The following is a 123256-nucleotide window of genomic DNA, read 5'->3' as shown; positions in this document are numbered from 1 at the left end:
GAGTGAAGTAAGCCAGAAAGAAAAACACCAATACAGTATACTAACGCATATATATGGAATTTAGAAAGATGGTAACAATAACCCTGTGTACCAGACAGCAAAAGAGACACTGATGTATAGAACAGTCTTATGGACTCTGTGGGAGAGGAAGAGGGTGGGAAGATTTGGGAGAATGGCATTGAAACATGTAAAATATCATGTATGAAATGAGCTGCCAGTCCAGGTTCGATGCACGATACTGGATTCTTGGGGCTGGTGCACTGGGACGACCCAGAGGGATGGATTGGGGAGGGAGGAGGGAGGAGGGTTCAGGATGGGGAACACATGTATACCTGTGGCGGATTCATTTTGATATTTGGCAAAACTAATACAGTTATGTAAAGTTTAAAAATAAAATAAAATTTAAAAAAAAGAAAGAAAGAAAGAAAAAAAATCTAAAAAAATAAATAAATAAAAAAAAAACCCTCAACATTCAGAAAACAAAGATCATGGCATCCGGTCCCATCACTTCATGGGAAATAGATGGGGAAACAGTGGAAACAGTGTCAGACTTTATTTTTCTGGGCTCCAAAATCACTGCAGATGGTGACTGCAGCCACGAAATTAAAAGACGCTTACTCCTTGGAAGGAAAGTTATGACCAACCTAGATAGCATATTCAAAAGCAGAGACATTACTTTGCCAACAAAGGTTCGTCTAGTCAAGGCTATGGTTTTTCCCGTGGTCATGTATGGATGTGAGAGTTGGACTGTGAAGAAGGCTGAGTGCCAAAGAATTGATGCTTTTGAACTGTGGTGTTGGAGAAGACTCTTGAGAGTCCCTTGGACTACAAGGAGATCCAACCAGTCCATTCTGAAGGAGGTCAGCCCTGGGATTTCTTTGGAAGGAATGATGCTAAAGCTGAAACTCCAGTACTTAGGCCACCTCATGCAAAGAGTTGACTCATTGGAAAAGACTCTGATGCTGGGAGGGGTTGGGTGCAGGGGTAAAAGGGGATAACAGAGGATGAGATGGCTGGATGGCATCACTGACTCGATGGATGTGAGTCTGAGTGAACTCCGGGAGATGGTGATGGACAGGGAGGCCTTACGTGCTGCGATTCATTGGGTCGCAAAGAGTCGGACGCGACTGAGCGACTGATCTGATCTGATCTGATCTTGTACCTGTTAATCCTAAACTCCTAATTTATCCCTCCCCCACTTCCCTTTGGTAATCATAAGTTTGTTATTGATGTCTATGGATCTTTTTTTGTTTTGTAAATAAGTTCATTTGTGTCATATTTTAGATTCCACATATAAGCTATATCATATGACAGTTCTATTTGTCTGTGACTTAATTCATTTAGTATGCCAACCTCTAGTTGCCTCCATGTTGCTACAAATGGCATTATTTTATTCTTTTTTATGGCTGAGTAGTATTCCATTGTATATATGTGCCATATCTACTTTATCCAGTCCTCTGGCAATAGACATTTAGGCTGTTTCCATGTCTTGGCTATTGTAAATAGTGCTCCTATGAACACTGGGATTGTTGTTTTTTCAATTGCTAAATCATGTTCGACTCTTTACAATTCCATGGACTGCAGCGTGCTAGGTTCCCCTGTCTTTCACTATCTCCTGGAGTTTGCTCAAATTCATGTCCACTGAGTTGGTGATGCTATCTAACCATCTCATTCTCTGCTGCTTCCTTCTCCTTTTGCCTTCAATCTTTCCCAGCAACAGGGTCTTTTCCGGTGAGTTGGCTCTTTCCATCAGGTGGCCAAAGTATGAGCTTTAGCATCAGTCATTCCAATGACTATTCAGGGTTGATTTCCTTTGGATTGATTGGTATGATCTCCTTTCAGTCCAGGGGACAATCAGGAGTCTTCTCCAGCACGAAAGTTCGAAAGCATCAATTCTTTGGTGCTCAGCCTTCTTTATGGTCCATCCCTCACATCTGTACATGACTACTGGAAAAACCATAGCTTTGACTATACAGATTTTTGTCAGCAAAATGATGTCTCTGCTTTTTAATATGTTGTCTAGGTTTGTGATATCTTTCCTTCCAAGGAGAAATCGTCTTCTAATTTCATGGCTGCAGTCATAATCTGCAATGATTTTGGAGCCCAATAAAATAAAATTTGTCACTGCTTCTATTTCTTCCTCTTCTATTTGCCATGAAGTGATGGGATCAGATGCCATCATCTTAGGTTTTTGAATGTTTAGTTTCAAGCCAGCTTTTTCACTCTCCTCTTTCACTTTCATCAAGAAATTTTTTAGTTCCTCTTCACTTTCTGCCCATTAGAGTGGTATGATCTGCACATCTGAGGTTGTTGATATTTCTCCTGGCAATCTTAATTCAAGCTTGGGTTTCACCCAGGCTGTCATTTCACATGATGTACTCTGCATATAAGTTAAATAAGCAGGGCGATGATATACAGCCTTGACGTACTCCTTTCACAATTTTGAGCCAGTCCAGTTCTAACTGTTGCTTCTTGACCCACATACAGGTTTCTCAGGAGGCAGGTGAGGTGGTCTGGTATTCCCATCTCTTTAAGAATTTTCCACAGTTTGTTGTGATCCACACAGTCAAAGGTTTTAGCATAGTCAATGAAGCAGAAGTAGATTTTTTTTTTCTGGGATTTCCTCGGATGAGGATTCCCTTGCATGGATTGCATATATCCTTTTGGAGCATATTTTTCTCTGGATATGCCCAGGAGTGGGATTGCTGGATCACATGGTAGCTCTATATTTTGTTTTTTAAGGACCGTCCATACTGGTCTCTATAGTGGCTGCACCAATTTACATTCCCACCAACTATCATCCCTACTTCATAGTCCAGGGAGCTGACTCAGGGAGGCTAGGTGACTTCTGAAGGTCAGGTCGTAAAGGAGAGTGCTGGGGCTTGAAGCCACGCTTGTCTGACTCCAGTCCCACTCTTTTCACCTTCCCCCTCTGTCTGCACTTGTCACCTCTTGTCATTTTGTTGTTTTCCACATAACTGGTTACTTACATGTATGACCTAGTGGGATTTCTTTGTGCAAAATTCTGCAATTAGATTTCAATATCATGAACTACCCCCTCTTCAGGAAAAGGGCTCTCATCTGTTTTGGGATAATAAAATGTGACCTTACTTCTACGTGACCCTGAGTCCAGTTTGGAGGAAAGTATTAGTCATTCAGGGTATTATGATTCAAGTTGGAGATTTTAACCTGCAAACCCCATCTCCTCCTCTTCCTCCCCCCTGCTTTGGGGGAGATTGAAGACTTGATTGGGAGGCTAGCTTAGGGATTCTGACTATCTGAGACCAGAGGGACCCACAGGATGGGCAGACACGGATACAGGCAGTGGGAGGAGCCGTCCCTAGAGAAGGTGGAACCCAGTTAGAGCAGATGCAGCCAGGCAGCAAACCCACGAAGCCCAGGAGATAGGACTCCTGCAAGTGCGTGACCTTCCTCATGACGAGGTGCCAGGTGGCATTGGAACATCCATCATAGGCTGACGTCATGGAGGTGGCCGCAGGTGCGGTCATGGGCAAAAGTCCATGGTGGGTCCTCAGTGCCCACGCAAGGACAAGACAGGGCTTCTGTCCAGGAGGGAGTGGGCCAGGAGGATGCCCCATGCCCAGAAAAACATGGACACACGTCTACACGGGACCTGTGTCCTGAGCATATCTGAAATGCCCCTTCAGGTGCCCTTAGACAAGACCACACAAAGGTCCTTTCTCTTGGGCCACAGGCTGTGAACAGGAAGACAGGGAGCTCCTGTTACTCCAGCAGCCCGCTGGCTCCAAGGAGCTGGCTGAGGAGGAAGCTGACCCATGGGCCCCCTCCCTAGTGAAGCAACAGGGGAACACAGCCTGTGAAGCTCTCTCAGACCACCCAGCCCTGGACTTCCAGTCCCAAGAGTCAGTACTTATCCTCACAGTGGAGGTTTCTGACTTGATTTTCTTTTTTTGCTCTTAGCTCAAAGTACCATGGCCAATAGAGATGTCCACTTAGCTGGCACAGAGAACACACCCACTAAAGAGAAGCAGCATCAAGGGGGCACCTTTCTGCCCAGAAGCCTCTGCCCTTTGTCCTGGCAGCACAAGTCACTCCAGACCTTCATGCATAAGGTAGGGCTTAATGATCACATCACCTGTGGAGTGCTCTGCCTGCCCAGGGAGGGTGCAGAAAGCTGCTTATGCTGACCCCTCTGGAAAAGGCACTACCCCTCTCCTGAGACTTGGGGCTGTCACCTTATCCCCTGGTTTACACAGAAAACTGGCTGCAACAGAGCTTGGGTGTTTCCAGAAGATTCCCTTCACACTCTTCTATGTTCTATTTCTACTGAAAAATATTTGTAAGACACACAATAACACTTTGCTTTGGGGGGACTTTCTAGAGAATAAGGTCACTCACATCTGTTGCTGGCATTCCAATCACATGTCTTGGAGCACCTCTCCAATATTTGATGCCAACTGCCCTCACTAACAGCAAAAGACACCTATGCAGGGCCCCCCGCCAAACCCAAGAGTCAGCACTGTCCCCAAACGCACATGTTAGGATTTTTTGAGAATGACATGCCCATTACAACAACATAGAGGACAACTGTTCTCCCAGGAATGCTGCTGAGAACTCTTAACATGGTGAAGAGCACAGACTTCACTTAACTGGGGTCTTGACAGCTCACGCAATCCCCCTGTGTCCTCAGACACAGGAAGGAGCACCTGGAGTAGGATGAAATTGATGAGGTGGAGCTGCTAGAGTCCCCAGCCAGGTCCAAACCCAGGAGCATGTGCTGAGCCAGTGGGTTCATCAGAACTGTTGGCAAGGCACCCCGGTGATGCTCTGACCCGCCACGCCTGGAGCGGGTGCCGTGCTGCTCCGGTACCTCCTGTGGTGCTTCCTCTGCCCTCCTTCCCTGCCTGGAACTGGGGCAAATAGCAGCACACGGGTGGGGCGCCATCGGTTAATGCTGAGGACGCTCACAAGGCCCAGGACCCTTCCTCTTTGTGCTCCTCCTGCCAGAAGCAGGGCCAACCTGGGAAGAGCCTTGCTGCCTGCCCTCTCAGGGAGGAAGAGTCTTAGAACAGCACTCAGTGAGTCAGATGACAGTGTCCACAGAAAGCACGTCTCTGCCTCCCATCTGGGACAGGACAGCCTGTCTCATCCCGCCCTGTAACATTCATACGTCTGGTGGGGTTGCCGGCAAGCTGAGCTTTGAGCTATGCCCTCTGACCTATCCTCCCCCCAGGTACCCCAAGGGGGCACTCACTCAGCCCTGGAGACGCCTGACCAGGCAGACAAGGGAGGGACTGGCTGACAGAGATGTGCTGAGGGGAGGAAAAGAGAAAGCGATGCTGAGGGCCAGCATGGAACATCTCTTTTTATAGCCATCTGAGAAAGAAGAGCTTTCACTTCATGTGAATTTCTCTGATATTCGCAAGTTTACAGGAACAGATAAAAATACTGAAATGTCAACTATTTATATAACCTTTTGCCTTTTCCCAAGCATCACAGCGTGCATGTTTCTATCTCCACGTGCTTGCCAGGGTGCATTTGTAGTTTTCGTCGGAGCTGCTGGCAGGTACCCTTCTCTACACATCACCCCTCCACTCCACAGGCTTGTTTAGGGGCATTTCAGCCCTTTCAGACTTTTTTTTTTTTGCTGCTGTGAATAGCACTGCAATAAACCCCTTTGGACCAGCAGCTTTTTTTAAAAAAATTCCTTTACATATCTACTAGAAAGCTGCAGTCTGCCTTCTCTTTCATCAGGAGGTTCACTCCAGTTGCCCAGGAGAGGCTGCTCTGGGGATGCGCTGGAGCACAAGACAGGCAACTCTGGACATCTCCCTGTCCTCCCACCTACTGGCTGGCATCTGCCCTACAGCATCTGCCTCTCGTTACTGGCATCCTTCAGAATGTTGTGGGATCATTAGCACTGTTTTCACTGCCAATGGCCCTGTCTGAGATTCCGTGGTTCATACTCACAGGAAAGGCCATCTGAAAATTCACACAAGGCTGCATGGCCTAGGGAGGGTGTGTGAGAGGGCAGGCTGACCATACAGGGCAGCACATTTAGTTTAATTTTGTCTCCAAAGGAATTTCACAGGCCACACACAAAGCTTAGCATCCACCACCATGTTCTTGGCTCATGGTTTTCTGGGCACTGGTGTAGACGGGGCCTGGGGGAGAGGTTTTCCTGCAGCCTCGCCTGAGGGACCCAAGCTGCAGTCAGGGAGAAGGTGGGCCCCCACCTGGAATATAAGGTGCTTTTTTTTTTTTTTAACTTTCCTCTTCACCTAAATAAGGCCCCATGGTCCCATGCATGCCACCTTTCAGAACATGCGTCCTGAGCAGAGGCCTTTGGGGCATGTTCTTGATGAAGGCCAGCCAGCCTTGGCCCTCTGGGGAATGGGACACAGCTTCTTATTGGCTGCATCTTTGCTGCTTCCTTCCCCTTCCTTGTTCTTCTAGGTTCTAGTACTACCCCCTCCCCTGGGAACCAAGGCTGAGGACCTCAAGGCAGGACGCCAGGCTAGATCTAGGAGCCTCCAGGAGGGTCACCTGCAGGCCAGCCTAGGTGTGAGCTCAGAGTGGGCCTAGTAAAGAGATCCTGAGAAAGTACATGGGTGCCTGACACATCCACAGCCTGTGCTGTCAGAGCTCAAGTGAACACTGTAAATAGAGGCTAGGGAGGAGAGACTGTCAGGTGTGTGATTGGGAGGGACAGACAGACAGGGAGGGAGGAGGGACAGGGGAGAAGAGGAAGGGAAGGAAGGAGGTGGATAAAGGGGGGACGAGCCTGTATCCTCTCCTGGCATCTGTATTCCTTTTCACACCAGGTAACTCCACCAGAGCCTCCCATCCATCCTCCTTGATGACTTCCCTTTTCCACCTACTGGCCAGCAACTGCAGGGCAGCACGTCCTCGGTTGACTCATATTCTCAACCCACAGACCTCTCCTGGTGGGTCCAGTATGAAACTCGACATTATGAGTCAGGGGACTTGACCTGCCCCCCGCTTTCTTCTTGCAGCACCGTTACTGCCCACTCAGCCACCTGGCTGGACACAGACTGACCCACCCCAGCTATGCAGACCTGAGTTCTCAGATATGGTCAGCAGCGTCTACACTTCCCATAAACCTGTTGGAAATTCAGATTCTGGGCCCCACCAAGGCTGACTGGATCAAACCCTGGGGGTGGGCAAGCCTGGCATGCTGGCCTTTAGGGAACCACTGGCTTAGAGGCGATAAGCCTCCATAGAGACAATCAAGGTCCTGACCACAAAGCTTTGTGCCCCCTTGGTTGTATAGTTTGTACCAGTGGGTCTTTGCTTTCTGTTCATCAGAATGGGGTACGGGCCCCAAGGAGCCCCCACTCAGGATATATACCTGCGCCTGCCAGGTCCAGTGTGCACGGGTGCTTACATGCACTTTGCTGAAATGAACTGCGGTCATGGTATTGATCTGAGGAGCAGCTCAAGGTCAGAGATGTCCTAATGGGTGAGAAGAGTGGGGCCACTTTCCAGGCCCCTCCACTGATGGAGATGCTGCTGATGGAAGGAGATAGCAGCTGGCTCCCGTGCACCCAACGTCTTGGGTGCTCAGTGCATTTCCTGCTACAGATTCTGCTGAATAAACCTGGCCTCGGACATTTATTTAAACCACATAGTACATTCTTTTTTAAAAACATCAGGTGTGCTGTGCAGTCCGTCGCAGCCTGAGAGGACATGAAATGGCTCCGTGTGGCAGCAGCCCTCAGCCTGGGACACTGGCCCCTCACCCCCCAACACCTGGGAGCCTTCCTTGTGCCCAGCTCTGCAGAAATGACCCAAGGCGTGGTTGCAAACAGAAGATGGTTTAGAGGAAATCTGTGATTTAGCTGTAACTAGAAACTCTTGATGTCGCTCATCATTTTTCCTAGGTCTACATCATGCCGGTACTTCCCTGGCAGTCTAGTGCACTAGACTCTGCACTACCAGGGCCCTGAGCGTGGGTGCCATCCCTGATGGGGACACTAAAATCCCACATGCAGCGGAGCACAGCTACACACAAGAAACATCATGCTAATTTGTTTAGGGCCACGGCCCTGGCTGTGCTTCCGGTGGTGAGGCGACGCCTCTCTCCCTCATCCAGTTTAGAGGCCCCAGGAAGTCACCTGACCCTCGGTGGCCAATCAGAGGTTAGTGGTAACTGATGACGTAGCTCGCGTGGGGCAGAGCTCCACCCCTTTTGTTCCGGCCCAAGGATGTCTGATTTGGAAGCCGGGAGACCTGGCTTAAGTTCACAGGGAGGTGGCGCCAAGACGAGGCCGCGGGGTCTGTGTGAAAAAGCAGTAGAACCCACTGATGCAGAGGAAAGTGGAGATTTGCTGAAAGGCCAAGGTACCAAGGGAGAGGAGTTCCAGCTGACGGAGGGAGGCAGGGTGTGATGCGGCGGGCTGTTTGTTCTGGCAGCTTTCTGGTGTGGGCCAGTGCGCTGACTGAGCCTCTGTTGTTCAAACCAGTGGAAGTGGCCTAACCCGGGATCTGGTGCCTAGGCTTAATATCACAGGTATTTTTGAACACCAAGTACTTTATTGTCACTTGTAAGAAAGGCTACACCACTGCCAAAGTTCACATCTGACTTCTACTTTCTGGCTGCTCAACCTTGGGCAAACGACATGACTTCTCTGAACCGATGCTGACCGGTGCCTGGAGCAAAGATGTGCTCAGTTAAGATCTCTTCGAGGTCCTGACCCTGTCAGCTGTGTCTCAATTTCCAATGTTACAAGACACCTGCAATCCAGTCAACTTTAACTTAGCGATTCTTCAGTACCTTGGATTCAGTGATGTCGAATGCATGACATGGCTTTGTAAATTGCAAAGTACTGCCTGAGTCAGTTATTTTCAAAGTGAGACTTCTAACCAGTACGGTCAGCATTGCTTGGGAGTCTGGGCCCCACGCTGGACTTCTCAGCTAGGAACTTGGGTGTGATCTTGTTGTAAGGAGCCTCCAGGGGTCTCATGGAGACTCTCCCTAGACTTAAAAAGGAGCTGTAGGTTTTGTTTTGTGGCGACCAAATGCTGTACATTGTATTTCACCAATTTGCTTGATAGTAAAAATGACTGGGGACAGCTGTGAAAAATAGATTCTTTTTGTAATGAAGTATATCCATAGTTTAGGTTCAGGTGTACCTAAACCTGTGATTCAGTTTTTTGTTTGTTTGTTTGTTTTTTACAGATTATACTTCATTAAGAGAAGGCAATGGCAAGCCACTCCAGTACTCTTGCCTAGAAAATCCCATGGACGGAGGAGCCTGGTAGGCTGCAGTCCATGGGGTCGCTAAGAGTCGGACACGACTGAGCGACTTCACTTTCACTTTTCATTTTCATGCATTGGAGAAGGAAATGGCAGCCCATTCCAGTGTTCTTGCCTGGAGAATCCCAGGGATGGGGGAGCCTGGTGGGCTGCCGTCTCTGGGGTCACACAGAGTCAGACACGACTGAAGTGACTTAGCAGCAGCAGCAGCATACTTCATTAAAGCTACTATAAGATGATGGTTACAATCCCCTGCACTGTTCAGCAGGTCCTTGTTGTTTACCTGTTTATGCACAGCAGTTTGCATGTCCTTACCCCATACCCATAACTTCCCCTCCTCCTGTCCCTCTCCCCACTGGGAACCACTTGCTTGTCTTCTGTGTCTGTGAGTCAGTTTTGCATATATTTGTTTACATTTGCTTACATTTGTTTATATTATTTTTTTAGATTCTACACATAAATAATATCATGTAGTATTTGTCGGTTTCTGTCTGACATTTCACTAAGCATAATACTCTCTCTAGATCCATTCATGTTGCTGAAAATGGGATTATTTCATCCCTTTTCATGGCTGAGTATTATTCCATTGTCTATGTATTTTATATATATGTATAAAATATATGTTTATATACATATATTATACACACCACTCCTTTTTTTTCCATTCATTTGTGGATGGGCACTTGAGTTGTTTCTGTGTCTTGGATATTGTAAATGATGCTGCAGTGAACATTGGGGTGCATGTATCTTTTCAAATTAGTATTTTCATTTTTTTCTCGATCTATATACTCAGGAATGGAATCCCTAGATAGTATATTCTATTTTTATTTTTTTGAGGAAGCTCTATACTATTTTCCATACTGGCTGCCCCAATTTACATTCCCACTAACAGCATAGGAGAGCTTCAATTTGTCTACATCCTCACAGCATTTTTTTAATCAACTTTTTGATGATGGTTATTCAGGGATAAGGTGATAATTTGTTATTTGCTTTGCATTTATCTACTCATTATCAGTGTTGAGCATCTTTTCTTGTGCCTGTTGGCCATCTTTATATTATCTTTGAAAAAGTGTCTAATTAGGTCTTCTGCTCATTTTTTAAATGGGTTGTTTGTTTTCTTGACACTGAGTTGCATGATCTGTTTATATATTTTAGATATTACTCCCTTGTTGCTTATATCATTTGCAAATATTTTCTTCAATTGTATTGATTGTCCTTTCATTTTGTCAGTGATTTCCTTTGCTGTGCACAGTCTAAATTTAAGTAGATCCCATTTGTTCATTTTGCTTTTATTTCTTTTGCATTATGAGACAAAAAAATACATTGTTACAACAAATATATGTCAAAGAGTGTTCTGCCTATGTTGTCTTCCAGACTTTTATGGTTTCATATCTTTAATCCATTTTTAATAGATGAAATTAAATTAATATCTTTAATCCATCCATTGAGTTTGTTTTTCTGTATGGTGTGAGGAAATGTTCCAATCTCATTGTTTTGCATGTAGTTGTCTAGTTTTCCAAACGCCGCTTACTAGAGAGACTGTCTTTTATTCAGTGTGTATTCTCACCTCCTTTGTTGCAGATTAATTGGCCGTGGTGCAAGTCTATTTCTGTGTTTTCTATTCTCTTTCATTGATCTATATGTCTGTTATTGCAACAGGACCATGTGTTTTTTATTTCTGTGAGTTTGTAGGTTATCTGAAGTATGGGAGGATGATACCTCCAACTTTATTCTTTTCCCTCAAGATTGCTTTAGCAATTTGGAGTCTTTTTATAGTTCTATATGAATTTTAGGATTCTCTTTTCTTTGCTGTTGTCGTTAAGTCGCTAAGTCATGTCCTGCTCTTTGTGACCCCATGGACTGGAGCATGCCAGGCTTCCCTATCCTTCACTGTCTCCTAGAGTTTTCTCAGACTTATGTCCTTTTAGTCAGTCCACCCAGCCATCTCATCCTCTGTCATCCCCTTCTCCTCCTGCCCTCAATCTTTCCCAGCATCAGGGTCTTTGCCAGTGAGTCAGCGCTTCACATCATATAGCCAAAGTATTGGAGCTTCAGCTTCAGCGTCAGTCCTTCCAGTGAATATTCAGGGTTGATTTCCTTTAGGATTGACTGGTTTGATCTTGCTGTCCACAGGACTCTCAAGAGTCTTCTCCAGCACCACAGTTTGAAAGCATCAAATCACTCAACCCTCTTTCTAGTCCAACTCTCACATCTGTACATGACTACTGGAAAGACCATAGTTTTGATTATATGGATCTTTGTTGGCAAAGTGATTTCTCTGCTTTTTAATAAGCTATCTAGGTTTGTCATAGCTTTTCTTCCAAGGAGCAAGTATCTTTTAATTTCATGGCTGCAGTCACCATTTGCAGTGATCTTGGAGCCCAAGAAAATAGTCTTTCACTGTTTCCACTTTCCCCCCATCTATTTGCCATGAAGTGATTTGACCAGAGGGCTTCCTAGGGGCACTCAGTTCAGTTCAGTTCAGTCACTCAGTCATGGCTGACTCTGCGACCCCAAGGACTGCAGCACGCTAGGCCTCCCTGTCCATCACGAACTCTCAGAGTTTACTCAAACTCACGTCCCTTGAGTTGGTGATGCCATCCAACCATCTCATCCTCTGTCACCCCCTTCTCCTCCCGCCTTCGATCTTTCCCAGCATCAGGGTCTTTTCAAATGAGTCAGTTCTTTGCATCAGGTGCCCAAAGTATTGGAGTTTCAGCTTCAACGTCACTCCTTCTGATGAATATCCAGGACTGATTTCCTTTAGGATGGACTGGTTGGATCTCCCTGCAGTCTAAGGGACTCTCAAGAGTCTTCTCCAACACCACAGTTCAGAAACATCAATTCTTCTGTGCTCAGCTTTCTTTATCATCCAACTCTCACATCCATACCTGACCACTGGAGAAACCATAGCCTTGACTAGACGGACCTTTGTTGGCAAAGTAATGTCTCTGCTTTTTTAATATGCTGTCTAGGTTGGTAATAACTTTTTTTCCAAGGAATAAGCATCTTTTAATTTCATGGCTGCAGTCACCATCTACACTGATTTTGGAGCCCGAAAAAATAAAGTCTGCCACTGTTTCTGCTGTTTCCCCATCTATTTGCCATGAAGTGATGGGACCAGATGCCATGATCTTAGTTTTCTAAATGTTGATCTTTAAGCCAACTTTTTCACTCTCCTCTTTCACTTTCATCAAGAGGCTCTTTAGTTCTTCACTTTCTGCCATACTTAGGGGGACACTGGTGATAAAGAATCTGTCTGCCAATGCAGGAGAAATAAGAGACTCAAGTTAGATCCCTGGGTTGGGAAAGTCCCCTGGAGGAGGCCATGTATTGGAGGAGGCCTCCATACTTGGCCTCCATGGAGGCCAAGAACACTCCAGTATTCTTGCCTATAAAATCACATGGACAGAGGAGCATGGCAGGCTATAGTCCATAGGGTTGCAAAGACTCAGATACAATGGAAGCAGCTTAACATGAGCACACACATGGGACTGGATGCTATGATCTCAGTTTTTTTTAATGTTGATTTTAAGCCAGCTTTTTTACTCTCCTCCTTCACCCTCATCAAGAGGCTGTTTAGTTCCTCTTCATTTTCTGCTATTAGAGTGGTATCATGTACATATCTGAGGTTGTTGATATTTCTCCCAGCATTCTTAATTCCAGTTTGTGATTCATTTAGCCTGGCATTTTGCATGGTGTACTATGCATATAAGTTAAATAAGCAGGGTGACAATATATAGCCTTGATGTAGTCCTTTCCCAATTTTGAACCAGCATGTTGTTCCATGTTCAGTTCTAACTGTTGCTTCTTGTCCCACATACAAGTTTATCAGGAGACAGGTAAGGTGTTCTGGTATTCCTGTTTCTTTAAGAATTTTCTACAGTTTGTCATGATCCATACAGTCAAAGGCTGTAACATAGTCAATGAAACAGAAGTAGATTTTTGGGGGGAATTATCTTGCTTTCTCTGTGAACCAGTAGAGGTTGGCAATTTGATCTCTGGCTCCTCTGCCTTTTCTGAATCCAGCTTGAACACATGGAAGTTCTAGATTCATGTACTGCTGAAGCCTAGCATGAAGGATTTTGACATTACCTTTCTTGCTTGTGAAATGAGTAGATCAGATCAGATCAGTCGCTCAGTTGTGTCCGACTCCTTGTGACCCCATGAATCGCAGCACGCCAGGCCTCCCTGTCCATCACCAACTCCCAGAGTTCACTGAGACTCACGTCCATCGAGTCAGTGATGCCATCCAGCCATCTCATCCTCTGTCGTCCCCTTCTCCTCTTGCCCCCAATCCTTCCCAGCATCAGAGTCTTTTCCAACTGTATGGTAATTTGAACATTGTTTGGCATTGCCCTTTTTTGAGATTAGAATGAAAACTGACCTTTTCTAGTCCTGTGGCCACTGCTAAGTTTTCCAAATTTGCTGACATATTGAGTGCAGCACTTTAACAATTAATCATCTTTTAGGATTTGAAATAGCTCAGCTGGAATTCCATCACCTCCATTTGCTTGATGCGTAATGCTTCATGCTTGATGCGTAAAGCATTAGTAATGCTTCCTAAAGCCGACTTGACTTAACACTCCAAGATGCCTGGCTCTAAGTGAGTGACCACAGTATCATGCTTATCTGGGTCATTAAGACCTTTTTTGTATAGTTTCTTTGTATATTCTTGCCACCTCTTAATCTCTTCTGTTTCTGTTAGGTCCTTGACGTTTCTGTCCTTTATTGTGCCCACCAAGGGAACATGTTCCCTTATTCCCTTGGTGTCTCCAAATTTTTTGAAAAAATTTCTAGTCTTTCCCATTCTATTGTTTTCCTTTATTTCTTTGCATTGTTCACTTAAGAAGTCTTGCTTCTTCTCCTCTTGGTATTCTCTGGGACTGTGCATTCAGTTGGATATATCTTTCTCTTTTTCCTTTACCTTTCACTTTTATTCTTTTCTCAGCTATTTGTAAGGCCTTCTCAGAAAGCCACTTTGCCTTCTTGCATTTATTTTTCTTTGTTCTAGTTCTGTGAAAAATGTCATTTTTACAGGGGGATCTTCCTGACCCAAGGATTGAACCCTCATCTCTTGTGTCTTTTGCATTGGCAGGCAGGTTCTTTACCTTTAGCAACACCTGGGAAGCCCATATATTATTGGACTTGGTTTCCTAATATTTTGTTGAAGGTTTTTGCATCTATATTCATCAAAGATATTGGCCTGTAATTTTCTTTTTTTCTACTGTCTTTGATTTTGGTATCAGGGTAATGATGGTTTTGTACAATGAATTTGGATGTATTCCATCCTCTTCACTTTTTTGGAATTGTTTGAAAAAGAGGTATTAGTTCTTTATATGTTTGGTAGAATTCCCTTATGAAGTTGTCTGATCCTGGACTTTTGCTTTCTGGGAGTTTTTAAGATTTCAATATTAGTAATAGGTCACTTCAAATTGTCTGTTTCTTCTTTCTTCAGTTTTGCAGGGTGTATGTTTCTAGATTTTATACATTGTTGGCATACAACTGTTTGTAGTATTCTGTTGTAATTGTTTTGTATCTCTATGGTCTTCTTGTTATTTCTTTCATTTCTTGTCTTTGGGTCCTCCCTCTTTTCTTTAAGACAGGCTAAAGATTTATCAATTTTGTTTATGTTTGCAGAAAACCAGCTCTTGATTTCATTGATCTTTTCTATTTTTTTATTTTCTCCATGACATTTTATTTCCTTCCTCCTGTTGACTTTGTGCTTTGTTCATCTTTTTCTTAATTAATTCCTTTAGGTTTTAGGTAGGTTGGTTGTTTGAGACTTTTCTTATTTCTTGATGAATGCTCATGTTGCTATAAACGTCCCTCTTAGAGCTGCTTTTTCTGCATGCCTTGATTTTGGAGGGTTTTTCCATTTCATTTGTCCTGAGACATTTTCTGCTTTCCTTCTTGATTTTTCTTCATTGACACTTTGGTTTTTTAATAGCATGTAATTTAGTCTCCACATGTTTATTCTTTCCCCATTTTTCTTTCTGTAATTGATTTCTAATTTCATACCTTTGTGGTCAGAAAAAAACGCTTGATGTAATAATTTCTATCTTCTTAAATTTGTGAAGACTTGTTTGTGACCTGATTCCATGCACACTTGAAGTGAATGTGTATTTTGCCGTTTGGAGATGGAATGTTTTATAGATATCTATTAAGTCCAACTGATCTACTGTGTCATTGAAGACTACTCTTCCCTTCCTGATTTCTGTCTGAATGATCCTTCACTGATATAAATGGGGTGTTAAAGTCCTATGCTGTTATTGTATTATTTTCAGTTTCTCTCTTTTTGTCTGTTAGTATTTGCATTTTATGTTTAGGTGCCCCTATATTGGGTACATATAAGGTCAGTTTTCATTCCAGTCCCAAAGAAAGGCAATGCCAAAGAATGCTCAAGTTCAGTTCAGTTCAGTTCAGTCACTCAGTCGTGTCCGACTCTTTGCGACCCCATGAATCGCATCACGCCAGGCCTCCCTGTCCATCACCAACTCCCGGAATTCACTCAGACTCACGTCCATCGAGTCAGTGATGCCATCCATCTATCTCATCCTCTGTTATCCCCTTCTCCTCCTGCCCCCAATCCCTCCCAGCATCAGAGTCTTTTCCAATGAGTCAACTCTTCGCATGAGGTGGCCAAAGTACTGGAGTTTCAGCTTCAGCATCATTCCTTCCAAAGAAATCCCAGGGCTGATCTCCTTCAGAATGGACTAGTTGGATCTCCTTGCAGTCCAAGGGACTCTTAAGAGTCTTCTCCAACACCACAGTTCAAAAGCATCAATTCTTCAGCGCTCAGCCTTCTTCACAGTCCAACTCTCACATCCATACATGGCCACAGGAAAAACCATAGCCTTGACTAGACGAACCTTTGTTGGCAAAGTAGTGTCTCTGCTTTTGAATATGCTATCTAGGTTGGTCATAACTTTCCTTCCAAGGAGTAAGCGTCTTTTAATTTCATGGCTGCAGTCACCATCTGCAGTGATTTTGGAGCCCCCCAAAATAAAGTCTGACAATGTTTCCACTGTTTCCCCATCTATTTCCCATGAAGTGATGGGACTGGATGTCATGATCTTAATTTTCTTAATGTTGAGCTTTAAGCCAGCTTTTTCACTCTCCTCTTTCACTTTCATCAAGAGGCTTTTGAGTTTTCTTCTTCACTTTCTGCCATAAGGGTGGTGGCATCTGCATATCTGAGGTTATTGATATTTCTCCCGGCAATCTTGATTCCAGCTTGTGTTTCTTCCAGTCCAGCATTTCTCATGATGTACTCTGCATATAAGTTAAATAAACAGGGTGACAATATACAGCCTTGATGTACTCCTTTTCCTATTTGGAACCAGTCTATTGTTCCATGTCCAGTTCTAACTGTTGCTTCCTGACCTGCATACAGATTTCTCAAGAGGCAGGTCAGGTGGTCTGGTATTCTTTCATAATTTTCCACAGTTTATTGTGATCCACACAGTCAAAGGCTTTGGCATAGTCAATAAAGCAGAAATAGATGTTTTTCTGGAACTCTCTTGCTTTTTCCATGATCCAGCGGATGTTGGCAATTTGATCTCTGGTCCCTCTGCCTTTTCTAAAACCAGCTTGAACATCAGGAAGTTCACGGTTCATGTATTGCTGAAGCCTGGCTTGGAGAATTTTGAGCATTTGCCACTTTATTACTTGTTTTCCAGTTTTATGTAGTTCTTCTCTGTTCATTTCATCTCCTTGTTGTCTCTTCCTTTGTGGTTTGATTTTATTTAGCAGTATGCTTGAGTTCTTTTCTTTCTAGTTTGTGCGTACCTCTTGTAAGTTTTTGATTTGTGGTTACCATGGGATTCATACATGATGAACTATAACTGTGTCTATTTATTTTAAATGTGTAGTCCTTTAAGTTCAAACACATTCTAAAAGATTTACATTTTTACTGCCCTCCCTCACATTTTGTGTTTTTCATGACATATTTCACATCTTCTTGTTTATCCTTTAACTTGTTTATATAGATTTAATTGCTTTATATTTTTTTGATCTTTTAATCATTGTACTGGCTTATTTAGGTGGTTGATCTTTAATCCTTATTATATATTTTCCTTTCCTGGTGGGATTTTCCCTTTCCTATAGATTCTTCTATTCTACTTAGAAAAGATCCTTTAACAGTTCTTTTAGGGTAGATTTATTATAGTATTAATGAATTCTTTTAGGTTTTGTTTATCTTAATTCTTTATTTCTCCTTCAATTCTGAATAATAACCTTGCTGGTAGAGTATCCTAGGTTGCAGGTTTTTCCCTCTCATCACTTTGGATATATCATGCCACTCTCTTCTAGTCTGAAATGCTTCTGCAGAGAAATCAGCTGATAGCCTTATGGGGGTTCCCTTGTAAGAAACTGTTTTTTTCTTGCTGTCTCTAGAATTCTTTTTCTTTAATGTTTGCTATTTTAATTATGATATGTCTTGGAGTGTTTCGTTTGGGCTCATCTTTAGGATTCTCTGTGCTTCCTCTACTTAGAATCTGTTTCCTTCTTCAGGTTTGAGAAGTTTTCAACCATAATTTCCTAAAATATGCATTTGATCCCCTTGTCTCTTCTCCTCTGAGACCTCTGTAATGGAACTATTGGTATGCTCAGTGTTTTCTCAAAGATCTCCTAAATTTCTTTTAATTTTTAAAATTTGTCTTTCTGTATGCTTTTGTTAAAGTGGAAGCAGTGACAGATTTTATTTTCTTGGGCTAGAAAATTGCTGTCAACAGTGACTACAGCCATGGAATTAATTAAAATACACTTGCTTCTTGGAAGGAAAGCCGTGACAAACCTAGGCAACATATTAAAAAGCAGAGACATCACTTTGCCAACAAAGGTCTGTATAGTCAGAGATATGGTTTTTCGGGTAGTCATGTACAGATGTGAGGGATGGACTCTAAAGAAGGCTGAGTGACAAAGAATTGGTGCTTTCGAATTGTAGTGCTGGAGAAAATTCTTGAGAGTCCCTTGGACTGCAAGGAGATCAAATTAGTCAATCCTAAAGGAAATCAACTCTGAATATTCATTGGAAGGACTGATGCTGAAGCTCCAACACTTTGGCTGTGTGATGTGAAGAGCCAACTCACTGGCTTGGAAAGATGCTGGGAAAGATTGAAGACAAAAGGAGAAGGGGGCAGCAGATAATTAGATGGTTAGTTAGCATCACCAACTCAATGGACATGAATTTGAGCAAACTCTAGGAGATAGTGGAGGACAGAGGAGCCTGGCATGTTACAGTCTACCGGGTCACAAAGAGTCAGACACGACTAAATGACTGAACAACAATTTCTAATATTCTGTCTTTCAGATCACTAATGCATTCTTCTGTGTCATTTATTCTGCTATTCAGTCCTTCTAGTGTATTTGTTTCATCTGTTAAATTCTTCATTATTGATTGTGTCTTTATATTTTCTTGTTCCATGTTAAAGTGCTCACTATTTATATCATTTTCAAAATTCAGTTGCTATTTTTGTTAGCTAACCTTTATATTCTTTATCTGATAGATTTTTTATTTCTGTTTCATTTATATTTTCAGGGGTGGTCTTTCTTTTTTGGCTCTTTCCATTGAGAGTATTTCCTCTGTCTCCTCATTTTGCTTAATTATCTCTGTCTTTATGAATTTAGGTGAACAGTGATCTTGAGAGGGTACTTCTGTGAGGGAATGTGCCTATGGACGTCTCATATGCCCATCACCATTGGTGGGAGGGCTGGATTTGATGACACCAGCCATGTTCTTCCTCAGGCTGTCCTGGCAGCCCTCCCCTTGGTGGGGTAGAGATGGAGGGGCTAGAGCTGGAGCCAGCTGTGAGGTGGGACTTCCTCTCTGCTTGGTGAGTGTCACTGCCCTTTCAGGGCAGGGTCTGATCCCAAGCTGCTGGAGCAGAAGACTTGAGGGTTGCGTGCAGGCTGGTTCTGTTCCTTTTTTGTTTTTTTTAAGATTTATTTGTTTATTTTTTGCTGTGCTGGGTCTTCATTGCTGCGTGCAGGCTTTCTCTAGTTGCGGCGAGCAGGGTCTGCTCTTTATTGCAGTGCTTGGGCTTCTCATTGCAGTGGCTTTTCTTGTTGCAGAGCACAGGCTCTAGGTGTACGGGCTTCAGTCTTTGTGGCATGAGGGTTTAGTAGTTGTGGCTGTCAGGCTATAGAGCGTGGGCTCTGTAGTTATGGTACATGGACTTAGTTACTCTGTGACATGTGGAATCTTCCTGGACCAGGAATTGAACCCACATCCCCTGCATTGACAGGCGAGTTCTTAACCGCTAGACTACCAGGGAAGCCCCTGGCCCTGCTCCTTTTAAGCGTGTGTTTTTCCGTCTCCTGCACCAGGACCTTTGCCTCAAAGGAAGGAAGTGTTTAAGCACGTGGTTGCATGTGCAGACTGATGTCCCATGTGCTGCCTGTGCAGGTGCCCGAGGCAGCGCTCAGACACAGCCTCAGGAGCAAGTCCCCTCTGTTCCTCACAGCTGATCACTGACCCCCACCCTGCTGTCGAGCCTCACTGCCCGGCGGCAGGGCCTGCGTGGATTCTTGGTGCTCACTTGTGGAGCCCTGTGCTGTAGGGGCTGCTCTCAGAGTCGCGGGCAGCTTCTGGGGCACCCACTGACTGAGCATCAGCAATGGCCACCAGCTCCATCCTCGGACTGGGTCGCCTCTGCATCCCACTGCTGAGTCTTTCCCCCAGACCTGGCTGGTCCAGGTCCAGTGTCATGGTGCAGTGTGGAATAAGCATAGCCAGAGCATTTTTTTGACTTGAACTAGGGTACACAGTGAAAGCGTTCATAGGAAGCCCACAGCCATGAGAGCAGACCTCTCTCCACCCTGCCCCTGGGGCCAGCCAGTGTGCTCACTCCTCACAGGTGAAGTCCAGGCTCCCCACAGCCCTTCTGTCTATCCCAGTGGTCCTCCCACCAGCCAAGGGGGCATGGCTCCCTGATGTAGGCCCACAGGACTGGAGCTGCTCACTCCCCAGGGAGAATCTCCACTCATGCATTTCCCCTTTCTTCTGGGTCCCCTCCCAAGGACTCAAGTCTTGATTTGATGCTATTTTCCCCTCCTATCTGATTACGTGTGTATCTTATTTACTGCCTTGCTTGCACAGGAGTCTTTCTGCCAGTTTCCACTTAGCTTTCAGTGAGAATTATTCCATATGTAGATGCATGTTTGACATGTTTGTGAGGGGAGGTGAGCTCCACATCTTCTTATTCCACCATCTTGATCCCACCCCTAAAATTAGATTCTTGATCCCCACCACAGATGGTAGAACTGGGCTCCCCATTATAGAGGCAAGGGAACCATAGCCAATGGCCTGAGAAGATAACAACATGAATAAATACCCAGCTACAAAGAATCCACTTCCAGCTGGCTACCAGAGCCAGATTGCCTGTCTGTACCTCAAGGAAGATACGGCAAGTTGCCCCACCCTGCACATTTCAGAAAACTCACAACCTCTGTCCCTGAGCCTAAGCTCTCAGGTAAGCAGGGGCTGCTTGTTCTTCCCCCAGGGTGGGAAAGACAGCAACACCACCAGGAATGCAGGGCTGCAGAGAAGCTGGAGCCTCCCCTTCTGCTCTCCCAACACAGAGGGAGGCCCTGCCCTGATCCGCTGCCAGGAAATCCACTCTCTTGCTAAGAAAGAGAGATATATTCATATACATTTACAGAAGTTGTAGTCCATGGTTTACAAGAAAATAGCCAAAAAAATGTCCACAAAAAAGCTGTTGATTTGCATGATGCCAGGCATCTCTCAAAGCCTTGATTGTCATTCCAGAGTGATGGTGGGACCTGGTAGGACACAGGTGGGCTAGGGGCAAGCCCTGTCACATGCCCCTCACCGCTGGTCACCGCTGGTCACCGCCAGCACTTCCCTCGCTGTAGTTGTACACACACCAGGCACTTGCCTCTCACCTGCGGGGCCTGTTAGCAAGTCTAAAAATGGCCATGACATCATCGTCTGGTCTTGAGATCATGCTGGCCATTAGTGCAGGACGCATGCCTGGGGGCTTGTGTTCTGGCAGCAAGGACACTGTACCAGGAAGCAGTGTGTTCACTCAGAGAAGGCGCTTGCTCCTGTTCTCCGCCCACTGGGTCTCCATGCATTGATTGCCCATCTTTGTTATGTATGAGTCACACGAGAAGCTTGTTATAATGAAAATTCTGGTTCAGTAGGTATGAAGCAGGACGCGAGACTGTGAATTTCTAAAATGTCTTATGAACCACATGAATAGCAATGATAAAAATTGTTATCCCCTGTTGATAGAAGATAAAAGCGAGGTTCAGAAACATCAGTGGACCTTCCCTTTGTCTCTCAAAGCTCTACAAGAAACCAGGATTTCAAACTAGCTCTCCAAGTGCCGAAACACATGGGTAGGAGGTGGTAAGTACTCACATTACTCTTAAGAACCTACCCCCAGGGTGCTCCAGTCCCTCTCCTGCCCTCTGGGCATCATTGTAATGCCTGTAATATCTACATACGTTATAAACTCTGCAGGAAATCTGTAAAAATCACTGCAGATGGTGACTGCAGCCATGAAATTAAAAGATGCTCACTCCTTGGAAGAAAAGTTATGACCAACCTAGATAGCATATTCAAAAGCAGAGACATTACTTTGCCAACAAAGGTCTGTCTAGTCAAGGCTATGGTTTTTCCAGTAGTCATGTATGGATGTGAGAGTTGGACTGTGAAGAAAGCTGAGCGCCGAAGAATTGATGCTTTTGAACTGTGGTGTTGGAGAAGACTCTTGAGAGTCCCTTGGACTGCAAGGAGATCCAACCAGTCCATTCTAATGGAGATCAGCCCTGGGTGTTCTTTGGAAGGAATGATGCTAAAGCTGAAACTCCAGTACTTTGGCCACCTCATGCAAAGAGTTGACTCATTAGAAAAGACTCTGATGCTGGGAGGGATTGGGGGCAGGAGGAGAAGGGGAGGACAGAGGATGAGATGGCTGGATGGCATCACTGACTCGATGGATGTGAGTTTGAGTGAACTCCAGGAGAGGGTGGTGGACAGGGAGGCCTGGTGTGCTGCGATTCATGGGGTTGCAAAGAGTCGGACACGAATGAGCTACTGAACTGAACTGAACTGACTGAAGCAATCAATTATATTTTACAGACTTTTTATTCACTTATCTTTTAATAAGTTTCTTTATTTATTTTTGGCCGTGCTGGGGTCTTTGTTGCTGCATGGGCTTTTTCTCCAGATGTGGAAAATGGGGGGCTACTCTCTAGTTACAATGCATGGCCTTCTCATTGCAGTGGCTTCTCTGGTGGAAGAGCACAGGCTCAATAGTTGTAGTGCATGGGCTTAGCTGTTTTGCAGCATGTGGGATCTTCCCAGATCAGGGGTTGAACCCATATATTCTGTATTGGCAGGCAGATTCTTTACCACTGAGACATCAGGGAAGCCCCTAAAGACTTTTTAAAAACCAGGAAAATATTCTTTTGTACTACCCACACACTTGTGTGTGCTTGTTATACCTTTGTGTAGACACATATTTCCATTTGGTGCCATTTTCCTTCTGCCTGAAGGAAAGTCAGGTTTTTTGTGCTGTGAATCTGCTGATGTATGCTTTGAAAGCTTTTTCATGTCTGAAAGTTTTCATTTTCCTCATTTATTTAAAAAATATTCTATTGAGGTATAGTTAATTTACGGTGTTGTGTTAGTTTCAAGTGTACAGCAAAGTGTTTCAGTTATGCATATATATTATACATATATATCTGTTCTTTTTCACATTCTTTTTCATTATAGGTTATCATAAGATACTGAGTATAATCTTGTCTCTTTTATTTTTATTATTTTTAAATAATAAAATAATCTATTTTAAATAATAAAAAAAGAAAAAGAGAAGAAAAAAAAAGGAAAAAAAAAGATACTGAGTATAGTTCCTTATGCTGTACAGTAGGGCCCTGTTTATATTAACTTCATTGTTTTTTTGGATGAATATTTTCACTAGACATAAAATTCTGTGGGGAGTTTCTGGTTTAATACTTTGAAGACATTGCTTTATTGGTTCCAGGCTGTGTGTTACCTGGGAGAGAGGTCCAAGAGGAAGGGGATATATGTGTACACATAGCTGATTCACTTCATTGTACAGCAGAAAATAACACAACATTGTAAAGCAATTATATTCCAATAAAAATATGATAAGGTGAAAAAATTTATTTAAATGTGTTGGATATAACGTTGTGTAAATTTAAGGTATACCTTGTGTTGACTAGTCTTCTCAGGTGGCTCAATGGTTAAAAAAAATCTGTCTGTGATGCAGAAGAAATAGGTTCAATCCCTGGGTTGGGAAGATCCCCTGGAGAAGGAAGTGGCAACTCACTCCAGATTCTTACCTGAAAAATCTCATTGACAGAGGAAAATGGCAGGCTATAGTCCATGGGGTTGCAAAAGAGTTGGATGCAACTTAGCAACTAAACAACAACAGCAACAATAATGTGTTGATTTGGTTACATCCCATGGATGGAGGAGCCTGGCAGGCTGCAATCCATGGGGTCACTAAGAGTCGGACACGACTGAGCGACTTCACTTTCACTTTTCACTTTCATGCATTGGAGAAGGAAATGGTGACCCACTCCAGTGTTCTTGCCTGGAGAATCCCAGGGATGGGGGAGCCTGGTGGGCTGCCGTCTATGGGGTCGCACAGAGTTGGACACAACTGAAGTGACTTAGCCATATATATATATATATATATATATATATATATATATAAAATTCACTATACTATATATTAGATTTCTAGGACACATTCATCTACTCATTGTGAGTTTGGCTCCTTCAACAACTTTTCACCTGCTAACCCCACAGTTCCTAGTAACCATCTTACTCTGTTTTTATGAATCTAGTTTTATTACATTCCACATGTAAGTGACATCATACAGAGAGGCAGACCTTGGAGATATTACGGGTTCAGTTCCAGACCACCACAATAAAGCAAATATCACAATAAAGTGAGTCACATGAATTTTTTGTTTCTCAGTGCACACATGAGTTATGTTTAACTACACTGTGGTCTGTTAAATGTGCAATGGCATTATGTCTAAAAAAACAATGTTCATCCCTAAATTAAAAAAAAATTTTTTTTGCTAAAAAATGCTAAACATCATCTGAGCCTTTAGCAAGTTGTAATCCTTTTGCTGGTGGAAGGTCTTGCCTTGATGTTGATGGCTGCTAACTGATCAGGGTGGTAATTGATAAAGGTTGGAGTGGCTGTGGCCGTTTCTTAAGACAGCAACAAAGTTTGCCACATAAGTTGACTAATCCTTTCACTTGCATAGTCTGAGGTCATTGCAGGACATAACATTGTGTAAATTTAAGGTATTTCAGTATTTTTATGTCTCAGGGAATAGGGAGGCCCGAGGAGAGGGAGAGAGATGGGGGAACAGTCAGTCAGTGGAGCACTCAGGACACACATTTATTAAGTTCAATTGTATATGGCACAGTTGGTTGTGCCCAAAGCTAAAATTACAATAGTAACATCAAAGGCCATTGATTACAAGTCACTATGACAAGTACGCTAATAATGAAAATTTTGAAATATTGTAATGTTTACAAAAATGTAGCACAGAGACATACAGTGAGCCAACGCTGTTGGAAAAATGGCACCAGTAGACAACGAAGAGTTGCCGTAAACCTTCAGTTCGTAAGAAGCACAGTGTTGGTGAAACACTAAAGTGAAGCACAATGGAACGAAGTCTGTGTTTTCCTCCCCCTGTCTGACTTAACCCCTGCATGTTTCTGGCAAGAAGTCTATAGTCTACTTTGTTTTGTTGCGTGTGATGTGTTCTTCTTCTCTTGCTGCTTTCAGGATTTCTTTATCATCGGTTTTAAACAATTTGTTTATGTGTGTTGACCAAAAACAATAAACTGAAGTTATTTCTACAACAACATAAATGAACTTATTTGAGATTAACAAAGAGTTGCAATTTGGGGTCTACAACCACAGCAAACCAACTGTAAGGACCTTTTAGCCACAGAAAAGGCAGTGGCCCATCTGCAAGGGAAAGGCTCAGTTGAGTGTGAAAACACACAGATCATGACTAAAACATATTTATATCCATGATATGGAGGAAGTTGATGAAATCTACTTGCCAGACCTTGAATGATCCATTAAGCAGCTACACATTCCCTGATGTGTATTTTGAACAGTAAGAAAGTGAGGTAGGCACATTTTATAGCCTTGTTAATGTTTTCCTGCCAGATTTGTTCATGATGGCTATCATTTTGTCAGTAGATCAGTGGTTCAGTGCATGAACAATGGTGAGGAATGGGAATCTAGGCACTCCAGTAGGACTGGGTTGTTATATGGTCTGCACTAGAGCTTTCTTTTTTTTATTGTACCAACAATTGTTGATTTTTCTGATGTTTTTCGTTTCCTGAGGCCAATTTTTGGGCCCCTCTAACCCGTTTTCCTAAGTTATCATTTGGAAAGATATCCCTTTGGACCGTGATAAAGTTTGCCTGCTATTGGTCCCTTTAAGGGCAGCATTGTTTCAGAAACATTAGCAAAGTAATTTCCCTTAGCTCCCAGAGAGTCAAGTTTAGAATTTTCCTGGAATCTTAGTAATAGCTAAAGTGTCAGGCAAAAGTATTACATTCAATTTCTGACCATAGGGGCCATTTAAAATTGTATTTCCACTGTAAGTAAGGAAGCCATGTTGCTTCCATAACTTTCCAAAATCATGAGCTACTCCAAAAGTATATATAGTATCAGTATAAATATTAGCAGTTTTGTTGCTGGCTAAAGTATACACTCATGTAAGAGTGTAAAATTCAGTCTGATGGGCTGAGGTAGCCATAAGTAAATGTGCTGCCTGAACATTAAAAGGAGTTGCAATAGAGTACCCCACACAGCAGCCGTCATCACCTTTTAAATAGGAACCACCGGTGGACCATGAGAAGACAGCGTTGCCAGGGAGCTGCGTGTGTGCTCAGTAACTAAGTAGTTATGACTCTTTTGAGACCCCATGGACTGTGGGCCACCAGGCTCCTATGTCCATGGCATTTTCCAGGCAAGAATACTAGAGTGGGTTGCCTTTTCCTCCTCCAGGGAATCTTCCCTGAGCCAGGAATCGAATCCGAGTCTCCTGCATTGGCAGGTGGATTCTTTGCCACTGTGGCGTTTCCTGTAGATCATCATGAGCAGTCAGGAGGTGCTCTACCAGTCAGTGCTAAACAGTATTGAGAGACTTTGCCGATGACAGAAGGGAAAAGAGTAGCAGAGTTAACATTATAACACAGCGTTATGATGTCATAATGGTAAAGGTTTATGTGAAGAGCAATTAAAAAATGTCTTCATAGGGATTGAGGCCGATGACAGAATTGTTGAGTGTGATGACCATTCAGAAGAGTTTCTATGGAATGAGGTACAAGGATCAGTAAAGGGGGTCCCACAGTGATTTTCCTGTGGCCTCAACCAGAAGAGCAGTGGTCATAATGGCTCTAAGGAAAGAAGGATATCCTTATGCCACTACATCTAGTTGCTGCCTATTATACCCTAAGGGTCAATGGTAGTCACCACACTTTGGGTGAGTACCCCAGGGGCATTCCCTTCTTTTGCATATTCAAAAGGAAAAGGGGGATATGATAATTTGGATACCCAAGGACAGGTGAGATCATCAAACTGTTTTTAGAACATTTAAGTTTATGTCACGAGTTCTTCCCCAGAATTATAGTGGGGTTTTTACTGTTGAGTAAAATGTACAGAGTTTGACCTTAAGAGAAATTGGGAACCCAGTTTTGGCAAGAATACTGGAGTGGGTATCCACTCCCTTCTCCAGGGAATCTTCCCAACCCAGGGATCGAACCCAGGTCCCCTGCATTGCAGGCAGATTCTTTTACTGTCTGAGCCACCTGAGAAGCCCAATAATCAACTACCATGGGAAAACATCATAGCTGGTGCTTAGTTTTGGGAATGGGGAAACTTCATTTCAGTTCAGTTGCTCAGTCGTGTCTGACTCTTTGCAACCCCATGAACCAGAGCATGCCAGGCCTCCCTGTCCATCACCCATCCAAACTCATGTCCGTTGAGTCAGGGAAACTTAGGGCATTATGAAATTTCTCTGGATCTAGAGGTACCCCTGTTCTGCTATCAGATGCCCTAAATATCAAATCTGGGTTTTGGCAAACTGCATTTTTTTTTTTTTAGAACTTAGGTCATTTTAAAGCTAAAGGTTTTAGCAGTGGATGCTGTCTTCCTGAAGGGAGGCTTGAGCAGGAGAGCAAAGAAGCAAATCCACACATTGCAACAGTAGAACCACCTGTGGGGAATTTTACATCATCCAGATCAGGTTTGTGAGAACTCTCAGTAGAACCCAGAGGCTTCACTATCCAGTCTTCTTCTAATTGTCTTCTTCTCTAATGAAGGCATCTTCTCTAAAGATGCCCTGATGATTACACTTAAGAATTTACTTCCTGTGGGGAACAGATGTTATGAATAGTAGCACAGAACGGTGAGGAACAACAGGGTATTAAGGGATAGCAATGCTGTTTATCACTCTGAGGACCTAGACAACCCTCCATCCTTAGCCTTTAGGTTTTCTCACCATTAAAATGGAAACATTTCAGGGACAGGAAACATTTCAAGGGACAGTTATCTAATATTGATCTTCTATTATGGACTTTTTACCTTGAAGAACTTCTGATTAATTCTGCAGACAGACTTTGAGGAGTCTGTTTGAATCTTGATGAGAGGAGCACTGTGAATTTTGCCAACATCAGTTGGAAATTTTCCCCATGAGGAGGATGGTAGCTGGTTCAACAGGGACCAATGATCAGCACTTTCAGAATCCGCTCTTGTGCCATGAGAGAGAGAGGAAATAAAAGACGCCAAAGGGTCATTTCATTCACGTGGGGGGTTACTTTGATGACTACCATCATTTTCTTGAATCCTTTCCCCCTTTGGGGAGAAATACATTTCAGCATGATACTTCTCTAAGAAGTCTCAGTCTAATGACTGGATAGGGGTAGAGACACTAAGGAGAAAAGGTTATGTTTCTCTCAAAGGGCCTACATAAAAGGGAATATGTTTAGAACCTTTTGAGGCTCATGGCACCCCACTCCAGTACTCCTGCCTGGAAAATCCCATAGACGGAGGAGCCTGGAAGGCTGCAGTCCATGGGGTCGCTGAGGGTCAGACACGACTGAGCGACTTCACTTTCACTTTCATGCATTGGAGAAGGAAATGGTGACCCACTCCAGTGTTCTTGCCTGGAGAATCCCAGGGACGGGGGAGCCTGGTGGGCTGCCGTCTATGGGGTCGCACAGAGTCAGACACGACTGAAGTGACTTAGCAGCAGCAGCAGCAGAAATTGCCATTGTTTGAAATGTGTTTGTCCTCTGGGGCACGGCCTGTTTATGGTAGGGGTTTGAGCTCCAAGACTGTGGCTCTGGTATCAGTTAGGAATAGAAGAAACTCATTCCCCCATCTGGAGAAACGTTTCTCTAAGCTAAGTAAGAGGGGGATTGGAAAGAGCCTGGTCTGTGGAGCCATGTGTCTAAGAATTGGGAGGACTGGGAGAGGCTGGTTAGAAGACTGAAGTACCTGAAGAGCTTAGATTTGTAACAGTCTCTTTCCTAATATCCCTGGCTCTTTTCAACAATAGCAGAAACTAAAAGGGTTTTAGTTTTGTTTAGGCGACTCTTTTTGCTGGAGTTGAAGATTAGAACTTTGGTGCTCTTCCTTTGAGGTGACTCATCTAGAGAGTGTGAAAAAGCTGGTTTGCCAGATTAACCAAATCTGGAGTGAGCAGTGTTTATTTATTTATTTTTTAATGTGGAACATTTTTAAAAGTCTTTACTGAATTTGTTACAATTATTGCTTCTGTTTTATGTTTTGGTTTTTGGCCACCAGGCATAGGGAATCTTACCTCCTTGACCAGGGATCAAACCTCAACCCCCTGCAGTGAGAGGTGAAGTCCCAACCACTGGACCAATGTCCTTATCCTGTTCATTTTTATTAGAATGGAAAAGTCCTGGGTCAGCCTATCAATAAGTAGAGTTAAAATTGTGCAGGTGGGACCCACAATTGAAGGAAGACCAGAATTTTCTTTAAAAACAATCTGAAGATGGCTCAGATGGTAAAGCATCTGCCTACAATGCGGGAGACCTGGGTTTAATCCCTGGGTCAGGAAGATCTCCTGGAGAAGGAAATGGCAACCCACTCCAGTATTCTTGCCTGGAAAATCCCATGGACGGAGGAACCTGGTAGGCTACAGCCCATGGGGTTGCAAAGAGTCAGACATGACTGGGCGACTTCACTTTCACTTTTCATAGTAGTCATGAACAGGTTCAGCTGATATTTTGTGCACAAGACTAAATTTTGTCCTAATAAGACAAAATTCTTTTGTCTTAGAAAAGCTCTGGGGTTTGCTGAATGAAGTCACTGAGCAATTGCTTCAGCCTGATCCCATAATAAGTTAGTGGGCTGATCTCCCAACTGTAATCCTGGAGACCTTTGGGGATTTTCTCAATTAGTGGTTTTTATTCAATGCTGGGCCTGGCCTTCACTGAAAAGCATGTGAACCAGCTGATATAAGTCAGAGAAATCAGGTTGATAAGTTTGAATGACTATATTAAATTCCTCAGTAAATCAGTGAGGATTTCTCATTACTTTGGGAAAATATTTGACTGTGGCTCAGTTCTGTTTTGGTTCAGGGAAGGTAAGAAATTAAGGCTTTAGTCTCTGGGTCCTCAGAATGCTTAATTTTAAAGGAACTGACAAATCAGAAGGAAGAGGAGTGGGGAGAGTTTCAGAGAAGAGAGGAAGTTCAGCAAGAGAACTGGTGTTGGGGAATTGAAAATATAGGGAAGGTATAGACAGGAAGGAACAAAGTGGTGCTGGAGGTGGAGTCTGAGACAGAGGAGCCAGGGAAGAGGAGCCTGAGGCTTCAGATGCCACCTTATCTTGCTTTAATCATTTGTTTGCCTCAGTTAATCTTTTTAAAATACTTAAAAAAATTGAAGTGTAATTAATTTACAATGTTATGTTTCTGGTGTACAGCAAAGTGACTCATATATATATATATATATTTAGATTATTTTCCATTGTAGGTTATTACAAGGCATTGAATATAGTTCCCTGTGCTATACAATAGGTCCTTGTTGGTTATCTATTTTATATATTGTAATGTATGTATTTTAATCCTACACTCATAATTTATCCCTCTCTTCCTTTCCCCTTTGGTAACTATAAGTTTGTTTTCTATGTCTGTGAGTCTGTTCTGTAAATAAGTTCATTTGTATCATTTTATTAGATTCCATATGTAAATGATATATGATGGCATTTGTCTTTCTTTTTATGACTTAGTATGACAATTTCTAGGTCCATCCATGTTGCTGCCAATGGCAATCTTTCATTCTTTTTTATGGTTGGGTAATATTCCATAATATGTATGTACCATATCTTCTTTATCCATTCATCTGTCAATGGACAGTTAGGTTGCTTCCATGTCTTTAAAGATTCTGTACAGCAATGGAAACCATAAACAAAAGGAAAAGATAACCTATGGAATGGGAGAAAATATTTGCAAGCAATGCCCCCAACAAGGGATTAATTTCCAAAATAAACAAATAGATCACACAGCTTTAAAGTAACAAAATCAAGAAATGAGCAGAAGATCTAAATAGACATTTATCTGCAGAAGACACACTGATGGCTAAGTCACATGAAAGGATGCTCAACATCCCTGCTGGCTCAGATGGTAAAGAATCTGCCTGCAATGTGGGAGACCCAGGTTTGATCCCTGGGTCAGGAAGTTCTCCTGGAGAAGGGAATGGCAACCCACTCCAGTATTCTTTCCTGGAGAATTCTATGGGCAGAGCATACTGTCCATGAAGTCACAAAGAGTTGGACACAACTGAGTGACTAACACTTTCACTTCACTGTTTATTAGAGAAATGCAAATCAGAACCAAAATGATGTATCAACTCACACAGGTCAGAATGGCCATCATTAAAAAGTCTACAAATAAATTCTGGAGAGGGTATGGAGAAAAGAAGCCTTTCTACATTGTTGAGCAAGTGAGCAAGCTACATTGATTCAGTTGTATCTGGCTCTGTGACCCTATAGACTGTAGCCCGCCAGGCTCCTCTGTCCAAGGGACTCTCCAGACAAGAATACTAGAGTGGGTTGTCATGCCTTCCTCCATGGGATCTTCCCAACCCAGGGACCAAACCCAGGTCTCCTGCATCTCCTGCATTGCAAGCAGTTCTTTACCACTGAGCCACTGGGGAACCCCCATACACTATTGGTGGGAATGTAAATTGGTGTAGCTACAATGGAGAACAATATGAAAATGCCTTCAAAAACTAAAAATAGAGTTAAGTATGTGATCCTGCAATCCCACTCCTGAGCATAGATCTAAAGAAAAGTGAAAGAAAGTGAAGTCACTCAGTCGCGTCCAACTCTTTGCGACCATCCATGGGATTTTCCAGGCAAGAGTACTGGAGTGGGTTGCTATTTCCTTCTCCAGAGGATCTTCCTGACCCAGGGATCAAACCCAGGTCTCCTGCATTGTAGGCAGACGCTTTTACCATCTGAGCCACCAGGGAAGCCCTCCAAAGAAAACTACAATTCAAAAAGATGTATGTACTCCAGTGTTCATAAAAGTACTACATTAGCCAAGACATGGAAGCAACCTAAATGCCTCAGTTAATGTTAAAATCTTATTTTGCAGAATCAGTTTTTGGCTCTGATAACATTTGGAAGCCTCAAAATACCAATCAAAATAGGTATTCCATTCAATTTTGAAAATTTTAGAGCTATGATTATCCAATTCAGTTTTTTTTAATTTTATTTTATTTTTAAACTTTACATAATTGTATTAGTTTTGCCAAATATCAAAATGAATCCGCCACAGGTATACATGTGTGCCCTACCCTGAACCCTCCTCCCTCCTCCCTCCCCATACCATCCCTCTGGGTCGTCCCAGTGCACTAGCCCCAAGCATCCAGTATCGTGCATCGAACCTGGACTGGCAACTCGTTTCATACATGATATTTTACATGTTTCAATGCCATTCTCCCAAATCTTCCCACCCTCTCCCTCTCCCACAGAGTCCATAAGACTGTTCTATACATCAGTGTCTCTTTTGCTGTAGAAAGTGAGTTTAGGAATTTCAGAGGTTCCCATTATGGCCATTGATATTCTAAAGTGCCTTTGGTTAAGTCAGTGTGTTTAAGCTAGAAATGCACGTGAAGAAGGACCACAGTTTTTAAACATAAAATTAACTGGGGTCCCTATGTTGAGGATGCCTTTAAAATACATATAACTGAGATCCAGTTTCTCAGTTTTTCTCTAGAGTATGAGAATAATTTCCAACCACCCTAAGCAGCTCAAACAGCTCTAGTAATTCAATCAGCTGTAGACCTCATACTAATCAGTTCTAAGGAACAGTGTGGTCCCAAAAGAGCCAGGTGAAGGCTGCTCAACTCAACTCTAATGAAGTAGCCCAGTCCCAAAGGAGTCAGGCTTAACTGCATAGCTTCAATGAATCAGTCCTGTTTCCAGAGGAATGGCGCTAAGGCTAGCCAGTTCCCGTTGGAATAGTATGATTCCAGAGGAGTCAGGGAAAAATGCCAAACGAGCCCTCATATACAGAGCAAGACATTGATCTGGAAAGGACAAAGCTTTAAAATAGGTTCCAAATAAAACTGGAAAGCTTCAGAATGCAAACAAGGTAGAGCTCAGATCCAGGAGAAAAACATAACATCTCACCAGGTTGGTGAGAGAAGCAGGAAGTACCAGTGGGCTTCATATGGTTGGTGCACCTGTTCCCTCACCAGCTTCAGAATGGTCAACAGTCTCCTCTGGATCCCTGTAGGAGCCACCGAAATGTTGATCTACAGCAAATAGACTGCCAGTTATTTCTGCAGAAAAACGGGCTTACCCAGTATCAACCAAGACTTTCAAACTGAGGTCAGCCTCATTCAAGTGCCCCCACAGCAAGGAGAGGAGAACTCTTATAGAGGGTAAGACAGAAGTAAGAGAATTGAGTAAATAGAGTCCACTGGGGGAACTGAGAGGTCCAAGTCTAGAGGCTTTTCACTGACTGAATTTTGACCATCTGTCATTGGCTGAGCTCTTGCCAGGCCAGAAGAGGAGTCTCTCTTCTTCCTGCTGGACTCTGTTGCCATCTTAGGGCATGAGAGCTTCCCCTCTGGCCTCTTGTCTCTATTTTAATTAAGGTCTTTGTTTATTATATTGTACATGTGCCTTAATTTTCTTCGTGTTTTTTTGGGGGGTTCTTTGAGATTGTTGGGTCTGTGGTTTTATTGTTTTCACCAGATTTAGAAAAATTTCAGCCTGTTTGCTTCAAAAATTTTTCTCTCCTTGGACTCTCTCTCCATCCTTTCACATCAGACTTGTGGAGTTGTGTTACACTCATAAGTGCTCAGTCCCTGTTTTCTCCTCTGTGTGTTTCATTTTGAACAAGTCCTCTTGGCTGTGTTTACAGGTTCACAAGTCTTCTCTTCTTCAGTGTCTAATCCTATTTAGAGTTTTCTCACTGCCAGAATTTGATTTGAGTCTTTAAAATATCTTCTGTGCCCCTCCTTAATATGCTCAACCTTGTTCTACTTTCTTGAACACATGCAAGGAATGTTAATAGCTATTAACTGTTTTAGTGGTTCTGTCTACTCGTTGTATCATCTGTGTCATTACAGGTCTGTTTCTACTAATTGATTAAATTGATTAATTTATGTGGCTGTGTCTGGTCTAACTGTGACGTGAGGTCTTCATTATGTCATGCAGGACCTTTTATTGCAGCGTGCGGGCTCTCTGGTTATGGCGGGTGGTCTTCATTGCCCTGAGGCATGTGGGACCTTAGTCCCCCTGACCAGGGATAGAACCTGCATTCCTTACATTTGAAGGTGGATTCTTAACCTCTGGACCACCAGGGAAGTCCCCCTACTAATTGATTTTTATCATCATCATAGCATGTATATTTAGGGTTCTTTGCATGAGTGATCATTTTTGATTAGATACAGACATGGTGAATTATATATTGGTTTCGTGTGCTTGGTATTTTTTATTCCTGTAAATGTTTTTGATGTATTCTGTAATGCCATCGAATTACTTGCAGCCAGTATGATACTTTTGAGGCCTGAGAGCTTTGTTAGATCCAAAGCAACCTTTTATCCAGAGCTCATGCTGCTTTATTTTTGAGCCATTTTCTGGGTACTTTACCCAATAGCTGTTGCATTCTGACTTGGGGCAGGAATTGTTCATGCCTGTATGTTGAGGGATATCTGTTTCCTCTGCACTTTTGGGTGGTTCTGGCTTTGGTTCAGTTTCCATCCGTATGTTCTGGTCAGTGTGTAGGAACTGGTCTTCAGAGCTGCCCTCCCTCTCTGCAGACTCTGCTCTGTGGTTCCACATTCTGTGTGCTGTAACCACCATGGTGTCCCTGCCCCTCTGCTCAGGGGGACAGTCGGGCATGGCCAGATGAGTTCCTCCCTGATAAGACCCCTAGAAACTCTCCTGGAAGGATCCTACAGCCACTGTGGAACTGACCTTATTCCTTCCCCCACTGGTATTCCTGTCCTGTGCTGCCTGATGTCCAGTGTTGAAAAACCATTGTTTCACGTGTCTTGTCCATTTTCTTACCTGTTTCCAGTGGCCCTGTTATTCCTTCCTGGCCCAAAAGTGAAGTCCTTTCCTCAATTTTGAAGACCTGTCTGCAATAACCTCGTTCAAGATCCCATGTTCTGCCAGGCTGTTGATACTGTCAGCATTTGCCTCTATCACTTGGGTACCTGGGAACTTTGGGGTCACTTGTGTGTACCAAATAAACCACAGGCAGCCTGGAGGAAGTGCCATGAGTGCACCTGTCCACACACCTGCTGCTGCTGTGGAGGTCACAGGCAGGCCTTCCTCTGGGGATGTACAGCCTTCTTTGGACATCCCCCACTGGCACATTTGCTCAAGCCTGCCAGTAGTACCAGTGTTTTGGGGTTCAGGCATGCCTATCTGGGTGACTGTTTTAACCACTCTGTCACTCCTGAAGGTTTGATCCCAGAGAAAGCTAAGGAAGGAGCCATGATGTTGTCTTAACCAAAGAACTCATAGTCCTGCACCAGACTAAGCACTTCTGATGTATCTACTTCTCTATTCCACTCTTCTCTCTTCAGCGTGTAAGTCATTGCAGGTGGCGGGTGGTAGTCTCCACCAGGAGAAACTGTGATCTGCAGGCTTGGTTCCTGCTCTACAGAGACATTTGCAAAATACTCTAGCCTACATCTCCTCCTCCTTCTGGTACACCAATGCATACAATTTCATTAATGCCAACTTATCATTTTGAAATAAACCCACACTTACATGGTCCAGTGGTTAAGATTCTGAGCTTATACTGCAAGAGTGTGGGTTCAATCCCTGGTCAGGGAAATAAGATCCCACATGCTGTGTAGTGTGACCACAAAATAAATAACTTCTTAAAAAAAGATTCAAATTTTAAAAATTCCCATATACTTTTCAGTGAACTTCCCCTAAATCTTACATAACCATAAACCACTTATCCAAATCATGTAACAAATATTGATGCAAGTAGAGTAATAATCTGCAGCCTTATTTACATTTCAAAACACATCCCATTAGAGTCTCTGTTTGGTCCAGGAACACAGCCCACGGTCACAAATGGCATTTGTCCACCACGCTTTGCTCTGTTTCTCACAACCTTGATCCTTTTGCAGCGTGCTGGCGCCTTATTTCTAGAATGTCCTTCATTTGAGGTTTGTCTGATGTCTCAACCTCCCAATTAGGGTTAGGTTGTGCATTTTCAGCAAGAATGCTCCAGAAATGTTTGTCCTTCTCAGAGCATCTGTGATGTCAGGCCGCTTGGTTAAGGTGATGTCACCATGCTTTGCACGGTGAAGTTATGACTGTCCCTCCACATCTGTGTGTCGAGTGGGAGGAGCCTTGGAGCATATATACATGTTCCACTTGTTTGTTCGTGCTTCTGCTCTTTCTCGGGCTCTTGTATTTTCCTTGTTTCAACACAATCTAGCTTCCAAGTGATAACCTCTTTGTAAAAGTAGGGTTTATTCCCTTAGGATGCAGTGAGGGTGGGCTTCATTACATGTGAGTGCCTCCCTGAGTCCTGGGGTGGCTTCCTTTCTCACCACACGCCTACCCCTCTGGATGCTGAGGCCCCTGTGCTGTTTGCTCCTGGGCCACTCGAGGGGAGGTGGTCCACGTGAAGCTGCTGGGATGGAGCTAGACACTCTGAAAGGCTCAGGCTGACATCCCTCGCTGGAAGACGGGGAGAGCTGTCACTGAAGGGCCTCAGGGCAGCGCCCAGGCCCTGTAGACTGCAGGGTGCTCTCTTGACCCTCAGTGAGTGCCTTGTCCACGCTGCTCTGCCATGTGGGCACCAAGTGCCGGCACTATGGGTGCTTTGCAATCTTCTTTTGAGGGCCCAAGTGCCCCTCCCCAGTCCTACAGGGCTCCGTGGCTCTCTTCCCTGCCCACACACTTCTCTTTCTGGCGTTTTCCCCAGAGGGGAGGCTGCACGTGAGCAGCTTTGGAGGCTGTCCCATTCTCTCTCCAGTCTGGTTCTGCTTTTACTCTTTGGGGTGTTACACAGTCCCTTGAACACCTGTCCTGTGTAGGCGTAACTTTCCCTGTTATGAGTCCTTGCTCCAGGACAGGAGCCAAGACTCACTTCCTCAGGGTCCTTACAGCCAGGGTATAGACCCATAGGTTCAAGCAGACCTGGGCTCTGTCAGTCACATGCTCTTGCAGGAGACTGTAATTTTTTTTTTTTTTTTTTTGGAAAAGGATTGCTTTACAATATTGTGCTGGTTTCTGCCATACATCAACAAGAATAGCCACATGTATACATATGTCTCCTCCCTCTTGAATCTCCCTCCCATCCCATCCCACCCCTTTAGGTTGTCACAGAGCACTGGGTTGAGCTCCCTATGTCACACAGCACATTCCCACTGGCTCTCCATTTTACATATGGTAATGTGTATGTTTTTTTTCCAGCAGCCATGTACGGATGTGAGAGTTGGACGATAAAGAAAGCTGAGGGCCAAAGAATTGATGCTTTTGAACTGTGGTATTAAAGAAGACTCTTGAGAGTCCCTTGGACTGCAAGGAAATCCAACCAGTCCATCCTAAAGTAGATCAGTCCTGGGTATTCATTGGAAGGACTGATGCTGAAGCTGAAGCTCCAATACTTTGGCCACCTGATGCGAAGAACTGACTCATTAGAAAAGATCCTGATGCTGGGAAAGATTGAGGGCAGGAGGAGAAGGGGATGACAGAGGATGAGATGGTTGGATGATATCACCAACTCAATGACATGAGTTTGGGTGGACTCCAGGAGTTGGTGATGGACAGGGAGGCATGGTATGCTGCAGTCCATGGGGTTGCAAAGAGTTGGACATGACTGAGCGACTGAACTGAACTGATTGTGTATGTTTCCATGCTGCTACTCTCTCAATTCGTCCCACCCTCTCCCTCCCATGCTCTGTCCACAAGCTTGTTCTGTATGTCTTGAGCAGACTGTCATTTGAAGAAGAAAAAAAATTGAGTCCTCTGTAGACCTGGTTGCTTCCCAGAGCAGTGAGCAGGGGTCTTGCCTGAGGGGCTGGTGCCAGGGTGGCAGCAGTGGGTTCATGCCCTCAGAGGAGCAGGAATGGCTGATGCTCCTGTGGCTGCTGAGTTTCCAGACCTGCCTCTTCCGCTTCTTAGAGGAGACGTGAGCTGTCCAATGCCCAAACCAGCCACGGTGGGCTCTGCTGGTTGTCCACACCCTCTGCCCAACTCCCCTGAAGACTTCTCTTTCAGGCTCATATCCTTGTTAACAGTAAACGCACACACATAAGTAAATGTTAGCTTCTCTCTCTCTTTACATCCTTTCTTCTGCCTTTCCTCCTTCCCTCCATAGCCCCTCCTCCCCCTCTTCCCTTCTTTTCTGGAGCAATTCTGTTCCAACTCGAAGCCCTGTGGATTTTTCCAGCCCCCTGGAAGGAGGTCACCTATGGGGTGCTGGGAAGAGGAAAGCACAGAGATTAATATTTTTAGACGTTATTTTACTCCACTACTGGTGGAAATTGTTACCATTTTTATGCAATCACAAGACAAATGTAAGCGTGGTTTAGCTGTCACCGTTCCTGTTCTTTCACAGTTCTAGCCTGATTCCACAGTACTGAGGATTCAGGCAGCCCCTTCCTCTTGTCCCAGCCATGTCACTTGGACAGATGGCTATAAGTCCCATGAAGCAGGTGATTCATGGCATGAAGGTTGATGCTCAGAAAAGGCCATGGGCACAAAAACGTTTGAAAATCATAAAACCCACTGAAACAGAAGATACTATTTTGTACTTATTTTGGGTGTACCTAATATCCTTAGGTTATACTTTAATATAAATGAAATATCTTTATCACTTTAATATAAAGAAAACTCTGCATTAAAATTAAGAGGAGCCAAAGTTGCCTAGAGTTTGTGCCAACAGACCCGTACCCAGTTCAGGGCTTGGCATGTGACCCATACACATCACTCATCCTTAAACAGCTCATTCTGTACCAGATGTAGTCAGCCAGCTCAAACAATCCCAGTCTCAGACTTTGGAGCAAGGAAGGGAAGTGAGAAAACCTTTAGGTACAAATCCAGAAAAAAAGCTTATGCCTTTGAAAGAGAATATAGCCCCTTCAGCAGGGATCCCGTGTGATCTGCATGGTGCCTTAAAACACCCCTAAAGTCAACAGTTCAAGCTTGCACTCTTTGATGCAAGCAACTCAGCTTCTCCCTTGGCTTCTGCACACCTGCCACCTGACTCTGAGGACCTCTGTCCCTGGCCACCTAAGCAAAGGCTACTTTGGTGAGTGATTCCCAAAGGGAAGAGCTTTACTCAGAGGGAGTCTGTCTGCTTTTATAGTTAGGCAGAGGGAGGAGGGACTCCTGTTCCCATCCTTCTTCAAAGACTGTGGTTTTTGTGTTGCCACTTAGCAGCCTGGGGTTTGAGTCCTCCCCTCAGTTGGCAGGTATGGTCACAAAGAGATCTTTCTAATTGGAGTGCCCCCCGGCTGCACTGGCTCATCTACACCTGCTCGTCTTCTCAAGCCTTCTAGTCATGCCTCTCCTGCCCTGCTTCCTTGGAGCAGGTCTGTCCCTCTAGGCTTCCTCTGCTTCTTTGAGCACCAATTATTATTTGGAGGTCATATATATTTCGTGTCTTTATTTCATGTTTTATGAGTGGGGAGAAACGGATTGAAGTCATTCCCTGGGTGTGTTTCTGTTTTTTCTCATAGTAGTGTCTTTATGAATTTGATCGTATGTTATTTGGTGCTTGTATACTCATCACAACTGATCTTATTGTGTATTTTACCCTTTATAATTTATTATTTATTGAAAAGTGGCCTTCCTTGGCCCACTTACTGTTTCTTTGCAACTTTTCTGTATGTTGAAAAATTCTTCCACTAACAATGTTTGAACCTAGTTGAAGGATAATGAGGTATTCATCGTCTAATTCTTTCAACATCTCTGTAGACCTGAAACATTTCAAATAAAAAATCTGGAGTGTGGGAGGATGCCACTGTGAGAGCTGCTCAGGATGCCTGCTCAGCGCACGTGAAATCTTGTGGTTTCAGGGTGTGGTGGCAGGCGCCTGTTCACGGAAGACCAGGATTTGAACCCTGAGTTTACTACACACGCAGATAACTCATTTCCTTGAGCCCCAGGTCCTGCCTTAAAATGGGAGCAAGATTCTCAGTGGGTTTGTTGCAGTCACTGAGGTAACACATGTGAAAGTGGCAGCTATGTAATAATTGCTCAGTGAGTGTAGCTTTTGAATTTTATGAGGGGCAATGTTATAATGAACGTTCTATCAGGGTTTTGGGCCCAAAAGACCTGAATTAAACCCCTAGATCTTTTCACTTGCCCAGGCACCTGATGCAAGGTAAATGATCTTTTTTTGTGTCTAGTTCTACATCTGCAAAGTAAACCATGCCTTAGAGAGTTATTGTGAGGGTTAAATGTGACAAAGTCATGAAGACACGGGCTGACTGCAGGTGTTTATTAAACAAAAGTCATTATCATTATAAGATACAGTATATTTATAAAACACGTAATGTAGTATCTACTATGTGCCTTGCGTTTGTGCCAAGTCACTTCAGTCATGTCTGACTCTCTTGAGACCCCATGGACTGTAGCCCACCAGGCTCCTCTGTCCATGGGATTCTCCAGACAAGAATACTGGACTGGGTTGCCATGCCCTTCTCCAGGGTACTATGTGCCTTATGCTATGCTAAACGCTTTTCAAATATTAACTCAATTCTCAAACAGTGCTAGTCAGAACACTACAATGATCTCTGTTTTACTTATGAGAAATAAGGCACAAAAAGATAATTAGTTTGCCCAAAGTCACCCAGCTGGTAAGTGGGAGGAACTGAATCCAAATCCAGGTGGCCTGGCTCCAGAATCCTTGCTTTTATTTGCCACAGCCTCCCAACATAAATATTAGAAAACAAACATCCTATTATCTGGGAAGTATTTTGTGACATTGAATGGTTCAGTGTCTGTTTGGAATCCTTTTGACATAGTCTGTGTTTCAGATTTTATAGAATACAGTATTGTATCAGTAACCGAACTTCTCTAGCAACTTGGGCAAAAAAGTAAAAGAAAATAAATCTGCCCCCTCCCTTCCAAACACCCTGCCCCCCCCACCACCAAAGACAATTACCATCATCATTACCTCTACCACCACAAGGTCTTAAAATTTTTTTTAATGTATTTTTATTTATATTTGGCTACACTGGGTCTTCATTGCTGTGTGTGGGCTTTCTCTAGTTTCGGTGCATGGGGGCTACTTTTTGTTGCCGTAGGTGGGCTGCTTGTTACTGAATCTATGCGTGCAGGCTTCAGCAGTTGTGGCGCACGAGCTTAGTTGCTCTGCAGCATGTGGGATCTTCCAGGACTAGGGAGCAAACCCATGTCCCCAGGCAGATTCTTAACCACTGACCATCAGGGAAGTCTCAAGAAGGTCTTCTTGATGAATGAAAATATGACCCAGGGCACCTGGAAAATCGTTTCCTAAGACCTCCATGAAGTAGAAATTTGTGGTGGAAAGCAGAAAGCAGAGCTTTGTGTAGAGAGTCACCACACCACTACACATTGTGTAAAGCTGTCAGCGCATCAGAACAGCTCTCTTCAGGGCAGGAGAACACCGAGTGGACTCTAGACTAAAGCATCTTTCCTGTGAGGCAAAGCAGAGCTGCTTTCTCTTTTGGAAATCCAGTACTTTGTTTTCAAATAAAGATTGAAAACACTGACCTTTTTCAATCATAGTTCTGCTGCCTTACGTTGAGAGGTCTTTGTTGTATGTTTACTCAGGCACATGAAGACTGGTAAGTGATTGCCTTCATTAAGGACCACTTCACATTTTGATGACTTTTGATATGTGAAAGAAGAGGTAATGCCATCTTAGTGTTTCCAGTAGAAATCAACCATTTTTCAAAGTCTAGGCTAGCAAACCAAAACAACAGCAAAAAATACATGCACATATAAGGTAACTATGTGAGGTGGTGGCTGTTAACTCACCTTACTGTGGTCTTCATTTCACATTATGTGTGTGTACCGAGCTGTCACATTGTACACCTTAAGTTACACAGTGGAACTGTGTAACTCTCAGTAAAGCTAGAGAACAATCTTAAAAATCAAAGAAATATTTGGAAAAATTTTAAACTTTAATCTTTTTCTCTGTGAGGCCCCAGTAACCTCACGGTAAAGTCCAGCAATTGTCTGGCAAGCAGACACCCCTATGTTGTTGCTCTGTGTAACCAGAAGTTCTGGTGTGTGTTCACTTACACAGTGTACTGTGTATTCCACCCAAAACATACAGGGTGGGGTAGAGGGGGCTGCCCAGAGCCTCATCCTGGGTAGAGGTCCTTTCAGGCTATAGAGGAGGCATCCTCTGGAGACACAACACCAGGTCACTTCCAGATAGAGGAGACAGGCTTTGGTGGTTCCTATGGTATCTAATCCCATCACTTCATGGGAAATAGATGGGGAAACAGTGGAAACAATGTCAGACTTTATTTTTGGGGGCTCCAAAATCACTGCAGATGGTGATTGCAGCCATGAAATTAAAAGACGTTTACTCCTCGGGAGAAAAGTTACGACCAACCTAGATAGCATATTCAAAAGCAGAGACATTACTTTGCCAACAAAGGTCCATCTAGTCAAGGCTATGGTTTTTCCAGTAGTCATGTATGGATGTGAGAGTTGAACTGTGAAGAAAGCTGAGTGCCAAAGAATGGATGCTTTTGAACTGTGGTGTTGGAGAAGACTCTTGAGAGTCCTTTGGACTGCAAGGAGATCCAACCAGTCCATCCTAAAGGAGACCAGTCCTGGGTGTTCATTGGAAGGACTGATGCTGAGGCTGAAACTGCAATACTTTGGCCACCTCATGCAAAGAGTTGACTCATTGGAAAAGACTCTGATGCTGGGAGGGATTGGGGGCAGGAGGAGAAGGGGACAACAGACGGGGAGATGGCTGGATTGCATCACCAACTCAATGGACATGAGTTTGGGTGGAGTCCGGGAGTTGGTGATAGACAGGGAGGCCTGGCATGCTGCTATTCATGTGGTTGCAAAGAGTCGGACACGACTGAGAGACTGAACTGAACTGAGGATACTCTATAGTTTCAAACATTGACAAGCTATTGAACCAACAAACACTAAGAGTTTTGAGCTCACAGAGGCCAGTAGGAGATCAGGTCCTGGTTACAAAAAAAAAAAAAGGGAGGGGGGCAGTTAAGATTAACCCTTGAGTGACAGGCCCAGGAATAATAGGTCACATGTCACCTGCTCATGCCAGGGCTGAGGTTGGCATTTACATCAGCTTTAGAAAAAGCTGGTCTGAGAAGATGCTCCTTTGGTCAAAATGATTGATCTGTATCCATAAAGCTGATTCACTTCATTGTACAGCAGAAACTAACAGAACATTGTAAAGCAAAAAAATTGGTCATATAATTAAATGTAAGAGGTAAAACTAGAAACAAGCATAAGTGGAAAAAAAGATTGAAAAGAAGATAAAAAGATTCAAAGTCTGTAATTTCCACCCACATTTAATTATTTGGATAAACTCTGCTGTCATAACCAGATTGAAATCACTGAAAATAAAGCATCTCTGAGACTATTTCACAGGTCTGATCAGTGGTTCACTACAAAAAAGAGCCAAGGTGTGTGGGGTCCTCTGCAGAGCACAGCCCAGGATCAGAAGCTGTTGGCTTTTTTGAAATTTATAGCAATTTTATCGACTCATGAGATAAATATTGACCAAACCAAAGTCAAGGTTATTACATCTTCAGGAATAATAAATCCTGGTGCTCTCAGTGACACAAAGTCAATATGTGCTCTGCTGTGTAAATTCCAGGCAAAAAGCTTCCTTGGAACATCTGTAAATCTCTCCATCATGATCACGAGACTAGCTTTTTGAAAATTATTTTTGACAGAAGATGGAGATCTGGGCCCAGTAGCAACACCTCCTGTTTACCAACATAGAACTCACCAGGCAGCCACATTGCACTGTGATGGACTTCCTGACTTTTTCACTGGAAACATAGCCCAAAGGACTGGTACTTGGCATCTATTGTCACTGATTCTAATCATGAAGAATCAAGATCTTCTCATTCTAAACAAGAGGCAGAATAAGCCCACATAATCCTGACATCTGCTCTACATTGCAGCAAAAGATAATTATATTTGAAATAAATGAATTCTATCAAAGTTGAAGGGGAAAACAGAGAACACACACGCGCACGCACACACACAGCTGAATCACTTTGCTGTACTCCTGAAACCAACACAACATTATAAATCAACTGTAGTTCAATTTAAAACCCCAAAAGGCAATAACAGTATATGAAAAAGCCTCATAGGACTTAATTTCCACAAGCTCAGTTTTAGTCAGTGATGTGAAAGAGCTGCCCAAAACATTAATTACATTGTGATTTGCATTGTATGGCTAAGAAGGGGTTAGAGTTTTGTCTGCTCCTCACTATTAAAGTGATGCTGAATTTGAGATCACACTTTGATGGATATATTGGCAAATGTATTGTTGGCTATTGCATGGTAATAGATTTAATTGGTTATTATTATTATTATTTTTTTTTTTTTAAGAAAAACACTGGGTCCTGGTGGCATGAGGCAGAGGGGCAGCAAGGGATCTGCTCCATAAGAGTTGGTCCTCCTCTACCTTTTTGGTTCCAATCCATCAATGAACTTTTATCAATCACTGACTAGGGAATGCACAAGAAGTGGAGTCTGTATCAGAGTAACTAGTAACTATAGCACATACTCCATCCTCTGCAAAATCTGTGGAGATGTAGAAAAATTGAAACCATGGTATCCACCGTCTTGAGACTCCTCTTCAGGGACTCGTGGGAATAGGCAGAACCTCAGTTATATCAGGGCCAGCAATTGCAGCCTCCTGCCTTAACTGGGGGCTTCCCTGGTAGCTCAGATGGTAAAGAATCTGCCTGCAATCTAGGACACCCAGGTTCAATCCCTGGGTCAGGAAGATTCCCCTGGAGAAAGGAATGGGTACCCCCTCCAATATTGTTGTCTGGAGAACCCCAAGGACAGAGGGGCCTGGTGGGCTACAGTCCATGGGGTTGTAAAGAGTTGGACGCAACTGAGTGACTAACACTTTTCTTTCCTTTGACTGGATCCCTGGAGCATCTTATGGTATCCAAAGTAAAGGCATACTTGGAAAATGAAAGAAAGATGGGAGCATGTCAAAAGGACATAAGAGTCATTCTGAAAGAGTACCGCATGGCCAAAGCCAGATCAATCCATGAGTTTCCACTGATGACAAAAAAAAAAAAAAAAAGTAAAAAATGCGTGCGTAAGTAAGTAAGGGGAGAAGAGAAAAGTTCTTACTGAAGAACTCCAAACACTAGAAGGGAGTCCTGTGTAGTTACTTTCTCCTCTAGGAGGTGGTGGAGCCTAATTTCCCTCCCCTTGAGTGTAAGACAAGTCTGAGCACCCTAGTACAGATGTCCTTGGATGCCTAAAAAATAAAAATACAAAGGGGATACAGGTGCTGTAAGTTTTTAAAATTCAGTGCCTCTATAAAGCCACAGACTCACCTCCTCTGAGAGTTTGGAAAGGAAAACATGGTAACTTTCCAGTGGACAAACTTGGCAGACCCCACATACCCCAGGTCAAGGTCAACCTCAGCAGTGACACATCATGTTGATGTCAATGACCCCTGACAGGATGTGTGAGGACACCTAACTTCTGTGGGATTCTTTCCAAAAACACAGCCCCAGTCTAATCATGAAGAACATCAGACAAACTCAACTTGATGGCCATCATATAAAATTCGTGACCAGCACTCTTCAAAAGGGTGATTGATGGTCTTAAAAAACAAGGAAAGTCTGAGAAAGTCTTACAGATGGGAGGGATGTAGGAGACTGAAAGCCTGATGGAATTCTGGATGGGATTTTGGGACAGAAAAAAGACATTAATGGAAAAATTGGTGAAATCCAAATGACATCTGCAGTTTCATGCAATCTGCAGTTTGCCCCAATGCTGAATTCCTAGTTGTGACAAACATCGCATAGTTGTGAAAGATTTTAACAACTTGGTAAAACTTGGTAAAGGGTATATAGGAAGTCCCTGTATTATCTTGACAACTTTTCTGTAAATCTAAAATTATTCCAAAACGCTTTTCTGCATATTTGTGAAGCGCTCAAATTCCCATCTGTTATTCATTTCTAGTTGCATTCTATTTTAGTCAGAGAGTGTACTTTGCATGATTTCAACCCTTTAAATTCTATTTAAATTTAATTTATAGCCCAACTTGAAAAATTCTAACTGGAGACTGTTCATAGGACTTGAGAAGAACATGTATATAGTGGTTGTTGGGTGGAGGGTTCACAAGGTGTCTGTGAGATCTGGTTGCTTTAGAGTGTGGTTTTAGTCTTCTTTTTTCTTATTGATTTTGTCAGGTTGTTTAATCCATTGTTGAAAGTGGAGTAACAAAGCCCTCAATTATTATTGTTGAAATGTCTGTTTCTCCTTTCAGTTCTTTCAGTCCTTGCTTTATGTGTGAGGTTCTCTTGCTAGGTTTATATGTGTTTATATTTGTTATTCATTTTTGGTGGATGATCCTTTTGTGTCTAATAGCAATTTTTCTCTTAAATTCTATTTTTATGATACTAGTGTTATTGTTATTAGCTCTTCAGGCTATTCTTGCACATTTTACTTCTACATATGTTATAAAATCCTCACTACATCATTATTATGTCAGCTTAAGCAGTCATTTATCTTTTAGAGATACTTAAACTTTAAGAAAAAAATCATTTTTAATTTACACACATATTTATTATTCCTCAGTTCAGTTGCTCAGTCATGTCCGACTCTTTGTGACCCCATGAACCACAGCATGCCAGGCCTCCCTATCCATCACCAACTGCCAGAGTCTACCAAGCTCATGTCCATTGAGTCAGTGATGCCATCCAACCATCTCATCCTCTGTTGTTCTCTTCTCTTCCTGCCCTCAATATTTCCCAGCATCAGGGTTCTATAGAGGCTCATTACTATGTGTAGATATAGATTTCCACCTGGTATCATTTTTTTTAAAGGCCTTTATAACCAAAATGTTATTTTTTTTTCAGTAATCATCTTTGTTGGGTATAGAAATCTAGATTGGTAGGTTTTTCTTTTAATATTTTAAAGATGTTACTCCGCTGTCTAGTCACTTATACCTTTCCAATAAGAATTCTGCTATTGGCGGTGGTCCTAAGAAGGCAGAGGAATAGGATGGGGAGACCACTTTCTCCCCTACAAATTCATCGAAAGATCATTTGAACGTTGAGCAACTTCTGAATGCTGGTGGAGGGCACCAGGCACCCAGAAAGGCAGCTCGTTCTCTTCAAAAGGAGGTAGGACAAAATAGATAAAAAGACAGACAAAAGAGTTAGGGACAGAGGCCCATCCTGGGGAGGGAGTCATAAAGGAGGAGAAGTTTCCAAACACCAGGAAACCCTCTCACTGGTGAGTCTGTGGGGAGTTTTGGAATTTCAGAGGGGAACATAACAGGGAGGAAAAAGGCAAAAAAAAACAAAAAACCCCACAGATTACATGCCTAACTGCAACTCCCAGTGGAGAAATAGCCCAGAAGCTCGTGTCCGCCACCAGCAAGCGGGGGCTGAACAGGGAGGTGCAGGCTGCATTGCTTAGGGTAAGGACCTGGCCTGAATGCCCTGAGGACAATCTGAGGGAGCTAACATGAGATAACAACCCAAACTGTGGGATAGCCAGAGAGAGGGAAAAAAAAAAGAGAGAACTTTCCCACGAAAAGCTCTAAGGCACAGCCTGGCCTGCTCACAGAACAAAAGATTGAGCAAATACCAAAGGAGAGCTAGCCGGCTGTGGACCAGCTCCTCCCCCTGCCAGAGGCAGAGAGGCAGGTGCGTGACAGCCAGAGCTGGAAGGCGAGGGGCAGTCTCAGCCCCAGAGACGGCATCCTCCACCAAATTGTGAGCAGGCTCCCAGTTGCCAACCAAGTCTTCCTGGGATCCTGGATGGTTGACATCTGCCAGGAAGGTTGCACTCAGAGATCAGCTCCCCAGAGGAGACACACAGCACTCCTGAGACAGCACTCCCACTGCACACCCAGGAAAACAAGCGAATAGGACCAGGGAGGTGATAAAACGCACCACACACTTGGGAGAGTGCGCTCACCAAGCACCTGGTTGCCTGAGCTGCTCGGACCAGGGAAGGGCACAGAAACGCAGGCCCAACCGAGTCTGTGCCTTTGTGGAGTACCCGAGAACCTGAACCTGAGTGGTTTAGACCTGGGAAGGACACGCAACCCAGAGCTCACTTTAGACAGTTCCCCTGCAGAGCAACCTGGAGCCTGAGCAGTATAGACTGGGAAAGCACACACGCTGTGAGTGGGGGCAAACCCAGTGTGGCTGAAACACCGCGAGCACTCCCCACACATGCCAGTGATATTTGTTTGCAGTGTTCCTCCCTCCCCACAGCAAAACTGAACAAGTGAGCCTAAGTAAGTGACCACCTTCACCCACTTGTGTCAGGGTGGAAGTTAGACACTGAAGAGACTTGCAAACGGAGGAAGCCAAAATAAACAAAGAAGAGGGACCTGCTTTGGAAGTGACAGGTACAATGGATTAAAACCCTGTAGTTAGCACTGACTACATTGAAAGGGGCCTATAGACTGAGAAGTATAAGCTGGAGCAAGGAACTATCTGAAACTGAACTGACCCCACACTGCCCTCAACAGCTCCAGAGAAATTCCTAGATATATTTTACTATTAATCATTTTTTAATTTAAAAAATATTTTAATTTTTAAGTTATTTATTACTCCTTTAATTTTCATTTTTATAACCTACTATTACCTTGCCAAAAAAGATCCTATTTTTAAACCAAATTATATATATATATATTATAATTTTTGTGATTTTTTTTAATATTATATTTTTGAGAGTCCAACCTCTACTCTAGATTTTTAATCTTTGCTTTTTGGTATTTGTTATCAATATTTTACCTTTAAGAATCCAGTCTTCAGTACCCATTTTTACTTAGGAGTGTGATTACTGGCTTGATTGCTCTCTCCCCCTTTTGATTTTCCTTTTTCTCCCCCAGGTCACCTCTATCTCTTCCCTCCCCCTTCTCTACTCAACTCTGTGAATCTTTTTGGGTGTTCTAGGCTGTGGAGAACACTTAGGGAACTGATTATTGGCTAGATCTGTCTCTCTCCTTTTGACTCCCCCTCTTCTCCTCCTGGTCACCTCTATCTCCTTCCTCTCTCTTCTCTTCTTTGTGTAACTCTATGAACATCTCTGAGGGATCCAGACTGTGGAGAGCACGTAGGGAAGTGATTACTGGCTAGATTTCTCTCTCCCCTTTTGACACCCCCTCTTCTCCTCCTGGTCACCTCTATCCCCCTTCTCCCTCTTCTCTTCTCCATGTAACTCTGTGAACCTCTCTGGGTGTCCCTCATTGTGGAGAATCTTTTCACCATTAACCTAGATGTTTTATCATCAGTGCTGTATGGATGGAGAAGTTTTGAGGCTACTGTAAGAATAAGACTGAAAGCCAGAGGCAGGAGGCTTAAATTGAAAACTTGAGAACACCAGAAAACTCTTGACTCCAGGGAACATTAATCGACAAGAGCTCATGCAAAAAGCCTCCATACTTACACTGAACCAAGCTCCACCCAAGAGCCAACAAGTTCCAGAGCAAGACATAGCATGAAAATTCTCCAACAATGCAGGAACATAACCTTGAGTATTAAAATACAGGTGGCCAAAAGTCACACCAAACCCACAGACACCTCAAAACTCACTATTGGACACTTCATTGCACTCCAGAGAGAAGAGATCCATCTCACCCACAAGAACACCGACACAAGCTTCCCTAACCAGGAAATCTTGACAACCCACTTGTCCAACCCCGCCCACAGGAAGGAACCTCCACAATAAAAAGGAACCGCAAACTTCCAGCATACAGAAAGGCCACCCCAAACACAGCAATCTAAACAAGATGAAAAGGAAGAGAAATATTTAGCGGGTAAAGGAACATGATAAATGCCCACCAAACCAAACAAAAGAGGAGGAGATAGGAAGTCTACCTGAAACAGAATTCAGAATAATGATAGTAAAAATGATCCAAAATCTTGAAAACAAAATGGAGTTACAGATAAATAGTCTGGAGACAAGGTTTGAGAAGAGGCAAGAAAAGTTTAACAAGGACTTAGAAGAAATAAAAAAGAGTCAATCAATAATGAATAATGCAATAACTGAGATAAAAAACACTCTGGAGGGAACCAACAGTAGAATAACTGAGGCAGAAGATAGGATAAGTGAGGTGGAAGATAGACCACTGGAAATAAATGAAGCAGAGAAGAAAAAAGGAAAAAGAATTAAAAGAAAAAAGGACAACCTCAGGGACCTCTGGGACAATGTGAAATGCCCCAACATTTGAATCATAGGCGTCCCAGAAGAAGAAGACAAAAAGAAAGGCCATGAGAAAATACTTGAGGAGATAATAGTTGAAAACTTCCCTAAAATGGGGAAGGAAATAGCCACCCAAGTCCAAGAAACCCAGAGAGTCGCAAATAAGACAAACCCAAGGCAAAACACCCAAAGACACATATTAATCAAATTAATGAATATCAAACACAAAGACTAAATATTAAAAGCAGCAAGGGAAAAACAACAAATAACACACAAGTGGATTTCCATAAGGATAACAGCTGATCTTTCAATAGAAACTCTTCAAGCCAGAAGGGAATGGGAGGACATACTTAAAGTGATGAAAGAGAAAAACCTACAACCCAGATTACTGTACCAGCAAGGATCTCATTCAAATATGAAGGAGAAATCAAAAGCTTTACAGACAAGCAAAAGCTGAGAGAATTCATCGCCACCAAACTAGCTCTTCAACAAATGCTAAAGGATCTTCTTTAGACAGGAAACACAGAAAAGGTGTATAAACTCGATCCCAAAACAACAAAGTAAATGGCAACAGGATCATACTTATCAATAATTACCTTAAATGTAAATGGGTTGAATGCCCCAACCAAAAGACAAAGACTGGCTGAATAGATACAAAAACAAGACCCCTATATATGCTGTCTACAAGAGAGCCACCTCAAAACAAAGGACACATACAGACTGAAAGTGAAGGGCTGGAAAAAGATATTTCATGCAAATAGAGACCAAAAGAAAGCAGGAATAGCAATATTCATATCAGATAAAATAGACTTTGAAATAAAGTCTATGAAAAGAGACAACAAAGGACACTCCATATGATCAAAAGACCAGTCCAAGAAGAACATATAACAATTATATATGAACTCAATATAGGAGCACTGCAATATGTAAGGCAAATGCTAACAAGTATGAAAGGGAAATTCAACAGTAACAGAAAATAGTGGGAGACTTTAATACCCAACTCACACCTATGGATAGATCAACTAAACAGAAAATTAGCAAGGAAACACAAACTTTAAATGATACAATGGACTAGTTAGACATAATTGCTATCGATAGGACACTTCACCCCAAAACAATGAATTTCACCTTTTTCTCAAGTGCACATGGAACCTTCTCCAGGATAGATCACATCCTGGGCCATAAATCTAGCCTTGGTAAATCCCAAAACATTGAAATCATCTCAAGCATCTTTTCTGATCATAATGAAGTAAGATTAGATGTCAATTACAGGGGAAAAAAAAACTATTAAAAATACAAACATACGGAGGCTAAACAACACGCTTCTGAAATAACCAACAAATCACAGAAGAAACCAAAAAAGAAATAAAAATATGCATATAAATGAATGAAAATAAAAACACAACAACCCAAAACCTATGGGATTCAGTAAAAACAATGCTAAGGGGAAGGATCATAGCAATACAAGCTTACCTCAAGAAACAAGAGAAAAATCAAATAAATAACCTAACTCGACACCTAAAGCAGCTAGAAAAAGAAGAAATGAAGAACCCCAGGGTTAGTGGAAGGAAAGAAATCATAAAAATTAGGGCAGAAATAACTGCAAAAGAAACAAAGGGTACCATAGCAAAAATCAACAAAGCTAAAAGCTGGTTCTTTGAGAAGATAAATAAAATAGACAAACCATTAGCCATACTCATCAAGAAAAAAGGGAGAAGAATCAAATCCTCAAAGTTAGACATAAAATTGGAGAAATCACAAAGAAATACAATCACACAAAAAATACAAAGGATCATAAGAGACTGCTATCAGCAACTGTATGCCAATAAAATGGACAACTTGGAAGAAATGGACAAATTCTTAGAAAAGTATAACTTTCCGAAACTGAACCAGGAAAAAATAGAAAATCTCAACAGACTCATCACAAGTGCAGAAATCGAAACTGTAATCAGAAATCTTCCAGCCAACAAAAGCCTAGGACCACACGGCTTCACAGGTGAATTCTACCAAAAATTTAGGGAAGAGTTAACACCTATCCTACTCAAACTCTTCCAGAAAATTGGAGAGGAAGGTAAACTTTCAAACTCACTCTATGAGGCCACCATCACCTTAATACCAAAACCAGACAAAGATGCCACAAAAAAAGAAAACTACAGGCCAATATCACTGATGAACATAGATGCAAAAATCCTTAACAAAATTCTAGCAAACAGAATCCAACAACACATTAAGAAGATTGTACATCATGACCAAGTGGACTTTATCCTGGGGATGCAAGGATTCTTCAATATTCGCAAATCAATCAATGTGATACACCACATTAAAAAATTGAAAAATAAAAACCATATGATTATCTCAATAGATGCAGAGAAAGCCTTTGACAAAATTCAACATCCATTTATGATAAAAAAAAAAAAAAAAAACCCCTTCAGAAAGCAGGCATACAAGGAACATACCTCAGCAAAATAAAAGCTATTTATGATAAACCCACAGCAAACATTATCCTTAATGGTGAAAAATTGAAAGCATTTCCCCCAAAGTCAGGAACAAGACAAGGGTGCCCACTGTCACCACTACTATTCAACATAGTTTTGGAAGTTTTAGCCACAGCAATTAGAGAAGAAAAAGAAATAAAAGGAATCCAGATTGGAAAAGTAGAAGTAAAACTCTCATTGTTTGCAGATGACATGATCCTCTACATAGAAAACCCTAAAGACTCCACAAGAAAATTACTAGAGCTAATCAATGAATATAGTAAAGTTGCAGGATAAAAAATTAACACACAGAAATCCCTTTCACTCCTATACACTAACAAGGAGAAAACAGAAAGAGAAATTAAGGAAACAATTACATTCACCATTGCAATGAAAAGAATAAAATACTTATGAATAAATCTACCTAAAGAAACAAAAAACCTATATATAGAAAACTATAAAACACTGTTATCAAAGATGACACAAATAGATGGAGAAATATACCATGTTCATGGATTGGAAGAATCAATATAGTGAAAATGAGTATACTACCCAAAGCAATCTATAGATTCAATGAAATCCCTATCAAGCTGCTGCTGCTGCTGCTACAGCTGCTAAGTCTCTTCAGTCGTGTCCAACTCTATGCGACCCCATAGACAGCAGCCCACCAGGCTCCCCTGTCCCTGGGATTCTCCAGGCAAGAACACTGGAGTGGGTTGCCATTTCCTTCTCAACCTATCAAGCTACCAACAGTATTTTTCAGAGAACTAGAACAAATAATTTCACAATTTGTATGGAAATACAAAAAACCTCGAATAGCCAAAGCAGTCTTGAGAAACAAGAATGGAGGAATCAACCTGCCAGACTTCAGACTATACTACAGAGCTACAGTCATCAAGACAGTCTTGAGAAACAAGAATGGAGGAATCAACCTGCCAGACTTCAGACTATACTACAGAGCTACAGTCATCAAGACAGTATGGTAGTAGCACAAAGACAGAAATATAGGTCAATGGAACAACATAGAAAGTCCAGAGATAAATCCACACACCTATGGACACCTTATGTTTGACAAGGGAGGCAAGAATATCCAATGGAGAAAAGACAATCTCTTTAACACGTGGTGCTGGGAAAACTGGTCAACAACTTGTAAAAGAATGAAACTAGAACACTTTCTAACACCACGAAAATGAAAGTTAAGTCGCTCAGTCATGTCCGACTATTTGTGACCCCGTGGACTGTAGCCCAGCCCGCTCCTCCATCCATGGGATTCTCCAGGCAAGAATACTGGAGTGGGTTGCCATTTCCTTCTCCATGGGATCTTCCAGATCCAGGGATCAAACCCAGGTCTCCCACATTGCAGGCAGATGCTTTAACCTCTGAGCTACCATATACAAAAATGTAAATCTAACACCATACACAAAAATAAAATCAAAATGGATTAGAGATCCATTTAGAGATCTAAATGTAAGACCAGAAATTATAAAGCTCCTAGTGAAAAACATAGGCAAAACACTCTGTGACATAAATCACAGCAGGATCCTCTATGACCCACCTCCCAGAGTAATGGAAATAAAATAAAAAATAAACAAATGGGACCTAATTAAACTTAAAAGCTTTTGTGCAATGATGGAAACTATAAGCAAGGTAAAAAGACAGCCTTCAGAATGGGAGAAAATAATAGCAAACAAAACAACTGACAAAGAATTAATCTCAAAAACATACAAGCAGCTCCTGCAGCTCAATTCCAGAAAAATAAACGACCCAATTAAAAAATGAGCCAAAGAACTAAACAGACATTTCTCCAAAGAAGACATACAGATGGCTAACAAACACATGAAAAGATGTTCAACATCACTCACTATCAGAGAAATGCAAATCAAAACCATGATGAGGTACCATCTCACGCTGATCAGAATGGCTGCTATCCAAAAGTCTACAATTTAATGCTGAAGAGGGTGTGGAGAAAAGGGAACCCTCTTACACTGTTGGTGGGAATGCAAACTAGTACAGCCACTATGCAAAACAGTGTGGAGCTTCCTTAAAAAACTGGAATTAGAAGTGCCATATGACCCAGCAATTCCACTGCTGGGCAGACACACCAAGGAAACCAGAATTTAAAGAAACATGTGTACCCTAATGTTCATCGCAGCACTGTTTACAATAGCTGGACATGGAAGCAACCTAGATGCCCATTGGCTGGATAAGAAAGCTGCGGTACATATACACAATGGAATATTACTCAGCCATTAAAAAGAATGCCTTTGAGTCAGTTCTAACGAGGTGGATGAAAGTGGAGCCTATTATACAGAGTGAAGTAAGTCAGAAAGAAAACACCAGTACAGAATATTAACACATATATATGGAATTTAGAAAGATGGTAATGATGACCCTATATGCAAGACAGCAAAAGAGACACAGATGTAAATAACAAACTTTTGGACTCTGTTGCAGAAGGCGAGGGTGGGATGATTTTAGAGAATAGCATCGAAACATGTATATTGTCATATGTGAAATAGATCATCAGTCCAGGTTTGATGCATGAGACAGGTTGCTCAGGGCTGGTGCACTGGGATGACCCTGAAGGAAGGTATGGGGAGGGAGGTGGGAGGGGGTTCAGGATGGGGGGTTCAGGTTCACATGTACATCCATGGCTGATTCATGTGAATGTATGGCAAAAACCAGTACAATGTTGTAAAGTAATTAGCCCCCAATTAAAATAAATAAATTACTTTACAAAAAAAAAGAATTCTGTTGTCATACTTTGTTACTCTTTATGCAATGAAGAGCAAAGCAGACCTTCACCGACAGCTTTTAAGATTTTTTTCTATATCATTGGTTTTGAGCAATTTGAGAATAATGTACCTTAGCTTAATTATCTTTTATGTTTTTTTGTACTTGAAGTTCACTGAACTTCTTGGGTCTGTGGCTTTGTAAAGACATTGAAATTGGAACTTAACAGCTTCTGTTTCCCCTTTCTTTTGAGGCATCCAAGGATGCCTGTACTAGGCTGCTTGGACTTGTCTCAGTGCACTGAGGTTTCATTCATCTTTTTACTATTATCCTTTTTTGCCTCTATGTGTTTTAATTTTGGAAATTTTCTGTTTCTGTATCTTTAAGTTTTTATATTAAAATATTTTCTTCTATAAAGCCTAATACACCATTAATTGCATCCACTGTATCATTTGTCTTAGATATTACAGTTTTCATCTCCAATTTGTTTCTATGGAACTATCTGTCATGTCTCTAGTTAACTTTTTGGACATATGGAATACAATTGTAATAGATTTAACATCTTTGGTAATTGTTCCTTGTGTATCTTTTCTGGGTCAGTTCTCACTGGTTGTGTTTCCTCCTCATTATAGGCTACATTTTCTGGCATCTTTGAATGACTGGGAATCTTGTTGAGAATGCAGACATTGTGAATTTTACCCTGGTGAGAACTGATTATTTTAGTATTCTCGTAAATGATCTGAAGTTTTCTTCTAGGAAAAGTTAAACTGCTTGAAAACGAAAATTCTTAAGAAATGATTAATATATATTTTTAAAGACAGGACCAGGTTCCTACTGCAGGGGCAAGATCTTCTGAGTACTCTCCCCACAATAAATTCTGAGTTATCCAATCTGGCTGGTGGGACAGGCACCCTCTTTGTCCCTGTGTAGCTGCAGGCAGTGTTCCCTACAATCATTTAAAGGGTTCCTACCTGGCCTCAGGTAATTCTTTTACATGCATTCACAGATCAGCACTTGTGAATACTCCTACGGGAAACTTGGCAGAACTCTCTTGCTCTCTCTTTCTCTCTCACTCTCCATCCTGCACTTTTATCTTGTGAATTCTGACTGTCCTATAAACCCTGACCTCTCAGCTCTGTCTCCTCAAATGATGGAGTCTTCTGGCACCTGGGTCACACCCTGTGTGCTCCTGCAATTTTAGACCTCATCTAGGTTGTTCTCTGTTCCTCAGTGATCACTATCCTTTGTTAGTTCAGTTCAGTCACTCAGCTGTGTCTGACTTTTTGTGACCCCATGGACTGCAGCACACCAGGCTTCCCTGTCCATCACCAACTCTCAAAGATTGCTCAAACTCATGTCCATAGAGTAGGTAATGCCATCCAACCATTTCATCTTCTGTCATTCCCTTCTCCTCCTGCCTTCAATCTTTCCCCGCATCAGGGTCTTTTCTAAGGAGTCAGTTCTTTACATCAGGTGGCCAAAGTATTGGAGTTTCAGCTTCAGCATCAGTTCCAGTGAATATTCAGGACTGATGTCTTTTAGGACTAATTGGTTTGATCTCCTTGCAGTCCAAGTGGCTCTCAAGAGTCTTCTCCAACACCACAGTTCAAAAGCATCAATTCTTCAGCGCTCAGCTTTCTTTATAGTCCAACTCTTGCATCCATACATGACTACTGGAAAAACCATAGCTTTGACTAGATAGACCTTTGTCAGCAAAATAATATCTCTGCTTTTTAATATGCTGTCGAGGTTGGTCATAGCTTTTCTTCCAAGGAGCAAGTTTCTTTTAATTTCATGGCTGCAGTCACCATCTGCAGTGATTTTGGAACCAAAGAAAATAAAGCCTGTCATTGTTTCCATTGTTTCCCCATCTATTTGCCATGAAGTGATGCCATGATCTTAGTTTTTTGAATATTGAGTTTTGAGCCAGTGTTTTCACTATCCTCTTTTACTTTCATCAAGACAGTCTTTAGTTCTTCTATACTCTCTGCCATAAGAGTGGTGTCATTTGCATATCTGAGGTTACTGATATTTCTCCTGGCAATCTTGATTCCAGCTTGTGCTTCATCCACCCCAGCATTTCACGTGATATACTCTGCATATAAGTTAAAATAGCAGGATTGCAATATACAGCCTTGATGTACTCCTTTCCCAATTTGGAACCAGTCTGTTGTTCCATGTCCAGTTCTAACTATTACTTCTTGACCTGCATACAGATTTCTCAGGAGGTAGGTAAGGTGGTCTGGTATTCCCATCTCTTGAAGAATTTCCCACAGTTTGTTGTGATCCACACTGTCAAAGGCTTTGGCATAGTCAATAAAGCAGAAATAGATGTTTTTCTGGAACTCTCTTGCTTTTTCCATGATCCAGCTGATGTTGGCAATTTGACCTCTGGTTCCTCTGCCTTTTCTAAATCCAGCTTGAACATTGGAAATTCTTGGTTCACATACTGTTGAAGCCTGGCTTGGAGAATTTTGAGCATTACTTTGCTAGAATGTGAGATGAGTGCAATTGTGTAGTAGTTCGAACATTCTTTGTCATTGCCTTTCTTTGGGATTGAACTGAAAACTGACTTTTTCCAGTCCTGTGGCCCTGCTGTTAAGTGTTAAGTCCTTTGTTAAGTGTTGTCCAATATCTTAAAAACTGTTATTTCTTAATATTTTTTCAGTCAAAAGGAGATATATGATATCTGTTACTCTGTATTGACCAGAAGTAGAATCCCAGTGTTGTTTTTTTTTTAATATGTTTTTTACATCTCATACTTTCATTTAAGACTTTGTTTAAATAATGTGTTTTGGAAAATAAGATTTGAACACTTCTTATTTAGATCAGTAATCACAGAAAAGGAATAGTGTAGGAGAGGAGAGACCTATATTTTACTGCATGGGTTCCACATCAGAAAACTTGGGGGCACTTTATCTGTGCATCACATTTCAGTCCATCCTCAAACTTTCTCTTTTAGAAACACTTTCTACATGGAGTCTCCTTGCAAATGCCTGCACAGCCCTCCAATGAATCCTTCAACCACTGTGTCATCATTCATCCTAGCTTAATATCTTATGTATATTTGTTATTGCCTGTATTAGAATTCTTTTTTAAATTTTTATTGGCTTATAGTTAATTCATAATGCTGTGTTAGTTTCTATTGTGCAGCAGAGTCAATCAATTATACATATACCCACTCTTGTTTAGATTTGCTTCCTATATAGGTCATTAGAGAGTATTGAGTAGAGTTCCCTATGCTACACACTATGTTGTATTATAATTTTTGTAAAACCTTATCTCTCACTATGTGACTGGATGAGGCTAGGAGGATGTATTATGTCTTTGGTCTACAGGTTTACAATGCCTGGTTCATATTTGTTGCGCTAAACTATTTACATCCATTTCCTTTCATTCCCAAGTCAAGTCCATTATGTTAAGAAGCTGTTTTCCTCTCTCTTAGTAGAAAGGGAATCAAAAGCTGGAAAACAGAGACTATCTTCCATTGGGTGAATGATCAGGAAAATGGAGAGCTGGAGTTGGAATGTCATGTTTTTATACTTCAGCATTTGCTTCTCCTGGGCAGTAAGTACTGCACAATAGAGCCATTCTCAAGGATGAAAATGTTCTACAGCTGAGATGTTCTATAGCTGCAATGAGGCTGCCATGTGTGGCTCATGAGTGTCTGACCACTGTGGCTAAGGAAGTCCATTCAGTTTTACTAATGGAAACTGCAATAGCCACAGTTGGCTGTGGGCTGCCACACTGGACAGTACAGGCATAGTGGGCAGACCCAGCACTTTCCTCTTTCATCCTCAATTATGCTTACTAGACGAGCAGTTCTCAACCTGGGTTTTTAGATTATTTCCAGAAAAAGGGAATTCCACAAAAGTTTCCAATCAATAATTTTGCCAAAGAGGAAAATGTCTCAAATAGAAATCCAAGACTGAATCTAAAAGAACAGTGGGTAAAAGAAAATAGTAAAAATGATCAAGTGAAAAGTATTTTCTCAAAACAAAAAGCTCTCTGACTTTGAAATTCTTTATTCCTATATGACTTCTCTAGTAAATAGACATAAATATTATATATATAAATGCATATATAATATGTAGTTGTGTGATATATTATTTATTAACATATATTTTTGATGTTATATATATTATGAAATCTATAGTCCCTTGGACTGCAAGGAGATCCAACCAGTCCATTCTGAAGGAGATCAGCCCTGGGATTTTTTTGGAAGGAATGATCCTAAAGCTGAAACTCTAGTACTTTGGCCACTTCATGTGAAGAGTTGACTTATTGGAAAACACTCTGATGCTGGGAGGGATTGGGGCAGGAGGAGAAGGGGACGACAGAGGATGAGATGGCTGGATGGCATCACTGACTCAATGGATGTGAGTCTGAGTGAACTCCAGGAGGTGATGGACAGGGAGGCCTGGCGTGCTGTGATTCATGGGGTCACAAAGAGTCAGACACGACTGAGTGACTGAACTGAACTGAACTAATACATAATTTTAAAATATGTATCTTAGTCTGCACTTCCTGCTATAACAAAAATACTATAGACCACGTGGCATAAAGAGAAAAAATTATTTATCATGGTTCTAGGGCCTGGAACTTGAAGACCTTGGTTTCTGCAGATTCCATGTCTGATGAGAACCTGCTTCCTGGTTCATAGATGGCTGTCTTCTCATTGTGTTCAGCTCTCTAGGGTCTCTTTTATAAGGGACCCCTTATAAACTCCATCATAAGGGCTTCATCATGATGACCTAATCAACTCTCAGGGGCCCCATTTCCAAATACCATCACCTTAGAGTTAGAGTTAGAATTTCAATATATGAATTTTAGGGGGAATCAAGCATTCTATAATGATATCTACCTATCTATCTATCTAACCATATATGTATGTTACTGGGGCTTCCCTGATGGCTCAGATGGTAAGGAATCTGCCTGCAATACAGGACACCCAGGTTCTATCCCTGGGTTGGAAAGATCCCCTGGAAAAGAAAATGGCAATCCACTCTAGCATTCTTGCCTGGAGAATTCCATAGCCTGAGAAGCCTGGCAGGCTACAGTCCTTGGTGATGCACAGAGTCGGAAATGGCTGAGCAACTAACACACACACATCTATATTACTGAATTCATAAACTGACCTGCCAGGAGGGAAAATCTCCAATTCAGGGATCATACACATTGAGGATAAGTTACAGCCTCAGTAGTAGTGGCCAAGTCATTCTCACCCCATGTTGAAGACATCAGCAGGAGCACCTAAGCCCTGCCCAGTTCACGTGGCTCTTTTTTTAATGTAGGGCCATGTGTTGGTTTGCTTGAGCCACCATAACAGCATAACTGACTGGCTTAGGCAGAAGAAATGTGCTGTCCTGGAGACCAGCTTTCTGGATCAAGGTGCTGGCAGAGTTGGTTGGACAGGCAGGACCTGTCCCATGCCTGTCCCTCAGCTGCTGGTGGTTTGCTGGCAATCTTTGGCCTCCCTTGGCTAACATCTGCCTTCACATCCACATGTTTCTTCAAGTGCACATCATTGTGTGTCCACGTCCCCCCACCCCTGCCCCCAGCTTTAAAAAAATTATTTTTTTGGCTATGCTGGGTCTTAGTTGCAGCATGTGGGATCTTCGTTGCAGCATGTGGAATCATTAGTTCTGGATGAGCTCTAGTTCCCTGACCAGGGATGGAAACCAACACCCCCCCCCACCCCACCCCCCCACCCCATGCACGTTTTGAGCACAGAATCATAGTAATTGGACCACCAAGGAAGTCCCATCATTTCCCCTTTTTACAAGGACGTTAGTCATATTGATTAAAATCTACCTTAAAGACCTTATCTTAACTTGACTACATCTGGAAAGACTTCATTTCCAAATGAGATACTGGGGGTTGGGATGCCAACATCTTTTGAGGGGATACAGTGAACCCCAAACCAGACCACATAGCTGATATGGAGAACAGGTGGGAATAGACATTACTCTCCCCTGCCAACCTTGCCCTTTATTCACTCCAGAAGGTTTGGTACAGGGCAAGGCTAGGAGGAGACAGAGAGTCACCATCATCTAGGGTGTCTGTGTCTGTGTCTTCCTTCCCCGGCAGGCATAGGCTCTCTGTATGTCACATACATCTATCTTTGGCCAAAGTTGAGTCCTGGGAAAAACTGACTATGTTCATCATGGGAAATCAGAGGAGAATGGGGAAGGTCTGGTCAGTCTCTGAGTGGAGTGTCTGAATCTGTGACCTCAGGGCTGCTCCTGTTTGGCCAGAGCGGAAGCTGGGGTGAAGGTGGGGAGGGAAAGCCTGCCTGGATTGCATTTCCTGCTCACTGTCTCCTGGTCTGCTTCAACATGAAGCCTGCCAATGTGTTCCTTCTCTGGGTCTCCTGAGATAACCCGGTTATCATACCAAATGTTACATTTTTCTTCTGAAAAGTCACATCAGATGAATTTATTTCTTGCAAGTGAGAGTCTTTTTTTTTTTTAAAAGTTGTTTATTTTTGAGTGTGCTGGGTCTTTGTTGCTGTGTGTGGGCCTTCTGTATTTACAGTGAATGGAGGCTACTCTCTAGTTGCAGTGCTTGGGCTCCTCACTGCAGTGGCTTCTCTTGTAAGCCCTGGCTCTAGAGCATGCAGCTCAGTAACTGCAGCTCTCTGGCTTAGTCGCCTCATGGAATGTGGAATCTTCCCAGACCAGGGTTCAAACCCGTTTCCTCTGCACTGGCAGGTGGATTCTTAACCACTAGACCACCAGGAAAGTCCCCAGCTGAAAGTCTTGATGGGATTCAGAGGGAGGGAGAGGGGTGGAAGTCAGGAGCAGAGCTGGTCGAGGCATCCTGAGTGGGCAGGGTTCAGTCCCAGAGGACAGAATTGCCCCTTCTCCGGCCAGCACGCAAACAAGAATCAGGCACCTTTCCTGAGAACAGGTACAGCCCCCTGGAATCTATGGATCCATGCCAGTGAGCAAGATGAGGCTGTATTTACCCTCATGTCCCCACCCAAGCCACGCTCAAATAAGAGGCAAAACCTCCAGACCTGAGTCATCCCTGGAGGCAAATTATAAACTTCTAAGCGTGTGGCTTCTCAGAGATACCACACTCCCCTCGTATAATGAGCCTGAAGTTTGTGGTGAAGAATGACTTAAGAACAAATGAACTCACTGTCTCAAAGGAGAATTTTTATCATGATCAATTGCTCTCTGACTGACAGGGCTGTTATTTCTTTCAACAGGAGAAAGAGCTAAAATACAGAGAGAAACACTAGAAATAAATATGGCCAGCATAATGGCAAGGTTTTGTATTGCCAAAGTGAAAAGTGCAAGTTCCTGGGTAAAAAACCTCATCCACTCCTTCTCCCCATATTGCAAGTTCTTGGGTAAGAAACCTCATCCACTCTTTCTTCCCATATTACAGTGACTTTGTTATCCAAGTCAATTCAAAAGACAGAAACTGTATCTTGGAAGCAGGAACTTGGCTGGGCTGAGCTGTGTGGACGGTGACCATGGATGAAATACTGTCCGTGCAACAGAGAAACTCACAGTTGAATTAGGAAGACACTGGTTACAGAGCATTAGGATTTTATGTGACAAGTCTTCCTGTAGAAATGGGCTTATATTGCTTCTTGCACACAAAGAGAGGACCAATTGATTCTCTCTGCAGGAGTCCCAGAATTGGTGACATTTGAGTTCAATGCGTGTGGAAATTGATACCTAGAGGAGAGAAAATGGTGAGCTATCAGAGACAGCATAGATGGGAGTGGGGTATGTTGAGGTCAGTTAGTGACCAGTGACTTGCCCTGGTTAAGATGAGGGTGCAGGTGTGGGGGCTGGAACAACCGCCTGGAGCTGTCACAGAGCTGTCTATGCTAGGGAGAGGAAATACCACATACAGTATTTAAGTAGTCAGACAGAAAATTCTGGCAGCAGTGTTAAAGATGCATTTGGAGGACACAGGATGCCAAGAGATTCAGTATCAGATTGTTGCAGAAACCCAGGTGAGGGATACAGACAGGACTTTGAGGGATGGTCTCAACTTCGTTCTGGTTTGTAGAAATAGGAGGAAGTTCACCAAGTTTCCATTTTTAAATGTTTGCCCTACTGTTAATTTCACATTGTTACTAGTAAAATTCTTAGAGGCAGCAGCAGAAGGCACATCGCAGATGGTAGAGTTATTTTTCACAGCTTTTATGGCAGATAACAATATACTTGACATTTTTCTCATTAGATGTGAGCTTTGCTGTATGATTAAACATGCTCAGCATCTGTGGTCTAAAACTGCAAATGTGAAAAGCAGCCATGCAAATGTTTCAGTCAATAAATATGCAGAGACAGTCAACACGGAACAACTCCTTCGCATGCTCTCTTCAAGGAAGGGATGAGTTGACATCCACAACAGTCTTGGCAATGGCTTTGCCTTCCTATTTGGGAGAACAAGGGAGGTGCAGTTCCAGACTGCTAATTACCCCCTGGGAGTCCAAGAGAAGTGAGCAGTTTCCATTAGGAGATCTCAAGGCTGAGGGCCAGCAGAGCCAGGGAGGGGAGTGAGGTTTTTACTGTGGCATTAGGGAATTTCCAGAGGGAGAAACCGAAGGGTAGAATTTCACTCGGCAATCCAGACATAAGGGAATGTGTGTAAGGTCAGTTGACAAGTCCAGGGACCAGCAGGCAGTAAATGTGCCTGTCTTCTTGCTGGAGGCAAGTCTCATCTGTGTGTGTGTGTGTGTGTGCACGTGTGTGCATGCCTACAACCTGTACTCCTGCTGTAGAAGATAAAGATCCATGAGCAACAACTCTCTTTTCATAGATTGTAGAGGATGGAGGACTCTTCTCTGCTTCACTGCTCTGACCCATTGGTGGTAGCCACCCAAAGACAAATCAAGAACACTTTTTATGCTTGAATCAACTGAATGGCTGGGGGTGACAAATCAACTAGTAATATCTACCGTGGGTACAGATCAACTAGTAATGTCTGTCGTGGGTTACAGATCAACTAGTAATGTCTGCCATGGGTACAGATCAACTAGTAATGTCTGCTGTGGGTACAGAATAAGGTAGTGGCACCGTTGCTGCTTGTATACCATTCTGACTGTGTGAACACAGAAAATGTGGGAGTACAGGTTCTAACAGATTGAAGGATATCTAAACGTCAGTGCCAGGAAGAGTGAAAGAGAATACCTCCCATAGAAAGATTCTGCCAAAACCTTGGAATAAGGACAGGCTTTTCACCATGCTTCTGGGTCAGCGTGTTGCAGAGAAGACATGCTGTAGTGTGTTTAACGCGCAGTGATGAGAGGATGGAATGGAACCTGAGTAGAATCCTGATGAAGGAGGAGAGGGGCGAAGAAGCTGATGGACGGAGGCAACAGAGGTGGAGACCACAGGGCCAGAACAGCAGAGAGAATGTTCACAACCTCATTCACAAATACTACTGTGTTTCTGAGTCATGTTATCATGATTTTTAATCTCCTTTGGGGTGTTAGAGCCAAAATGTTGTTTAGAAACCCAAAGGAGCCAGTGTCAATCATTTTTACGGTGGCTGTACTAGTCTGCTAGGACTGCCCAACATAGCATTTAAACCGCTTAAACATCATTTATTCGGACTGCCCAACAAAGCACTTTAACGGCATAAACATCATTTATTCTCTCATAGCTGTGGAAGCCGGAAGTCCAAGATCAAGGCTGGCTCCTCCTGAGGCTTCCCTCCTTGGCTGGAATGGTCATCCTCACCCTGAGTCCTCTCATGGTCTTTCCTCTGTGCTATGTCTCAGGGTCTTCTTCCTATAAGGAAGGCAGTCCTATTCAATTAGGGCCCACCCCACTAAATTGGTTTTAATTTAATTATCTCCTTAAAGATCCTATTTCCAAATTCTGTCACATTCTGAGTTACTGGGGGTTAGCATTTCAGCATGTAAATTTGGGGGACACAACTTAGTTCCTAATCATGATCTCAAGATCCTTGTGGATGTTGTGACGTTCCATCTCCTAGTGCTTATTCAGAATGCACAAGTCATCATGGTTCCAGGTCATCTCCCAGTCTAGGAGTTCAGACCCTAGACCTGACTTCTCCAGTCAAGTCTCTGTTGCTGGAAGAATGTGTCTCCTGTCACGTCAACTGCTGATATTGTGATGGATACATATGTTGTCCTGACCTTCAGTTAATGCTTCCTGTAGGAAGGGGTGGGGATGATGGAATTCCTGTTCTTTCCTACACCTTCACATGAAACTTAGAGCATCTCAAAGAGAAGGAGTGGGATCTCCCAAACAGGGTGGGCATTAAAGGCAAAGCAAGCATGACCCTCCAACCCAACTGCACTCATTCACCTCTGTCACTCCCACCTGGCCCCAGGTAATCCAGCAAGAGGAAGGTCTAGCTTTTGCTCCTTAACTTGGCTCATCCCTCCTGAGTAGAAGAGTGGTGAACCTGAAAATCTTCAGAGCACATTTTTAATGGCTTCAAGTTTCTGCTTATGCATGGCTCCACCTTTAACTCCCTTGTGGTTAGCTCCCCCAAGGTGGGGCTTAATTTAGCCTGGAACCAAATGTGTAATATCGAATTTGTCAGCTCCTGAGGTCTCGGCTGGAGATGGAATCTTGAAGGCTCTGCCCTCTGAGCTGCCTCTCCAGGAGCAGTATACTTTTCTTTTCATAATCAGGTTGATTATTTGCCACTGTTTTTTGTTTTTGTTTTTGTTTTCTCCCAGATCAGTGCGACTGTAGGAGGAAGAGAGAGGGAAAGGGTAGAAATTTCCCACTAAAGCCCACCCCAGCTTTCCAGCCATTTTGTATCTTACAGATTGTTGGGATGTTTAATTAATTAAGTTACATGTATTGAGCACCCAGCTCTTGCCTAGGCTGCCATATGGTAGATGCTCCAGCATGAGTCCTTTCTCTCTGTCCATGCAGGATGACTTTATTTTGGTGTTCTATAGACCCTGCCCACAGTTTTGTTTGGGGACAGCTCTGCCCAGCATCTGGAGGTTCCAGCTTAGAGGAAGAAGAGGGACTTGACCTTGAAATCCCAGATGTAAGTGATAGGAGAAACTACCTGTTTGTGAGACCCCAGCCCAGGCACTATTCCTGAGGTGTGTGTAGTAGAAAACATGGAGGAAGAGCCAGCAGGTTAGGGAGAACTAGTGCTCATCCATTTTCATGCTTGCTTGCCTGTCATCTCCTCTCTATATGACTCCAGAGTGGTCTTGTTGAAATACGAGTTATAGCATGTCTCCTGTCCATTAGATCTCTGATGGCATTCTTTCACATTGAATTGATGCCAAATGAGTCTTTACAATGGCCTGTGAGTCCCCACCCCCCATCACATCTCCTTGACCTCTCTGACCTTGTCTCTCCCCATTGCTATGTGTCATGAGTGCCAGGCAAGCTCCATGGCTTAGCTCTACTCTTGCTCTTCCCTCATTCTCTGATTTCCCACATAAATGATGGCACACTCTCTCCTTTACTGCCTCTGGGTCTTTTCGCAAATGTTACCTTCTCTATAACCCCTGCTTCCCCATTTCCTGCTTTATATTTAACCACAGCACTTATCACCAGGTAACATACCTGGTAGTTTATTTCTGTGTATTTTTGACTCCTTTTAAAAATATAACCTCTTCTGCCTTAAAGATGAAGATGAAAGTAGAGATATTTTACTTTCTTATTCATCTTTTGTTGCTGCATTGCCAGTCTTTCTAGCACATAGAGCAACCAAAAGTTTTAGAATGAATCAAATAAATCAATGTTTTGGGAGGGAAGAGGATGGCAGTCCCAACCTGCCCTAGTTCATCCAACTGCATTCAAGCCTGTTACATTTACCTGAGCCCCATGCTTGTGTTCATTTGTCTCTTTTGTAGCAAGAAGTTGTTCCCAGGCAAAAATAAGAGGAACTATTTACTTGGAAATTATAATGGTAATCAATATATTGATACCATATCAGGAAACTAACCATTCAGTGTCTACTCATGAGCTAGGGTTGGGAATATATGAAAGGGGTGCAAGACCTGTCAAGATATCCCTGAGTGCACATTTATGGGAAAGAAAATTTGCAAAATTAAAACCAGTGATGTCTTAGAAGCAAGACCTAAAAAGAAAAACCACAGCCTTGTTGATCGACGAGAAATTCTTGGATATAGAGAACCATGAAAATGAAGCTACTTGGTGTGACTCTGTTGGAACCAGCTTGGGAGCAGGCAGTCCTCTGGGTGCGGTGTGTGCTGTACATGCCTATGACTGTGTGAAGGACATTTCACAGTGACTTAACCAGTGCATGGGAAAGAGGTCTGGGTCTGCTCTCTTTATCAGCACAAAACCTAGCCTGTCATATACAATTAATATTTATAGGTAAAATATCAAAAACCAGACTTTACCATTTGTGTGAAAAGCTCTCAGTAAACTGTGGATAAAGTTTAAAGTTCCTCAACTTAGTAAAGAATATCTACAAAAAAACCTACCATTAATTCATACTTCATGATGAGCTCAAAGCTTTGTTACTACGACGAGGTTTAAAACACGGGTCTCCCCTTTCACCACTCCTTTTCAGCATTGTACTGGGAACCTAGATAATTCAGTAAGATGAGAAAATATATACATATGGAACAAGATGGCGGAGGAGTAGGTGAACGTGGAGTACATCTGTCTCCAAGGATACATCAGGAATACACCTCAGACGCAGACGTGCATCCAGAACACCAGCTGAGAGTGGACAGGACGACCTGACCAGCGGAAAAGAACGTATAGAACCACGCAAAACTCGGTAGGATGAAGGAACTCGGGGGAAAAACAGGAGTGTTAGTAGGACTGGACCTGCCCTCAGTGGGTGGGAGAACTGAAACAGGTCACGTCCCCACATCAGGGCAATTGTCTGAGTCAGAGGAGAAGCATTTAAGGCTGAGAGTGAAACAGCTGATCTGTGGCAGCTTAAATGGAATGGATCAGACAGTCCTTGCCACAGCCATACATATACCGGGCAGGAACGCTGGTCTTCTGGAAGGCGCAGCAGCTGGGAGCTGGAGTTTAGGGATTGTGGAGCAATCCTAGTGCGAGGGCTGCTGTTGACTGTGGAGAGACGGATCGAGGGGATGTGAGGGAGGAGATTGTGGTGGGAAATGCCTGTGGAGGAAAGCCAGGGAGCCATGGAAGCAAGGCGATACTGCTGAGTCACGCATAGGGGCTGGAGCCATCACCATAGCCTCTCTCTCTGCACACACCAGCATTGACATCTGAAGAGTAGAGAGGCTGGCCCATCAAACTCCTGACACACTGAACTACAAAAGGATCCCACCTAGGGTGCCCCTGTAAGTGCCTGATGTGCCGATCTAAAGAGAAGGAACCCAGGCAAGAGAGCCCTCTAAGTGTCTGAACGGATGGAGCTATGGAGAAAGACTGGCCAAAGAGGCCTTCTGATCGCCAGCTACAAGAGGCTCGAGAAAAGACTCTGATGGGGCCATAACTCCTGCAGCAGAGGTAGTCCATGTCCCTGCACACTTGGTGCCGCCAGGGTCCCTGCAAGCCAAGCAGCTGTGCCATCTTCATGCGCAATCGTCACTGGGGCAGAACTGCCACAGGCTAAAAAAGTCTTGCGTCTATGCAAGGAGGGTTGCTTCAGTTGTGTCCAACTCTTTGCGACCCTGTGGACTATGGCCTGCCAGGCTTTTCTATCAGGGGGTTCTCCAGGCAAGAATACTCGAGCGTATTGGCCAGTACTGGTTGCCATACCCTTCTAGAACACTATATTTCCTGCTGCCCTAGCTGCCAACTCCTCTGAGTACCTGGTGCTGCCAGAACCCCTGAGACCCATGCAGTTGCACCACCCCCACACCTGGCCCTCACTGGGGCAGACGCAAGTCCTCCAGGGCAGCCTCAGGAGCAAACCCCAGTGGACGACCCACATGCAGAGGTGGAAATAAAACCACATTGAAATCCAGGGGAAGTGTGGCTAAGAAAGAAGACCCAAAACCTTCCCACTAGCTGTACAAGCTGCAGATTAAATCCACACGATCAACTAAGCAGACTCTGTGTCTATGGAATATATAAAAGGCCATTGAGAGTTCCCACAAAAGAAAACACTAGTCCTGATACCTGTGGACATTGGAGGCAAGAATATACAGGAGTAGGACCAGGTTAGAATCTGAGGAGCCCCCACAGCAGTCCAGAGATCAGTACAGTGTTGGAGGGCATCTTAGGGAGATGACCAGAGACTCCCAGCAAGGGAAAGGACTCTGACAGCAGTGACCAGAGAAAAACATTTATTATTCTTATGTTTTAACCTATTGTGTAGATTCTTTTGGATTTTTTGTCTTCATTTTTTCCACCTCTCTGTTGTAGTTGTTGATTTTATTGGCACCGTGAAATCTAATTAAGCTTATGAGCTTTTTTTTTCCCCAGTCATATTTTTTTATTGTTATTATAAACTTCTGCCTCTACATTGGGCGTTTGCAGTTCTGTGGAGTTGTCCTTTGTTTGTTTGTTTTTTCTCTTTTTTCTTCCTTTTTAAGTTTTCTTTTTTTTTTAATTTTTTAAGCCCATCATTATTTTTTCTGCATTTATTCCTTTGTTTGCTTTTCCTACTGCTCTTTTCCCCTTGCAGTTAATCTGTAATGTATATCGATCTTCTTTATCTACCTCTATTTAACTTTGCATATCTATTCTTTCTTTCCTTATAAACTTCTGCCTCTACATTGGGCTTTTACAGTTCTGTGGAGTTTTCCTTTTTTTTTTCTTTCTTCTTCCTTTTTTCTTTTCATTTTTTAAAATTTTAATGTTTTTAAACCTATTATATTTTTTCAACATTTATTCCTTTGCTTTTCCTACTGTTCTTTTCCCCTTGCAGTTAATCTTAAATGTATATAAATCTTTATCTACTCTATTTAAATTTGCATATCTATTCTTTATTTCTCTCCTTTCCTCTCAACATATTAGTTTTGTTTTCATTGCTTTATTCTCCACTTGGCACTTTGCTTTAGTTTTGTTTTCCAGTTTGTGCTTTATTTAGTTTTGTTCTTAACTGGTAGATATAATTTTTGATTTCCTTTGTTCATTGGGTCAATCTACTGTACTTTATTTTTGTTGGACTGTTTTGATTTTGCTTCTGGGTATATATGTATATGTGTATATTTCATTATTTAATTATTATTTGCCTGATTTTGTAACTGCCATTTGTCTGGGATTCATCTTTGGTTTCTCATTTTGGGGTATTTGTTTTACTCTCACTTAATGCCATAACAAACCACTTGTGGACTCTTTGTTCCTGACCAGAGATCAAGCTCTGAACCACTGGAGGGGCAGCACTGACTCCAGGACCCTACACAACCAGAGAACTAACCCTAGGGAGTATCAGCTAGTGAGAACTCACACAAAGGAAACCACTGGAATACAAGACCCGGCATCACCCAACCACCAGCAGCACCCTGTGCAGGATGCCTCCTCTAAACGACAAACAAAACAAAAATATAAAACCAATCATCAGCAGAGAGGACTACCACCTCACTCAACCTTGCCCATCAGAGGGGGGCAAAGAAATTCAGCGCAAATCTCACCCTATACAAAGCTTACATAAACCACTGGACTGACCTTAGGAGGGCAAAAACCAAAAGGAAGAAAGAATTCAACCTTGAAGCCTGGTAAAAGAGACCTCAAACACAATAACTTAAATAATGAAAAGGCAGAGAAATACTATACAAATGAAGGAACTGGCTAGAAACAGAAGTCCAAATAAATGAAGAGGAAATAGGAAAACTACCTGAAAAATAATTCAAAATAATGATAGTGAAGATGATCAAAAACCTAGAAAACAAACCGGAGAAAATGCAAGAATCAATTAACAAAGTCCTTGAAGAATTAAATAATAAGCATACAGAGAAAAACAACATAATTACTGAAATTAAAAATATTCTAGAAGGAATCAATAGCAAATATTTGAAGCAAAAGAACGAATCAGTGAGCTGGAAGATAACCTCCAGTTGGTAGAAATAACTTCTGAAGAGCAGAATAAAGTAAAAAGAATGAAAAGAACTGAGGATCGTCCCAGAGACCTCTGGCACAATATAAAATGCACCAATATTCGAATTATAGGGGTCCCAGAAGAAGAAGAGAAAAAGAAAGGCTGAGAAAATTTTTGAAGAGATTATAGTTAAAAATTTCCCCAACATGGAAAAGGAAATAGTCAATCAAGTCCAAGAGGTGCAAACAGTCACATACAGGATAAACCCAGGGAGAAACACACCAAGACACATACTAATCAAACTAACAAAGACTAAACACAAAGAAAGAATATTAAAAGCAGCAAGGGAGAAGCAACAAGTGACATACAAGGGAAACCCCATAAGCTTAACAGATGATCTTTCTGCAGACCAGAAAGGAATGGCAGGATAAATTTACCATACCAAAAGGGAAAAATCTACAACCAAGATTACTGTACCTGGCAAGGATCTCATTCAAACTTGACAGAGAAATAAAAAGCTTTTCAGACAAGCAAAAGTTAAGAGAATTCAGTACCACCAAACCAGCTTCACAACAAATGTTAAAGCTATTTATATAGTCAAGAAACTCAAGAGAAGAAAAATATCTACAAAGTCAACTCCAAACTATTAAGAAAATGGCAATAGGAACATATATATCAATAATTACTTTAAATGAAAGCAGATTAAATGCTCCAACAAAAGAATACAGACTGACTGAATGGATAAAAAAACAAGACCCATATATATGCTGTCTACAAGAAACCTGTTTCAGACCTAAGGACACATATAGACTGAAAGTAAGAGGATGGAAAAATATATTCCATGCAAATGGGAAGCAAAAGAAAGCTGGAGTTGCAATCCTCCTATCAGGCAAAATAGACCTTTAAATAAAGAAGAGTACACGAGATAAGGAAGGACACTACATAATAATTAAGGGATCATTCCATCCAAGAGGAAGACATAACAATTGTAAATATCTATGCACCCAACATAGGAGCACCTCAATACATAAGACAAACATTAACAGACATAAAAGGAGAAACTGACAGTACACAATAATAGTAGGAGACTTTAACACCCCACTCACACCAATGGACAGATCTTCAAAACAGAAAATTAATAAGGAAACACAAGTCTTAAATGATACATTAGATGAGATGGATCTCATTGATATCTTCAGGACATTCCATCCAAATGCAGAAGAATACCTCTTCTTCTCAAGTGCACATGGAACATTCTCCAGGATAGACCACATCTTGGGTCACAAATCAAGCCTTGGTAATCACTTCATGGGAAATAGATGGGGAAACAGTGGATACAGTGTCAGACTTTATTTTTTTGGGCTCCAAAATCACTGCAGATGGTGACTGCAGCCATGAAATTAAAAGAAACTTACTCCTTGGAAGAAAAGTTATGACCAACCTAGATAGCCTATTGAAAAGCAGAGACATTACTTTGCCAACAAAGGTCCGTCTAGTCAAGGCTATGGTTTTTCCTGTGGTCATGTATGGATGTGAGAGTTGGGCTGTGAAGAAAGCTGAGTGCTGAAGAATTCATGCTTTTGAACTGTGGTGTTGGAGAAGACTCTTGAGAGTCCCTTGGACTGCAAGGAGATCCAACCAGTCCATTCTGAAGGAGATCAGCCCTGGGATTTCTTTGGAAGGAATGATGCTAAAGCTGAAACTCCAGTACTTTGGCCACCTCATGCGAAGAGTTGACTCCTTGGAAAAGACTCTGATGCTGGGAGGGATTGGGGGCAGGAGGAGAAGGGGATAACAGAGGATGAGATGGCTGGATGGCATCACTGACTTGATGGACGTGAGTCTGGGTGAACTCCGGGAGTTGGTGATGGACAGGGAGGCCTGGCGTGCTGTGATTCATGGGGTCACAAAGAGTCAGACATGACTGAGTGACTGAACTGAACTGAACTGAAATTTAAGAAAATTGAAATCATATTAAGCATCTTTTCCAACCACCACACTATAAGACTAGATATCAATACAAGGAAAAAACTGTAAAAAACACAAACATATTGATATTAAACAATACATTTCTAAATAACCAACAGGTTACTAAAGAAATCAAAAGGTAAATCAAAAAATTTCTAGATACAAATGACAATCAAAACACGAGAACTCAAAACTGATGGGATGCAGCAAAATCAGTTCTAAGAGGGATGTTTATAATAGCAATACAGTCCTACCTCAAAAGCAAGAAAAACATCAAATAGACAACCTAACTGTACACCTGAAACACTGGAAAAATAACAACAAAAAAACTCTCAAAATTAGTAGAAGGAAAGAAATCATAAGGAATCAAGCAGAAATAAATGAAAAAGAAATGAAAGAAACAATAGTAAAGTTTAATAAAACTAAAAGCTGGTTCTTTGAGAAGATAAACAAAATCGACAAACCTTTAGCCAAACTCATCAAGAAAAAAAGAGAGAAGAATCAAATCAACAAAATTAGAAATGGAAAAGGAATGGTTACAACAGACATTGCAAAAATACAAAGGATTATAAGAGACTATTATGAACAACTATATGGCAATAAAATGGATAACCTGAAAGAAATGGAGAGATTCTTAGAAAAGTTCAATCTGCCAAGACTGGACCAGGAAGAAGTAGAAATTATGAACAACCCAATTACAAGCACAGAAATTGAAGCTGTGATAAAAAATCTCCCCAAAAAACAAAAGCCCAGGACCAGATGGCTTCACAGGAGAATTCTATCAAACATTTAGAGAGGAGCTAATGCCTATCCTTCTAAAAATCTTTCAAAAAATTTCAGAGGAAGGAACACTTCCAAACTCATTCTACAAGGCCATCATCATTCTAATACCAAAACCAGATAAAGACAACACAAAAAAAGAAAACTACAGGCCAATATCACTGATGAACATAGATGCAAAAATCTTCAACAAAATTTTAGCATACAGAATTCAGCAACACATCAAAAAGCTCATACACCATGATCAAGTTGGGTTTATTCTAGGGATGCAAAGATTCTTCAATATATGCAAATCAATCAATGTGATACACCATATTAACAAATTGAAAGATAAAAACCATATGATAATCTCAATAGATGCAGAAAAAGCCTTTGACAAAATTTAGCACTTATTTATGATTAAAACTCCTCCAAAAATGATCATAGAAGGAACCTACCTCAACTTTGTAAAAGCCATGTATGATAAGCCTACAGCAAACATTCTCAATGGTGAAAAGCTGAAAGCATTCCCCCTAAGATCAGAAACAAGACAAGGGTGTCCACTTTCACCACTGTTATTCAACATAGCTCTGGAAGTCCTAGCTACAGCAATCAGAGAAGAAAAAGAAATAAAAGGAATCCAGATTGGAAAAGAAGTAAAGCTCTCACTGTTTGCAGATGACACGACACTGTACATAGAAAACCCTAAAGATAGTATCAGAAAATTACTAGAGCTAATCAGTGAATTTAGCAAAGTTGCAGGATATAAAATCAATACACAGAAATCACTTGCTTTTCTATATACTGACAATGAAAAATCAGAAAGAGAAATTATGGAATCAATCCCATTCACCATTGCAACAAAAAGAATTAAATTCTAGGAATAAACTTACCTAAGGAGACAAGAGAACTCTACACATAAAATTATAAGACACTAATTAAATTAATCAAAGATGACATAAACAGATCCAGAGATATTCCAAGTTTCTGGGTAGGAAGAATCAATATTGTGAAAATGACTATACTACCAAACACAATCTACAGATTCAGTGTGCTCCCTATCACATTACCAATGGCATTTTTCACAGAACTAGAACAAAAAAATTCACAATTCATATGGAAACACAAAAGACCCCGAATAGCCAAAACAGTCTTGAGAATGAAGAGTGGAGCTGGAGGAATCAACCTTCCTGACTTCAGGTTATACTACAAAGCTACAGTCATCAAGACAGTATGGTACTGGCACAAAAACAAAAATGTAGACCAATGGAACAAGATAGAAAGCCCAGAAGTAAACCCATACACCTATGGGTAATTTAGTTTTGACAAAGGAGGCAAGAATATACAATGGGGTAAAGACAGCCTTTTCAATAAATAGTTCTGGGAAAACTGGAAAGCTACATGTAAAAGAATGAAATTAGAACACTTCCTAACACCATACACAAAGATACACTCAAAATGGAACAAACACCTAAATGTAAGACCAGAAACTATAAAACTCTTAGATGAAAACCTAGGCAGAACACTCGATGACATAAATCAAAAAAATCCTCTATGACCCACCTCCAAGGGTAATGGAAATAAAAACAAAAGTAAACAAGTGGGACCTAATTAAACTTAAAAGCTTTTGCACAGCAAAGGAAACTAAGCAAGGTGAGAAGACCACCCTCAGAATGGGAGAAAATAGCAAATGAAACAACTGACGAATTAGTTTCCAAAATATACAAGCAGCTCATACAACTCAAGGCCAGAAAAACAAACAACCCAATCAAAAAGTGGGGAAAAGATCTAAACAGACTAATTTTTCCAAAGAAGACATACAGATGGCTAACAAACACATGAAAAGATGTTCATTATTAGAGAAATGCAAATCAAAACTGCAATGAGATATCACCTCACACTGGTCAGAATGGCCATCATGAAAAAGTCTACAAACAATAAATGCTGGAGAGGGTGTGGAGAAAAGGGAACACTCTTGTAGTGTTGGTGGGAATGTAAATTGATACAGCCACTCTGGAAGACGGTATGGAGATTCCTTAAAATCTAGGAATAAAACCACCATATGACCCAGCAACCCCACTCCTAGGCATATACCCTGAGGAAACCAAAATTGAAAGAGACACATGTATCCCATTGTTCACTGTAGCACTATTTATAATAGCTATAACATGGAAGCAGCCTAGATGTCCATCAATAGATGAATGGATAAGGAAGTTGTGGTCCATATGCACAATGGAATATTTCTCAGCCATAAAGAGGAACACATTTGAGTCATTTCTAATGAAGTGGATGAACCTAGAACCTATTATACAGAGTGAAGTAAGTCAGACAGAGAAAGATAAATTTTGTATTCTAATGCATATATATGGAATCTAGAATAATGTTACTGAAGAATTTATTTACAGGGCAACAGTGGAGAAACAGACATAGAGAATCGACGTATGGACATGGGGAGAGAGGAGGAGAGGGTGAGATGTTTGGAAAGAGTAACATGGAAACTTACATTACCATATGTAAAATAGATAGCCAATGGGAATTTGCTGTATGGCTCAGGAAACTCAAACAGAGGCTCTTTATCAACCTAGAGGGGTGGGATGGGGTGGGAGATGGGAGGGAGGTTCAAAAGGGAGGGGGTATATGTATACCTATGGCTGATTCATGTTGAGGTTTGACAGAAAACAACAAAATTCTGTAAAGCAATTATCCTTCAATTAAAAAAATAAATTTTAAAAGAAAATATATACAGACTGGGAAGGAAGACATAAAACTTTGTTCACAGATGATAACATATGCTACCTAAAAATCTGAAAGAACCAATAACAACTGGAACTAATAAGTGTTTATAGCCAGTAATAGTGGTTATAGTGAGGTTGCAGGATACAAAGTAAATAGAGTAGGAGGTATATTCATAATCTAAGGAGATCAGGGAGGTAGAAATTACTTCTGGCCAGGTAGTACTTTTTTTTCCTACTGGATGGTACTTTTACACTTTGAATTTGTTTACAGGCTTAATCTTCAACAGACTTAATCGTGCCCCTAATCCAAAAGCACAAACATGCCACTAGACTTCTCCTAAGTTAGTTGCTTGTTTAGAAGAATTTACCAGCTTATACATCATGATTAAAAGCATTGGCTTTGAATCTGGGAAAAAACCAACCAAACAGACAAACCCAAAAACAAAAGTTGTTTTTCTATATATCAGCAATGAACAAGTGGAATTTGAAACTTAAAATGTAATGCCATTTAGATTAGCACCCTAAACATAAAATATTAAGGTATAAATCTCACAAAATTATGTAAAATCCATTGAGGAACTTTATGATTCCATTGAGGAATCATAAAATTCTGATGAACAAAATCAGAGAACTAAATAAATGAAGATATATTCATGTTCAAGGATAGGAAGACTCAATATTGTTAAGATGTCAGTTCTTTCCAACTTGATCTATAGATACAATGCAGTCCCAATCATAATCCCAGAAAGTTACTTTGTGGATATCAACAAACTTATCCTAAGGTTCATATGGAGAGGTATACCATGTAGTATACTGTATATGATAGGGTTTATGTGCAGAAGTGAAAAACCCAGCACTGCCAAGACAATGTTGAAGAAGAACAAAGCTGGAGACTTGTACTACCTGAATCAGGACTTACTATAAAGCTATAGTAATCCAACAGTGTGGTGTTGATGGAACAGTAGACAAAGGGATGAATAGAACAGAGCAGAGAGCCCAGAAATGGAACCAAAGAAATGGAGTCAACTGATCTGTGACGAGGAACAAACACTACACAATGGAGCAAAGATTGTCTCATCAACAAATGGTACTGAAACAGCTGACCATCCACAGGCAGGAAAAAAAATCTAGACACAAACCTGACGCCCTTCCACAAAAGCCAACTCAAAAGGGACAGACTTAAACGTAAAATGTGGAACTGTAAAACTCCTAAAGCTGAAACTGTAAAACACCAGGGCTTCCCCAGTGGCTCAGATGGTAAAGAATCTTCCTACAATGCAGAAGACCCGGATTTGATCCCTGGGTCGGGAAGATCTCCTGGAGAAGGGAATGGCTTCCCACTCCTGTGTTCTTGCCTGGTGGGCTACAGTGCATGGGATCACAAAGAGTCGGACACGACGCACCCGTGGGCACGTGTAAAACTCCTAGAAGATTACATAGGAGAACACCTGAGTATGACAATGATGTTTAGACACTACAATGCCAAATGAGATAAACGATTAGACTTCACATTTCTGTTCTGTGAAAGAGAAGGTCAAGGGAAAGATAAGAACATCTACAACAGGAATTCATTGCTGGTGGGGATGAAAAATGGTGCAGCCACCTTGGAAGACAGTTAGGTGGTTTCTTACAAAGCTGAACATATGCTTATCATATGATCCAGCAGTTATGCTTCTTGGGATTTACACAAATGATTTGAATGCTTACATCCATGCAAAAACCTGCACGTGGCTGCGTATAGAAACTTTATTCAGAATTACCAAAACTTGAAAGCAACCAAGATGCCCTTGGGTAGGTAAATTTATTTAAAAAAAAATTGTCTGTTGTAGTCAGACAATATTATTCAGCTCTGAAAAAATAAACTACCAAGACATGAAAATACAGGGAGGAACTTTCAATGCATGTTACTAAGTTAAAAGAAAAAAATCGCCAATTTGAAAAGGCTGTGTATATTCTGGGAAAGACAAAACCATGTGCGTGTGCGTGCTTAGTCGCTCAGGCGTGTCCGACTCTTTTTTCGACCCCATGGATTAGCCCACCAGGCTCCTCTGTCCATGGGATTTCCCAGGCAAGAATACTGGAGTGGGTTGCCATTTCCTTCTCCAGGGGATCTTCCTGACCCAGGGATCAAATCCAGGTTTCCTGATTGACAGGCAGGTTCTTTACCACTGAGCCACCAGGGAAGCCCCAGGGAACTCTAGCAAGCTCAGATTTAAACAGAACAGGAATAGAAGATAGAAAAATGGCATCGCATCCCCAGGGACTATGAGGGACGCCTGCGTTCATAAGAATGACACCTGGGGGAAAAGGCCTCAGGTGAGCTGGATATGTGTGTGTGGGGGGAGCTGTCACGGGAATTCCTGAAGCAACAAAAGGGCTCAGACGTAAGAACCAGGGTGAAGCAGGCCTGAAGCACGTGGCCCATGCGCCTTATGATAGATGTCAGACACTGACAGAGACCACGGGGTGACAACAACCACGGTAAAACAGCAGCTCCTTGGCCCTGCATCCAGAGGCAAGTACTCTCACCAGTGTGAAGCCACCTGGATGTGTGGGAGAGTCTGGGCGTCTGCCTCCAAGGACGTTCCATTGGTGGTTTTTTTGTTGTTGTTGTTTTTTTTTTTTTTTTTTTTGTCTCCTGCATGAAATCTCCAATTAAAAGTGGAAATCAAAAACATTTTAAAATCTGTACATTTCTCCTTAAAAATCCTTGCAATTCTGGTGTCTATTGCAACATTAGGAGATTTGGCCACAATGAACATTTGTTCCAGATGGCAAGTTCTGAGCACCCTGCTGACCTACGATGGGCACCTTCATCCCTTACTCTCACCACCCTGCCTTGCTCCTGTAGACACTTGACTCTGCTGACTCCTGACAGAGTGGCTTAAGCTTAGCTCACGCCTCCTCACATGGATCCAGTTGCTGAGGACCTTGTAATAACAGCACTGAACTTCTGTGGGGAAACTCAAAGGAATCCTAGAACACTTCATTGATGCTATGAGATTGGAAATGAGCAGTATTATTGCATTATTGAAAAAAAATTCTATGGGCAAGCCAGGGAGATGCACTGGGCAGTAATACAATGAGTATAACCAGCTTCAAAGCATAATTCTGGAGTATAGTTTCTAGGACTATGGCAAGGACATCATCCTCAAGTCTTAACGGTCTTTTCACTTTTTTTCTCCATGATTCGGATAAAGATAGGTAAGTCGAAATGATTTTAAAGAATGGGTATAAAGCACCTCTGTGTTCACAGAGGCACTATTTGCAATACACAAGAGATAAAAGCAACCTAAATGTCCATCTACAGAGGAGTGAAGAAATATGTTGTACAAATATATAATGGAATATTGCTCAGCCACAAAAAGAATGAAGTCATGCCATTGCTGCAACATCAATGGCCCTATAGATTATCATACTAAGTGGAAAAAGTCAAAGACAAATACCATAGGATTCCACTTACATGTGGAATCTAAACTATCACATGAATTAACATATCTACAAAACAGAAATGGATTCACAGAAATAGAGGACAGACTTGCAGTTGCTGAGCAGAAGAGGAGGGTGGGAGAGAAGCATTAGGAAGGACTGGTGGTATAGGGGAGGACAGAAGGGTGGGAGAGGAAGGGTTTTAGGTTAGCAGATGCAAGCTATTACATGTACGACAGATGAACAATCAAGGCCCTGCTGCGTTGCACAGGGAACTATATCCAATATTCTATGATAAACCACAATGGAAAGGAATATGAGAAATATATATATATATCAATCACTGAATCACTTTGCTGGAACTCAATATGGTCAATAAATTTTCAAAAAATGCATAAAGCACAAAGTTGAGGAAGACGGTCAAGCCATTGAAAGTGGAATCCTTTGGAGCCTGGAGTCCCAACCTCACACCCAGTGTGGGCTACGATAGCTGGAATGGTGGAGCTGCACACAGGAAAGGAAGCTGGGGTTTAGATCAGAGCAGGTCACAGGACGTAGTGATGCTGCTGCCAAGAATGCAAATCTGCTCTTTAGTAAAATCTAGAATGAAGTGAGTCCCAGTCCCCTAGGACATAGTTCAACCACCACCCAGCCATTCCTTTCAAACATTTTTTTCTTCTTTTTCAATCCAACTTTATATTAGACAAACTTCAGACATACAGAAAAGTTGAAAGTGTACTATATAATGAACTCATACATTCAACAATTTTAAACATTTGCCATATTTGATTTATCTATTTATATACTTGTGTGAGACTATATATGTATATGTGTTTGTCTGTGTATGTATGTATGTATATGGTGTACGCATGTCCCCCTAACCATCTGAAAGTAGATTTTGCAGATATCAAGACACTTTATTCCTTCACACTTCAACCTGCATCTTCTAAGAACCAGAGCAATCCCCAGATGACCAGTCTGCTACCAACACACACAAGAAAATTGACAATAATTCTTCAGTATAATTTAACATCTAGTTCACAGGGAAATTTCCCTAACGTCTCTAAAATGTCTTATAGCTATCTTCATCAGTTCTTCAATAAATGAACTAAATCTGCTGTTTTTATTTTTAGTTTTTCTTACTATTCCCTCTGGCAATGAACTGGATAGACCATAGTATAATTTGCTAAGAATGGCAGTGTAGGAGGAAGAGCAAGTTTTGAGGAGGAAAGTGAGGAGTTGTATTTTTTAATTAAAACATTTTTTTGAAGTATAATTGATTTACAATGATTCACATGTTCAGCAAAGTGAGATATATATATATAGATATATATATATATATATATTCCTCTTCAGATTGCTTTCCATTATAGATTATTCCAGGATACTGGATGTGGTTCTCTGTGATGTACAGTAGGTCCTTGTTGTTTGTCTCTTTTATATATAGTAGTGTAAACTTTGGCAACAAGTCTGGAGCTCAGAGGGGAAGTCTGGACTAAAGATGCGTATTTGGGAGCTATCGGGCCACAGGAGTGGCTGCATGTTGGGAGGCCTGAGCTCATCTGGGCCCTGCTCTGTCATCACCACCATCATCTTCATCATTATTTATTTAGGCACCACAATGTTTGGCATTATACTTTTTTACCATTAGCTCATTTTCTTGCCACAGTCTTACTTAATGGGCAGTTGTATCTCCCTTTTTCTGAAAAGGAGACAGTCTCAGTGTGGTTCAGTAATTGGCAGAGTCATCAGTACCGGTCCATTTGGGAGCAGAGATCTGAGCCTGGCTCTATCCGGCTCTGAAAGTCCTGTTCGTGGCCGCTATGCCAACGTCCCCCGGCAGAGATATGGGCAAGGAGGCTGCGGACAGAACCTGAGCAGACCAGAGCAGATCCCCTGAAGGGACATGGAGGGAAATAAGCAGAAAAAAATCCAGGAGAGAGTCATGTTAGAGGAACCAAGGAAGGAAAGGGTTCCAAGGATGAGGCCATGGTGCATGTCCACTTATTCTTGCATTCATTCCACACGTATTTCAGGCACTGTGAGTGATCTGTGATAGGGTGGTGAATAAAGTAGACCATCTCTGTTGTAGCAGGAGCAAACTACAGACTAAAGCCCAGTGTGGGAATGTGAGCAGGACAAGTTCTGAGCTGGAAGTGGGATGTGGGGGCCCAGGTCACTACTGACAGCTATCCAAGAGCTGTGGCGGGGGCACGGGGGGCGGGAGGAGTCGGGGGCTGTCACCTGAGTGCAGGGGGCTTCTGAACGGGTGGAGGGTTAGGACAATCCCAAATGCAGTTCTTTCTAGGTGTTTGGTGAGAAGGGAAGGAGGTAGATAGGGCAGATGGGGAAGTCAGAGCCAGAAGATTGTCTTGGTGGTTTGTCGACGAGAATGGGGCAGACAGTAGGCAGGAAAAGGGTATGAATGCAGGTGAAAAGCAAAGGGAGTCCTTACTGAATGGGAGAGGTGACCTGTGTCTCTGAAACTGAAGGAAGAGAGGGTGGAGGGAGGGGGTCCAGAGCTTCACAGAAGTGGCCACTGGTGTCTTGTTGAGTCGGAGGGGTGCTCTCAGCTGGAGAAGAAGCAAGGTGGAGGAAAGACAGGTTTGAAAAATGTGGCCTCGTCTGGCGATGCTGCTGTGGGAACTGAGAGGGGACGGACCCCGACAGTCAGGGACTGAGGTCCGGGTCAGGCGGGACCCACTGGAGTCCAGTGCAGGGGACTTGCTCACACAGGTGGGGCTGAGACCGAGGGTGGATGGCGTCCTGTATGGAGGTGAACACACAGCAGGAGGGGCAGGGCTTGGGCATGTGTTTGAGGAATTCAGGGTTCTGAGAGGATGCATGTCAAGCAACTGATGGGAGAAGCAGAGCCTGGGAGGATAGAAACACGGGGAGAGGACTGGGGGTGAAGGTGCTCCTGGTGAATGTAAGGTTCTTGCTTCATCACAAAAGAATGCAGAGACGAAGTGACAGGTAAGAAGTAGATTTTTTTAGAGAGAAATACACTCCACAGAGCGTGGGCCATCTCAGAGGGAGAGGAGAGAGCCTTGAAATTTGGGGTGATTCGTTTTTATGGGGTGGATAATTTCATAGGCCAATGAGTGGGAGGATTATTCCAATTACTTTGGGGAAGGGACGGAGACTTCCAGGAATTGGACCACTGCCCACTTTTTGGCCTTTCATGGCCAGGCAACCCAGTCCAGTATTCCTGCCTGGAAGAGTCTGTGGGCAGAGGAGCCTGGAGGGCTGCAGTCTGTGGGGTCGCAAAGAGTTGGACACAACTGACCGAGGGCACTCGCAGAACTGGTATGCGCCTGTGGGTGTGCCACTTAGCTGTTGTGTTGCAGTGCGTGTATAATGATGCTCAGGGTCCATTGGAAGTTGAATTTTGGACCCAGTTGGTTCTAACCAGTCTTTGTTGTGTCCCATAGCTATGTCATTCTTTTAAAAGTTGTGCCCTGCCTCTTCCCTCCTATTTCAAAGGACTGGAAGGTCCCCTGAACTGGGCAGGAAGCAGTGAGAGGAAGACAATAAGGGGGCTGGGAGGTGCTGTCCTGAGCTGGGGGCAGACACATGGCTTCAGGTTTGAGACGGGTGCGGGTTTTTTAACAGGTGGAGATGCAGGCCTGTGAGTGGACGCAGCCAGCCTCTGGGGAAGCCAGTCCCTCCCTCTTTCCCTGCAGGGAGTGACAAATTAGAGAACTGTGAACACAAGGCAGGGGGGGCCTTACCTTTATTGCCGGTCAGTTGGGTGGGAGAAAGCAGGGTGCCTTCTGGATCCCTCCGGGGACCTTAGTCTTGGGTTGGCTGCACACCCAGCTTCAGGCAGGGAAGTGGGCTAGACAGATGCAGAATTGTGGCTGACTGAGCGATGCTCCAGTGCACAAGGTGAGCCTCCAGCCACAGCGCAGATAGCCCCAGAGGTTAAGGGAAAAGAGGGTGTCATTTTCAGACAAGAAGGATGTGGGGAGGGAGCTTGCAGGCTTCAAGAGGGCCGTGATACAGGAGGGACAAGGCTGTTGGAACATCACTCTCAGGGAGACAGGTATCCCCAGGGACTGTGCTGGCCTGGTAGAGACGCTGAGCCACACATGGGGACAAGTGTTCCAGGATGCCACTTGGCTAATGGGAACTGAGCACCCAAAGGGCTCCAGGGGTCCAGTCAGGTGCTGAGGTCTTCAGAGCAAGAGATGTGGTGACAGAGAGTCATGGGCTGGGGGTGAGTCACGAGCCACAGCGCGTGATGATGGGCTGGAGCCCGAGTTACCTGGCGATCACCTTCGTCACTTCCATTGCAGTAGAAATAGTCTCCATTATGTCTCTTGTAAGAGAGACTATTAAACACCATGGTTAAATTTAAGAGAAAAATAAGGAAGCAGCCATAAAATAATTCCATGGTCTTGATTTATTCTCTCTCAAGTTCTTTTAATTTTTATTAAAAAAAATTTTTTAGCTATGCCATATGGCATGTGGGCTCTTAATTCCCTGACCAAGGACTGAATCCGTGATCCCTACAGTGGGACTCAGAGTCTTAAGTACTGGACTGCCAGGAAAGTCCCTCAAGTTGTTTTTTAAAATGGAAGCTTTGTTATGTTCAACCATATACTGCATCACTTAAGAAAGACGTTCTCAGTTTCCCCGTCCGGGGAACCCATAGACATTTTCTGTGTTTTAGTTACAGAGAAGCCAACAGCCATGCTCTCTGCTCCCTCACCCCATCCACATCCCTTTCTGGAGATGTTTCACTAATCAGATGTCCATCAACATGAAAAATGACGGGCAGGACAGGACCCCAGGCTCTGGTATGGGTATCCGTGCTGCACTGAAGTCCAAATGAAGAGCCACTGCCTGGCTTCGGGGTACCTCCTCCCAGAAGTCACCTCCGCAGGGAAAGAAGTGACCATGGGTTTCTCTGTAACTAGCTTTTGCCCCAAGAGTAGCAAGCACAGACAGGAGATGCTGAGTTTCTTTGTTTTTTTCATCTGTTTGCTCTGTGCGAGCTCAGAGGACCAAGTCTGCACCGGGTCTGTCTCTGCAGCTCCGCAGCTCTGTGTGCTCAAAGGAAATGCCTGTCAGACCTCAGGGAAGATTCGAGAGCTGATGAGGGCTGGAGCAACGGGCTTCTTAAGGTTTGAAGAAGTGGCTGTATCCCACTGTGATTTTTCTCCCGGAGGTCCCTGCGAGTCCCGGGGCCTCTCGGGTGCCTGTGCTGCAGGCCCCCTCCAGCAACTTTTAATACTGTGTGTCCTGATTCTGAATTCTGGTTCTCCAGGGATCAAGACACCTTCACGGATGCAGAAAAGAGATTGTGTGAGTTTGGCCCTGAAGGGAGCACGTGGCCCAGGAAGGCTGTTCTGGCTGTATGGGGACTGGGGCGGGGGGCATGAGGCACGTGGGCCTGGGAGGCTGGCTGACCAACAGTGTGACTGATGGGAGATTAGCAGCCTCTAATGACCCTGACTTTCACTAGAGGGGCATAGGCTTTGTTCTGCAGGTGTGGGGTCTCTCAAAGCTTCCAGGAGAGGAAGGATGAACCTGGGGCGGGTGGGAGGGGGAGAAATGGGGAGGGGGCAAGTTGCAAGTGTCTGCTGGGAGGAGGAAGCTTCTTGTTGGCCTGCTTGCTGCTTAGCAGAACTCTCTGCTCTGCCCATGTGCCTTGGGGGAGCAAAGAGCAGATTCCTGCTCCTCACAGGCCCCCCTTGGCCTGGGAGACAGGCACCATCACCTTGCTGCCCCACCCTCTCTGAATCACATCCGCACCCTCCCCCCCACCCCTGCCACTACCAGGAGATTGGGGAGAAGAGGATGGGAAGGTGGCTCTGCCTCCCTTCCCCCCACTGTCTCCTGGCACCCCCAGTACCGGGGCCTCAGGCCTATTGACCCTCAAGAGGAACTCTGAACAACTGTGTCCCTCCCTGTCGCATTGTTACATTGACATCTGCAGGTTTTCATACATTGCAGAGGATGTCACTCATATAAATACATGAACACAGATGTTTTACATTAATTCTTTACATTCTAAAGAATGTAATCATGGACTATAAATACACAGAATATCTGCTGCGCACCATTATCTTTGAAAAAGCCCACATATCACAAGCTCTTCATTTGGAATGGGCTTCCCTTGTGGTTCAGCTAGTAAAGAGTCTGTCTGCGATGCGGGAGACCTGGGTTTGATCCCTGGGTTGGGAAGATCCCCTGGAGAAGGGAAAGGCTACCCACTCCAGTATTCTGGCCTGGAGAATTCCATGGACTGTGTTGCAAAGAGTCGGACACGACTGAGCGACTTTCACTTTTGTTTGGAATGTTTATAATTGAAATTTAGTTTAAAATGTTAAAAATAATTTTATTTACGTATCTATTTCTGACTGTGCTGGGTCTTTTTGTCGCAGTGGCTTTCCCCTAGTTGCAGTGAGTGGGGTGGCTCTCTAGTTGTGGTGCACAGGCTTCCCACGGTGTGGGGCGTAGGCTCTAGGGTGCGCAAGTTGGAGTAGCTGTGCACATGGGCTTAGCAGCTGCCGCTCGCGGGCTCTCGAGCCGAGGCCCCATAGGTGGGGTGCGTGGGCTTAGTTGCTCCGTGGCGTGTGGGATCTTCCCAGGTCAGGTGTTTCCTGCATTGGCAGGCAGATTCTTTACCACTGAACCACCAGGGAAGCCCAGCATTTTTTGATAAATGATAAAACTTCTGGATTGAAGATAGGTCTTATAATTATTATTAGCATACAGCTCATCAAATCATATATTGATCAGTAAGTATTCAATGTAAAGAGTCGATGACACGAACACCTCCTACCCAGGAGGGATGATCAATTTTCTTCACCGGAAGCCTCTCTGCTGTGGATGTGTTTGCCTCCCCTGCTCACTCCTTCACCCTTCAAGTCTCCACGAGCTCCCCCAATGCAAGACTACAGAGCATCTCTGGCTATAGTTTGGCAGGACATCCTGTGCGCAGGGCAGAAGAGTGTCCCCCTGAAACATACTTGGAAGGCCTTAACCCCAATATCTGAATGTGACCTTATTTGGAAAAGGGTCTTTGCAGATGTAATCAAGCTAAAAGGTCATTCTAGATTAGGGTTGGCCTCAGTTCAGTAAGTGTCTCTACAGGTAAAGAAGAGGCTCGGACACATTGGGATGGGGTAGGGACACCATCTGGGGGCAAGGACAGACTGCTGGGATGTGTCCCCACGCCCAGGAGCACCAGGGTTGCTGGCAGTGGCCAGGAACTGGGAGAGCGGCTGGGAACAGATTCTTTGCAGAGCCTCCTGAAGGAACCAACCCTGTGGAGATCTGTGTTTCAGACTTTCTGCCTCCAGAACAGCAAGCGAATAAAATTCTGTTGTTTCAAACTATCCCGTTTACTTTGAGAGGGCAACTCTGAGGAATAAATACACCAAGGCACCTGTTTAACAGCAAAGGGAAGGCCACAGTGGACAACAACCAGGATCCATGCTCTTACCTTGAATCCTCCCAGAAGCATCCAGCCTGATGGGATCGTTGAATGGCCTGTGACAAGTTCAGCCAAGGAGCAGGGCACTGGGGGAATGGAGTACTTTCATACAGGACTGATGCATGGGCTCATCAATGGCCAGTCTATAGGGAGGAACGTGTGTCTGGGAAGGAAGAGGGAAGACAGGATTAATCCGTTTCGTGATCTCTTCAAGGTGCCCCTTGGAGTCTGTGCTTCTGCCCCTGTAGGCATCAGCTCTGCTGTGTTGGAGACCCTGGTGTGAGTGTGGACATGCCTGGGGAAAGGACATAGGAAAGAGCCAACGTGATGGAAAGGGCCATTTTTGGCTTCAGTGGACTCACAGAGAAACACAAGCTTACTGCCTCCACGGAGTCACTCCCCAGGGTGACTGTTAGCATCCCAGGTGGTTGCCACACCCCAGCTCCAGGGAGGACCGTGACTGGGATGCTGATGCCCATCAAGAGAGCCTTTGACCCGCAGGGGTGGGTGTTGGCAGCCAGTTCTCCCCTCTTCCCTCCCGGCAGATTTTCCTGAGACCCGGAGCTTCCCACTGCCACTCAAAGGACCAGCTGGAGACTGAGCGGTCGTCACCCTGGATGCTGAGTCTCAACCAGTCTGGGAAGGCATCTATCTGTCCTTCCAGGCTGGCCTCCCCTAATCATGTGTTCAAACCCACAAACATCTGCTTCCTCTGGGAGCCAGGCAGGATCCCATAAAAGAAAGGGTGGCAGGGACTCGCCAGCTTTGGGAGGAGGCTGCATGGGAGAGGTTCTCCTCGCTCTGAAGGGTGAGCAACTCAGCAGTTTTATTTACACAAAGTCACATTTTCTTCCCTTCCGTACTGCACTGCTATTTCAGGAGGGACGTTTTGAGCGAACATCACTTTGCTGGCTGGTTTATCCGTCTCTCCCTCAACCTCGGCCACTCCTCTCTCCTTGGTCTCCACCCAGGCCTCCAGGACACTGTTTCCAGCACAAATGTTGGTCACACCATGGCCTTTTTTGTCTGGAAGTTGATAGAATCTTTCCTGATCCAGGCATGAGGTGGGCTGCTGGGGGAAATGGCTCTGCCCCAGGGCACTGTGGAGGGGAGCGGTTTCTGTTGTCCAGCAGAGTGAACTATACACATATTTGTTGTTTAGTCGCTAAGTTGTGTCTGACTCTTTTTTTTTTTTTTTTTTTTAATTTTATTTTATTTTTAAACTTTACATAACTGTATTAGATTTGCCAAATATCAAAATGAATCCGCCACAGGTTTACATGTGTTCCCCATCCTGAACCCTCCTCCCTCCTCCCTCCCCATTCCATCCCTCTGGGTCGTCCCAGTGCACCAGCCCCAAGCATCCAGTATCGTGCATCGAACCTGGACTGGCAACTCATTTCATACATGATATTTTACATGTTTCAATGCCATTCTCCCAAATCTTCCCACCCTCTCCCTCTCCCACAGAGACCATAAGACTGTTCTATACATCAGTGTCTCTTTTGCTGTCTCGTACACAGGGTTATTGTTACCATCTTTCTAAATTCCATATATATGCGTTAGTATACTGTATTGGTGTTTTTCTTTCTGGCTTACTTCACTCTGTATAATAGGCTCCAGTTTCATCCACCTCATTAGAACTGATTCAAATGTATTCTTTTTAATGGCTGAATAATACTCCATTGTGTATATGTACCACAGCTTTCTTATCCATTCATCTGCTGATGGACATCTAGGTTGCTTCCATGTCCTGGCTATTATAAACAGTGCTGCGATGAACATTGGGGTACTCGTGTCTCTTTCCCTTCTGGTTTTTTCAGTGTGTATGCCCAGCAGTGGGATTGCTGGATCATAAGGCATGTCTATTTCCAGTTTTTTAAGGAATCTCCACACTGTTCTCCATAGTGGCTGTACTAGTTTGCATTCCCACCAACAGTGTAAGAGGGTTCCCTTTTCTCCACACCCTCTCCAGCATTTATTACTTGTAGACTTTTGGATTGCAGCCATTCTGACTGGCGTGAAATGGTACCTCATAGTGGTTTTGATTTGCATTTCTCTGATAATGAGTGATGCTGAGCATCTTTTCATGTGTTTGTTAGCCATCTGTATGTCTTCTTTGGAGAAATGTCTATTTAGTTCTTTGGCCCATTTTTTGATTGGGTCATTTATTTTTCTGGAGTTGAGCTGTAGGAGTTGCTTGTATATTTTTGAGATTAGTTGTTTGTCAGTTGCTTCATTTGCTATTATCTTCTCCCATTCTGAAGGCTGTCTTTTCACCTTGCTAATAGTTTCCTTTGATGTGCAGAAGCTTTTGAGGTTAATTAGGTCCCATTTGTTTATTTTTGCTTTTATTTCCAATATTCTGGGAGGTGGGTCATAGAGGATCCTGCTGTGATGTATGTCAGAGAGTGTTTTGCCTATGTTCTCCTCTAGGAGTTTTATAGTTTCTGGTCTTACGACTCTTTTTAAAACCCTATGGACTGTAGCTCAGCAGGCTCCTCTGTCCATGGCTTTACCCAGGCAAGAATACTGAAGTGGGTTGCCATTTCCTTCCCTGCTACAAACATCCCCTCTTTTCTAGATTTCCTTCCCATTTGCGTCCTCACAGAACACTGAGTAGCGCTCCCTGTGCTACACTGTAGGTTCTCGTTAGTTACCTACTTTATACCTGATAGTGTATATGTGTCAATCCTAGACTCCCAGTTCATCCACCCGTGCCCCGTAACTTTAAGAACTATTAACATCCTTCCTCAAACAGGAGTGGGGCTGAGATACTCAGGAGCAAGCCTTGACTGTAGTCAGACACTGTGAGCCGAAGAAGGGTGACTTCTCAAAGGTCAGACCAGATGACGGCTGCCTGCCAACATTATTGTAAAGATGAGCTGACTATAACTGCTTATAGTCCATTGCCTGAGACGTGCCAAGTAAGTGCTCCTTGACTGTCAGCCCGTGACGAATTCGCTCAGCGCAGGAAAGTGACTGACACAGAACAGGGGGGCCCTGTGGCTGGCCAAGCTGGCTGAACCCCTGAAGGGACGGATTTCAGTCCTCCTCATCCATTTAGGCCGCCATGAGGCATCACGGGACCAGGAAGAAGCCCAGGGGAAATTGCCTTGGCGCGCTCACAGGTGGCTGCCCGGGATCGTGGCAAGAGGCCAAGCAGGATGATGCCTGGAGTCAGACAGTCGGGGACCAATCCTGGCTCCACTCACTGCTGACCGTGTGACCTTGGGTATGTTCTATAACCTTTTTACTCTCATTTTCCTCCTCTGTAAATAAGCATAGTAATTCCTGTCTCCTGAGAGGTTTTGAGGATTGAATGCAAGAATATACAGACAATTCCCAGCACAGTGGAGGGCCCGTGTGGCCTTTGACAGTACAGATGGTGAGGTTTCATCAGTTAAGATCGGAAGTGAGTCAGGAATGAGGTTTGTGAATCCATTGCCAGGAAATGAAGCTCCTTCCACATTTTCAAGGTTGATGCTTGGGGGTGTTAGAATTCCAAGTTTACTCTCTAGTTCCTACTGAGCTTCGCTGAAAGAACAAACTCTCTGGTCTCATGTTTGGGGCCTCTCAGGATCGGATGGGTCCGATGTTCAGGACGCTGTGTTTATCTGTGTATTCCAAAATGGCAAACAGCTTTTATGGGTTTTCTGAGGCTCTGCTAGCAGAGGGTTGACAGCGACTCAGTGCTGAGGGACAGCTGCCTTTTGTATTCATCGTTTTCATCATTCCTTTTTTTTTTTTTTTTTTCATCATTCCTTTCTGTTTTCTCTATTTTCAATGCTTTGACATCTGGGGCCTTGCTGAAATTGGATGCCCTACCTCTCCCAGGTGGCCATTTCCTAGAAGTAGCAAAGGATTTGTCTATAAATAAATTTCCATATGCCACCCAATCCACCCAGAGCCTCCATCGCCAACACCTTCTTTACCAGGCTCTCACAGGCTGAGCCTGTACATACCTGCCCTATTCATCCCAGGCCCATGGGCCAAACAATGAAATGATTCAGACTAGCCAGCTCTGAACCTGCCGACTCTGCCTCTCCTGCTCCTTCCATGGAAACCATGATCAAGGCTCTCTTGCATCTTCCCTGGCTCCCTCTGCCTCCTGCCTGACCCTGGTGCTTCTCCTGATGCTCCTCCTGCTTATGGAACTGTGAGTACAAGCTTCTTCCCTCATGACCATCATTTCCATGTCTGAATGTCTTATCATGCTTGATTAAACAGATCCCAAATATCCTTAAACTACCTTAATTAGATTCTCTGTCCTTTAGGAGCTGAAGGGTACACGTATAATTAAAATGAAACCAGGAAAATGATAGCGTATGGCATAGCCAGGCTTTCCAATTGCATTCTGTCTCTTAGTGCTAAATATCACAGCCAAGATACTTGTCTTCAAAGCCCCCTGCATCCTGCATCACCATCCTTCATCACTTCTGCCCTGACAGGTATTGAAGGCATCCTTAGCTGGCTTTCCCATGGCTGTGAGCTCCTTGAGGACAGTGTTCTTAGGTTTATTTGACTCCTGTCATCCTAATGGTTTTCTCAGAGTCTGACATTCAATGGAATGAGTGGAGTATGAGATGAACACCTGGGTGACGTGGCTGCATTGCTCTGGTCACCCCAAGGTCTGATGAATACGTCGCTGTGATCCCACCCCAAGGTTGTGACATGCTGGTGGGCTGTCACCTGTGAGGTGTGTCCAAGTGTTTTACTGGTAATGTGCCAAAGTCTGCAGATGCTGTGCTGTAATAACATTTAGGCCTTTCGCAGCATCCCATCGACTGCATCCTGCCAATAGGCTCTTGAGTTACGACTGCTGCCTCTGGAATGTGTGTAACATCATATTGCCGGAGGGCCTGTGTGCCATCAGGAACCTCGTTAGTCACCTGTGCCCAGGTGGATAAAGGTTGAGAACTATCGGTTTAGGGACCATGAGAGCTGGCACACAAATAAGCATCTATTGTACTTTTATCCAGTAAGATATTGGGTTGTTTTCTGTAAGATATTGTGGAAAACCCCAAATGTTTTAGCCAACCCAATAATTGGATGGTGTTGATTTGGGGCAGAGTATTTCTCACAATAATGCCAATTGTGTGTGTGTGTGCGCGCGCGCTCAGTTATGTCCAGCTCTTTGCAGCCCCACGAACTGTAGCCTGCCAGGCTCCTCTGCCCATGGAATTTTCCAGGCAAGAATACTTGAATGGGTTGCCATTCCTTATCATTATTTTTGTCAATGTTTTGTTGGCTACAGGAATAACAAGGAAGCAAATTCTGAAATTCAGCCCAGATTGATAAAAGTGTGCCCTTTGGTAGGCACAGGATGGGAATTTCCAGAGGCTGTTTCTAGATATATTTACTTGCCAAAGCAAGCCTTTGAATAAGATGGTCCTGAGAAAGTATTCCCTAGGTCCATGGGGAGTGGCCCTCGTAGATTCCAGTATGTGAGAACCATGTGCTGGTCTTGAAAATAGTTGTTTTATTTTTGTTGTTTTTATATGCGTGGATTTATATATGATATTTGCTTTAAAACAAATATTATATTAACACATACATATGAAATCTAGAAAAATAGTACAGATGAACCTATTTTCAGGGCAGTAATAGAGATGCCGATGTAGAGAACCGACTTGTGGACACAGTGGGTTTCGGGGAGGGAGGGATGAATCCAGACAGTAGACAAATGCATCACTGTGTGTAAAATAGACTGCCAGTGGGAAGCTGCTGCTCAGCATAGGGAGTTAGACTGTGCTCTTTGATGGCCTAGGGGTGGATGGGCAGGGAGAGGGAGGCTCCAGGGGAGGGAATACATGTATACTTATGGCTGATTTACTTCATCGTACACCAGAAACTAACCCAATAGTGTAAAGCAATTATGCTCCAATAATAAAAGAAAAAAGAAAAAAAAAAAAAAAACGGTTGTTTTGAATTAGAAATGACCTTGTTGTTGTTCAGTCGCTAAGTCGTGTCTGACTCTGTGACTCCATGGACTGCAGGACGCCAGGTTTCTCTGTTCTTCACCATCTCCTGGAGCTTGCTCAAACTCATGTCCATTGAGCTAATGATGCCATCCAACTATCTCATCCTGTGCTGCCCTCTTCTCCTTTGGCCTTCAGTCTTTCCCAGCATCAGGATCTTTTCCAATGAGTCGTCTCTTCACATCAGGTGGCCAAAGTATTGGAGCTTCAGCTTCAGCATTAGTCCTTCCAATGAATATTCAGATTTCCTCTAATGCCTTTCATTTCTCTGTATTCCTGTTACTGTTTTATTCCAAGAAACAGCATTCAAATCTTACTTATTCAGTAAGAACTTTACTGCTATTCTGTGCATTTTGTTTTCTGTGCAGTTTGCTTTTTGTTAAGGTTTTAAAGTGATGCACTGTCTAGCTCTTTGGGTGGAGAAAACTATAGCACAGAGGGCTTGGGTTCCCTTGGGAAACTTGGAATAGGAATCTTTACCTCTCAAAATCACACTGATCTCGTGTGCATTGAATAAATAATGATTTATTCTCACATTCCATTTACATTTCTTTTATTGATTTATTCAAGGAACATCTATGGCATCTATTGATTACTTACCATTGCTCTCTCGTCTCCCCTCTCACTGGTGAAGGGAGAGCAGTGTCTCAGTTTCTCTGTAGTGAAGATCAGTTCTTATTTTCATTTTTTTAAATTCATTGCAGGCCAATATTTTCATGAACACAGTAGAAATGAATTTCTGAAAAAAAGAGATAAAAAAGACACAAACAATAAACACTGAATTTTTATCATTAGATACAGCAGGCATAAAATTAGATTTCATTGGCTATAATTAGACATTAAACATCCTTGCTCTAAAAGTTTCTAAACACATGCAATATTCATCTCACAGGTTGTGGGTCAGAGTTCTATTTTTATTTACAGCCCAGGCATTGTTCTTTGTGTGTCCAGACTCAGCAGGTATGAGGCTGTAGGAGCAGATTCTGCTTTAAACTTCCCCCACCATCAGTTTTCTGTGTTCCCTTTTAAATGACCAGATCAGCTGCACTGTATGAGAGAGGGCAAAGATCTCCTCGATTGCTATGCTTGCAGCAATACTCTAAGCCCCAACCTGTTTTTTCTTGTACCTTCCCCCTTGCTTTCTCATTTAAAATGGGCCTAAGATGACTTCACATCTAAACACGCTTTGTGCTGTTCGAGCCCGTGTGCGCAGCAGTGGGTGGGGGCAGTGGCTCCCAGGGGCCATGGATGCAACAGGGAGTGAGGCCGAGGGGCAGGCGCAGGCAGTCGGCTGCAGTGGGCTCAAATTTGCAGAAACTTATGCATCCTGGGCCCCTGGGGCAAGACCTCTGACTTGCTATTGCTGGTGCCTGACCTGGAAGACCTGGGTTTCATTATGTGTAGGTTCGAATCCACTTTCTCCTCCAGAATGAGAAAAATAATCCCACCTTGTTCTTGGTCCCATATAATTTGGAAATTAATAATAAATATACTATGCAGTCACTGTGGGTACTTTGGACCTCTCTTCCTCTCCGCATGGCATGGTGCAGTCCATGGGGTCACGAAAAGTCTGACACGACTGAGTGACTGAACTGACTGACTGATACTATGGGATCATTGTGGGTACTTTAGGCCTCTCTCCCTCTCTCTGGGAGTGAGCAATACATTCTTGCCAAAATTTACTGGATCTGCCATTTCCCAGGGACCTGAGGCAGGAACACGAGGTGGAGAGGGACAGCCAGTCCCAGCAGAGGGGGTGGCGGCAAAGGCAAGTGGGTGTGAAGCAGCAAGGTCAGACAGCAGCAGTACCTTTGGTGTAACTGGGTCTAGAGTATGTGAGAAGAGTGAGTCTAACAGCCATCCAGAAGCAGATGCAAAACTGTGCCGTAAAAGATGTGGGTGAGAGGTGAAATCGGACCCAGCCACAGATTACTCCATCAGGAGCTTGTGCACCTGGGTGTCCGTGGAACACTGACTTCACTGCAAGGTCCCCAGAGGGTTAAAGATGTTTGCTGGTGTCCCGCACTCCTGCACTCAGAGGGTGGGGTCTATTTTGATCTCCCATCAGCTACCCTGGCAAGTTTTTCACACCTTCCCCACTTCCCCAGGATGGCCAGGAAGGACTCTCTGGGTGGCAGTCCAGGAGAAGAGAGGTGGAAGCAGACGGGATGTGGGACCTCAGTTCCCAGACCAGGGCTGGAAACCAGGTTCCCTGCATTGAGAGGCAGAGTTCTAACCACTGGACCACCAGGGAAGTCCCCAGGCTTTCTGTAAGTCAGCTCTGGGGATCCTTCAACAGAAAAGCGGACTTCATTGCTAAGTCCCGTCAACTGAAGATGGCACTAAAGAATATGTAACCCATTAAAGAAACAAAAGCTCTGGTAAATACCCTTAAAGACAACCAAATTATGTTTTACTCAGATCAATTTTCTTTATCCAGAAGGGCTTTTTAAAGACTTCAAGATTATACTTAAAAAATCTCAGAGAAACACACCATTGATGGAGAAAGGCACAGTACTTGGCTAACAGACTGCTTTCCATACTTCAGCCTTTAATTCTCAGGTTTACTCAATCAGAATGGCCAGCGGAGAGAAGGGGCTTTGGAGTCACACGTACCTGGGACTTGTCCCCACGTCTCATTATGGTAGCTGCTCAAAGCCTCTTTGAGCCTCCATTGTCCCCTCGCGTAAAATGAGGACATATAATAATGGGACTCGTCCTGCTGGGCTCTCAGGAGGGTCATGTGAGGTAATGCCTGTTGCGTGCCCAATGCCCAATCCATTTCAGCTAATTATTACTATCAAGAACAAACCACAGAAGTAAGGTGTGCCCTGTTTTCAAGCTTTGCTGGCTTCCTAGCTCTGAGGTTGGGGTTTTTGTTTCTGTGCTAATAGTCTTTCTACCACTTAGAAAGAGGTGTGTCCCATGCCTCTGCATCGTTATGAGAACACGGCTCACGGCGGAGTCATGTGGGCAGAAGCCAGACACTGTGTCTTTGTTTGGTCATTGAGTGATGTAACCCTCTAAGCATCTTCTCTCAGATCGCTCTGTTGGGAACAGTTTCCAAGCCATTAAAATGTAATTCTTCCCATCTTCCCATGTTCGGGTGGGGGAATGGAGACAAAACTCAGTGTCACTCGGCCTTTGTCTAAAATGAAAGCCCCTTCCCGCTTCTGGCTAACACACAGGGTGAAGCTGATCATGAGTTTCCTGACATCAGAGCCCTGGTCGCCTGCTGGTAACTGTGGCAGACACAGGTAGAGAACCATCTCGTCAGCGTGATTTTCTTGGATTTGGAACAGGCAGGCATCCTATGAGGAGCTCACAGCTGCAGGGATTTAAGAAACCATGGGCATGGGACCAGGTTCCATGGACAGTCACACAGCAAACCGCTGGGATACCAGAATGGGGAGCAATGTGGTGTCTTCTCTATGAAGGAAAAAAGGACCTGAATTTGTCCTGAATAACTGAAACTGGGATGTCAGTCAGGGTTTCACCCAAGAGAGGAAACTAGGGTAGATATGAAGGAAAGCATTAGTTGCTCAGTCACGTTCGACTCTTTGCGACCCCACGGACTGTAGCCTAGCAGGCTTCTCTGTCCATGGGATTCTCCAGACAAAAATACTGGTGTGGTTTGCCATTTCCTACCCCAGGGATCTTCCTCACCCAGGGATAGAACCCCAGTCTTCTGCACTGCAGGTAGATTCTTTACTGTTTGAGCCACCAGGGAAGCCCTTGTAGATAAATAGATAGATAGAGAGATGTAGATAGATACAGATAGATGTTATATAGTTATAGAGAGACAGATGTCGATGATCAATTAGATAGACAAATAGATTGATTGGCTGATTGATTGAGTGAGTGGAAGTCTTACTTGAGGGTTGGCTAGGCTGGTCTGAAATCTGTAGGATGGACCTTCAGGAAAGACAGGCTGGAAAGACCACTGGTGGGATTTCTTCTTAAGGGAAACTTTAATTCTTCTCTTGAAGCCTTTTATCTGATTAGATAAGCCCCACCCCAACCCTGCACTCTGGGTTAGTCTTCTTTAGAGTCAGCTGATTATAGATGTTAATCACATTTACAAAATATCTTCAGTAAGATGCCCAGATGAAGGTTTGATGGAATCTCTGGGGACCAAGCTGACATGTAGCCAAGTTGACATAAACATCACATCTAGTCTAGTAAGAATGTTTTCAACTCCTATAAAATAACATTCCTGTCCCAAACTTCCCATTTACATCAGCAGCACTATCAGAATTCCATTTTCCCGTATTTTTTTTCTTTCTTCCTGCTTCCTCCATTGTAATTTTCAAGTAGTCAACAATTCCTGTGGATTTTCCTGAGATTTATCACTCATTTTTTCTCTCTCCAATCCCACATTCTGCAGCCCACACAGACATACTCTAGTTTTTTCATGCTCTCCTAACTGGCTCTGGTCTCATTAACTTTGCACCAGAAAGAAATGAAACACCCTTCTTATTTCTCTTCTCTGTTGAAAAATCTGTCACATCTACATCCCTCATCCCTGCATCTTAATTCCTCCATCATTCCTCACCTGACCACTCCTCACCGTGGTCCACCACAGCCTCACCTCGCATTTCACCCCTCCATCTCCACTCCTCCTGGTTCTTGCATCTGCTTCCTGTGACTCCCCGAGCTGGTCTTGGTTCAGCACTTATTTTTGTCCTGTGCTGGGTGCTGAGGAGTTAGTTACCAGCCAAGCTAATATCTCAATAGGTGAGGTGAAGTCACTCAGTTGTGTCCGACTCTGTGAGACCCCATAGATGGCAACCCACCAGGCTCCCCCGTCCCTGGGATTCTCCAGGCAAGAACACTGGAGTGGGTTGCCATTTCCTTCTCCAATACATGAAGGTGAAAAGTGAAAATGAAGTTGCTCAGTCGTGTCCGACTCTTCGCGACCCCATGGACTGCAGCCTACCAGGCTCCTCCATCCATGGGATTGTCGAGGCAAGAGTACTGGAGTGGGTTGCCATTGCAGCAAAGGACAAATGTTAGCATCAATCAGATGGACTGACATGGAGTGTCTGATGGTAATTGGGGAAGGAATCATGGAAAGTTCTGTTAGGTTCAACTTCATGAAATTGCTGTTTTTCTGGGTAAAGAACTGTTGAATATTGGCAATTTCAAGTGACATAGGTGAGTTTAATGGAAATCTGAAGTGGGGCGTTGCTGGAGGAGATAGAGCAGGTGGAAGGGTGGTTCTCATGGGTCCACTTTCCAGGGACTGGTACAGAGGTTGCACCCCTGAATCAGTGGGAGTGAACTAGGGATGTGAAGGGTGGACTTGCTGCCAAGTGGCAGGGGGGCATCTCTAAGCAGTGGTGCTGATGCAGGGACACAAACTGCCAGGGGGTCCTTGGAGGAGCTCAGTTGACAAGGTGCCAAAAATCCCTGGCAAGCACTGCGTGCATGAATATTGAATTATTTTCCTATTTTTTTTTTTTTGGAAGGAGGGGATTTTGGATTTTTTTTTTAACTACTTGCTTACTTGTTTATTGCTATCAATAACAATGTGTAATGAACATCTTGTTCATTAAGTTTTTGTTCTTCATGTTCATGATGAGTTCTTTAAGATGAAAGCCTAAAATGGAATTATTGGGCAGCCACATGAAACACAGCTGTTTGCTATGTATTGTCAGCCATCCATGAGCGTGGCCTGGGCTGTCAGCTTTCCCACCACCCACTTGTGAGGAGGCCTGTTTTTCCCCCTGTTGACATAGTACTAGCATTTTGTCAGTGTGTTAAGCAAATAATAGCTTATTACTTAAAAAAAAATTATTGAAGTATAATTGATTTGCAGTGCTGTGTTTAATTTCTGCTGTGCAGCAAAATGACTCAGTTATACAAATATATATTCTTTTTCGTATTCTTTTCCACTATGGTTTATCACAGGATATTAAATATGTTTCCTATATTCAAAGCTTATTACTTTTTAAATGACTTTTTAATCACTAGTGTTGCTGAGCATTTATTTTGAACATCTGTATTTCTTTTGTAATTCTGTTTCTCATAATGAAGTCAATTTATTTAATTTAAAATGTAATTTAATTTTTATACTTTTTTGAGCCTCAAATCAACTGGATTAAGAAAGTAAGGTTGTTACCATACATACCTTGAGCTTAAATTCATATTTAATGGTGATACATGGTGACTTGTCAAGTTCTAGGTACTTCTCCCATATCTTTGCATTTTTGTTTTTATTGTGTAGAAGCTTATCAGGAAGTTAAGAGTCACCAGCTAATGTCTGAAAATGTTTATGATCCATATAAAAATCCTCTACACAATTTTATCATATCATTTAGCTGATGTTAAAATGCTGTACATTAAAATACACAGAGGGTAAGAAAATGAGGGAGACAAAGAAAGAAAGAGAGTTATATACACACTGAGAGAGAGAGAAACCGAGAGAGAGAGACAGATGAAGCAGACAGACAGAGATCTTAAGAAAAGGCACAGAAACTCAAATCAATGCACTGGGCCATGTGGCAGGTAGTACTTGTAGAATGGTATCCTTGGTACCTATATTCCTGCTTTGTTTGCCAGGTTGAATACTCACCATCCCATGGATTCTATCCATTGGTACCAGCTTTTAAAACATATCAGATGCATCTGTAATGGCACAGATGTGAAAGCGAAAGTATAAGAGAAAACTGAGCACAATTTACTTTAAGTGATTTTTCCTCCCTCTAGGGATTTGCTTCGGAGAAGGCAATGGCACCCCACTCCGGTACTCTTGCCTGGAAAATCCCATGGATGGAGGAGCCTGGTAGACTGCAGTCCATGGGGTCGCTAAGAGTCGCACATGACTGAGTGACTTCACTTTCACTTTTCACTTTCATGCACTTGAGAAGGAAATGGCAACCCACTCCAGTGTTCTTGCCTGGGGAATCCCAGGGACGGGGGAGCCGGGGGGCTGCCGTCTATGGGGTCACACAGAGTCAGACACGACTGAAGTGACTTAGCAGTAGCAGCAGGGATTTGCTTATGTGAATTCCAACTTAAAAAAAAAATTCCATCTGTTGATCCAAAGTTACAAACACAGAATATTGACACTGTTAACTGCAGAAAAAGATGAATAGAATTGAAGAAATCTGAGTGTATCATTTTCTAAATCAAAAAAACATTTGCAAAAAGTCATCCAACTTTAACATTTCTCTCTAAAGAAAGAATGGACTTACTGTGTGATGTTAGGCAAGAATGAAAGATAAAAAACCATGGGAATCACCTGCTTATATTCTAGAATCTAGTTGGGAAAAGGTTTATCACTTTGAAAGTCAAGGGAATGCTTGCTCCATTTATTGAAATAAGTTATTTTCTTTTAAACTAGAAAGGATAAGTGGTTGTGTTTGGTTTAGTTAAGAATTGACTTCTTTGTTCAAAGGTAGAAATTCTGAGGGTGATGGCTTTTTGTATAGAGAACACAGACTTGCAAGGATGGGTGAAATAAAAGTAGGGTTGTTGTTACCTGACCTCCTCTCATCTTTCTGACAGCAAGAATCTCAAACAAGAGAGGAGAAACAAAGGTGGTGGCAGAGATCAGACAGCCTCCAGCTTCCTAAAAAATTTGGTTTATTCCTTGTCTGGTCTAGAAGAACAACCACTGCATTGGTGGCCTCAGAGACTATGATCTGTCACCTCAGAAAGCACAGAAAAATAGCAGACCCTGCCTCTTGTCTTGAGCAGGTGGGGAAAAGATGTGAAGTTACAAAGCCAGAACACCTGGGGAGACCATGGCAAAGGCAGCTGCTTAAACTCTGACCTCTCCACAATCCTTCCTAAATAATACACATCAACAAGAACTAAAACCACACAACTTGCACACTTTTATCAACATAAAGTGCAAAAGTTCATAAACAGAAGCACCGATTTTCCGTGGAGCTAATTTTTTTGAGCTCCAACACTTCCCAAGACTTTGAGAGAACAACGCTGGGTCTCAGAAGGCTCCACAGAGACAAGAAGAGGGAAATCATGCCTGAACTAAAGCTGTCTCCAAAGAGTCAACATGAATTTCAAAATTTAAAACAAAAACCCAAACCTGAAAAGGAAGACTCGCATTTCAAAGCAGTGAGCTCAGGGCAAGGACCCAGAGGGGCCTGGGAGACCTAAAGAGGCATCTCGGAAAGACAACACCTCTAGTGATGAGAGGCTAAAAATGAAACAGAGAGGCAACCTTTGGAAGTTGAGTTTTGTGGGAAAGAAAGAGCAGTAGGCAGAAACTTTGGGTCCTACAGCACAAAACAAACAGCAAAACCAAAATAAAACTCCAAGTTTACGTAACCTCTTCCATCTTTGCTTCTCTTCTAAGAACAGCCACCCAGAAAAGAAATCACACATTGATATATCAAGAAAAGAAGATGTCTTAAATGAGGAATGTTACAGGCACCCTAAACCACCAGCCCTATTGACTGCAGAGGTTGCAAGAGGCTTCATCTCTCCAGTGCCACTCTAAGAAGAAAATGCAACAGGAGAATTAAATACTTAAGCTGGTGAGAATGTGCTCTTCCCCTCATCCAACACAATTAACCCTGAAGCTGAATTAAGTAACTCAGCTGAACTCCAAACTGAATTAAATACCCCTAAAGGGGGCTTCTCTGGTAACTCAGATGATAAAGAATCTTCCTGCAGTGCAGGAGATCCGGGTTTCTTCCCTGGGTCAGGAAGATCCCCTGCAGAAGGGAATGGCTATCCACTCCAGTATTCTTGACTAGAGAATTCCATAGACAGAGAAGCCTGGCAGGCTACAGTCTATGAGGTTGAAAAGAGGCGAACACAACTGAGTGACTAACACTTTCACTTTCAAAGAAGTATTTGAGGTATGGAAAAAAATCCACCTTGAATCAAAATTTAAAAGCTAAGAACACAAATGGACAGAAAATTGGAAGAAATGAAATGAAAGTTTCAGAAAAAGGATACAAGAAAAGGATGACATACAACATATTAACAATGAACACCAGATTAAAGTTCCCAAGGACGAAGATACTCAAGCAAAAACTAAATGAGGGCACAGAAGAAAAGCAGGACAGAAGCATAGGTAGCAAAAATGAGATAAAATAGAAAAAGGGTGAGAAAATCATTGAAATGGCCAACAGCAAAGAAAATGCAACTTATACATGATTTGAACCCCAAAACAATGGGAAAGGATTAAACTATAGTACAATAAAAGTTTCTAGAAATAAGAGCTGGATCTACATACTGAAAAGACTCAAAAGGTACTTATGAAAGTTGATCCCAAACCTGTATCAATTCTGAGACACAGTCTGATTAAATTGTTAGATTTAAAAAAATAAATTAAAAATCTCAAGGCTTTCAGGCAAGATTAAATAACTTCAAGGACAACAAAATTGCACTGATAATCATGCGTTCAAAAAAAAAATTAAAGTAAAGCAATAATGGAGCAGCATTTTTAGTAAGTCATGGGAGGAAAATGCAAACCAAGTATTTTATATCCAACCAAGTTATTTCCCAAGTAGCAATGTTGTAGAGAAAGCTTTAGGCATGCAGGAATCAAGGAATACAATACCCACAAGACTTTCTTGATCAATCTATGACAAGATAAGCTTCACCCAACCAAGAGATAACAACCAAGAGAGGCTTAGGCAAAATGTTGGATGGTGAACACTTAATACATTTAAACTGCAGACCTCAGCCTGAATCAAAAATACTAAGAAGGGGGAATGAAACAGGAAAGTACAATAAGCTCATTAATTATTAAATAGGTGGAAGTCAAATGGGGTGGTTAAAAACTGATGCAAGCAGTGAATAAAAGTTTAAGCACAAAAACACAAATGTTCTTTAAAAAAAACATTTAAAAATAAAACCATGAAGAAAAATACATCGTGGAAAAAAACAGCAGATAATATGCAGTGTAACTGTAACAAAAATAATTTGGCAGAGTTAAGACCAAGCACAATTGTCATATTAATAAATGTGAGTGGGCTTAACTGGCTCATTAAAGAATATTTCAAACATGGCTCACAAAACAAGATACAATTCTGGCATACAGGGACCCCTCCCTTACCACCAAAATAGCGAGTGAGTCAGAAAGGCTAAAAATACAAGGTTAGCAGACGTTTGGTTCTATCCGAAAGGTCCTTGAAATTTGGTCATATTTGGTTCTGTCCAAAACATCTATGAAGACATTTGTTCCATGCCAAAATGTCCTTGATATTTGGTCCTGTCCAAAACCATTTGACATGGGTCAAATATACCACAGGACATTTTGGAATGTACTAAATGTGCTTCAAGGAAAATAAAGGAGATTTTCTGCCAGGAAAACAGAAACAAGAATACAGAAGTTGCTATTGTACAACACAGGGGATATAGTCAATATTTTTTGATAATTTTAGATAAATACAATCTATGAAGATTCTGAATCACCATATTGTACACCTGAAACTAATACAATGTTGTAAATTCACTACAGTTCATTTTTTTTTAAGTGCAGAAGTTGCAATCATGGTATCACAAAGTATAATTCAAGCCAAAAAGCATTAAATTTGACTAAGTTCACTTTTTAGTATTGAATACATTTGACTAAAAATGAAACCACTACTCACAAAGAAAACATAGCAGTTAAAAACTCTATGCACCGAGTAACATAGCAAACACTTTTATAAAACAGAGACTACATGACACCCAAGGAGACACAGAAACACCCTAATGAAGGGAGAATTCAACACCAATTCCTAATAAAAGGCAGAGAAAATAAGTAGAAAAATAACACAGAAGATCTAAATAACATCAGTAAGGTGGATCTTATATTTACATGTCATCATTTACATCCTTATAATATAGAATGCATCTTTTATTAAGCATGGATGCAATATTGATCAAAAATGATTATACATTAGTTTATGAAGAAAACATCATTAAGTTTCATAAAGTAGACTTTCAACATTCAACAAAGATATTGAAAGAAAGCCTTAAAAGGTATACAAAGTAAAACAAAATGAACTTACCTACATTTCGAAGGAATGATGGAGTCACATAAAATGGGATGATAAACTCAAGTAATTTTTAAATACAATTATTTTTACTGTATATGTGCAGGCTGAACACAAAAGCTTGTATTTATAATTTATTAAATTTTATGTAGGAGGTTAGATGTGACTTAGCAATTCTGAAAGTACTTTTTGTAATTCCAGTATATTCTAAGATTACATAATAAGTAAACACATGATGGACAATGGGAGCAGGTTTCTTGCTGTTGAAGGTAATTGCGAGTGTGAATATAGGGAAAATTGGAATAAATTTTATGTTATTGGAGTATAATTGAGTATTGGCACGTGATTGGAGAAATCAGTAAGGACTCATGATATGTGTTATCTATCTACCTATCTGTCTCTATCTCTCTATCTGTCATCTCTATTTTTCCCTGCTCTGTCCCCAAATGGCCAAAAGCAATGACATTCAGCAGCTATGAGCATACTTAGTTCCAAGATCTTGTTTTCTAAATATATTTTCCCTTAAAAAGAAAGAAGAATCCTTGGATAAGTAAGTTCATTTCAGAGCTGGGACCAGGAAAATACAATGCAAATCTAGAACATCTTCCTATTTAAGAAAGTAAAGAATGGCTCATAGAATGATGGGAATATTTCAAAAGGATACACTAGCAAGGTCTAGAACAATCTGAGACTCAAAGTCAATGTTAGTAATGGATTTCCACCTACAGAAGAAAATCAGAGTCCACTAGTACAAACCAAGAGAAATGAACAAGAGAATGGAAAAATATTTCTTATAACAGAATACCAACCAACAAACATAGAAGGAGCAATTCTATTTCAAGGAATAATCTTGTTATCCCTTTGAAAACCATCATTGGGCAACAATTGCAGTAATAACTGATATAGGTAAGAATCACCAGTGGCTAAAACTAGTGAGTAAAAGCTTTCTGAGAAATAGGATATTTATATAGTCTCAAACTATCTCCCCAATAAGTAGCTATTAATTGCTAGGAAAAAATGCAGTTTTACAGTGGAGAAAACTGTCAGTACATTTCTTAGTTAACATGATCAAAATTAGCATACTTACTTAACATCCTCAGTTTTGGGACAATTTGTTGTGTTGCTCCTGCTATGATGCCATGAACAGAATATACTATCACTTTTGTGTTATTACTGCTCTCATGATTTGAATCAAATTATAGGGGAATATCAGCTAAATCCACTCAAGGGGCATGCTATCAAACAAAGCTAGTTCTAATTGCTTTAAAATTTTTCATGTCATGAAATACAAAGCACAAGGAATTAACGTTAAGGGAGACTAAAGACAGGTTAACTAAACATAAGGCGTGATGACCCTGGACCAGAACTAGGACCAGAAACATATCTTCTCTTGCTATAAAGAACATTATTACGACACTTGGTGAAATTTGAATGAGATCTGTAGATAACAGTACAGAATTTATGTAAATTTTCTGATCTTCATCATTGTTATTACAGTTACATAAAGATTGCCTTTGATTTAGGAAATACACATTGAAGTATTTGGGAGTAAAATAAATAATTTACTCTCAGATGGTTCAGAAAAAGCAAAAGTGCTTGAAAAATATGTACTAACATTTATGTAGTTGGTAAAGGACTTAGGAGAATTCTTTGGACTAGTACACCATTTCTGTAATTCTGATATTATTTTGAATTTAAAAGCTTTGAAAATGACCACAAATGATTGAAAGTTCTTAAAACAGCACAGTGGGGAAAATATTTACAATGTATATACCTGACAAAGAGCTTTTTTAACAGAATGTGTAAAGAATTTCAAATTTAAAAGAAAAAGAAAACCAACATAATAGAAGGGTCAAGAAACTTTCAGGCATTTCAAAGAAGAGGGTACTCAAATGGCCAATAAAAATATGAAAAGGAACTCAGCCGTATTAGTAATAAGAGAAATGAAATCAAAGTATGAGATAGCTCCACGTACCTGTGTGCTCAGTCGCTGCAGTCGTGACCAACCCTTTGCAACCCTATGGACTGTAGCCCAACAAGTTCCTATGTGCAGGGGATTCTCCAGGCAAGAACGCGGGAGTAGGTTGCCATGCCCTCCTCTAGGGGATCTTTCTGACCCAGGGATCAAACTGGCATCTCTTATGTCTCCTGCATTGGCAGGTGGGCCTTTACCACTAACGCTACCTGAGAAGGCCTGAGATAGCTCTGCATACCCACTAAAATGGCTGTCTTACCAATTTCCATGAGACTAGAGCAAAGGGACCTCTTAGATATTGCTGGTGGGTGGCAGTGCCCCTGAAAACCGCTTTTGGAAAACTGACATTATCTACTAAATCTGGTCGTATGTATACCTGATGACCCAGAAATTCTGCTTCTAGTTACATGCCCTGAAAGTGAGTGAAAGTCGCTCAGTCGCGTGTGACTCTTTGCGACCCCATGGACTGTAGCGTGCCAGGCTCCTCTGTCCATGGAATTCTCCAGGCAAGAATACTGGACTGGGTAGCTGTTCCCTTCTCCAGGGGATCTTCCCAACCCAGGGATCGAATCCAGGTCTCCCATATTGCAGGCAGATTCTTTATGTGTCTGAGCCACCAGGGAAGTCCACATGCCCTATAGAAGTGCAATTAACTTTCCCCCAAAATGTGTGCAGTTCTCCAGTGGAAGAGTGGGTAGTCTGTGGGGTATTCATACAATATAGTAGTATGTAGCAACAAAAATAAACATACGGCAATATTGGTGAATCTCATAAACATATTGTTGAGTGAACAAAAAGCCAGACGTAGAAGAACATATGGTATAAGATTGCACATATGGAAAATACAAAGAGAGGTAAATTTAAACTACACTGATGGAAGTAAGGCTTTGCAACTCTTTAAGAGGATAGGATAGGGGAACCATGCAGTGGTTTCTTGTGTGGGGAGAATGTTTATTTCTAGGACTGGAAGGTGGTTACATGATTATGCTCACTATGTGATCATTAGTTGAGATGACATTTTTATGTTTGGATCTCTTCTTTGTATGTGTGATATTCAGTATAAAAAATATGAAACAGGGAGACTAGTAAGACACAACAGCAAGAGCAAAAGTAGTGCTTAAAAAGTGTTTCTGCCACAGAGGTGAAAAGTGCAGATTATGTGTCAGTACCACAAAAGGCAGTCACACTCATGTTTCTAACACAGCATTGGAATCTAAACTCACTCTATATACTAAACAGGAATTCCACCATCCAATTTTATACCCACTATCCAAAGGCTTCAGTTAGTTTAAGAGACGATTTTTCTAGATATTTTTTCTAGAAGCATCATAGAAAAATATCATATTAATAATGACCTTTGCTTGGGGTAGGTGGATAAGACAAAGACCCTTCATCTAGGTGGAAAAAAATCCAGCAAAGAGCCAAAATTCCATAGACTTCATAGGCTTGGTCATATTTGATTTTTCATATATTGGAATTTCCAGAGGGGGAGAGGTGTTACTTTTGGCTTTTGTGACATGCATCAGCATAGATGCTTCCAGAGTCTTAACATCACTGTGTTTGTCCTCCAGTCCAGGAGAGCGTCCCACCTCCGTTTGTAGTGGAAAATTCTATTTTGAAACTCGGAACAGTCATTTTTCACAGTCAATGGCTAATTAAATTGAATGACCTGTTTCTGTACTTGCCAACGTTTCCTTATCCCAGTTTTTCCCTCCGAGTTTCCTTTTGCTACAGAGAACATTCTATATTTGTTTTTTAGTAGTCTTTGAAAATCAGAAAATGCCTTTATTTCGCTCTCATTAGAAGAATGAGCATGTTCAAAGTTAAAGAGTTGACAATTGTTCTTCTCTGGCACTTTGAAGATAATTCTTCATTACTGCTGATTAGGAATCGGCTGGCAGCTTTGTGGTAATCTGCTTTTTTTAATGTGTTAGCTTAAATGTACTCTTTATTCTTGATGTTCTGCCATTTCACAGCCTTACATGTGTGGGTGGATGAGATTTTATTTTTATTTGCTCTGGCTAGAACTCAGAGTGACTTGTCTGAAAGATCATGTCTTTCTACCTTTCCAGAAAATTATCAGTGATTATTTCATGAAATATTTATTTATTTTTGCTCTTGTAAAATTTATTAAAAATATGTTTTAGCCTCTAAATTTATTCTCTATGTATCTTAACATTTCTTTCATTTAAAAAGTCTTTATTTCTCTAGTTTGAGTTTTGAGTAAACTCTCTTTGCTCACAAATTTACTTTTGACACCTATTTTAGAATTACATTTTTTTATTTATTAAACTTTAATTTTAAAGTCTATATTTTTATTTTTAATAATTTATTTTTAATATTCACTGCAATTTTTCACTCTCTTTTCTTTTTCAGTTTATTTCTAATTTTAAGTTTTAAGCTTCTGGTGATTGTAAAGTCTGTTGACCATCCTCACAAGCAAGATACCCAGCAATTCTATTATCCCTAACGTTCCCTCATGTACCTTTGCAGTTAATCCTCCCAGGCTTGTAGCCTTGGGCAATAAGTATTCTGCTTTTCCCTTTTCTAGAACCTCAGATAGAAGGAATCCTGCATTATGTAGTATTTTGCTCTTAATTTTCTTCACTTAGTATAACATTTTAATGATTTATCCATGTTGTTGCATGTACCGGTGCTTTATTTCTTTTAGTTGCTGAGTGGTACTCTGTAGTATAGGTGTTATTTGTTCATTCACTGATGGAATTTGGGGATGCTCTGAACTTTTGGATATTATCAATAGCAGTACTGCTATGAACATTTACTTACATTTTGTGTGGACATGTTTTCATTTCTCTTCAGTGAATACCTAGGAATGGAACAGTTGAATTATGCAAAAAGTGTATGTTTAGCCTTATAAAATACTGCACAACTCTTTTCCAACATTGCTGTATTATTTTACATTCTAAACAGGATGTGAGATTTCCATTTGCTCCACATCCTTGTCAACATTTGCTACTGTCAGTCTTTTAGGTTTTAGCCACCTCAGGGTCTGCGTATCTTACTGCGGTTCTAATTTATATTTTCCTGACAACTCACAACATTGTATATGTATTAATGTATTTATTGGTTATATATATTCTGGATATAAATTTTATCTGATTCATGCTTTTCAAATGTTTCCCCCCACTCTGTGGCATGTCTTTTCATTTTCTCAATGTTCTTTTAAAGAATAAAATATGTAATTTTGATGACGTTCATTTTACCAATATTCCGCTCTGTGGTTTGACTTTATGTGTCCTATTTAAATCATCATTGCCTAATTCAAAGACATGGTGATTTTCTCCAATGCATTCTTCTGGAAGTTTTATAACTTATCAGTTACACTTAGATCTATGATAAAATGGTTTATTTTTAGTATGTATAAAGATTGAGGTTCATTTATTTTCATACAAATATCCAGTTGTACCAGGAACAATTTGGATTAAGATTATCCTTTTTGGTCATGAATCACTTGGCCATGTAAACGAAGCTCTATTTCTAGACACTTTCCATTTTCTTCTACTGGTTCAGATGTGTGGCAATATATCAGTTCCATATTGCCTTGAATTCTGAATTAAACTTTTGAAATTAGATAATACAAATCCTCTACTTTTTAATTCTTTTTAATAATTATAAGCATATAAAAAGAACTCAAAATCCTATGTCATTAAGAGGTTAGAAATTAAAACACCAATGAATTACAACTATTGGCCAATTTATTGGCCGAAATGTGGAATACCGACAACGCAGCATGCTGACGAGGATGTGGAGTGACAGGAAATCTCATTCATTGCTGGGGGGAACACAAAATAGTGCAGCTGCTTTGGAAAAAAGCTTGGTAGTCTCTTACAAAACTAAACATATTCATGCCATATGATCCAGCAATTGTGCTCCTTGGTATTTACCCAAAGGAGTTGGAAACATATGTCCACACAAAAACCTACACATGGATGTTTACAGCAGCTTGATTCATAATTGCCTAAGCTTGGAAGTCACCAAGATGTCCTTCAGTAGGCAAATAATTAAACGGCAGTCCCTCCAGATAGCAGATGGATAATATATGGAATATTTTTCAGTGCTGAAATGAGCTATCATTCATGAAAAGACAACTAGGAATCTTAAGTGCGTATTACCAAGTGAAAGGAGCCAATTAGAAAAGGCTACATACTCTGTGGTTCCAACTCTGTGACATTCTGTAAAAGGCAAAACCATGGAGACAGCAAAAGGATCATGAGAGGGGAGAGGCAGGGATAAAAAGGCAAAGCAGAAGGGATTTTTAAGGTAGTAAAACTATTCTGTATGATACTATAAGGATGGCCACATCATCTACATCTGTCTGAACTTGTCGAAAAACTTAAAGGAAAACTTGAAGTATGGACTTTGGGTGAAATTGATATTGAAATGGAGGTTCATCAATTGTAACAAATGTACCCTCTGGCAGAAGATATTCATAGTGGGGGTTTGTGTGTGTGTGTGTGTGTGTGTGTGTGTGTGTAGTGGGGAGGCTATATAGGAACTCTTGGTACTTTCTGTTTAATTTTACTGTGAATTTAAAGCTGCCTTTTTTTTAAATGTCTATTTAAAAAATAAAAGGGAAATTATTAAAAATTGTTTTGGCAATTCTAGGTCCTTTGACTCTCTACATAAATTTTTAAATCAACTTGTCAAATTTTTTTTGTTTGTTTTTATTTAATTTTATTATTTTTTTTATTTATTTTTTTAAATTTTATTTTATTTTTAAACTTTACATAATTGTATTAGTTTTGCCAAATATCAAAATGAATCCGCCACAGGTATACATGTGTTCCCCATCCTGAACCCTCCTCCCTCCCCATTCCATCCCTCTGGGTCATCCCAGTGCACCAGCCCCAAGCATCCAGACTTTACAATATTGTATTGGTTTTGCCATAACTTGTCAAATTTTGATTGGGATTGCATTAAATCTATGTGACAGTTTAAAAATAATTGACATCACAACCATATTAAGTCTTCCAGTTCCTGAATATGGTATTTCTTTTCATATATTCAGGACTTTAAAATTTTTCCTAAAGAATAAACTTTTCCCCTCTACTACTATATATTTTTCATTATCTTCTTTTTTTAATTTTTATTCTATTCATGCTCTTATTTTTCAAATTCTTTTATTTCTACATCCTTTGACTTTAATTTCTCTTTTTACAAATTCTTAAGATGGAAATTTAAATCACTGATTTAGATCTTCAAATATAAGCACAATTTCCCTCTAAGCTTTTTTGAAAAGATGCATTACATGAACTTTGTGTGATATATTTCATTATTATTTAGTAAGATATTATGTGATTCCCTTTATGTTTTCTATTTTAACTAATAGATTATTTAGGAATGTGTTGTTCAACTTCCAAATAGTTGAGGTTTTTCTATATCTTACAGTTATTGGATTATAGTTCTGTTGTGATAAGAGGGTATAGGGCTTCCCTGATGGCTCAGTGGTAAAGAATCAGCCTGCTAATACAGGAGATGTGGGTTCCATCCCTGGGGAGGGAAGATTTCCCTGGAGGAGGAAATGGTAACCCACTCCAGTATTCTTACCTGAAAAGTCCTAAAGACAGAGGAACCTAGCAGGCTATAGTCCATGGGGTTGCAAAAGAGTCAGACACAACTTAGTGACTAAACAACAGCAAAGAGGATATACTCTGTTAGATTTCAGTCTTTATGAATTTATTTAGACTTATTTTACGGCCCACTGTGTTAAACTTAACCACGTGCACTTGAAAAATGTACATTTTGCTGTTCGATGTTCTTTTATTCTACAAACATCATGAAGGTTAAGGTGGCTGACAGTCTTGGGCAGTGCCGTCTTAAGAGATCTTTTTTGTATGACACGCATAGTGTAGAATTGTTCTCTACGGGAAGATCAACCCAGTTGAATCTCAGTCATCTGATATCTGTTGATTGTCTTTTTTTCCTTTTTAGAAAAATAATGCACTCTATGGTCCCTATTCTTCATAGGGTAATTTTGGTTTTTATCGTAAATATAAATGGTAAGTTGTGGAGACTTGAAAATACTTTTTTTCCTGATAACTGTAATTTCTTTTGTTGTAACTGGAAATTAAGTTGATTGCCTTCTCTTTCTTGTGCAGTAGCCCAACTTCAGTCTAGTAATTCTGTTAGTAGCTTAGCTGCTTTTAATCTGCTCCCTATCAGGGGTCAGGTGGAGATGTGGGCAGGAAGAAATGGCAGATCTCCTTTCTAAGATTTTTCCTTCCAGGTTTCCACAATCCACCTCCCAACAGCCTCGGATGTCCGCACTCAGACATCTGGTTCACTGAGCTACTCAGACTCTGGTTTTTCTCCTTGTACCTCTGCCACCCTCTGCCACCTTCTGCCATCCTGCTTGTGTAAGCAGGAAACACGCAAGAGGGTGGGTCCCTACCAGAATCTGCCTGATTCCTCTTCCATCTCCAGGGCCTTCAGATCCAAAGTCAACAATTGTCATCTGGGAGAAAGTCAGTCCTTGGGATCATCCTCAGTTATAATTGTTGTGGAAGCTTTCTTATTTTTTAAAAACTTTTTATTTTGTATAGGAGTATAGCTGATTAACAATTTTTGTGATAGTTTCAGGTGAACAGTGAAGGGACTCAGCCATACATATACATGGATCCATTCTCTCCCAAACTCCCCTCCCAGCCAGGCCGCCATACATATAACATCGAGCAGAGTTCCCTGTGCTATACAGTAGGTCCTTGTTTTTTTTTTTTAGTAGGTCCTTGTTTATCCATTTTAAATATAGCAGTGAGTACGTGTCAATCCCAAACTCCTTAACTATCCCTTCCCTGCATTCTTCCCTCCTGACAACCATAAGTTCATTCTCTGAGTCTGTTTCTGTTTTGTAAACAAGTTCATTTCTTTCTAGATTCTGCATATAAAGAATGTCATACAATATTTTTCCTTCTCTGATTTATTTCACTCTGTATGACAACTTCTAGGTCCATCATGTTGCTACAAATGGTATATTTCATTCTTTTTACTGGCTGAGTAATATTCCATTGTGTGTGTGTGTGTGTGTGTGTGTGTGTGTGTGTGTGTGTGTGTGTGTATACACACCACATCTTTATCTGTTTCTCTGTTGATAGACATTTGAGTTGCTTCCTTGTCTTGACTCTTGTAAACAGTGCTGCAATGAACATTGAAGTGCATATATCCTTTCAGGCCATGCTTTTCTCTGGCTTCTCTCTGTCTTTATTTCTTAATTTACTGTCCATTGGAGTTTACTTCACTTAACTCTTAAAACATCATATGTATATCACAATATATTCTTTATTAGACCATTTAAATATTAATTTTTTTCCTCTTTTTTTTTAAGTATTACATTTCTTGGTTTTGGTTTGGAGGCTCACTTTGAGTAGGAGATATTTTTCCCTTCCGTTCTTATGCTTATTTTCTTCTCAAAGATTTTATTGTTCATTTTATGTCTCCCATGAGTCTCTGGAACAGATCGGATCTTACATAAGTTGGAGCTGTGTGTGCTCAATACTGAGGGTGATACACAGTAGCCAGCGCATTTGGGTTCTGAGGTGCTGTGTGTGTCCCGCTGGCCTCCAGAACCAGTTTGCTGACCTTGGCCGTGGGTTCCGATATTGAGCCTGACTGTGATCTCTGTCTCCAGGAAGGACTTTTCTTCTTTGTTAGTCCACAATCATTAAACTTTCGGTTGGCATGACCTGTCTGTAGACTCACAACCCATCACATCAATGGGCTGCATATTATTTCCTGTGTTTCTACTGTTTTATCTCTGTCCCTTGGGAAAGTTTATCATATTTTTGAACACAGCTAGGTTTTTTATTTATTTTTATAATTAAAAATTTCTTTCTTGTGGTTAAAGTCACATAATATATAACATGCTATTTCAACCACATTTAAATGTACAGTTCAGAGGCATTAAGCACATTCAGATGGTTGTGAAACTCTTACCATCATCCATCTCCCAAATTTTTCACTTTCTTAAATTGAAACTCTGTCCCCATTAAATACTAACTCCCCATTCCCCCTCCCCACAGAGAAAAACAAATACTGTATATTAATGCATGTATGTGGAATCTAGAGAAATAGTACAGATGAATCTATTTGCAAAGCAAAAATAGAGACACAGACATAGAGAACAAACGTGTGGACACCAAGTAGGGAAAGGGGAGTGGGATGAATTGGGAGATTGGAATTGACATATATACACCAGATATGTTTTCTAAATTGTCTCTAGATGATCTTCATCCTTCAGGAGTAGCACCTTGACTGTTTAAATCTCTTGCATTATGGTGGTTACCAGGGGTTGAACAGAGGGAGGAAATGGGAATTGCTTAATGGGGATGGAGCTTCAAGTTAGGAAAGTAGAAAAAGCTCTGGAGATAGATGGCGGAGATGAACACAGAACATGAGTGTATTTAATGCCATAGAATGCACACTTAAAAACAGTTAAAATGGTAAGTAATGTGTCATGTATATTTTACTGTGATAAAAGAAATGAAAAAAAAAGTTGAATTTAATTGTGACATGACCCAAAAATGATTAACAATGATGTATTGAAAACTGGACACATTTTTAAAAGAGTTACTGAGTTTAATTAAGCAAGGTAATTGTTGTTCAGTTGCTAAGTTGAGTCCAACTCTTTTGCAACCCCATGGACTGTAGCCTGCCAGGTTCTTCTGTCCATGGGATTTCCCAGCCAAGAATACTGGAGTGGGTTGCCATTTCCTTCTCCAAGCAAGGTAATATACTCATATTAGAAATGCTAGTAAATCTGAAGCCATATTTACTGCACCATTTAGAGCAGAAATAATCTGCAAATTTTCTTATCAGTGTAAAGGATAAAATGTCGAAACAACAACAACTGGAATGGAACACAGGTTTTTGGTGACCTCAGACCATGTTTACTGCCATCAGTTTTCAGCTTCTGGGTGTGTATTTTCAAGCAGTTACTAATCCACATAAGAGAGCCATCTCCAAGCCATTCATTGCAGTTGTGTCTGTAGAGGTATGATGTACTTGTCCCGAGGTCTTCCTGAAATCCTGGTTCACAGACCCATTGATCAGCCTAGGGACTGTATTCAAAAAGTCATCACTCTTATTGAGCCTAATGATTTCTGCTTCATTTTCTGCGTTCAGTTTTGATCAAGACACTTTGTTAAGTGTCTGTGATGTGTAGGTCATTGCAGAGGTTGCCAGGAAGGCAAAACAATCCTTGTCTTGAAGGGGTTTTTATTGTATTGAGAGCATAAACTATCCTTTATGTGACTAATTTTGTAACCTTTGTAAGACGCACTTTAATGTTACCAACCAATGTTGGGACTTTCTTCAACTTTCCTCTCGTGTGTGTGTGCTTGAAGATTTGTGTTCCCAAACTGTCCACATAGAGTACATCACCTTACATCCTGTAGACCAGGCCAACAAGGCTCGAGGATCTTGTGGACCTGCCTTCTCAGAGTCCTTGCCTGGAGCTGGACTTCCTCCTGCCCATTTCATTTCCACCCAGTCTGAAGATCTGATCCTTGATGTGGATGTTGGATATAGAAGAGGAGGGGAAAGTTTTCTCTATTGTTTATCAACATTTTTATGCTCACTCCATCAACTTGCCCATCCCTTTCATTTGCTTTGTCTTCAGCTTACTTGAAAACACCCCCACCCAACTATTCTAAGTATTTTTATGGCCATCAGTTCTTCTTTGACTTTAGAATTTCTTCTTTTCATGGTTTCCCATGACTTTGCCCTTTAGAAGAGAAGGCACACCAGAATAGAGATATGGATACTATTCTTGACTATGCCTTTTATTGGTTGCATAAATGTGAAAAATTCCTCAATGTTTCTGACCCTTGAGTTCCTGCTCTGTAACACAAGGATCATAACAATTATGCCACCTACCCGATGGTGTCAATTTGAGGGTCAAAAAAATGTGAAAATGTCCTTTGAAGACCACAAAGAAAGTACAAAACTGCTGCATGGTGTTTTAATAAAATGCTTACCATTATTTAAGTTTAATAACTCAAAATTGGCATTCAAAGCAGCCTGTCTGGTAAATAAATGAGTTTGAATCTAATTAAAAGGTAATGTTCCGCTATTTTGATTCCTCTGCCTTTGCAGTCTGGAAGGCAGTCGTCTCCGTCAGCATCCTTGGCTTGACTTTGAGAGCTATGTTTACACCATGCTTCTCTGGGGATCATCTCAAAGATAGTGCCCCAGGAATTGACCTGAATCCCTCAAAAATACCATGTTAGGAAAAATAAGCAAGGACGTTTACCCAGTCTTACTGGCTTCATTTTTGCCCCTTTGACAAATGAGCCAGAGATTCGAAAATGTAAAGTTCTTTTCAGTCTGTGTGATTTATTTTAAAAGAATATTTTCCTGAAGAACATCACAGGTCCCGTACCCATGACATTTAAAAGCATCTATCTTTTCATCTTCAGAGACAGGAGCCAAGGGAGTGCTGGAAGCAGCATCTCTTCATCAGGAGGAGGGCACTTCCAGGTAAGAGGCCACATCCCCACCCCTGACCTGACCAAGGCCTAAACTGGGATGTCGATGTTTCTACACTTAATTTTGTTGTGAGTTTAATTCTTGGCTGGTTCAGACGATGTCTTGGGTTTGTTATCTACACTTCACCTGCAACAAGCAATCCTTATCAAAATAATTCCACAGGTCTCCTGCCGGCTTAATCTATCTAATCATTCCTATGTATGTGTAACTCATCAAGTCTCTAAAGATGTGGTTTCTGTTTATTTTGCTTTTCTTTTATTGTGCAATAATCTGTACCCCATAGCAAGGCAAGTTCGTGAAGACTGGATGGGGAGAGAATTTGCAACTAATATTCTTAAAAGAGAAAAAAAGAGAGTTCATAAGTATTAATCATGTCCACTAAAGAGACAGAATGCAGAAAACGATGACAAATGACAGCTTGCATCTTAAATGAGTAACAGGCAGTTGAGTAAAATTACTTTCTCACCAATCCTTACTTACCAGCAATGTTGTAAACCTAGTCTCAGGAATTTCAATGACATTTCTCTCTATTTTTGCTCCAGTGCAGTTGATAATGCATTTTAAGAGATGTTCTTGCCTATATGTATGATCCTCCATTAAAACATTCAATATTTATCTGATGATGAGTAGAATTATTGAATAACTTTTTTGGAGGCCTGGTGCTTGGATGTTTGATGTGGGAATGGCCTTTGGTGTTTGCTGACACTCTCAGCTTGGCTTTGTAGGTGCTTCTCAATTTCCATGTCCTGTAGATGACAGCACGGCGTCCTGACAACAGCACTCACCACTGCGCTCCCTTAGTCAAGGGGTTAATGTCCTTAGTTTTCTTTCTTTCTTTATTTTATTGAAGAATAGTTAATTTACAATGTTGTATTGATGTCTTCTGTACAGAAAAGTGACTCAGTTATATGTACATACATTATATATATATATATATATTCTTTTTCATATTCTTTTCCATTATGGTTTATCACAGAATATTGGATATAATTCCCTGAGTCACTGTGCTGACTCATGACATTAGTAGGTAGGCCATCTGTAAACATTAGTGGCCCTAATTGGCCCCAAGTGGATAAGACTCACTGGTTGCCAGGCAGGGCCAGTTCAGTCCTCTCACTTATCTGCACACTGATTTCCATTTGAAGCAAAGATGATGTTCTCTGGTCTCACTGAGTAGGTGTCTGTATTTAAAAAATGTAGTTTGTTTATGCCAGTGGAAAGAACCTACTTGCAAATGCAGGAGACACAAGAGATGTTGGTTTGATCCTCAGTCCAGAAGATCCCCTGAAGGAGGGCATGGGAACCCACTTCAATACTCTTGCCTGGAAAATTCCGTGAACAGAGGAGCCTGGTGGGTTACAGTCCATGGGATCACAAAGAGTCAGACACAATTGAGCAGGCACACATGTGCTATACAGTAGGAACGGGTTGTTTATCCATCTTATAGATAATTGTTTGCCTCTGTTAATCTCAAACTCCCATTCCTATGGAAAACAGTATGGAGGCTCTTCAAAAAACTGAAAAAAAGTAGACTTTCCACATGATCCAGCAATCCCACTTCTGGGCGTATACCAGATAAAACTGTATTTTGAAAAGATACATGCATCCCAGTGTTCCTTGAATCATTGTTTATGACAGTCAAGTTATAGAAGCAACATAAATGTTCATTGACAGAGGAATGGGTAAAGAAGATGTGGTGTGTATATATACATATGTATATATACACACATATACACAATGGAATTTTACTCAGCCGTGAAAAAGAATAAAATAATGCCGCTTGCAGCTACATGGATAGACCTAGATACAATCAGACCGAGTGAAGTAATCAGCCTTCGTTTTCCAATCAGTGAAGTGGAGGAAATGACAGGTACTTGTTGGATGATAAGAATGATGTTCTCCCAGGGCCCAGCCAGACTGTGATAATGATTAATCATTCTTAAGAGCAGCCTGGTGTAGCCTCACTTCTGTGGGAAAGCATCTCATGCAAACATGTCAGCCACTTTCCTTTGTTAGAAAAAAGTATAATCTGAGAGTTTGCCTTCTTGCCTGCACTTTTGTTGATCTCTTCTAAGCTCTTTTCTAAGGCCTCTTGCCTGGGGCTGTTTTATTTTTGTCTTCCAACCCCAGTTTCCTTCCTAAGTTCTCAGTAGGAGTGTATCACTCTCTGTATATCGGGGCTGAAATTCTTGTGCTTATTAAAAAGTGTTACAGAAATAGGTCCCTGTGTCTTGACATTTCTTGGAAATTTTCATGTTTGTGTTTATTTTTTCTGTCCTAAATAAGGTAAGATTCTTGCATCTGTGTGTAACAGAAAACCTCAACTGAACTCTCATAAACAAAAGGGATTTGTTATCTTATCTGACAAGAGAAGAGGAGGCAGGAGGGCCTCAGGTTGGCTAATTCAGGGGCTTAATAACTTCATCAAAAATCCTTGATATAAGCCACTTTCCCAGGAGAAAGACTTCCTGGGCTGGTTGGTTTAGATTCTATCTCCTGGGGAGAAGCTTTTTTTTTTTTTTTCACTTGTCCTTCCATGGACCAGACCCCAGTCTATGCATCTAGACTGACGTATTTGAATTGTTCATCTTGCTGGTTCAATGGTGGTTTTTCAATTCAGTCCAGTTGCTCAGTCATGTCCAACTCTTTATGACCCCATGGATTGCAGCACACCAGGCTTCCCTGTCGATCACCAACTCCCAGAACTTGCTCAAACTCATGTCCATTGAGTCAGTGATTCCATCCCACCGTCTTATTCTCTGTTGTCTCCTTCTCCTCCTGCCTTCAATCTTTCCCAGCATCAGGGTCTTTTCCAATTTGTTCCATTAAGACATAAAGTCACAAGCCCCTGCGGAACACAAAGGGCAGACTGACTGCCCCATGAATCCTTTCCTGTTGGAAGAAAGGGGATGAAGACAGATGAGAGAACTTTTTGTGAGATCTGCTTAATATTTGGGATTGAGCAAGTAGTCTCTTTCAACAGTTAATATGATTGGGGTCCCTGTGCAAACCAGAAACAGCTACACAATAAACCCTCTGCCTCTTGTTCAGGACCTCACTCTCTGCTACAGACTGAATGCCTGTGTGCCTCCAAATTTGTAAGGTGAAATCTGGCCCCCAAGGTGATAGTCTTAGGAGGTGGGGTTTTTACACTTAAGTCATGAGGGTGGAGCCCTCCTGTTGGAATTAGTGTCCTTTAAAAAGAAGCTTGAGAAACCCTTTCCCTGCACTGCTCTCCCACCATGCATGGACACAGTGAGAAGATGGCCATCTATGAACAGGAAGGGGCCTCCCTGGATATCGGGTCTGCTAGATATCCAGCCTCCAGAGCTCTGAGAAGACACTGTCCGTTGTTTATAAGCTCTAGTCCAAAGTACTCTGTTTAGCAGCCTGGGTAGACTACTGGGCTCCAGGAACCAGGCCTGGGGTGACTCATCTGCTGTGGCCCAGGTCCCTAAGTCCAGACTGGGTGTCAGGAAGTGGAAGGAACAGGGTCACCTTTTGCAACTCCTTAGCACAGGCAGTGGCTCTGAGATTGTCCTTGGAGGGGCTGTAGGCATGGGCGGCCCTAGGGGCCCAGTTCCATAGGGCAGGGAACCTGATTACCTTAGCACTCATCACATAGCATTGTGTGTGATCATACACGCTTCCATACTTTTCTCTGTGGGAAGGAGGGGTGAGGCAGAAGGACCACGGTGAGTGAAGTCAGGCACAGGTGATGGGAAGTTCCACCTTGTGTCAACCTGGTGAGTCACAGCATCTCTCTGAGTCTTGGTCTCCTCCTCCGTCCCAGAGCAGCCATGCTGAGAGGGATCCATGGCCACTGGGATGTGGTGCCTGGAACACCTTGTGCTCCCCGTGAACCTCACCCCCACCCTCCTGACAGAAAGAGGGGGCTGCCTTTCATTTAGGCCAAACCTAATCTCTCAAATCCTTAAGCCTTGATCTTTCGTTTGACCCTCAGAATTCGCAAATCTGGTGCAAGTTTGTGTAATTCATGTGGAAGGTGAGAATGAGGGGAAAAACCCACTGAAATCTTTGTCAGCAGCAAACTGATCACTTTCCATCCTGGTCTGTGTCTGAAGGAGAATGATGACATCAAGAGAAAGGAAGAAACCAGAAGGTCAAAATCGCTTCTTAAGGAAAAGTTGAGCAGAATAATCAAGCCACTGGGGGAGGAGGGAGTCAGGATCCTTTCCCACACAGAAGAGATGTTCATGGAGCATTTTTTCAGAATGCATTCACAGAGAGGGTTCTCTTAGCCAAGTCACACATCTAAGGTGTGTTTGTACTATGTAGGGTGGCAAAGATGATTCCGGATGATGGGGGTAAGGGCAGACCTCCGGGGCCTCCGAGTGTCATCTGCTCAGTGGGACTCAGGGTGGGCAGAGGCTGGCTGACCTTGACATCAACTTGGGAGGGCAGCAGGTGGGTCTCTGATGTGGATATGGGACCACATGTGAAACGGATGACACTTGAAGGGCAGGGCCAGAGCCAGGCTTGCCTGAAAGTTCAGCCTGGGAGGCAGAGCCCATGTCCTTTCATGGGTAGTAAAGTGTGGCCTGGAGTGTCCCAACGTCTCATCTTACTTTATTTGGAGTTGAAAGCAACCCTGGAGTGTGGCTGAGGAGCAGGGGTTCCTGATGGCATTGGGTTGCCTCTCTGGGGATTTTGGGTGCCCACAGAGAACTGCACATGACTGAACAAGCCCTGCTGGGGCCTTGTCCTGCCAGCGGGACAAGGGCCAGTGGCCTCTTCCAGCATCCAGCATCGGTCACTAAGGAGATGCTGTCAATCCCTGAGGCATGGTGACCTTCTGTCTCTCCCCCTTAGATTTCCTAAGCCAGGGGTGGTGTCAACGGTGGCAATTGCTGATGACGATTCCAGCTTTTAAAGCTGCTGGACGTTGGGTCACAATTGTGTCATTTCATTGTCTCACTTCATCTCGCAGAGAGGTAAATGCTACTATTACTCCATTTTGCAGCTGACAAAATCGAAGCTGCAGGAGGTCAGACAGTGGCCTGAGTTCCCATGAACAGTCAAACCAGCAAAGCCAGTCTGTCCACCTCAGTAGTTTTAACCCTGGCCTCCTGCTGCTGCTGTTGCTAAGTCGCTTCAGTTGTGTCCAACTCTGTGTGACCCCATAGATAGCAGCCCACCAGGCTCCCTCATCCCTGGGATTCTCCAGGCAAGAACACTGGAGTGGGTTGCCATTTCCTTCTCCAATGCAGGAAAGTGAAAAGTGAAAGTGAAGTCACTCAGTTGTGTATGACTCTTCGCAACCCTATGGACTGCAGCCCACCAGGCTCCTCTGTCCATGGGATTTTCCAGGCAAGAGTACTGGAGTGGGGTGCCATTGCCCTACTTGGCATGAAATGGAAACAGTGACAGACTTTATTTTCTTGAGCTCCAAAATCACTGTGGACACTCACGGCAGCCATGAAATTTAAAAGACTCTTGATCCTTGGAAGGAAAGCTATGAGAAACCTAGACATCATATTAAAAAAGCAGACATCACTTTGCCAACAAAGGTCCATATAGTCAAAGCTATGGTTTTTCCAGTGGTCATGTACAGATGTGAGAATTGGACCATAAAGAAGGCTGAGTGCCAAGGAATTGATGCTTTTGAACTGTGGTTCTGGATAAGAATCTTGAGAGTCCCTTGGACAGCAAGGAGATCAAACCAGTCAATCCTAAAGGAAATCAACCATGAATATTCATTGGAAGGACTGATGCTGAAGCTGAAACTCCAATATTTTGGCCACCTGATGCAGAGAGCTGACTCACTGGAAAAGACCCTGATACTGGCAAAGACAGAGGGCAGGAGGAGAAGGGAGTGACAGAGGATGAGATGGTTGGGTGGCATTACCAATTCAATGGACTCCTGGAGATAGTGAAGGACAGGGAAGTCTGATGTGTTGCAGTCCACGGGGTTGCAGAGTCAGACACGACTGAGAGACTGAACAACAACTCAGGTCGCCTGAGAAGAGTGTCTAAATTCCCGTGTCTGGTCCCCTCGGGCTCCACAAACCTTGACCTGGGTGGGAGGTGCCTTCAGCTCTTCAGGGCAGCCCAGAGCAGCCCTGCCTGCCAGGTGCCTGGGCCCTTCTGAGCTGGCTTTCACAGTGGCCAATGCCAAATCCACAGGCAGGGTAGGATCTTTAGCTGCCT

The 123256-nt window shown here is 42.3% G+C and overlaps 1 long non-coding RNA gene across 1 annotated transcript; it reads left to right on the top strand.

The window, feature by feature from the left end:
- The first annotated feature begins 5711 nt into the window (after nucleotides 1–5711).
- On the top strand, nucleotides 5712–117684 carry LOC123334626. Its single transcript, XR_006552605.2, has 2 exons — nucleotides 5712–8346; nucleotides 117016–117684. It is a non-coding gene; the product is annotated as an uncharacterized LOC123334626 (long non-coding RNA).
- The last annotated feature ends 5572 nt before the right edge of the window (nucleotides 117685–123256 follow it).

This window comes from Bubalus bubalis, chromosome 8 (genome assembly GCF_019923935.1).
Source record: "Bubalus bubalis isolate 160015118507 breed Murrah chromosome 8, NDDB_SH_1, whole genome shotgun sequence".
NCBI lineage: Eukaryota > Metazoa > Chordata > Mammalia > Artiodactyla > Bovidae > Bubalus > Bubalus bubalis.
The sequence above is the reverse complement of the archived record's forward strand: the minus strand, read 5'-3'. Positions and strand labels throughout refer to the sequence as shown.